This window comes from Lepidochelys olivacea (assembly GCF_965140295.1).
Source record: "Lepidochelys olivacea isolate rLepOli2 genome assembly, chromosome: 7".
Classification (NCBI taxonomy): Eukaryota; Metazoa; Chordata; order Testudines; family Cheloniidae; genus Lepidochelys; species Lepidochelys olivacea.
Window position 1 is genome coordinate 31,905,128 of NC_140417.1, and position 144,179 is coordinate 32,049,306.

The window sequence follows — 144,179 nt, forward strand, 5'->3', positions numbered from 1 at the left end:
TATCTGCTGCAGGGTTCATTCTTTTAGCCCTAAAATGATCTTCAATACAGATCCCATCCCAGATGGGACAGAAAGTTTGGACCATATCCTTGGCTGGTGTAAATGGGCATAGCTCCACTGACTTCATACCAGGTCCATGACTTCCCTTTATACCAACTGGGCAGCTGGCCCTTTACTCCAAAGAAGCTTTGCCCAATTTACACCAGCTGGGAATCTGGCCCTACTGTTGCCAATGGAGTGACACTGATTTACACCAACTGAGGATATGCTCCACTGATTCCAGTGGAGCTATGGCTGATTTACATCAGCTGGGGATGTGGCCCCATTGACTCCAATGGAGCTACAGGTCTAGTCCTGACTCAGTGAGGTTGAATGATTAGCAGAGTGTGGGAGTGGAAGTCAGGACTTCTAGGACATATTCCCAGCTCTGAGAAGCAAATAGATTAGAGCACAGTTGAGAATGGGAATCAAGACTCCTGGGTACTATTTCTGGTTATGGGAAGGGAGTGGGATCTAATGGATTAGACAGGGGAGTTCTAGGAGTCAGGATTCCTGGATTCTATTGTCAACTCTGGGATACGGGGGTCTAGTGGTTAGAGCAGATGGGGCAAGGAATCAGGACTTCTAGGTCTATTCCTGACTCTAGCTCTGGCCTCTGTGTAGTCTAAGGTTTCAGAGTAGGAGCCGTGTTAGTCTGTATCCGCAAAAAGAAAAGGAGTACTTGTGGCACTTTAGAGACTAACAAATTTATTTGAGCATAAGCTTTCGTGAGCTACAGCTCATTTTGAGCTGTAGCTCACGAAAGCTTATGCTCAAATAAATTTGAGCTGTAGCTCACGAAAGCTTAAATTAATAAATAATTTAATACATTTGTTAGTCTCTAAGGTGCCACAAGTACTCCTTTTCTTTTGGTGTAGTCTAAGTGGGTAGAACAAAGGCCATTTGCTCCACTCCTTGGGACAGTATCAGTGTATGATATTGAGCCTGGCCTGGCAAAATAACTCTGTTGTTCTGCATTGTATCAAACCTGGATCCATAGCTCTTGGTTTAATGGGAAAAAAGAGAGAGGATGCATTTGGGGCCCAAGTTCAATAAATTATAAAGCACTCAGGGGACAGTTCATCCACTCTGCTATCTGGGCTGGATGACCATGTCTTATCCTATATCATTCTGTATATAGATGGTTCCCTGTGCTGTGGAATGAAATGAGCTGAGATCATTCCATTTTAAGCACCAGGCAGTTCTATATTAAAACAACACTGAGAGGAAGGAGGATTCCTAACCTGGCCAAACTCACCTATCCCCTGTTATTTCATGAAGCATTTTCATTGGAATATTATTTCAAATTTCAGTGCTTCAAATAAACATTCCAAAGGCCTTTCTGTTTGGATTGCAGAGTTATTCAGGGAGGGACTGTCACCTAATGGTTAGAGTAGGCAGAGCTGGGAGTCAGGATTTCTGGGGTCTTCTTCCAACTTTGGAAAGGGAGTAGGATCTAGTAGTTGGACTGGGGGGCTGAAAGTCTGGATTCTGGGGTTCTACCCCAAGCTCTAGGAGGGAGAGTGTGGTCTTCGTGTTTATGGCAGGAAAGCCTGGGCCGGGGAATCAAGATGCCTGGGTTCTGTTCCCTGCTCTGGGAGGGAATGTGGTCTAAATAATCAAGCAGGGGACTGCAACTAGGAATCAGACTCCTGTGTTCTACTGCCAGAGGCCAATGTGGTCTAGTAAAGCCCTGGGAGCTCTGGAGTTCTGTTCCCAGTTTGGTTAGTGTTTCACTTGCCTTCTCTGGGCCTAAAATTCTCCCCCTATAAAATAGAGCTTTGAAAGCCTTACAAAAAAGGGATTATTATAAAAGTGCTACAAATTATTACACTAATGCTATTTTTTTACCTCTAGAACAGACCCCTTGTAAGTATATGAACCAGGTATTTGAAAAAAATAAACACATAATTTACCTGGGCCACAACTAGAGTGCTCTGAGATCTGGTCTATAGGTTATTTGTGTTACAGAAGCGCCTAGATCAGAGCCTCATGATGTGTGCATTATTAACCCTACAGTAGTGGCCAGAAGCCCTAACTGAGATCCGGGGGCTATTATGGTGAATGTGCATTATTATTAGCATTACGGTAGCGTCTATAGGCCTCAGTCAAGATTGGGGTCTGATTATGGTGTGTGCATTATTAGTAGTATTACTGTAGTGCTTAGAGAGCCCAGCCCAGATGAGGCCCTCATTATGGTGTGTGCATTATTATTAGCATTAGGGTAGTATCCAAAAGCCCTAACTGAGATCATGGCCCATTATAGTGTGTGCATTAGTAGTAGTACTACGGTAGGATGTAGAGGGCCGTGCACTAAAGCAGGGCCACATTATGGTGTGTGAATTAGTAGTGGTACTACAGTAGTATTGAGAGGCCCCACACGAGACCATTGTACTGGGTGCTGTGCAGCCATTTCCTGCCCCAATCAGTTTACAGTCTGAATAGAGAAGACAAAAGGAGAACCAGAGGCAAATGACTTACACAAGGCCGCACAGCAGATCAGTATCAGTCAGCAGATGCAGGAACAGAACCCAGGTCCTCCTGACTTGTGCTCTACCCTCCAGACTACACTGCTGCACAAACAGATAACTGTTCATCACATGGTCCCTTCAACTCACAATCACTTGCAAAGATACTGGTGAGGCTAATGCAGTCTATGCTGTATGACTAATCACACTCATACTGGCAACTACATACATAAACCAACTGTCAACTCTAAACAGCCAGGCACATTCTAAGACAGCCGGCAACTCTGAGCATCATATCCAGCAGAGGGAGTGGTGGAGATGCCTTTATTAAGAGTTCGTGAATTTAACCCTCGCAAACTACGCCATAATCACCAAGCACTGGGAGAGATTTGCCAGTTCAAAGCAAGTGCTCAGGACAAGAGCCCAGAAACACAGAGGTAGATCTAAGTTCCCAGTTCTGGTGCTTCTCAGAAGAGTTGAATCGAGTTAGGACGCAACCCACGTAAGTGAGCCTCTATTGCATTTAAATCATTGGGAAGATGCTACATTTTCATTCCTCTTTTGACTTACTGAGTGCAGGAGGAAAGGGCTGTAAAAGGCAATCTTGCAAATGAAGCCACTCAGAGAGATGGAGGACCAGGGCGTGCTGATGCTTGAGTGCGGGAGAAAAATTAGCTCATGTGGGAGGTCTTGGAGGCAGAAAAGATGGGGCAATTTTATTTTTGTGGATAACTTTCCAGGACAAGCAATATTTGGAGAAAAGCAGCCTGCCATGGGATGGTTCAGCAGCTGATTCTTGCCCTGTCAGTGCTGTGGTTACGTTCTGACTTTAGGGTCAGATCCTCTGATGGTGGAAATCAGCATTGCTCCATTAATTTTGATGGAGTTAAGCCTATTTGTACCAGAGCTGAGGACCTAGCCCTTGCTTTCTTCAGTGAAAGATGCAGGGAATAAGAACGCAATTCATCAGGCAGCGGTTTGATCGCAAGGCAAAAATGTGCTTAAGACTGGATGAGAAATTTATGCGACATCTCGCATTTAAAGTCTAAGCCTCTTTCTAACACATAGCAGTAAATGAGCAGGGAACGGCATGTGTGAGACAAAATGCATGTTACTAGCACCTGGATCTGTATATGATAACATCATTAATTATTATTGCTGTGCAGAGAAGTGTCATCTGAATAGACAGATAGGTGTTGGAGCTCCTGGTTCTGGGAGTTGAGTCAGATATAATGGTTAGAGGAGGGGGCTGGGAGTCAGGACTCCTGGATTCAATTCCCAACTCTGGGTGGGTAGTGGTCAGAGCTGGGGGAGGGGCGAGCTAGGAGTCAGGCCTCCTTAATTCTGTCCTAGGTTTGGAAGGGAGTATGGTCCAGGTGATCAGAGTGAGGTATCAGGACTTCTGGTTTCAACTCTGGATGGTGTGAGGAAATATATTCTAGTAGTCACAGCAACAGACTGGGAATCAGGACTTCTGGGTTCCTTTCCCAGTTCTGAGAGGGGAGGGGAGTCTAGATTAGAGCGGGGGCTCGGGACTTCTGGGTTCTCCTCCCAGTTACATAGGCATTACATTCATGTACTGTGACAAGGCATTATAAAGCTTGTTAAAAGTTTTACAGTTGAAGAAATAAACCAAAATCTTTAGTCTATTTTAAAGCTCTTCACCTAGGAGTAGATCTAGGTAAATTCATTGCAAGTGGCTTACATCTTTCTTCCAATGTTTGCAGATGACAAATACATAGAACCCAGTGCCCAAGTAGAGTTTAAAGAGCAAACTTTACAGCTAATTGCAAGAGTCTGTTTTCCCCATTTCTCTCAGGCAGTAACATTAACCACCTGTCATCAGTTACACCCAAACTCATTTTTCTCTTTCCCTCTGCTTGTTTTTTAAATATATGAGTGAGTGTAACTTGTGTTTCATAAAATGTTGTTATTTATAATTACTGTAATTTATAGAGTCCTCAGCTGAGATTCCCCACTCTGCCAAATCCTGCATGGACTCCAACCAAGATCGGACTCCAGTTGTGCCAGGCGCTGCACAGACCCTGACTGAAATCAGGGTCCCCAATTGTGCTAGGCACTACACAGACCCCAACCGATATCAGGGGCCCCCTGTGCCAGACACAGGGGACAACATACAGTAAGAGTCCATCTCTGCCCTAAAGATCTTACCATCTCATAAAGAAAGATAGTCAAAGGGTGGAAGGGGAAACGGAGGCAGAGAGAGCAGAAGGGGCTTGCCTAAAGTCATGCAGCAGCTTAGCAACAGAGCTAGGATTAAAACCCAGCTCCTCTGATACCCAGTCCAGTGCCCTATCCACTAGACTACACTGCCTCCATTTCTTGACTGATCTGGCAAAATTTTGCTCAACACCTAGAATAACGTTACTGAAGCCCTGGGAGTTAGTTGGGGTAAGGAAGAGCAAAATTTGGCTCTGGCTCTTTCACATTCTATCAGAAACAACTCCTGAAAAATAGAGCCTATGGCTAGTTACTTAGCACAAGAAAAAAGCAATAGCAAACCAGCCACAAAGGCAGAGAGAGGTAAAATAATTGTAGCATATAATGAACCTAAATCATATGGAAGAAAAAACAAAAGATGATTCTAATAGATCTTACAAGAGCTAATAAATTAACCCCAATGAGACAGGGCGGGGGTGAACGAAGTACGTTAATGCTTTTTAAATGCTAAACATATTTAAAGGCTTTATTCTAAAGTTCAGTTAGGTCAAATCTACAATGCTCGACAGTGAACGTCCGTTATTATTGACATCCTTCCTTTGTCTGTCTTATCTCTTCAGAGTTCACTCTTCAAGTATGACACCATCTTTTATTGTGCTTGTGCAGTGCTCAACACAATGGGCCTCCCCCCCTCCACCTGCTCTCAGTTGGGTGGGGTGGGTCTTTAATATACAGATTAATACATTATATTTAAAAAAACAATACTGTCTACTCAAAAATCTACTCCTAATACTTCCAGGTCAAGAAAGACTATAGAAAATAATTTGCCTGTAAAGGACAAGCAGATAAATCCCAAGAGACTGGGATATATTAAGGTGCTATAAAGTCGTCCCTTTTGATGTATTAACCTGTTGCTTGCAAATCTTTTTCACTTATGGAAATGTTTGCTTTGAAAGCCCTAAAATTGCAAGCTCTTGACGAATAATCTTTTAAGGCACTTAGCCAGACAAATCCAGTGTTACAAATATTACTAATGGAAAACGGTCTGAAAACAGCTGTATATAATCCACTGCTGTGAAACAGCAGGATACGACGGCTGGGGCAGGGGGGTGGAGGGATAGGAGAGAAAGCTGCCACTTTTCATAACAGTTTATGAAAGGATCAAATTCGCAGCATTGGGAGGTGGGAAAAGAAAAAACAAAGGAAGGATTTGGGGCTTGAGGGCACCTATCTAAGAGCATGATAGATAGACAAAGGAGAAATAGGGGGATGGATAGACAGATAAGGGGGTCTATGGGAACAGAAAGACAGACAGAGGGATGTGTATGGAGAAAAAGATAAATGAGTGTGTATGTGGACAGAGAGACAGATGAGCAGGTATGGGGATGGACAGCCAGCCAGATGTAGTGTTGAGACTCTCTTTCCTATTACTGACCCTAGAATCCTCCATTCATTTTTATTGGCTTTTATTGTCCCCAGCACGTACTAATATAGGGCTAAATCATTCCCTGTTCAGGGATTAGGACAATTTGCAGTCTTTCCAGCCAGCTGCCCATTGGGCAAAGGGGATAAAATGGGGTTTTCGCCCCACCCTGCAAAACTGGATGCCCAGAGAAGCCAAAGGCCACATGCACAGCAACCCCCGGGTTAGGTTTCCTGTGCGAGTGTGGGGCCAGCAAAATTTAAACTGGGCCCTGATTGGGCACAACACTTGTTTAACCTTCTCTCTCTTGAGCAAAGCAGTAAAGTCCCAGAGAGTTCAATGGGATATAAGTACTTTTCTGAACAAGGCTGGGATTACTATGTCAGGGTTCCCTCCCCACTCTGAACTCTGGGGTACAGATGTGGGGACCCGCATGAAAGATCCCCCTAAGCTTATTTCTACCAGCTTAGGTTAAAAACTTCCCCAAAGCACAAATTCTTCCTTGTCCTTGGACAGTATTGCTGCCACCACCAAGTGAGTTAGACAAAGATTCAGGAAAAGGACCACTTGGAGTTCCTGTTTCCCCAAAATATCCCCCCAAGTCCCTTCACCCCCTTTCTTGGGGAGGCTTGAGAATAATATACCAACCAAATAGGTAAACAAGGTGAGCACAGACCAGACCCTTGAGTTTTTAGGACACTAAAAACCAATTAGGTTCTTAAAAGCAGAATTTTATTATAAAGAAAAAAGTAAAAGAAGCACCTCTGTAAAGTCAGGATGGAAGGTAATTTTACAGGGTAATAAGATTTAACACAGAGGATTCCCCTCTAGGCAAAACTTCAAAGTTACAAAAAACAGGAATAAGCCTCCCTCTTAGCATAGGGAAAATTCACAAGCTAAAACAAAAGATAATCTAACGCATTTCCTTGCTTTACTTACAAGTTTTATAATCTTAGATGCTTATTTCAGGTAGGGTTTTAGGAGAGGTTTTTTTCCTGCCTGGTCCCTCTCTCTGTCCCAAGCAAGCACAACAAAGAGAGCACAAACAAAACCTTCCCCCACAGATTTGAAAGTATCTTCTTCGCTTATTGGTCCTTTTGGTCAGGTGCCAACCAGGTTATTTGAGCTTCTTAACCCCTTAGAGATAAAGGAGGGATTTTATGCTACCCTTAGCTGTACGGTTATGACATGCCCCCCAAATCACAGATGGTGCTGGACAGCCTGCTCCACACTGGCTGTGATTTCTTCCTGGAGCTCTAGGATAAAACAGCGTTAATAAGACACATGCACCGTTAGAGATACTGCTGATTATATACAAACTAACAATATTTCCCACATTTCAAGGACAATTTTAACCAGTTGATTCTGGGACATTTTCACGGGAGAGTGCATCAGCCACTTTGTTAGAAGCTCCTGAAATGTGTTGTATTTCAAAATCAAAATCTTGTAGAGCTAAACTCCACCAAAGAAGTTTTTTATTATTGTTCTTGACGGTATGAAGCCACTTCAGCGCAGCATGGTCGGTTTGCAGGTGGAAACTCCATCCCCAAACGAATGGGCGTAGCTTTTCCAGAGCATACACAATGGCATAACATTCCTTTTTGGTGATTGACCAGTGGCTTTCCCTCTCAGACAGTTTTTTGCTGAGAAACATGACAGGATGGAATTCTTGATCCAGTCCTTCCTGCAGTAAAACTGCTCCCACACCATGCTCGGACGCATCTGTGGTTACTAGGAAAGGTTTGTCAAAGTCTGGGGCCCTTAGCACAGGGTCAGACATGAGTGTTGCTTTAAGCTGGTTAAAGGCCTTCTGACACTCTTCAGTCCACTGAACTGCAGTTGGCTGTTTCTTTTTGGTTAGGTCTGTCAGTGGGGCGGCGATTTGGCTGTAGTGCAGTACAAATCTCCTGTAATATCCGGCCAAGGCTAAGGATTGGACCTGTTTCTTTGACTTTGGAACAGGCCACTTTTGGAAAGCATTCACTTTGGCCTGTAGGGTGTTGATAGTTCCTTGACCCACCTGATGTCCGAGGTAAGTCACTCTATTTAGGCCTATTTGACACTTTTTAGCCTTAACAGTTAGTCCTGCCTCCCTTATGCGCTCGAAGACTTTTTGTAGATGCTCCAGGTGTTCTGCCCAAGAATCAGAACATATGGCCACATCGTCAAAGTAGGCGACTGCAGATTCTCCCAATCCCACAAGGAGACTATCTACAAGTTTCTGGAAGGTGGTGGGTGCATTTTGCAGCCTGAAAGAGAGCACATTACATTCATACAGCCTGACATAGGTGGTGAAGGCTGACCTTTCCTTGGTGGATTCATCTAGCAGTACTTGCCAGTACCCCTTGGTTAAGTCTAAAGGTAGAGATGAACTGGGCACATCCCAGTTTCTCCAATAGTTCATCTGTGCGTGGCATTGGATAGTTGTCTGGGCAAGTTACAGCATCTAGCTTACGGTAGTCCACGCAAAAGCATATTTCGCCATCTGGTTTGGGAAGCAGAACCACTGGAGATGCCCACGCACTGTTAGAGGGGTGGATTACCTCCCTCTGTATCATGCCCTGGATCTCCCATTCTATAGCAGTTTTGGCTTGAGGAGACACCTGGTACGGTTGGGCTCTAATTGGGTGAGCATTATCTGTGTCAATGGATGGTATGCCCATTCGGTCCATCCTCGGGTGGCTGAGAACATCAGCGCAAAGCCAGTGCACAGCTCCTTGATCTGCTGGCGCTGCATACGTCCAAGGATCATTGAGAGGTTCACCTCTTCCACGTCACTGTCACTTTTTCCTTCGTAGTAGACACCTTCAGGGCACTAAGTGTCATCTCCTCCCTGGGCTGTAAACTGACAAATCTTTAATTCTCTGGAATAAAAGGGCTTTAGAGAATTAACATGGTACACTTTAGGCTTTAGGTTTGAGGTGAGGGATGCTATGAGGTAGTTAACAGCTCCCAGGTGCTCTTGAACCGTAAATGGCCCGTCCCATGACGCTTCCATCTTATGGACCTGGAGCGCCTTCAAGACCATGACCTGGTCCCCTACTTTGAAGGAACGCTCTCTGGCATGTTTATCATACCAGGCCTTTTGCTCTTCCTGAGCATCTTTTAGGTTTTCATTAGCTAGGGCTAAAAAGTCTCAGAGGGTGTTTTGCAGGTTGTTTACAAAGTCCAGAATGTTAGTTCCTGGAGAAGGTGTAAGCCCCTCCTATTTCTGCTTCACCAACTGTAATGGCACCTTAACCTCGCAGCCACACACAAGTGCAAATGGTGAAAACCCTAAACTGGGATGTGGTACAGCCCTGTAATCAAAGAGCAACTGCTGTAACACTAGGCCCCAATCATTGGAGTGCTCATTTACAAATTTACATATCATGGCCCCCAAAGTCCCATTAAACTTCTCCACCAGGCCATTTGTTTGATGGTGATAAGGGATTGCATCAAGTGGTTCACCCCATGAGCTTCCCAAAGGCTTTTCATGGTCCCTGCCAAGAAATTAGTTCCCGAATCCGTAAAGATGTCAGAGAGCCAACCTACCCTGGCAAAAATGTCTGTTAATGTCTGGCACACACTTTTAGCCCTGGTGTTGCTTAGAGCTACTGCTTCTGGCCATCGGGTGGCAAAATCCATGAAAGTCAGTATGTACTGCTTTCCTCTGGGTGTCTTTTTCAGGAAAGGACCCAGAATATCCATAGCTACTCGCTGAAATGGAACCCCAATGATGGGAAGGCTGGAGAGGGGCTTTGACCTGGTCTTGGGGTTTCCCACTGTTTTGCACACCTCACAACACCGGACGTAAGTAGGAATGTCCTTGCCCGTTCCCTCCCAGTGGAAGGACTTCCCCAAATGGTCTTCCCCAGCATGGCCATTAGGATGATCATGGGCTAAGCTCAAGAGCTTTACCGGGTACTTAGTTGGAACTACGAACTGTCTCCGAGGATACCAATCTTCCTGGTGCCCACCAGAAAGAGTTTCCTTGTATAAAAGTCCTCTCTCTACAACAAACCAGGATCGATTAGAATAGCTGAGAGGCGGTGGGTTGCTCCATGCCGCCATCCAAGCTCCCTGGAGGCTTTCATCTGCTTCCTGCTCAGCCTGGAACTGTTCCCTTGATGCTGGAGACATCAGTTCCTCATGGGTTTGTGGACCTGGGCTTGGTCCCTCGGGAAGCGATGCAGGTGATGGGGCTGGTTCTGTTGACTGTGAACCGTTCTTTGCTGGTGCACTATGGGGTATTTCAGGCTTCGGCTGAGCCTCTTGTGTCGGTTTATCTGCTGCTGCCAGGACAGGCTTGGTGGTGCCCTCTGGCGTTGGAGTTGTAGACGGGGTTGCAAGCGCTAGACTCAGTGCTGGCTGCTCTGCCCATTCCGGTTCTGGGACTGGTTCTGGTTGGGTCTCTGTGACTGGATCCACTACGGCTGTTGCAGTCGTTGGCAGGGGATCTGGTTCTACCACCTCAGTTTGGGTCTCTGGTAACACAGACGGGGCCCTGGTGGAAGGCCCAGGAACAGGGACAGGTGTGACAGCTCGCTTAGCCTGGTTGCGGGTGACCATTCCCACCCTCTGGGCTAGCTTCACATGGTTGGCCAAGTCTTCCCCCAGCAGCATGGGAATGGGATAATCATCACAGACTGCAAAAGTCCACATTCCTGACCAGCCCTTGTACTGGACAGGCAATTTGGCTGTAGGCAAGTTTAAAGAGTTGGACATGAAGGTTTGAATCGTCACTTGGGCCTCTGGGTTGATGAATTTGGGGTCCACTAAGGATTGGTGGATAGCTGACACCTGTGCTCCAGTGTCCCTCCACGCGATAACCTTCTTCCCGCCTACACTCACAGTTTCCCTTCGCTCTGAGGGTATCTGGAAGGTATCTGGGCCTGGAAACCTTTGGTGTGATTCTGGTATAATGAACTGCAGTCTGTTGGGGTTCTTGGGGCAGTTGGCCTTTACATGCCCCAGCTCATTACATTTAAAACATCACCCAGCTGACTGGTCCCTGGGACGAGGTGGGTTGCTGGAGAATGGTGTGGTGGGACGATAAGGTGTTTAGGATTTTCCTTGGGGTGTAGGTGGGGCCTTGCTCTGCCCCCATTGGTAGGGTGTTTTCTCGGGTTGCCCCTTCTGATATCCACTCCAACTACTAGTAGCTTTCTTCTTTTCCGTCACCTCCACTCATTTGGTTCCGATCTGCCCCGCCTCGATTACAGTTTTGGGCTTCCCATCTAGGATGTACCTTTCTATTTCCTCAGGAATACCCTCTAAGAATTGCTCCATTTGCATGAGGAGAGACAGATCTTCCAGTGATTTAACGCTTGCTCCTAATATCCAGGCATCCCAATTTTTGACGATGTGGTAGGCGTGTCGGGAAAATGCCACGTCTGGTTTCCATCTGAGGGCTCTGAACTGCCGATGGGCATGCTCGGGCGTTAGCCTCATTCTAATTCTGGCCTTTTTTTAAAAAATGTTCGTAGCTGTTCATGTGTTCCTTAGGCATTTCAGCTGCCACCTCTGCTAAGGGTCCACTGAGCTGCGGCCTCAGCTCCACCATATACTGGTCTGTAGCGATGCTGTATCCAAGGCAAGCCCTTTCAAAATTTTCTAAGAAGGCCTCTGTATCGTTGCCTACCTCACAGGTGGGGAATTTTTTGGAATGGGGAGCGGTACCTGGAGAAGGATTGTTAGGGTTATCTGGTAGACCCAGCTTAGCCCTTTCCAGATCTAATCGTTTCAGCTCTAACTCCATATCCAAGCGTTTCGCCTCTGCCTCAAAGCGTTTCGTCTCCACTTCTGTCTCCAAGCGTTTTCCCTGTTTCCTCTCCTCCGTTTCCAACTCCAGGCACTTTAAGGCCATCTGTCTTTCATGTTTTTTCTGTCTCTCAAGCTTCCAATCTAGCTAATTCTAGTTTCTTTTGGACCTCACTTTCCATCATCCTAGCCTTCCTGTGCTAAGCCTAGCCTAGCCTAACCCAAGAGTTAGAAAGAAAGAAAGAAAAACCCAGCTTGTGAATTCCCTTGCTGTAACTTAACTCCTCTGCCTCCATGCAAAGAAAAAAAACTCCAGCTGCTCTCAACTTTAAAAAAAAAAAAAAAAAAGGTGTCCTTTAAAAAAAAAAAAACCACCTCCCTGGTTTTCAATCAGCCAAAAGAAAAAAATGTTTTTAAAATCCTGAGGTCTGTGTTTCTGGTTCAAAATGATCCCCAGCACCTCCACCATGTCAGGATTCCCTCCCCACTCTGAACTCTGGGGTACAGATGTGGGGACCCGCATGAAAGATCCCCCTAAGCTTATTTCTACCAGCTTAGGTTAAAAACTTCCCCAAAGCACAAATTCTTCCTTGTCCTTGGACGGTATTGCTGCCACCACCAAGTGAGTTAGACAAAGATTCAGGAAAAGGACCACTTGGAGTTCCTGTTTCCCCAAAATAACCCCCCAAGTCCCTTCACCCCCTTTCTTGGGGAGGCTTGAGAATAATATACCAACCAAATAGGTAAACAAGGTGAGCACAGACCAGACCCTTGGGTTTTTAGGACACTAAAAACCAATTAGGTTCTTAAAAGCAGAATTTTATTATAAAGAAAAAAGTAAAAGAAGCACCTCTGTAAAGTCAGGATGGAAGGTAATTTTACAGTGTAATAAGATTTAACACAGAGGATTCCCCTCTAGGCAAAACTTCAAAGTTACAAAAAACAGGAATAAGCCTCCCTCTTAGTATAGGGAAAATTCACAAGCTAAAACAAAAGATAATCTAACGCATTTCCTTGCTTTACTTACAAGTTTTATAATCTTAGATGCTTATTTCAGGTAGGGTTTTAGGAGAGGTTTTTTTCCTGCCTGGTCCCTCTCTCTGTCCCGAGTGAGCACAACAAAGAGAACACAAACAAAACCTTCCCCCACAGATCTGAAAGTATCTTCTTCGCTTATTGGTCCTTTTGGTCAGGTGCCAACCAGGTTATTTGAGCTTCTTAACCCCTTAGAGATAAAGGAGGGATTTTATGCTTCCCTTAGCTGTATGGTTATGACAACTCATATGTTTTGGGGTATGCAGGTGACAAGAGATTTTTGAACTGGGGTGCAGGTGCTGAAGGCAAATGCTAATGAGGGTCTCACACCAAAACACCAGACTAAATAGCTTTCCTCTTCATTTTATCATCCTCAAAACCACTATCATTATCCCAGTCTCCACTGTACAAACAGCTGTAAGAAACCACCTTTGTAAGCAAGCAGTCTAACTGGTCAGAGGAGAAGTGATTCACCCAGTACATCAATAGCAGAGGCAGGATTAGAACCCAGTTCTAAGTGTCCATCCTGTCTTAATTTAGATATTAGTCAGTAGCTTCCTAGACAAGGTACAACTGCATAATATCTGAGTGCCTTATAATCTTCAATGTATTTAGACTCACAGCACTTCTGTGCAGTAATATTAGCCCCATTTGATAGATGGGGAAACTGAGGCACAGAAAGGCTAAGGCCCAGATGCTCAAAGGTATTTAGGCACCTAACTCAAAAATTTAAATCTATCACTTTTGATGTTCTGGGTCTAGTAAGTTGTCCAGAATCACTACTATCAGAGTAAGGAATCAAAACCACATCTCTGGCAGCCAACACTAACCCCTGGGGCCATCCTTCCTCTGATCCCTTTGCACCCTTAGTGAGCTCTAAGCCCAGCTGGACATGTTTAGTTTTCTGAACCTTTTTCTGAAAGTCAGTCCCTCCAATGATTTACCACCACCACCTAGCTCTTTTCATCTTCAGGTCTTAATGCACTTTCCGAAGGAGGGCAGTAGCATTTTCCCCATTTTACAGATGGAGAAATTGAGGCAAAGGGAGGGAAGTGACTTGCCGAAAGTCAGACCAGTGATAGAGCCAGGAACTGAATCCAGGTCCCCTAAGACCTACTGTAGTAATGTATGCACAAGGCCACACTGCTCTGTTTCAACACTGTCTATGGCTTTTTCTCTCAGTTCCCTCCAGCATATGACCATCTGTCTGCTACAAAGGTGACTGGAACTCAGTCTTAATGTAAGCAGTATGTGGCTGACATCACTTACATCTCAGTAAAACCTGGACTAATTTAATTGAGTTGAATTGAACCTCTCTCTAGATTTACACCAGTGTAAATAAGATCAGAATCTGACCAAAAGACTCCAGCCAGTTGTGTAGAACATTGGGGGGGGGGGGTCATTAAAAAACAAAAACAAAAGCGGCAGCTCATTTCCCCATGGAGGGAGAATGGGCTTGTGACTGAGGCACTAGACTATGTCTCAAGAGACAGATTCAATTCCTGGTTCTGCCAGAGACTCCATGTGTGGCACTAGGCAAGTCACTTGATCGCTCCATGCCTTAGTTTCCCTGCTTGTAAAGTGGTTTTGGGTGGAGTGAGGCATTGTGGTCCAGGGTACAGAGCACGGAACTGGGACTGAGGAAACCTGGGTTCTATTCCTTGTTCTGCCATTGGCCTGTTAGGTGACCTTGGGCCCCCTCTGTTCCTCAGTTTCCCCATCTGTAAAATGGGGGTGATGACCATAATGTCCTCCTGCGTAAAGTGCTTTGAGATTCACGGATGACAAGAAGGAGGTATTATTAGGTAATGAAAGTACTTCTACTGAGATTATAAACCCTTTGAGGTGTGAAACCCCCAAGGACCATGTATCTGTGCAGTGCCCAGCACCATGACCCCTAGGGCCATGATCTCAGAGCCCTGTCATGGTATTAACAACAACATCCCTGACTGTAGTATTTATGGCCAAGATCCTCAAAGCAATTTAGGTGCCTAACTCCCATTGAAATCAATGAGTTAGGCACCTAAATACCTTTGAGGCTCGGGACCAAGGTGCCTCAGTGCACAAGGGGGGCAGAAATCACTGGCTATTAGCAGCCGGTGACACTAAACAGGCTGATTTTAAAGAACCACAGCAAATCCTGTGGAAAAGTTTTGACCTTCCCAGCAAGTAAAGGCTTGGCTAATCAGTCAGATTATGTGTCAGCCTAGAACGCTCAGGACTCCTTTGTATTAGGCAAACTCGTCAAGAACAGGGGGCCCTGTCCCCTTTCTGCACTTTAAACCCCTTTTAAAGTGGGCTCTGATGTCCAGCCAAACCCACTGCAACTAACTGGGGTGTGAAGCCCAGTGCACTGGCTGCAAGCACGACCTGAGCAGCGCTCCAGGGAACCTAATCAGCTTGTGCAAAGAGGCTCCTCTTCGTTTGGGAGGAAGTGTGATTCAGGCACTAGCTACACAATCAGAGACCTGGCTTTGCTACTGATCTTGGGCAAATTACCTAGGTGTAGGTTTTCCAGAACAAGGGCCCAGATTTTCAACTTCTATTGTATGACTTGTATGGTTCTCCCAAGAGCTAAGCAACCAGTCTGGTGCCTAAAGGAATCCAATTCTGGCCTTAGTCTCACTGTGCCTCAGTTTACCTCCCTGCAAAATTTGGGCCAGTGACACTGACCCACCTTCCCTGAGATTAAGGGGGCCAGATACTCAGCTGTTATAAATCAGCACTGTTGAAGCCAGGTGAGCTACACCGCTTTACAGCGGCTGTGAGTTCCCAATAAGTGTCACTATTGGTAACAGCCTACAGCTTTGTCTGCACACTAGAGCTGTACCGCTTTCACTCTACCTAGATAGCAAACGTTGTATAAAACTGCAAAGTATGGACAGTTATAGCAAAATAAATATACATCTACAGTAGGAGAGTGTGTGGATAGGACACTAGACTTGAACTGAGGAGACCTGGATTCAGTTCCTGCCTATGCCACTGGCCTGCTAGGGGAACTTAGTTAGGCAAGTCACTTGCCAGGCTCTGTGCCTCAGTTTCCCCATCTGTAAAAAGGAGATAATGATGCTGACCTGCTTTGAGAAGTAGACACCTTTATACCTGTATCATTGTACGCACAGAGGAGGTCTGCTCGGTGGGGCGCCACAGATAGCAGTCAATGAGTGTGCTGCAGCCATAGCGAACGCACCTGGGTCTGTCAGGCAGTGGATGCTCATGCTGTTAAGAACCAGAGAGTGTAGGTTTGATTCCCTCTGACAGTGACCCACGCAGAAGCGCAGTGTTATAGGTACAATCATTATGTGGGTAAGAACTCACTCCCCTACCAGATTTAGTTATATCAATACGACATTTGTGTGTTGACAGGGCCTAGGGGAATTCTTGGCCTCATGACTGTTGGCTATCAAGGAGTTAAACATAAAAACAGTGCCAAGTTGTGTTTTTCTAAAGGAACAACCACCTTAAATCTTGACCTAAAAATATACCCATAATGGCCTCTCACGGGGGCGTGAATACGCCAAAGCTGAGATGCTTAATAACTAACAGCCCAGACTAGCCAAGGGAGCTAGAGCTAGAATTTAGCACACTGGGAGGTTGCTAAGTTTGGACCTTCTGGCTGCAGCTTTCTGCCCACGTTGCAATCGCATCACTGAGATCAGCAGAAATGAGGGGTTGAGGGCATCAGGCACCTTGCAAGATAGAAGCCAAAGCAAACTACCCTCCACTTAAATCCAGATGATGTCAGCATATAGGTGTGCAAGCTATTGGGGCTGGATAAAACTCCAGCACAGGGCAAGATTCAGATCTCAGCTACTCCAAGCTAAATCTGGAGCAACTCCACTGAATTCAGTGCAGCCACTCCACATTTACACCAACATTAGACCAGAATCTGCCCACAACTCCACTGAATTCAGTGCAGCCACTCCACATTTACACCAACATTAGACCAGAATCTGCCCACAACTCCACTGAATTCAGTGCAGCCACTCCACATTTACACCAACATTAGACCAGAATCTGCCCACAACTCCACTGAATTCAGTGCAGCCACTCCACATTTACACCAACATTAGACCAGAATCTGCCCACAACTCCACTGAATTCAGTGCAGCCACTCCACATTTACACCAACATTAGACCAGAATCTGCCCACAACTCCACTGAATTCAGTGCAGCCACTCCACATTTACACCAACATTAGACCAGAATCTGCCCACAACTCCACTGAATTCAGTGCCATCATTCCAGATTTACACAGACATGAGTCTAGAATCTGGCCTTAACTCGACTGAATACAGTGCAGTCACTCCAGATTTACACCAATGTGAGAACAAAATTTGTTCATGTGTAAACGAATCATCACTTGACTTAGAAACATTAGCAACGGCAATCGTATTTACTGAGGTACTTGTAAAAACTGCAATTAAATTGCAGAAGCATTACACTGGATTATATTATAACAGGCCCCATTTCCCAGAGAGATTAAGTGAATTACCCACTGTCACACAGCCAGTCTCAGGCACAGGCAGGAATTGAACAGAGAACGCTCAGGGGCCTGCGGTAGGGCGTTAACCATTGCACCATCCTTCCTCATAGATAAAGCTTATGTTAGGATGAGAGTGGGTGTGGGGGAGAAATCACATCATACTTAGGAAAGATCAGAAATGTTCCATACCCAGTTTGTACTGCTGCAAAAGTTCACTTTAACGGTGAATCAGGCCTCGTATTCTAGTAATGCTCTCACCAACTGTATACCCAGAGGCAGTATTCTTCCCCCACCCCCATCCCTACTTCAGATTCCTCGGTTTATTAGACTGTTTATATATTACAGCCTTCCCTGACATTCAGTTTGTGCTGCTGGCTCCAGGGCAGGCCCTGATAAGAAGCAGGTGCCATGGATTGCCCATTCAGCTGACCGAGGAGGCACTGAAGTGTGAAAAGCAATAGAAAGAGGGACCCAAGGCTAAGCTATTGAGCTAAGGTACTGGCCGTCAAATAGTCATTGAGCCACAAGGTGAGAGAAATTGACTCTAAAGCTAGGGGATTACGGCACTCCACGAAGATGTGGGAGGCCCAAGTTCAAGTCCCTGCGCCATTGACTATTTAACACAAAGTGGAACAGCTTCACCAGGAGAAATGGAGACTCAGCCCAGTGGTCAGGGCACTCGCCTGGGAGATGGGGTTCAAGTTCTTGCTCCACATCAGGCAGAGCAGGGTTTAGAACCCCAGTCCCACATCCTAGCTGAGTGCTCTAAACCCTGGGTTGAAAGGGGAGGGAAGGCTACTGCTGTCCCTTTTCTCTGAGAAAGGGCTTAGGCTCCTCACTCCAGGAGAGCCTTCACGGCTGTGAATCCCAAGCAGAGCTAGGCACCTCACTCCAGCCCAGATTTGGGCACCTAAATCCCTTTAAGGGGTGGAGCTTTGGGCCTAAAAGTTTAAGCGCTGCAACACTCAGCCCAAGTCCCCATTGTGATTGTGAATCCTATCCTAAGTGACTTGCATAAAATGACAGGGAAAGCTGTGCGTAGCAAATCAGGGATGTGAGTGCAGCTCTTCCACGTCCTCGGCTAGCACCCTAACCGCTGGACCAGACCATAATCTCAAGGCACTCTCCAATCTCATGGGGGATGGTATTAACTGGTATTAGTCACAGTAACTCCATTGATTTCAGGTTTCAGAGCAGCAGCCGTGTTAGTCTGTATCCGCAAAAAGAAAAGGAGTATTTGTGGCACCTTAGAGACTAACAAATTTATTTGAGCATAAGCTTTCGTGAGCTACAGCTCACTTCATCAGATGCATTCCATTGATTTCAGTGGATCAGTCTAATGAGTATGGTTGGGTAATTCAGTCCAAGAGAACATGTGCATGGATCATTTTAATGCTGTCTGGAAGCAAATCTCTTCTTAGAGATTAAGCTACAATTTGAAAGACTGATAATCACATGCACTCCAGTGAGCTACATATTCTGGTTATGAATCATTCGCTGGAGGATCAGCTCTGTAGAAAAGCAGCATGCTTTTCTTCCGAGTCTCATCCTTCCAGCATGAAGGAGGCTCAGAATGTCTTTATTATGCATTTAAATCTCCAGTCCTTTATTTGACTCTTGGCTTAAACAGCATCTTGTGACAATGAGCTCCGCTGGCTAAATGCAGGTCTACACTACCAGTTAAGTCGATCTAACTTATGTCACTCATGCGTGTGAATAAGGACACCCAAACCCCAGTGACACAAGTTTCTTGCTGTTTACACCAGTGCTATGTTAGCGGGAGATGCTTTCCCACCGACATAGCTTACACTTCTCGCCGAGGTGGAACAATTATACTGATGGGAGAGTGCTCTCCTGTCGGCATAGAACGTCTTCGTCAGACATGGGGTAGCACCGTAGTGTAGACTTGCCCTAAGTGTGCATTCTGCAGAACAAGTAACATTAAAAAGAACGTGGGTGAGATATGCAGAGTCATTAATGGGAACTGAATGTCCAAATCTGCTTGGTGGTTTTGAAAATCTCACCTAACGAGTTTTAAATGTTTCCAAGGCATCTAACCCAATGACTGCTTCCATAGCCTCTAATTAATTAGAGCCTCTCTAAATACAGGTTTCGAAGTAGCAGCCGTGTTAGTCTGTATCCACAAAAAGAACAGGAGTACTTGTGGCACCTTAGAGACTAACGAATTTATTAGAGCATAAGCTTTCGTGGGCTACAGCCCACTTCATCGGATGCATAGAATGGAGCATATAGTAAGAAGATATATATATACACACACACAGAGAACGAGGAAGTTGCCATAGAAACTGTGAGAGGCTAATTAGTTAAGATGAGCTATTATCAGCTGGAGAAAAAAAACTTTTGTAGTGATAATCAAGATGGCCCATTAAGACAGTTGACAAGAAGGTGTGAGGATACTTAACATAGGGAAATAGATTCAATATGTGTAATGACCCAGCCACTCCCAGTCTCTATTCAAACCCAAGTTAATGGTATCTAGTATCTAAATACAGCTGGGCAAATAATGGATTATTCTGGTTCAATGGCAATTTTGAAAAAAATGCATTGAGACAACATGAAAAATAACATTTTCAAAATTTTCAGAGAATCAAAAAGTTTTTAAAAAATAGCTTCAAGTCAAATGAAACATTTTGATTTCAAGCATTTTTTAACTTTTGTAAAAAATAAAAATGGAAGGAAATTTCAAAAAACACATTTTGAATAAAAAAATCAAAATGTTTCGACTTTTTCGGAATTTTGTGTTTGTTTTTTTCTGACAAACAATTTGGCAAAACCGACACAAATATGTGGAATGTTTCATTGGTGCTGAATCTGCATTTTTACATTGAAAAAGTTTTGGGTGAAAAATGTTGCCCAGCTCTACTTCTAGAGCCATTTTCCCCTATCTGTAAAGTGAGGCTAACACAAAGGAAGGATAATTTTGTGGTTACAGCATCGGATTGGGACTCTGGAGAGCTGGATTCTAATCCCACCTCTATCACTAACTCCTTGGGCAAGGCACTCTAACCACTCTGTGCCTCTGTTTTCTCATGTGTAAAATAGGGATGAAAATCCTGGCTTTCTGTCTATTACAAGCTGGTTGGGGCAAGGACTGCTTCTCACTGAGTGCGTGTAGAGGACTTTGCACAATGCAGCTCCGATCTCAAGGATACTATTGACTTCAGTTGACTCCTTTTTCCACCACAACCAAGGCTAGAAACTAATTTCTTTTTAAATGAAAGCTGAGATTCTCATGTAATCACGTGACTCCAGGTGCAGAGGATTTAATAAAAACACCAAATATCACAAGAATCACCCACACTGTCTAAGATAGTTGTATGGACTCTGTCACTGTAGCCTCTGGCACCTCATAACCTTTTTAATGCATTTATCCTCCCAGCACTCCCATGATGCAGAGCAGTGCTATTATTCCCATTGAACAGATGGGAAAGCGGAGGCAGAGAAAGAATAAGTGACTTGGCCAAGGATAGCAGGGAACTGAACTCAGGGTCCCTTCCAGACCCATATCTCTCTGTCACACAGCAGCTCAGTGTCAGGACTAGAACCCAGGTGAGCCAACTCCCAAGTCCAATATCGTGAACTACTAAGTCACATTGCTCCACTGCCACTGAGCACAGAAATAGGCTTCTATTTTTATTCCTCTGTAACTATGGTTCTCCAGCTGGTGTTGCGTTGTCCCTTCTGGTCCTAAAAATCTAGGAATCTATGAACTACCCTGATTCTTGCAGATGCATTAGTCCTCCCAGGCGAGAAACCCAAAAATAGAAAGATCTTCTCTTTGCTGCAGAATGTGCCATGGGGAGAGGCGAGGCAGAGCACAGGCAGGAGAAGAACATGTCACTGGGAGATTTTATTCCATAAACACTCCTTGATAAATAACACGCTCTGACGGATTCCTGGGAGCGATCTGTGTTTCCAACAACAGGCTGCAAATTACCTTCAGTGCCACGCAGAGGCAGAGCCCAGGCTGGTGTGCTGTGCACCCAAATCAAAGCAGACCTCGGAAGAACAATTTGAGACATCACAAGGCGCCAGAGCACAGATTTCACAAAGTGCCTGCAGACTCTGGGTTTGTCTTCAACACAAGCTACAGCTTGAGGGTCTCCATTAACTCCACACCATCCACACACAAAACCCCATTACCATGTGTGGTGGGGGTAATATGGGATGGCTGGGGCTAAAGCGTAGATTCAAGTGTATCTGTAGTGTGGATGCAGTCTAGAGCTGCAGTGCAACAATACACAGTGTCTGGTTCTCCAGTGCCTTCCTACGATCCCCTAAGAAGCCCCACCCCATGACCTATCCTTGTTATCTACCTATTTCCCGATTAGAAGCCACCTACCCCTGCATACAGCCTGTGAAGAGGTCTGTTGCGCCCACTGGCTTACTCCTTTCACTACTAGCAACTGCACTCATCCCGTCTCTGATACATTTTAGAATTTTCATCATCCTAGTGCCCTCTTTGTGTCGTCAGTTGCACAAGTGCAAAGTGCTACCCGCTGTGTTCATTGGTGCAAGTGAGCAGTCAAGGTACCATGCAACAATGAAATGGATGCCTTGTGGTGAACACATTGAACTGGGAATCAGGAGATCCTGCACAGTCCTTGAATAAATCACTTAATTTCTCTCTGCCTCAGTTCCATCTTTGTGACCTCACACAGGTCACTTTTCTGTGCCTCTGTTTCCCCTCTACCACTTGTATGATTGTCAGCTCACTGGGGTCGGGACCGCCTTGCTAACACAGCAGGGCCCTGGTCTCAATTCAGTGCTGCACAGACACATAGCGGCCTTGGAAGAGCTTTAAATGGAAACATCACAAGGGGCAGGAGGGGAAGTGACTTGACCACAGCCAGATGGGGGAATAGAACCCAGGCCCTCCTGATATAATGCAGTGCTTTAGCCATTAGACCAGACAGCCTTCTTTAGCAAAGTCAGTGCTGCAAAAGATTGCTTCAAATCCCTACTGTGGCTGATACTCCCTTGCTTTGATCCCCCACTCAAAACATCTCTGGGTTTCATTACAGAGTCCTTTATCAGCAGGTGCAAGTTCTTACCATTCCTCCCCAACAATAACCAGCCGCTCTAGCTCATCCATTAACTCCCCGCACACAAGGGCTAAAGCATCTACACAGAACTAATGCACAAAAGTTAAACAGAACTTTGATGTTATAACAACACAACCACAAAAAGGGGTGTGGCCAGCCCTGAAAGTCACAGCAGAGGCTGTTTTGATCTCAGGGCATGAAACAGTCTGTGCCTCAAGAAAGGAGAAGCCCTTGCAATATCTCAGAAGTTCCAGGAAAGTGAGAGAATCTGGACTGATTTGTAAAAGTGTGGTTCAATTACTGATTGCTTTTGCATTGGAACTTTTGCATGGACAAAAGTGTGCAGCAGGAGGCAAACAGAGAGAATTTATCTGCAGCACGTCTCATCATATCAGAGAGTTTGCATCATCAGTTTAGCACAGGCTTGCAATGAACTGCACATGCAACACATTATGAGCCTGATTTTCATCTACACCAGCATCCGTTTACACAAGCATCCAGGGGCCTTACAATGGGCACAAATTACATTTAAAGTCCTTTTATGCTGCCAGAATGGTGTAGAGGGTGGAGCTGGATGAAAATTTTTGGCTAAAACTTTTTTTCAGGAAAAGAAAATAGTAATTCAGGTTTAGCAACACTGAAGCATTTCATTCATTCATGTCAGTTTCACCGAATTTTTTTGGCTGGAAGAAATGAATGAAAAAAATTTCAAATAAATTGAAACAATTTTTTTTATTCCAAATTACTTTTCATTTTGAAATTTCCTTCAATTTTATCATTACAAAAATTAAAAACTCAAACTCAAAACAAAACATTTCATTTTAAAAATCTTTCCTTTGAGACAAAATGAATTTTTTTTCAAGTTTTAAATTTGCCAAAAATTGTGAAAAACCCCAAATGATTTTTTTTTTCAAAATTGCCAGCAAAGGAGAAAATCCATTATTCACAAACTCTAGTGAAGGGGCCTTGCCAAGAGAATCAGCCAATTCTAGTCCATAGTGGTAGTGTTTCATGCCCCTTTCACACTAGTGCAAATTGGTGCACAAGACTTTGGAGACTCAAGCACTGGGATTTTGACCCCCCATGGTATCAGTACTAGTGCATTAGTATAAATCTAATTTGCACTAGTGCAGTTTTGCCAGTGCAAATCACGTGTACACAAGGGATTCGAAGCAGTGCAACAACAATAGGTCAAACTCCAACGTAGACAGGAGCTGAGCAAATAATGGATTTTTTGCTTTACTGGCAATTCAAAAACATTAAAACAAAAATAGAAAAGAATTGTTTTGGTTGAACCAAAAATGAAATGTTTTGAAAATTTTGGCAAATCAAAACGAAAAAAATTAAATTTCAGGTCAAACAAAATATTTTGTTCAACCCAGAAGGAAATGTTTTATTTTGATTTTGAGCCTATTTTTATATTTACATTTTTAAAAATAAAATTAAATAAAAAATGGAAGTGTTTCAATTCAAAAATGACAAAATGATTTTTTTGATTTTTGTTCTTTTACTTGCCAGCACAATTCAGTGAAATCAATACAAATTCGCACAATGTTTCTGAGTCACTGAATCTGCATTTTTTGCCATAAAAGTTTAGGTGAAGAAATCTTGCCCAGCTTAGTCTACCCTGGTGTTAGTGATCTGTGTTAACAGCTTCATTTAAAGAGCTGCACCAAAGGAGCCTTTTGCAGCGTACAACAACCATGTGTTTTACTGATCCCAGGGACTATGCTGAGTATTTTGTTTACGTACATACAGGCGTCTCTCATTGACAGAGCACTCACATAACAACTTGCAGCAGAGAGACGATATGCTGTGTGGTTTGCAACGTTGTTAAACAAAGTCCCCTACCCAGAGAAAGCTGCAGGACTTCTAGCTGTGGAGGGGGCAGCCCCATCCAGCCAGAGAACACAGGGATTTCAGGTTTCAGAGTAACAGCCGTGTTAGTCTGTGTTCGCAAAAAGAAAAGGAGGACTTGTGGCACCTTAGAGACTAACCAATTTATTAGAGCATGAGCTTTCGTGAGCTACAGCTCACTTCCTCAGATGTGTGTTCATGATCATTCCAAATCATTCACTGCTCCGTAGCCATCATGCCATGCGACAGCACAGCTCCACTCTAGGCTAGACACAGACCTCAGCCTAGCAATGCTAGCCCCCTGCCAGACTACACTGGGGGTGGGTTCCTGGGATACAGCCCCACTCCTGAGTGGCACCCGTCACACCAATCTCATTCTGTAGAGGACTAGGGATGGACAGATGGGTGACTGAGCACACCCCCTGCCCGTGTCTGTCTGGGGGAGCTGATGTTGAATGATAGAAGTGGGGGGCACAACTCCAGGCTTCTCTTCTGGACTCACAGGGGCATAGTTAGTGCAGTGTGGGGAAACCTGTAAATCAGGACTGCTGGGTTCTCATCCCAGCAGTAGGAGGGGAGCGAGGTCGAGTGGGTTAGAGCGGTAGGAGCTGGCACTCCCGGGGGTTCTATTGCCAGCTCTAGGAGAGGAGAGAATAATCCAGTAGTCAGAGCAGCAAAGTAAAAGTCAGGATTTGTTTATCCTCTTGGCTAGAGGAGGAAGGAAGAGGGGTGGGAGTCAAGACTCCTGGATTCTAGCCCCTAGCTCTTGCAAGGAAGTGTGGTCTGACATTTTGACCACAGAAGTGGGAATTGGGGGTCTCCTCCCGGTTCTTTCATTGACTGTGTGAATTTGTGGGGCCAGGGCTGCCCCTACCCCCTCTCTGTCTCAGTTTCCCTATTTCATGAAGAGCTTTGAGAGCTACAAACAAAGGGCTGGAGATCATGGAATTTTCCCTCCATTCACACCCGTGCGCTTCAGTGCAAATTCTGGGTGCAATGTATTATCACTCCACCTCATACCTGGAGTAAGGAGTAAAGATTTATCCCAGAGAGTAAGATACAGAGGTTACAGGCAAAAGCCCTGACCACAAATAAGCTTAGCTTTCAGCACGTGTAGTCTTCATTGGATTCACAGGCATGTGAGGAAGGAGAGTGCAGAGGCTACGACTCAAGCCTAGGATATGGGAGGCAGTGTTCAATTGCCTGCTCTGCCACAGATTCCACGCGCAACCTTGGGCAGGTCACATTACGAACAGGATTGAAACCAATGGGGCCAAACAACCTTTGAGGATCTGGGCCTTACTTGCTCTGCACCTTTGTTTACCCACATGTAACATAGGGATAAAAGCACTCCCCTGCCTCCAGGGGGTGTTGTGAGAATAAATATGTTAAAGGTGGTTCTGTGTTTGTCCAGCACCTAGTACTAGGAGGTCCTGACCAGGGTTCCTAGGCAGGAGCACAATACATTGTGAGCAGCTCAGATGCTAAAATGATAGGGTACGTAAGACAGATGTTTGCAGGATCAGGTCCTAAAATAAACCCTGGGGGCAAGATGTGGCCCAATCTCATTTGGTTCTGCCTGTCCCAGCCGCTAGGACAAATGCATGCAACCTTCCCCTGACCCTTTTAGCTGGAGATGCCTTTAATTGTGGGTGTGCTGCACAGAGCCCATTTCAGTCCCAATCAGCCTCACTGATGACAACCAGACTCCAGCACTTCCATTTATCAAAGCTAATATAAATATTTCCTTCCGAAGAACAGAACCCTAATAAGTGAACTCTCCTGGCCAGCGCAAAGACGTAGGAGTTGGCATTAGGTGCTGAGATGTTCAAAATGCACAGGCTCTGCCATGGCCCTATGGCCCCAATCCCCAGTTGAAATAAGGCCCCTTTACGCCACCCTGATAGCTTCAAATCCACCCGAGCAGGGAGACTCCCTGGGGTTAGGGTTCTGGGGCTCCCAGCCCACAGTTTAGGGGGACAGATCAGGGGCATAGCCAGCAAGTCTTGCGTTCTGGCTATTCTCTGCTCCCCCAGAACTGTACTGCCTCATACTCCGGCTGAAATTTTCGCACAGGCACAGCACCCACAATCATTGACAGGTTTTCCAAAGAGCTTAGCCATTTACCCACCTAAATAAGTTTGAGCTCTGAGCTATTTTGAAAATCAGGGCATAGCAAGGGTCACAGTGGGAGCTGCGGGGTGCCGAGCCGTTTGGAAATCCAGCCCTGAGCTGTTTGGGAAACGCCAGCATGCGTCTGTGCAGCACCTACCACAACGAGGCCCCGATCTCAGTCCGGATCTGTGCAACAGCTGCACAATGGTGGCCTCTAATGATAATTAGGTTTCTGGGTGGCCAACATGAGACTCCTTTTGCCTGATTAGCAAAGGTGCGGAGCAGCTACATTCACTGCGCAAGTCACTCAATGGGAAGCACGGGGGGGTGGGGGGAGAAGAAGGGAGCGGGGGGCCGCATACCACACACTGACCCATGGGTTACATCAGCATCTGTGAAAACTAAAGACCCTCAGCAATATGTCGAGATACAGATATCGGAGGCATTTACATGTAGCCTTTCTGCCAGGTGTTTCTGGAAGCAAAAAGGTCCAAGAAATTCCCGACTAGCTTTAATGTTATGTGGGCTATATCCAGCAGGATGCAGTACCGCCTGCTCCCATTGGGGGAGCTGCTCTTAGGGCTGTCGTATACCTGGCTGGCACCCGTGGTCTGGTCTTGCAGGCATAGAGCAAGAGGTGCAGGCAACAATGGGGCCATTGGAATTAGATTTTAGGGCTGTCTGCAAATGCTCCCTCCAGTCCCGTCCCCCCAACAGTTTGGGTACCAACCACAGCTGGCTTGGGTTATGCAGAGAGTCAGACTAGATCAGTGGTTTTCAAACTTTTTTTTGGCCACACAGTTGACAAAAATTGTTGGTGCCTGTGACCCAACAGAGCTGGGGATGAGGGGTTCGGGGTGTGGGAGGGGCTCAGGGCATGGGCAGAGGGTTAGGGTGAGGGCTGTGGGTGCAGGCTCTGGGGTGGGGCCGGGGATGAGTGGTTTGGGGTACAGGAAGGGGCTCAGGGTTGGGGCAAGGGATTGGGGTGCAGGCTTCCCTCGGGCGGCTCCCGGTCAACAGCACAGTGGGCGTGCTAAGGCAGGCTTCCTGCCTGTCCTGGCACTGTGGACCGCGCTGCGCCCTGGAAGTGGCCAGCAGCAGCTCTGGCTCCTAGGTGGAGGCACACAAGTGGCTCCACACAGCTCTTGCCTGCAGGCACCGTCCCCCCAGCTGAGTGCAGAGCTGGTACTCAGGGTGGGGACAGCGTGCGGAGCCCCGTGGCCCCCCCGCATAGGAGCCGGACCTGCTGCTGGCCACTTCTGGGGCACAGTGCAGTATCAGAACAGGTAGGGACTAGCCTGCCTTAGCCGGGCAGCACTTTTAACGTCCTGGTCGGCAGTGCTGACCAGAGCTACCGCGACCCAGTGCCTTAGGTCGAGGCACTGGTACTGGGTCGAGACCCGCAGTTTGAAAACCACTGCACTAGATGATGAGTGGTCCCTGCCAGTCTATGAAACTGGAAGAACAGGTCTGAAAACAGCCTGGGATTTGGGTTACCTGATCCAATTCCGGTACCAGAGTCAGTCTGTGGGTACAGAACAAAGGAAGTCTGCAAAGTACTTATATGTCCTCCATTATATTAATATCCAAGCACTTCGCAATTTGAACACACTTTGCTTCACAACACCCCCCTTTTTTACCAATGGGAAAACTGAGACATGGGAAGACTAAGGCCCAGATCCTCAAAGGTATTTAGGCACCTACCACCCATTGATTTCAAACAGCAACTTGCCCAAGAGCTCTATGTCCGAGAAAGGAATAGAACTCTGGCCTCCAAAGCCCTGAGTTAGCATCCTAACCATTGATGTTGTGACGGAGGGACCAACAACTTACATGCAGCAATGCAGCAGCCGCAGTTGAACCCTAGACTTTAAAGACTGCCAATACAAACTAATATCATTTGAGCTACAGGAGTAGAGATAAGTAGGGCTGTAAATCTTCCTGCTTCTGATCAGAATGCAACTGGGGTTCAGGAGGAAACTGTCACTGGGGCACTGGCCAGTGTCAGAGAGGGGATATGATGCCAGATGGGCACACTGGTCTGCTCTGGTTTGACAATTCTGATGTACCTATAGCAATAGCCCCAAACCCCACATCACCATTGCTGCAAGCTGCAGCTCTAAGAGCAGCTCCTGCAGCCCCTTTTTCAAATAAGGGCTCACATGCCATCAAGTTAGTGGGAGGGTTTGTTTGACGTGTGACGTGATATTTACACAAGGTTCAACAGACAGACAAGAAATACAGGGACAATAACATAAGTGCCGGAAAACTTCTGCATTTTTACCTGCTTCCCTCCTGCCCGGGCAAAAATTGGATTAAAGACGAGAGAAGCAAAGCCACACAGGGATGGAGCGCAGAAGGGTTGTAAAGTTACGCTAGTCTTTGGAGAAGGCCAATGCAGGTTATTCTCCATATGGAACTCACTCAGGTACAGTCACTGTTGTCCACTTTCCAGGCATGCGTTAGGCGCTGGTGAGGTTTTATTAATGCAGCGCTTTGGAAAGTAGGGTGGGTTTATGGGTAAGGTGCTAGGTTAAGTTGGGCCATTGGAGAGTTATATTTGCTTCGCAGCTCTGTCACCAACTCCCTCTGTGACCTTGGAGATAGTGTTGCCTAGTGGACCATCTCCACGTTACCTTGTAACCTACGTTCATCCGGACATGCTCACTGTATAGTTCTGTAGCTGCTGGAAGTGGGGATTCTATTCCCAGCTCAGCCATTGGCTTGTTGGTGAGTTTGTGCAAGTCACATCACCACCCTGTGCCTCAGTTTCCCTGTCTGTAAAATGTAAAATTGTGGTGTGCTTTGAGACGTGTGGATGAAAAGGGATGTACAAGAGCTACGGGTTATCATCTTAGCTTCTCCACATGTACGGTCCTTTGCATTGTGCAAGTAGCTTGTAATCTCCTCAGGACAAAGACTCTCTCCCAAACTGTGTGTATGAAGAAGGGGAGGTGTCTGTACTGGGAGGAAAATGTAGCTGTGCTGGGTTGTTTTCCTTTCCAGACATCCTCCCTGTGCTAAACACCATCAAATGCAGCTTGTAGTGTTTAAAATGTGGCGTGATTTACGAAAGAATGAGTCATTTTGCTCTCCAGATCCATTCACTGCTAAAGGACACAGCACATGCCCTGCAGAATTTGCAAGTGACTTTGTGTTTTCTAAATAAATAAGTTGCATGGTCAAATGGCTCAGGCATGTGAACACAGCACAACTCGGATCAATTTCCAGCTCTGCCACTGACCTGCTGTGTGACCTTGGGCAAGTCCTGTCCTGCTCTGTGCCTGTTTCCACTCCCACCCTTTGTCTATTTCGATTGCGAGCTCTTTGGGGCAGACTGTCTGCCATTCTATATTTGTACAGCACCTGGCACAACACGGTCCCAATGTCAGTTGGGGTCTGTGCCAAGCTTGGCACAATAGGGACCCAGTTGTGGTCGGGGTCTGTGCAGCATGTGGCAGAACAAAGTCTTCACCCTGATGGGGGTCTGTGCAGCACCCAGCCTAGCAGGGTCCCAATCTCAGTCAGGGTCCATGCAGAACTCACACAATGGGGGCCTCTAATGATGGCTAGGTTTCTGGGTGCCCAATGTGAGACTCTTTTGCCTGATTTGGAGAGGTGCTGGGTAGCTACAATTTACTGTGCAAGTCAATGGGAACTGTGGAGGAACCTAACACACACTGACCAGTGAGTTACATCAGCACCTGTGAAAACCAAGACCTTGGAGATGTTATACAGGCAGATATTTGAGGCACTTAAATGCAGCCCTTCTGCCAAGTGTTCTTGGCAGCAAAAAGGTCCAAGTTCCATTTGCTAAGGGTTTCTTCTCAAAACTTCAACGGCACTGCCTCAAGCCTCTCCCCAGAAACCTGGGAAAGCTAAATCTACTCCTCCGAGTGCCCTTGATAGACAATACTTCCTCTGAGCAAGCACTGAGTGCAGGGGTTTAAAACAAAAATGACTTTAATAAGGGACAAAGAATAAACGTGGGAAAGCCAGCAATTAATAAATCAATTATATCTATTAGGTAACTCCATTTTCCCCCATCTCCAGGTGTCTTAGAAATAGTCTGAATCTAAATAGTCTGAACCTCCATCCCCTTCTCACAGTTGTGAATGGCTAATGAGACAACCCATTCTAGCATTAGGCACTTCCCTCCTCCCCACTTACAGTTTGTTGTCTAGAGTTTGTAGAGCCCAATTTCAGGTAGGTTCATCTCCAGCCACCAAGTGAAGGGCTGCCAGGGTTGATCAGGGGGGTTCTACCAACTACCACAGCTGAGGTCATTACAGCTTTGCTGCCAGGTAGGGAGGCCCACACCAGAGATCCTCAGTTAAGGAGCTGCTGCTCCCTGTGGCTTCAGACTAGCTGCCTTAGCAGCATCCCTGACTCTGTTCCATTCTGAGCCTTCAAAAACAACCCAATAATATAAAAGACCCTTAACACAATTCATTCTACCCAGAAAGCACTTACAGCACAAAGTAAAAAACCTACTTCAGCCAGGGCCTCTCATCCAACTGTCCCAGACTGAGCTTGTGGTCAGGGTGACCCCTCCTCCCAGGCACATTTGGTGCAGTTCTCTTATTCTTTTTCCCCCAAGAGGGATATGGAAGTTTCATCACCCTCAAACTCAAAACTTACCCAGAATTTTACCAAAATGCCCCAAACTATTACAAAACTGAAATGCAAATGAGGACTGGCCCATTCAGTAGTTTCCCTTTCCTCTCCCATAGATGGCTGCAGAGAGCTCAATCCAGTATGGAGTCCCTGTCCACCTGGCATTCTCAAGCAGCTCTGGGATGCTCTTCTCCCTGTTTGCCAACAGGTGTCAGTAGCGAACTCCTTACTCACTAGGGCTTCTGGCCATGGGGCATACATAAAATTTGTAGTCCCTTCTGAAAGTCCCATGCCCTATTGCTAATTTGAATTGCAGTAATAGCATAGAGGCCACAACCGAGATTAAGACCTCACTGTGCCAGGTGCTGCACAGACCCTGACTGAGATTAGGGCCTCATCTGGACAGGCCCTGCAAAGGCACATAGCGAGAGACGTCCCTATGTCAAAAAGCTCTCAGTCAAACATACAGGTTATTATCACCATTTCACAGATGGGGAAACTGAGGCATAGAGTAATGACGTGACTTGTCCATAGTCACACAGGGAGTTCGTGGCACTGCTAGAAACTGAACCAAGTTATTCCGAGTCCTGGTCCAACAGCTTAACCAAAAACTGTCCTTCTACCTGAAAAGCAATGGCCTCTTCTGCAAAGAGTGCTACAACAGGCAAATTAACAGGTGGTGGAAGGGAAGCCTTCGCCTATTGACTGTACATTTTGACAAAATACTATCTTTGCTGTCAAAGTAAGAGACAAAGGGGCTTGGAACCTCCATGGCATAGCATGTGCTGTGTCCTTACAGCTACAGCAGGAATCGACAGCCCTATTGACTGCTTAAGGGTCTGACTACTTTGGGGTGGCTCCAGATAAGTATGATTACTATGGCATAGTAATAAAAATAATGCTTTTGAATCTAGCAGACTGAGGTGTTGCAAGACCCAACAGCTGGAGGCTGAAGTCAGCAGCATTCCAGCTGTCAATAAGAGGCACATTTTAAACAAGGAAGGTGATTAATGACGGAAGCAGATTCCTAGAGGATGAGATAAATTCTCCATCACTGGAAGGCTTTACATCAAAGGATGTCTTTCTAAAAGATACTCTACTTAAACCACACATTTGGACTGGGAGCATTGAGGGTGATTTTCTGGCCTGGGTAAAGCTGGCTGGATTTTTATTTTTATTTTTATTTTTTTTCCAATTTCAAGTCTTTAGAGAAATAAAAAACAAAATAATGCCACCACAGTGCCTTGTGGGAGTTGTAGTTCTGGTGCCACATGCTCCCTTTCTCCTCTGTAGGCCAGGACTCCACTGTGCTGGGCTAAAAGACAGTCCCTGCCCCGAACAGCTTACAGTCTAAATAGACAAGAGACCCATTTGAAAGATGGGGAAACTGAGGTACAGATTGGTGAAGTATCTTGTTTTAGGTTACACAGAAAGCTGGTGACAGAGCAAGGAGCAAAGAACTCAGGAGTCCTAACTCCCACTGTCTAGTTGATTAAACCCACTTCCCTTCCAGAGCTTGCAATTCAACTAGGAGTCCTGAATCCCATTACCCCCATGATTTAACCACTAGACTCCCCTCCCAGGTTTGGCAATAGAACCCAGGAAGCATCGATTTATAGATTTTAAGGACAGAAGGGACCATTAGATCATTTCATCTGACCTCCTGCATAGCACAGGCCAGGGAATTTCACCCAGTTACCCCTGTATTGAGCCCACTCACTTGTGTTTGACTAAATCTTTAAGCATTAACCCAATAATTCCTGACTCTGGGTTCTGACTACCAGCCCCCCCACACCACCCCCCCCAGCTCAAACCACTAGACCTCACTCCCCGCTCAGAGCTGGGAATAGAATCTAGGAGTCCTGACTCCCAACCCCAGTGCCATCCTCCTAGATCCTGCTCAGAGCTGGGAACAGAACCCAGGAGTGCTGACTCACAATCCAGTGACATCCCCACTAATCCACAATCATTAGAAAAATCCTGCTCTAGATTTTTTTTTTTTAAATGTGTCCATTGTAAACACGACACTTCCATTTCCTGTTGGGAGCAAAAGGCATTTTCTCCTCCCTTAATTACCCCAGAAAAGGGCCATTTTGCCTTGAGTTAGCCAGCTCATATGTCGAGCACAGAATATCAGCAAAGACTGTGTAAAAGTGCTAGGGAGGCTGTTCTAAAAAACAAGCCATAAAAGCAGATAATGCAGGTTCGTGGAGTCATCTCAAGAGTTAACTGATTTCATATCACCCAGGGTTACAATTAAAAATGCACTCATAAAACACAACCTTGCATTATTTCTAACCCTCCTGCTCAATATAATACTGCTCAAATAAAGATGCTTTTTGCATAGACGACAGAATATGATTTTAATCCTTCCTTTGAATTTCCTCTAGGAGCTTTCAGCTGAGCAGCTCAAAGCCTTTTACATTAAGATTGTAAATTGTATTACATCTAGAAGGCCTTACTAAGATCGAGAGCTCTCTGTCCCGCTACACCGACCGCGACTGGGACCCCCCTTTTGCCACAGGGCATGGCACTGACCCCAACCGGGCCCCCCGTCCTGCTGGACATTGCACCGACCCCAACCATGATTAGATGTTAGATGTTAGCAGGGTTCTCCCTGCTGTGCTGGGAGCTGCACAGACCCTGACAGCGACTGGACCCCATTGTGCTGGGAGCTGCATAGACACATTTTAAAACACAGTCTCTGTCCGACAAGCACTTGAAATCGAAATAAACAGATAGACAAAGGGTGGTAAGGGGACATAGAGGCAAAGTGACTTGTCCAAGATGACACAGGAGATCAGTAGTAGAGCAACCCAGGAATTTTATCTCCCAGTCCCCTGGGTCTAACAACTAAACAACATACCCCGCCCAGATTGGGGGTTAGAACCCAAGAGTCCCAGCCCCCTTCTGTTTTAACCATAATGTTGTTATATCACACCCATTGCAGGCATCAATGTCCAAAACACACAGAGAGCACCCACGAAAGGGTCTGAATGATTCATAGATACTAAGGACAGAAGGGACCATTATGATCATCTAATCCGACCTCCTGCACAACGCAGGCCACAGAATCTCACCCACCCACTCCTGTGAAAAACCTCTCACCTATGTCTGAGCTATTGAAGTCCTCAAATCGTGGTTTAAAGACTTCAAGGAGCAGAGAATCCTCCAGCAAGTGACCTGTGCCCCATGCTACAGAGGAAGGCAAAAATCCTCCAGGGCCTGTTCCAATCTGCCCTGGAGGAAAATTCCTTCCTGACCCCAAATATGGCGATCAGCTAAACCCTGAGCATTTGGGCAAGATTCACCAGCCAGATACCCAGGAAAGAATTTCCTGTAGTAACTCAGATCCCACTCCATCTAACATCCCATCACAGGCCATTGGATCTATTTACTATAAGATCCAGTCTATTCAAAGCAAACCATGCAGCCAATGACAAGCAGCTTCTGTACAGCGTCTCTTACATTCATTCACACTCACTCCCTTTAATCCTCAGAGAGATTCTTCTTTAAATCATCTTCTTCAAGGAGTGCAAAGAGTGTGATAGTTATTAGCCATGAAGTTGGTTATGGAAGGAAAGATGAGCCCAGATTCCATACCAGAGAAGAATTCCTCCCATTGTAGGAAACACTGGGACAGGGGGCAGCTGAATTTTAGGGGATTAATGGTAATCAACCCCACCAGTAATGTCACTGCTGTGTCCTGGAGAGGAGGTGGCAAATGGTTTTCTGGTCCTGCTAATATTTTTGAGAGTTCAAATTTTTTTCTCATCTCAAATCAGGACAAAAAGGTCAGAAATCCTGAAAACATTCACAAACCGAACAACCAAACCATTTCTGGGTTTGGGTCTGTGGAAATGTTTTCTTTGGATATCAACCTTTACTCTTTCTTAAAAGGTTTTAGGCCTAATGAGCTTACATTTCTAAACAAAAGGTTTGTTTCTAACCGAACCACCTGACATTTTCATTTAGAAAAATGGGGACAATTTCAAAAAAAATTTCCTCTACATCTTTTTGAGTCAGGAAATGTGTCAAAATAGACCTTCTTTCAGCATCAATGAATGGGCATTTTTGATGAAAAAAATAATTTGTTGAGAAATTCCGACCAACTCGAACGTCATGTGGCTGTGTACAGCAGGGTACAGTATCACCTGTTCCCACTGGAGGAGCTGCTCTTAGGGCTGTAGTACTCCTGGCTGGGACCAAGGGAATTCTGGTCCTTCAGCACATGGGTTGCAGGGAGCAGAGGGGAGAGGCATAGAGTAAGAGGTGCAGGCTTCAATGGGGCCATTGCAACTCAGATTGGAGGGCTGTCTGCACATGCTCCCTGAAGTAGGGTGACTGGATAGCAACTGTGAAAAAATGGGACACGGAGTGGTGGGTAATAGGCAACTATATAAGAAAAAGTCCTGGGACAGGGGGTGGCGGGTAATAGGCAATTATATAAGAAAAAGTCCCAAAAAACGGGACTGTCCCTTTAAAAAAAAGGGACATCTGGTCACCCTCCCCTGAAGCCAGTGCTGGCTTGGGTAAGACAGAGAGTCAGACTAGATGATCAGAATGGCTCCTTCCAGTCTATGAAATTGGAAGAGCAGGTCTGAAAACAGGGTGAGATCTAAGTTTCCACATTCAAGCCCTGTATTAGAGTCAGTCAGTGAGTGCAGAAAGAAAAGAGTCAAATTCCATTGTGGGGCCCTGACTCTGTAGGGGACTTATACAGTCCCCAATACATTAACACCCCTCTTTTTACAAATGGGGAAACTGAGGCACAGGAAAACTAAGGCCAAGATCCTCAAAGGTTTTTAGGCATCTACCTCCCATTGATTTCAAACAGCAACTTGCCCAAGTTGTCTATGTCTGAGAAAGGAATAGAACTCTGGTCTTCAAAGTCCTAAGCATTGGTCCCTCAATCACAACAACAAAAAATTACATGCAGCAATAAGGCTCCATACATCAGCAGCCGCAGTTGAACCCTAGACTTTAAAGGCTTCCAATACAAACTAATATCATTTGAGCTACAGGAGTAGAGATAAGTAGGGCTGTAAATCTTCCTGCTTCTGATCAGAATGCAACTGGGGTTCAGGAGGAAACTGTCACTGGGGCACTGGCCAGTGTCAGAGAGGGGATATGATGCCAGATGGGCACACTGGTCTGCTCTGGTTTGACAATTCTGATGTACCTATAGCAATAGCCCCAAACCCCACATCACCATTGCTGCAAGCTGCAGCTCTAAGAGCAGCTCCTGCAGCCCCTTTTTCAAATAAGGGCTCACATGCCATCAAGTTAGTGGGAGGGTTTGTTTGATGTGTGACGTGATATTTACACAAGGTTCAACAGACAGACAAGAAATACAGGGACAATAACATAAGTGCCGGAAAACTTCTGCATTTTTACCTGCTTCCCTCCTGCCCGGGCAAAAATTGGATTAAAGACGAGAGAAGCAAAGCCACACAGGGATGGAGCGCAGAAGGGTTGTAAAGTTACGCTAGTCTTTGGAGAAGGACAATGCAGGTTATTCTCCATATGGAACTCACTCAGGTACAGTCACTGTTGCCCACTTTCCAGGCATGCGTTAGGCGCTGGTGAGGTTTTTATTAATGCAGCGCTTTGGAAAGTAGGGTGGGTTTATGGGTAAGGTGCTAGGTTAAGTTGGGCCACTGGAGAGTTTTATTTGCTTCGCAGCTCTGTCACCAACTCCCTCTGTGACCTTGAAGACAGTATGGCCTAGTGCAGTAGTTCTCAACCTTTCCAAACTACTGTATCCTCTTTCAGGAGTCTGATTTGTGTTGCGTACCCCAAGTTGCACCTCACTTAAAAAAGACTTGTTTACAAAATCAGACCTAAAAATACCAAAGTGTCCCAGCACACTGTTACTAAGAAATTGCTTACTCTCTCATTTTTACCATATAATTATAAAATAAATCCATTGGAATATAAATATTGTACTTACCTTTCAGTGTATAGTATATAGAACAGTATAAACAAGTCATTCTCTGTATGAAATTTTAGTTTGTACTCCCTTCACTAGTGCTTTTTATGCAGACTGTTGTAAAACTAGGCAACTAACTAGAGGAGTTGACATACCCCCTGGAAGACCTCTCGGCACCCCCAGGTTGAGACCCACTGGCCTAGTGGATAGAGTACTGGCCCATCTCCACATTACTTGGTAACCTATGTTCATCTGGAAGGCTGGTGCTCACTGTATAGCTCTGTAGCTGCTGGAAGTGTGGATTCTATTCCTGGCTCAGCCACTGGCCCGCTGGTGAGTTTGTGCAAGTCACATCACCACCCTGTGCCTCAGTTTCCCTGTCTGTAAAATGTAAAATTGTGGCTTGCTTTGAGATGTGTGGATGAAAAGGGATGTACAAGAGCTACGGGTCATCATCTCAGCTTCTCCACATGTTCGGTCCTGCATTGTGCAAGCAGCTTGTAATCTCCTCGGGACAGAGACTCTCTCCCAAACTGTGTGTATGAAGAAGGGGAGGTGTCTGTATTGGGAGGAAAATGTAGCAGTGCTGGGTTGTTTTCCTCTCCAGATATCCTCCCTGTGCTAAACACCATCAAATGTGGCTTGTAGTGTTTAAAATGTGGTATGATTTACAAAAGAATGAGTCATTTTGCTCCCAGATCCATTCACTGCTAAAGGACACAGCACATGCCCTGCAGAATTTGCAAGTGACTTTGTGTTTTCTAAATAAATAAGTTGCATGGTCAAATGGCTCAGGCACTAATGTGAATGCAGCACAACTCGGTTCAATTCCCAGCTCTGCCACTGACCTGCTGTGTGACCTTGGGCAAGTCCTGTCCTGCTCTGTGTCTGTTTCCACTCCCACCCTTTGTCTATTTCGATTGCGAGCTCTTTGGGGCAGACTGTCTGCCATTATATATTTGTGCAGCACCTGGCACAACAGGGCCCCAGCTGTGAATCACAGAATCATAGAATATCAGGGTTGGAAGGGACCTCAGGAGGTCATCTAGTCCAACCCCCTGCTCAAAGCAGGACCAATCCCCAATTAAATCATCCCAGCCAGGGCTTTGTCAAGCCTGACCTTAAAAACTTCTAAGGAAGGAGATTCTACCACCTCCCTAGGTAATGCATTCCAGTGTTTCACCACCCTCCTAGTGAAGAAGTTTTTCCTAATATCCAACCTAAACCTCCCCCACTGCAACTTGAGATCATTACTCCTTGTCCTGTCCTCTTCTACCACTGAGAATAGTCTAGAACCATCCTCTCTGGAACCACCTCTCAGGTAGTTGAAAGCAGCTATCAAATCCCTCTCATTCTTCTCTTCTGCAGACTAAACAATCCCAGTTCCCTCAGCCTCTCCTCATAAGTCATGTATTCCAGACTCCTAATCATTTTTGTTGCTCTTCACGGGACTCTCTCCAATTTATCCACATCCTTCTTGTAGTGTGGGGCCCAAAACTGGACACAGTACTCCAGATGAGGCCTCACCAATGTCGAATAGAGGGGAACGATCACGTCCCTCGATCTGCTCTCTATGCCCCTACTTATACATCCCAAAATGCCATGGGCCTTCTTGGCAACAAGGGCACACTGCTGACTCATATCCAGCTTCTCGTCCACTGTCACCCCTAGGCCCTTTTCTGCAGAACTGCTGCCTAGCCATTCGGTCCCTAGTCTGTAGCTGTGCATTGGGTTCTTCCGTCCTAAGTGCAGGACCCTGCACTTATCCTTATTGAACCTCATCAGATTTCTTTTGGCCCAATCCTCCAATTTGTCTAGGTCCCTCTGTATCCTATCCCTGCCCTCCAGCGTATCAACCACTCCTCCCAGTTTAGTATCATCTGCAAATTTGCTGAGAGTGCAATCCACACCATCCTCCAGATCATTTATGAAGATATTGATCAAAACCGGCCCCAGGACCGACCCTTGGGGCACTCCACTTGACACCGGCTGCCAACTAGACATGGAGCCATTGATCACTACCCGTTGAGCCCGACAATCTAGCCAACTTTCTACCCACCTTATGTGGTTGGGGTCTGTGCAGCATGTGGCAGAACAGGGTCTTCACCCTGATGGGGGTCTGTGCAGCACCCACCCCAGCAGGGTCCCAATCTGAGGTAGGGTCTGTGAAGCACACAGCGCAATACAGGCCTTAATCACGGTCAGCGTTCACGTAGTTCCCAGCTTGTCATAGCCTTAATCTGGGTTAATGTCATAAATGTAACTTTAGTGGAGCTACACTGATTTACCACAGCTAAAAATCCAGCCTATAGCCCAGGCCACCAGCAAGCACAGCATTGAAACCAAAACCTAACTGCACAGCTAAGTAAATAACTGTTGTCAATTAGAGGCATATTTGAGCCAATTAAAAGCAATGGGGCCTTGTGCTGTGATAGCAAAGGAGTTTGTCCATATGGCTGATGCTCTCCAGATGACAGAGCTCCGAGCCCTCATTGTGGGTCATCCTTGTTCACATGATCCTTGTATTACTACCTCCCAGCTGGCTGGCTTGCCAGTTGGTAATTAGAGTGATGCTTGCTGGCCTTGAGGTAATGATGGGAGCAGTCTGTTCCCTGCCATAGCTTGGCCTGGTCATGTAGGGCAGGGCTTCTGCGTTCAGAGAGTATGGGTGTCAAGCAATATTACAAACTAGACAATGAGAAACTAGTTAGGAGCTAAGCCCAGGGAGGGATGGGAGTCAGGACTGCTGGGTTCTACCCGTAGTTCTGGGAGAGGAATGGAGCATACCTATTGCAGGTAGTGGGATGAGCAGGTCTCGGCCCATCCAAATCTAAAGAGTTCACGGACACCACCCGTGGAAACTCTGCCCGGAGAATGATCAGACGAGAGACAGGAAATAGTCCCCAGACTGGCAGAGTGCACACCCCCCCCTGCCCCACACACACAAAAACCCTTCCCTGTCAAGCTTCCTCTTCCTGGTTTGGTGGATGGCCACCAGGAGGAGGTTGACAAGGAGGTCTCATGACTTCATGGGGCCACGGATAGGGTGTGCAAGGTCAATAGGTGAGGGGGCAAGTGCAGCCAGACCCTCAGTAAGAGGTTCTGGAAGAGCCAGAGGTTAAAGCGGGGGGGTGGGGTTGGGTTGGACATCAGGACTCCCAGGGTCTAGTCCCAGCTCTGAGAGGGTCTAAGGGTTAGAACACAGGGGTTGGGAGCCAGGGCTACTGGGTTCTATTCCCTAAAGATTTTAAACACCGGGGAGCGATTCCCTTGCTCACGCATACAGACTTGCGCTAGTGCGAGTATAAATAGCAGCATGGCCAAGGCAGCACGGGCAGCAGCAGTGGAGGCATGGCTTAGCTGTGCCAAGTACAAACCCACCGGTTCCAGGCAGGTGTCTACTCAGCACGGCTAAGCCCTGCAGCTACACTGCTATTTATACTCCTGCTTCCTTGACGAGAGCTAGCACAAGTACATGTACACGAGCAGGGGAAATCACAACCCTAGTTTACAGTGTAGCCAGAGCCATAAAGAAAGCCAGGAATAGAGGAAAGTCACCTCTTCTTGGGCACAGTGCTGGCGGGAGGAGCTCCGGGTGGGATGTCTGAGGAAGGAAATTGCACATGGTGCATATGTTCCATCTGCTGCCAAGGAAATGGACCTTTGTTTAAATTTCTGTAAATAAACAGACTACACTAAGGATTTATTTTCTTCCAAACAGACTCATACCCAATTTCAACCCATGGCGAAGCAATAATAACGGGGTGGCAGATTTTTACTGAGAGGCTTAAAAGCAAAGTGCCTCTAAAACACAGGCAGATTTAACAAGTGGAGCCCATGTGTGGTGCCTACATTCAATTTTCTTACTGTGCCACCACGTGATCCGATTTTAAAGGGACATGACTTGCAGGACATCCTCCGGGAAGAAAGGAGAGAAGTTCTGACATTTTTCCAACGGTCTCCTCTGCACTCTTCCAATCAGAAGTTGTCCTGAGCTGTGAAAAACACACCTGATCAACCCCATCCCTTGAATTACAGGGCAGTAATAGAGCCAGGGAAACAAGGGGCTGAGGGTTACGTTCACAAGGAAAATCAAACACTGATGAACTGGCACTAGCAGGGACCTGTGCAAGGGAGGAATTGGGATCTTCACTCGCAAAGCCTGAGGGGATTAAATTGTTCACATAAAAGCATGTAGCAACTGGATCTGAGGTGTTTATATGGCTCCCACCACAATAGTATCTGAGCCCCTCACTATCTTTAACGTGACAAAACCGCTCAGAGACAGGGCAGTGCTATTATCCCCAATTTACAGAGGTGGAAACTGAGGCACAGAGCAGCTAAATGATTTGCCCAAGGTCTCCCTAGACTCCCCGGGCAGCCAGCTGAGGATCTGCCCCCCAGCCCCACCCCAATCTGTGGATCTCAAGGCAGGTATTTCAGTATCATTAGCCCAAATCTTTCCAACATTTTTACTACTCTAACTAGGGGGGTGTTGTGAGATTTTAAAAAACCCAGTATAATTAAAGGAGCATGCCTGAGTGTGTAAACAAAGCATTCTGAACCCTTTAAAGTTTGCCAAGGAGGAGCAAGGGGAGGGGAAACACAGTTTCTGGTGCATGGGAAAGGAGAGGACTCTGGGGTTTTGCATCTTGCTTTTTACTTCTGCAGCACCATGCAGACTCAACCTCCCCCTTCAATTATTCATGTACCATTCACTTCCTATCACTGTTGCTTGGGTTGCCAGAACCCAGCAGTCACTCGTGAGCTGTAACAGGTAAAGAAAAGAAGCCCACTCTTCCCTTTCAAACTAACCAGAAGCAGGAAGTCTTTGGCAGGTGCAGGGGGATGACGGGGGACAAGATGGAATCAGTGGGACGTTAGTGTGTAGCAAGATTCATGCCCGGAGTCATTGCTCAACCAAGCTGCACCCTGGGGCAGGGACTATGTTTTTGTTCTGTCTTTGTACAGTGCCTAGCACAAAGGGTCCAACTCCAGGCCCATGACTGGGGCTCCTAATTGCTACTACAATTCCACAGAGCAGTGAGGTTTTGAAACGGCCTCCCAGTAAGAGGAGTGGGAGGCAAACCACCTTCTTTCTGGGATTCTGTGACAGGGTTGCCTACAATAGCAGGGACTGGACTCAGTGATCCAGGAGGTGCCCTACAGTCCTATGTTCCTAATACAAATAATAAAAGTTAATAGCAGTAACTGATGGGCTAAATAGAGCTGGTCAAAAAAAATTTCATCGAGACGTTTGTTTGGACAAAAATGGCTCTTTAAACAAAATATACATTTTCATTGTGCTGGAATTTTTCCTTTTTATTTAGACTGAAAACATTGCAAAAAGCAAATGTTTCTAATTTTTGTTTTGTTTCAATGGTGGGGGGCAGCGGAGCCAACCACTCACTTTAAAAATAATTCTCCACTGGAAAGAGAGGAGGAGGGGAACGGTAAGAGAAAATAGGTTTCTCCCCTCCCACACTGAAACCAATTTCTCCAAGTCTCTTCTTGTTACTCATCCCTGAAGCCCTCCCATTATTTCCACTATATCTTTTGGGTGGCCAGAGAGACAGAAATCTTAAGGCCAAAGGAGACCATTTCTGCTGTATCATTTCTGAGATGAGGATGACCAATGAGTTTAGGTCAGAAGGGACCAGTGTGATCATCTAGTATAACACTGCCCTAAGAATTCCATCCAGTGACTTCTACACTGAGGCCTGGCCCAGAAAAACACTCTGATTATTGTGTTATCGCTACCCCCATCCTCTCCTGGAGCCAGGCTGTGCATGAAGCAGAGACTGAAATAGCATGAGACAGCTATGGATTCCCAGTCACCAGTCCAGATTTCATTTAGCTAAAACCTCATCTAATAATACAAAAACCTCCACAAGGTTAGGAAATGAATGATTGATCTGTCATCTGGGGGCTTTGTCTTCCCCCCCGCCCCCGCCCAGCGTCTTGAAACTGCAGTCTAGATTGGTAGGACTGATTGGAGGAGCTGACAGAGACAGCACTAGACAGCTGTCTACTCCTCAGGGGAAAACACACACTTTAACTTTTACCCACCCCTGTGTACAAAATGGGCCAGATCCCCAGCTAGTGTAAATCCTCAGCTGGTGCAAATCACTACATTGGCTTCCATAGTGCGATGCTGATTGAAACAGCTGAGGGTCTAAAAACTTGTTTTATCCCCACTTGGTTCACAGAAGATGTATGTAGTGTATTAATGTGTGAAGCTCACCCCGTACAAAGACCCAACAAAGACTCTCTGACCTTAAATGGTGCAAAGGCTTTGTGCTCCACGCAGGAGTGAATATCACCTAGAGCTGGCTGGCCCTTAAGATTTACTGGGGCTCAGCCGCACCAACCGCCTTGCTACTAGCAGTATCACCAACCTCAAGAGATCAAAAATAATTATTCGAACCCAGAAAAATCAAGATCAGCCTAGAAAATGAGATTATTTTTTTTTAAAGACTCTATTGTAGGTTTTGGTCTGTCTTTTGATGTTTGAACTCCCCTGCCTATGCTGGCTGGGGGGAGGGAGGAGACCTGACCATAAGAGTTGCCAATTCTGACAAGCTATTCAGTGAGACTTTTCCCCCCCAACATGACGTAATGTCATTTTCTTAAAATATCCTATTAAAATCTCCTGGTTTGCTTTCAATAGTCAGCAGAAGAGCCATGCTGAGTCTGGGAGACTCCAGGCCAATCCTGGAGGCTTGGCAACCCTAATGACAATTAGTGCTGCCAACTCCCCAGAATTTATTGGGTAAGGTCACTTTGGCCCCTGCTGCAGGAGCTCCCTTCCCCCATCCCTTGTCCAGCAATTAATTTTGCTCCCCACAACCCATCCATTGAGCTCCCCAGCCCCTCTCTCAGTTCAGCCCCACTCAGTTCACCTCCCAGCCTCACCTCTGTTCCTCCTGAGGCTCTTCACCCCCCCTCTCCTAGCTGGGGGGGCTGAGTGGGGTCCTCCCTACCCCGTCCCAGCTGGGGGCAGCTCCAGGGGCTCTTTAAGCCCCTATGACCCTTCCCAGGCTGGGTGCTGCAGGCCGAGAGGGGAGGGGCAAGGAGCAGAATCACCATCCTGTCTGGATTACTTACAGGAGCAGGGGGAGGCAGAGCTGTCCTGAGCTGCTGGGCTCTTTAGCTCCCTCCTCCTGTCCTGTGCGTATGGCTTTGGATTGCTGGGGGGTCTTGGGGAGGGGGAGGCAGAGGGAGAGGGGAAGAGAATTCTGCCTGCAGCAGCAGCTCTATTTGGTTGGTCTGCCCCAGGAGGCAGACAAATGGGGCACATAGACAATTAGGGGGCTCAAATTCACTAGAAAGCTGGTGCTTCTCACTTCATGGCATGACTGGCTCCAGCCCCAGCCAAAATCCTGCCTCTTGATAAAGAAATCTTGGAAGTGGACAACACTCAAGAAACTTGAGTCATGTGGTTGATGTGCTGCAGGGTGTAGTACTGCCTGCTGCCACTGGGGGAGCTGGAGATGCTGAAAACCTTCACCAGAGCAGCCTCCAAGATTCAAGAAACAGCCTGGAGTAAACAGGTTGCCTGTTTAAACTTGGTTTGAAAAGCAGCATGGACTTCTACATCTTTTCCAAAACTAGAGCCCTTGAGCTAAGACACTCCATAAACCAGCAGCAGTATAGGGTGTAAGACGATGCTAATCATCATAGTAGATTTACTTGGACTGGAAGCTCTTTGAGGCAGGGAGCTTTCATCTCTTTGGTCTGCATGTTCGGCCCACAGGACGGATCTGGCTTGTCAGGACTTTGGATCTGGCCCGCAGCATTGCCACCCCCATAGCACTGCGGGGCTAAGGCAGGCTCCCTGCATGCCCTGGCCCTGTGCTGCTCCTGGAAGCAGCCAGCACCATGTCCCTGCAGACCCTGACGGAGGGAGGGGAAGAGGCTCTGCACGCTGCCCTCGCCTGCAGGCACCACCCCCCGCAGCTCCCATTGGCCGGGAATGGGGAACCGCGGCCAATGGGAGTTTGAGGGAGTACCCGCAGGCATAGCGCCAGCTGCTTCTGGGAGCAGCGTGGGGCCAGAGCAGGCAGGGAGCCTGTCTTAGTCCCGCTGTATGCCACTGCCACCCTAGAGCCACTCAAGGCAAAGGCACCGGGCCAGAGCCCACACCCTGAACCCCTCCTGCACCCCAACCCCCTGCCCGGAGCCTCCTCCCACACTCTGCACCCCTCCTGCACTCCAACCCCCTTCCCTAAGCCCCCTGCTGCACCCCTCCTGCACCCCAACCCCTTGCCCTGAGCCCCTTCCTGCACAACGCACCCCATTCCACACCCCGCACTCCCTCCCGCACCCCAACCTCCTGCCCCAGCCCTACATTCATGGCCTCGCCTGCAGTTTCCCCACCCAGATGTGGGCCTTGGGCCAAAAAGTTTGCCCACCCCTGACCTAAAGCAATGGGATCCTGGTCCACGACCAGGGCTCCTGGGTGCTATGACAGTACAGATAACATTACACACACCTGCACAGTTACACTGCTCTGATTCCATCCATTTATACGGCACACATAAGGTAGTTCACTAGAATACTTAGCAATGGCCCAGACATGAGAGGCAGCCTGACCTAGCAGCTACAGCTAGATTTCAGTAGACCTGGGTTCTATGCCCAGCTCTTTCACTCACCAGCTGTATGACCCCCAGCTAGTCCCTTCCCCTCCCTGTACCTCTGTTTTCCCTCCCAAGCTTTATCTGTTTAATTATGAGCCCGTTGGTGCAGGGACCGTCTCTCACTGTGTGCCTGTGCAGCAATTAGCACAACAGGATCCTGATCAGATGGGGCGAGTAGAAGCGGCTGTGATACAGAAAACATTATGTGGAGAGGGATGCCGTCCAATTCTCAAAAATAAGATTAGGTTAAAATACAATTAGGGGTTTTTTGAAATTGAGGATTATAAAATTAGATAAAACAAATAAAACTAGATTAGATAACAATGAGAATTTAGCTAGATTCATTATTATTAAACTTAGACATACTAAATAAGGATAGAAAAATGTTGGAGACACAAGGTGGGTGAAGTAACATCTATTACTGGACCAACTTTTGTTGATGAAAGAAACAAGCTTCCCCGAGCTCTTCTTCACGTGAAAGCTCAAGAGCTTGTCTCTTTCACCAACAGATGTTGATTCAATAAAAGATATTATCTCACTCATTGCCCACCTTGTCTTTCATATCCTGAGACCAATATGGCTACAACACTGCAAACAAAATAGAAAAATTTGTTATTTTTTTTTTTATTGGGAGGTCTGTTTCTCTTTCTATTCCTGGAAGTGTGTGCAATAGAGGGAGTCAGCAATCTTTTTTCCCCCAGCCAAAAATTACTTTTCGAATAAAAAACATTTGCTCATTTTTGGTTTGCTCAAAATTATCCTGTCTCCCGCCCCCAACAACAAAACAAAATGAAAACAGAAAAGTTTTCATTAAAATATTAGTTTTCTACAAATGAAAATTTTGTAAGGAAGACCAAAAACATTTGGTTTCCAATATTTAATTGGGAAAAGAAAAAAATAACTTTCCTCTAACTTTTGAAGGGGAAAAGTGATTTTTTAAAAAAAATTTCTGGTGAAAAATTAGTATTTTTCAGCCAGCCCTGGGGCACAAAACATGTTAACAAAAATATCTAGTTCTTCCACAGCACTTTCCAGTCACAGATCTCAAAGCACTTTACAAAGGAGGTTAGTATCATTATCTGCATTTTATAGATTGGGAAACTGAAGCACAGAGTAGGGAAGTGACTTGTCCAAGGTCACCCAGCAACCCAGTGGCAGAGCTGGCAACTGAACCTGGGGCTCCCAAGTCCCAACCCAGTGCCCTATTGGTGTGGCTCTTTGTCTTTCCCAAGTGTTCCATGCCATATATAGCCATTTGTAAACCTATGATTGCCCCCTGACCAAACAGACTTTTCAAGGGTTACATAAGCTTCTCTTTAATTCCTTCCTAGGACTGAGCTGTGGTTTCCTTTGCAAAGCTGAGAACCTTTTCACTGTCGTGCCTCCTTCCATATTCCACAGCTGTCTCTTCTGTTAACTATCACTCAGAATCAGAAACAAGGACAAGAAACAGGTTTCTCTCTTTCTTAGGAATCCCAGTTACTAAACGTGCCAAGAATTCATCAGTTATTTCCAGGCATCTGGTGTTTGGTTGCATGGAGGGGTGTGTCTCCCCATGATATTTGCATTGCCCTCTGTTTGCGCAACTCCACCTCCGTGTGCATATGCACATGCATATATGCATTGGTCCCATTTCCCCAGCCTGAACTGGGCATTACTCACACAGAAGCTGAACAACTTCACAGATCAGCTCTGGTGAGTATATTTTGCTCCTGCTGTTGCTGCTATGCAGTAAACTCTGAGCCACTGGCAGATCTTAGAGAAACAATGGGCACGGAGTGGAGGGATTTGTGGTGTTAATGCCCTGAACTGTGTGATTCAGTAGGTCTGGGTTCAATTGCCAGCTGTGCTTCAGACTCATTGTGTGACCTAGGGCAAGTCAGTGCTGTCTACCTCAGTTTCCCCCTCTGTATAACAGGATTAATAACCCTTGGTCTATCCAGAATGCAAGCACTCTTGCTATGTGGCTGTACTGGGCCCTGATTTTGGTGGGAGCTCCCAGTCGCTACCATAGCACATATAATAACAAGGAGGAGCAGTGGCAAGTATATTTCACTTGTGTCCTTCAAAAGCTGGACCACGTTAAGGCAGATTCTTCCCAAGGATCTTTGTTTTATTCCAGACAGGAATCTTAGTTGGCCAGCCATTAACAGTTCATTTTACTCTCTTCCTTCTGGTGTTTTGGCCAAGATGGTTTTAAAAAAGTGACAGTTGATTTCAGGTGCCGTTTTTTGGGGAGGGAGGCTGTCCAACTTCAGACACCTCAAATGGGCCTGATTTTCAAAGGGCAGGTAGCTGATGCTCTGAAGGTATCTCAAACTGTACCTTGTAAGTGGCTGGCCTGTCTCCCCAGCCCAGGATTAATGCCATGCCTAGGATCTGTTCAGGGCCTTTCATCAAGCCACCATTTATTAATTGCAGTGACCTTTAGCAAACCCCAAAATAAATAGTTCAGCATAGAAACCACCTCTTTCCCCCTGAGCCAGGGTTTTTTGCATGTCACAGGTTCCTACTCTACCGGCCACTTACCTGAGTAACCCTGCTCCCTGTCACTCTTCCCTTCCCCACACCTTAACCCAGCAGTTTCCTGCCAGATCCTCTCTGCTTCTGCCAGCTCTCACCACACCTGAGCCATTTGCTGGCTTTTATAATCACCTGACCCCTTTCCAGCCGGGTCTGATCAACCCAAACACCTGTTCTTAAAGGCACTCTGCCTTAGAACAGAGATGGATGATCCCAATCCCCCTGGCCTATAAAAGGGTAGACCCCCCCCCCCCATTACACACATTGAAAAAACAGTGCATTCAAAATCATTAGTCACTTTCAAAACTTTTGGACTGTGTTTGTCCTGGGCTCTTGACAGTTCTAGACACTAGTGATCAGGGCAACAGGCATTTTCTCCTACCAGTGTAGCAGGAGAGCTTGATTTGCTATTGTTCAAATTCCACTGCTGCCCAGCTTTCTGGGGGCTCCTTCTGTGCCCCTGGGAGAGCACCTAGCTACATCCTTGTCAACTGCAATAAGGCAAAAGTACCTCATAATAACCTAATTAGGTGGAGGCAGCTTGGAATCGTGTGCAACAAGCCAACAGATCACCTAGCTCAGAGGATGTGGAGCTGCAACCACATGGACTGGACCACAAAAGACAAAGGTTGGATGCAACAAGGACAGAGGTTGTTGCATGAGGTTGCAGCACTGATAGATTAGGGTAGATTCCTCCCCCTACCCTCTGTGGAGCTCCACTATACTAAGCCCCTGTAAACGTTTACTTGGAGCAAAAATTGAACCTGTACCTTTTACTAGAGAGAGAACAGCTGTACACTTGGGTCCTTAACCTATAGGGTTAAGGACCCAAACCTGCATCATTGAAATAAACAGGAATTGTGATAGTGTCTTGAGTGAAAACAAGATCATGGTCTAAATGTAACTATTTGAGGGTTAACCTAGCAGTGTCGGAGAGCTGTGAAAAGGTAATTTACTTTTCATTGATACAGGTGGCCTCCAAAATGTGACGTCTTAGATGTGTCAGTGCCCCACTACCATTGTAACATCATTGGACTGGAGAAGGGACATGAAGTTTCAAAGAAACAATCTTGATAGCAAGGTGAGTATCCTGTGATCTCCTTTGCCACTCCAGGCAATGGGCTCCAGGGTCCCCAAGATCCAACCTTCCCATTGGCTTCCTCTTCTTATCATTTCTATGGTAGCGTGTAGGGCACTACCTAACCCCGACCGAGATCAGGGCCCCCATCATGCCAAGCACTGCACACACACAAAGTAAGAGATGGTCTCCGCACCAAAGAGCTCACTATCTAAAATTCTAAATAGATAAAGGTGAGAACTGAAACAGGCACAGGAAGGGGAAATGACTAGACCAAGATTAATGGCAGAGTCGGGAATTGAACCCAGGTGTCCCGAGCCCCAGCCCAGTGTCCTATCCATTAAACAAAACTGCTTTTCTGCACAAGGTCACAGAACAACCAAGCCAGGAATGAACCCAGATCTCCTACCTCAGTGCTCTCATTACCCAGCACTGGGTGGGAAATTTCATGTCAAGTTGAACTAAAACTGAAATCTTTTCAACATTTCTGGCAAACCAAAAAACTTAAAAAATAAATGTTTTGGGTCAATGTTTTGTTTCAATTTGAATCATTTAACATTTTTGAATTTTTTTAAATAATTGAAGGAAATTTCTGAATTAAAATTGTTTCAAACCAAAAAATTGAAATGCTTCATTTACAAAATCTCAAAATGAAACATTACGATTGGGGGAGGTGGGGGCTGAGGGTTTTATTAAATGAATAATTCATCAAAACCAATATGAATTTGCAAAACATCTCAGTGTTGCCAAATCTGCATTTTTCAAGGAAAGAAATGTTGTCTGAAAAATTTCACCCAGCTCTAAATCTGACCCTTCTCCCAGCTCAGCCAAGTCTCTTTCCTCATTCCAGGAGGCGTCCTCAGACTGAAGACCCCTGCTCATCTTTCCTCTCCTGGCCAAAGGGGCTTTAAATTGGAGCGGTGGGAACCCAATGTCATCCCAATACGCTATTCTGGGAGAGGTGAGACCCCACCCCAGCACCATGAACCTTTCTAATGTCCCACCAGCCCTCAATGGCTCCCAGGGTGGCCCCTCGCCTATCCTGTATGGGGGCCATTCTTTGTGGCAGGTGGTGTTGATTGTGCTGATGACTGGGATCCTCTCGCTGGTCACACTGGTGGGCAACCTGCTTGTGATGGTCTCCTTCAAAGTCAACAGCGAATTGAAGACAGTCAACAACTACTTCCTACTCAGCCTGGCCTGTGCTGACCTCATCATTGGAGCAGTGTCTATGAACCTCTACACCACCTACATCATCATGGGGCACTGGGCCCTTGGCAACATGGCCTGCGACCTCTGGCTGGCCCTTGACTATGTAGCCAGCAATGCTTCAGTCATGAACCTCCTGATCATCAGCTTTGACCGCTACTTCTCCATCACACGGCCCTTGACCTACCGGGCCAAGAGGACACCAAAGAGGGCAGCCATCATGATCGGCTTAGCTTGGGCCATCTCCTTCATCCTTTGGGCACCTGCCATCTTGTTCTGGCAGTACTTTGTTGGGGAGCGGACAGTGCCCTCAGGAAACTGCCATCTCCAGTTCCTCTCTCAGCCTATCATTACTTTTGGCACGGCCATTGCAGCCTTCTACCTGCCGGTCACCATCATGATCATTCTCTACTGGAGGATCTACCGGGAGACTGAGAACAGGGCCAGGGAACTGGCTTGCCTGCAAGGCTCAGAGAGCAAAAGCATTGTCAGGCCAATCCCCAACAACAGGCCTAAAGGAGGTGGTGAAGGCAGCAACAGCAACTCAGAGCGGTTGGAACCCATCAAGGTTTCTTCTGCTGTGGCAAAAACCCACACAAAGGCCTACTGCTTTCCCAGTTGGAGGAAGGCCAGGCTATATGTGGAGCAGAGCAGCAACGGGAGCTGGATCAATACAGAGGAGGAGGAAGAGGAGGACGGCTCCCCTGATTCCTTGACATCGTCTGAGGGAGAGGAGCAGCCCTTTGAGGTTCAGAGTGTCTGCTCGGTGGTGATCCGGCTGCCTATGATTGGCAGTGTAACGCAGCCCCCGCTGCCAACAGAGAAGCCAACCCGGGGCCGGGAGAAGTTGGCTGGAGGGCCATGGGCAGGAGGGAATGGCTTGTGCAGGATCCTAGCCCAGTCTCCTGCTGCCACTGAGTCCCCCAACATGGCCAAGAAGCCGTCAAACAAAAAGATATCACCAATTAAGGAGAAGGGGGTGTTGACTGCCAAAAGCCATCTGCGGAAGAGGAGCAAACAGCTCTCCCAGCAGAAGACCCTCTCCCTGATCAAAGAGAAGAAAGCAGCCCGAACACTGAGTGCCATCCTGCTGGCCTTCATCCTCACATGGACACCCTATAACATCATGGTGCTGGTGTCCACCTTCTGCCAGGACTGTGTTCCTAAGAGCCTCTGGAAACTGGGCTACTGGCTTTGCTATGTCAACAGCACTGTCAATCCCATGTGCTATGCCCTGTGCAATAAGTCTTTTCGCAATACATTTAAGATGCTGCTGCTGTGCCGCTGGGACAAGAGGAGGTGGAAGAAGATGCCCAAGCACGTGGTGGCCTTCCACAGGGCTCCAGCACACTGAGCAGGCGTGGGGTGAATTCCAGAATGGTGAGCCAGGCACAGCCAGTGGAGGGAGCCAAATGCGGCAGCGGGGGAGGGGTGGGAATTAGCTTCTAAGGTGGGAAGTGGAGAGTGAATCAGACCATGAATTGTTGAGACTGTATGGCAGAGGTTCTCAAACTGTGGGGTGTGCTCTCCAGGAGGATACGGAGAAATGATTGGGGGGGCAGTCCCCACAGGGGGTGGGGAGGAAGCGCCACCCAGCCTCGCTCTGCTCTGGCCCTGCCCCCAGCCGGAGCCCTGGCTCCCGGCCCCAAGCCACCCCTAGTCGCCCCTGACTGGCCTGGACACGGCTCCATTCCCAGGCCCACTCCCATCCCCGTGCCCAGCTGCAGCCCCAGCCTTAGCTCCCTCCCCGTGGTCTGCGTTCCCTCCCCCCCACACACACAGCTGCAGCCCCACTCCCAACCCCAGGAGGGAGGATAAGGACAGGAGTAAGGGTGGGGGGGACGTGAACCTGAAAAGTTTGGGGATCACTGCTGTAGGGTACCCCTGTGTCATCAGTTGCAGCTAAGGTCAGCCCTATTAAAGAACATGGAGGGGGACAATTCTGCTCTTGCAACCATGCATGCACCTTGCAGTAAACTTCATCAGTCTAAGTGCCTAAATGGAAAACAGAAATTTGATAATAGAGGGATCTTCAGTCTAGCAGACAATTAGGATCCTAGTAAAAATCATGCCTCATAGTGGAAGATTCAGAGAACTCAGTCTATTTAGTTTATCTAAGAGAAGGTTAAGGGATCTATAAGTATCTGCCTGGGGAAGAAGAGCTCTGTGTAAGCTTGAAAGCTTGTCTCTCTCACCTCCAGAAGTTGGTCCAATAAAAGATTTTACCTCCCCCAACTTGTCTCTCTACATGGGGAAGAGAAATTTGATAATGGAGGGCTCATCAAACTAGCCAAGGTCTAACAAGAACCAATGACTGCAAGCTAAAGCTAGATAAATTCAGACAAGAAATAAAGTGCCTGTTTTTAACAGTGAGGGGAATTAACCATTGGAACAACTTACCAAAGGCTGTGGTGGGTTTTCCATTGCTGGCAATTTTTAAATCAAGACTGGACAGTTTTCTAAAACATCTGTTCTAGTCCAAAGAGGCATTATTATCCAGGGATGTCCTATGGCCTGTATTATACAGCCCGTCAGATTAGATGATCACAGTGGTCCCTTTTGGCCTCATAATCTATGAATATAAGAGTGGGGACTCCACTGCCTCCTGCTGAAGGATGAATGGACTTGGTGGAAGTAGCATGCATGGTGGGTGGGACAATGCAGATCCTGGACACCGCTGAGTGCAATTTGGCCCTGGGAACTCATCATGTGAAAATAATTAATACACTAGACCAAAGCTTTTCCTAAGAGGACTCTATGCCAGCTCTAGGAGTGGGAGCTGGTGGTTAGAACAGGAGGAAATTGGGAGTCAAAGACTTGTGGGTTTTATTCCCAGCTCTGGAATAATAACTCTTCCCAGAGCTGGGATCTAGTGGTTACAACAGTTAGTACTAGGGCCAGGACTCTTGAATTCTATTCCCAGCTCAGGGAGGGCTGTATTGCCGCTGGAAGCCAAGGTGCCAGCAGCTCTTATCAAGATATAACAAGCAAATGTATTACAAGTGTCTCAATTTGCGGTTCCTTGCCTTTTTCCCCTAGATTAAATCCCTGGGCTGGGATGAAGACTGTCAGGCAAACTGCACTGCAGCAGAAGAATGGGACCTGGCTGTGATGCCAGAGGGAGAATTCCTCCGAGACAGTCATGAACCCAGCCTTTGGGGTCTGGGTGAGGATACAGCTGGCAGGTTCCGGAACACCATGCCACCGTTTATTATTGTAATCTTGAACTCATTGTCAGATAGTGGCCTTCCTTAAAACCTTGATGAATGTGGATGTATCAAAAGGAAAACAAATGGACAAAGCTGGCGCATTTAATGCTCTGTGCTTGAGAGAAACTGATTTAAAACCTGGTTTAAAATCTAAGCCACAGGGCCACTGAAACCAGCAATTCATGATTGTGACATGACCTCTTGGGATTTTCAGCTCTTTCCAGTCTTGATGCTTTGACTAAGAGGACACTTGACCTTCCATCCATTCAGCCACAGAGACAAGCACAGTCTAGCCATCCTACTGCTTAGACCAGGAAAATGGGAGTCAGAACTCCTGACTCTTCATGAGTATGTCTAGTGGTTAGAGTCAGAGACTGGGCTGGGAGGAGAGAGGGTGTCTAGCGCTTAGAGCAAGGACGGGGGAAGACTCCTGCATTCCAGCCCCAGTTCTGGGAGGTCAGTGGCGTTTAGTGATTAGGGCAGAGGAGAATGGTAGACAAGACTCCTGAGTTCTTCTGTTTCCCGGCTCAGAGTCAGAAACTGGGAATCTGATCTGTAGGGTGGGGAGGTCTAATGGGTTACAGCAGGGTGGCAGTGGGAGCCAGGACTCCTGGATTCTATTTCCAGCTCTGGGAGGGGCACGGTGTCTAGTTCTGCAGAAAAGGATCTGGGGATTACAGCGGATGAGAAGCTGGATATGACCAGTGTGCCCTTGTTGCCAAGAAGGCAAATAGCATATTAGGATGTATTAGTAGGAGCACTGCCAACAGATTGAGGGAAGTGATTATTCCCCTCTATTCAGGACTGGTGAGGCCACACATGAAGTATTGTGTCCAGTTTGGGTCCCCACACTACAGAAGGGATGTGGACATATTAGAGAGAGTCCAGTGGAGGGCAACGAAAATGATTAGAGGGCTAGGGCACATGACTTACAAGGAGATGCTGAGGGAACTAGGGTTATTTAGTCTGCAGAAGATAAGACTGAGGGGGGATTTGATAGGAGCCTTCAACTACCTTAAGTGGGGTTCCAAAGAGGATGGAGCTTGGCTGTTCTTGGTGGTGGCAGATGACAGAACAAGAAGCAATGGTCTCAAGTTGCAGTGGGGGAGGTCTAGGTTGGATATTAGGAAACACTATTTCACTAGGAGGGTGGTGAAGCACTAGAAATGGGTTACCTAGGGAAGTGGTAGAATCTCCATCTTTAGAGGTTTTTAAGGCCCGGTTTGACAAAGCCCTGGCTGGGATGATTTAGTTGGGGTTGGTCCTGCTTTGAGCAGGGGATTAGACTAAATGACCTCCTGAGGTCTCTTCCAACCCTAATATTCTATGATTCTAGTGACTAAAGGTGGGGGTGTCTGGGCTCTGGAGTTCCATTCTCAGAGCTTGTGACCTTGGGCAATCATGGGTGGTGAAGCTTCAGTGGTTGAGTTTTAGAAAACACTTTGTAATCTGGTGCTAGTGAGGTGCCGAGTATCACTGCATTGCACTGAGAAAGATGAAAACTGAAGGTGACATGGGGAAAGATGACATCTGGAGTAGGGAAAGACAGTAAGGACAGTTGCACCTCCATCCTTCCCATCAGGGTCTTAAAGTGTCCCATTCAACCACATGGACACAGGATATTATTAATAACCAACTCTGTTACTGTCCTGCTCAAGAGGATTAGTGTAGAGAAATTCTTCCCTAGTCCCTGCTCAAGCATCTCTCTAAGGGGGTTATATAGGCCCCATTATCATAATACCTGGGCACCTCACAATATTTTAATTAGGGTTGTCAAGTGATTTAAAAAATTAATCGTGATTAATCATACGGTTAAATGATAGAACACTATTTATTTAAATATTTTTGGATGTTTCCTACATTTTCAAATATATTGATTTCACTTACAACACAGAATACAAAGTGTACAGTGCTCACTTTATATTTATTTTTATTAAATATTTGCACTATAAAAAACACAAGAAATAGTATTTTGTTCACCTAATACAAGTGAACTATAGTGCAATCTCTTTATCATGAAAGTTGAACTTACAAATGTAGAATTATATAAAAAACTGCATTCAAAAATAAAATATAAAACTGTAGAGCCTACAAGTCCACTCAGTCCTATTTCTTGTTCAGCCAATCGCTCAAACAAGCTTGTTTACGTTTGCAGGAGATAATGCTGCTCGCATCTTGTTCAAAATGTCACCTGAAAGTCAGAACAGGTGTTATCATGGCACTGTTGCAGTTGGCATCACAAGATATTTACATGCCAGATGCGCTAAAAATTCGTATGTCCCTTCACATTTCAACCACCATTCCAGACGACACGAGTCCATGCTGATGACAGGTTCTGCTAGATAACAATCCAAAGCAGAGAGGACTGATGCATGTTCATTTTTATCATCTGAGTAAGATGCCACCAGCAGAAGGTTGATTTTCTTTTTTGATGGTTTGGGTTCTATAGTTTTCGCAGCAGAGTGTTGTTATTTTAAGAGTTCTGAAAGCATGCTCCACGCCTCGTCCCTCTCAGATTTTGGAAGGCACTTCAGATTCTTAAACCTTAGGTTGAGTGCTGTCGCTATCTTAAAAATCTCACGTTGGTACTTTCTTTGCACTTCGTGAAATCTGCAGCGAAAGTGTTCTTAAAATGAACATGTGCTGAGTCATCACCCAAGACTACTATAACATGAAATATATGGCAGAATACAGGTAAAACAGAGCCGGAAACATTGAACTCCTTGGGGGAGAATTGTGTCACAAATTTAATTACCGTATTTTTTTTAAACGAGCTTCATCAAAATAGAAGCATGTCCTCTGGAATGGTGGTCAAAACATGAAGGGGCATACAAATGTTTAGCATATCTGGCACGTAAATACCTTACAATGCAGGCTACAAAAGTCCCATATGAACGGCTGTTCTCACTTTCAGGTGACATTGTAAATAAGAAGTGGGCAGCATCATCTCCCATAAATGTAAACAAACTTGTTTGTCTTAGCAATTGGCTGAACGAGAAGTAGGACTGAGTGGACTTGTAGGCTCCAAAGTTTTGTTTTTGAGTGCAGTTATGTAACAAAAAAAATAAAATCTACATTTGTAAGTTGCACTTTCACGATAAAGAGATTGCACTACAGTACTTGTATGAAATGAATTGAAAAATACTATTTCTTATGTTTATCATTTTTACAGTGCAAATATTTGTAATCAAAAATAATAAAGTGGGCACTGTACACTTTGTATTTTGTGTTCTATTTGAAATCAATATATTTGAAAATGTAGAAAAAAGTCCAAAAATATTTAATAAATTTCAATTGGTTTTCTATCATTTAACAATGTGATTAAGCTCCAATTAACCATGATTAATTTTTTTAATTGTAATTAATTTGAGTTAATCACATGAGTTAACTGCAATTAATCAATAGCCCTAATTTTAATATATTTCCCTTCATCCTGTGCAGTAGGGAAGCATTATTCCATTTTACAAAGGGGGAATTGAGGCAGTGGGAGACTAAGGACCAGTCTCAAAGATATTTAGCCACTGAAATCAGTGCAAGCTAAGCACCTAAATACCTTTGAGGATCTGGGCCAGAGTGACTTGCTCCCAGTCATGCAACAAAGTGGGGAATTGAACTTGGGTCTCCCAAGTCCCAGGCCACCATGCAAAGTCCTGAGCTAGCCATCTGCTGCAGAGGCCATTACTCCTTGCTCCATCCTGTACACACATAGCTTTTGCCACAAAGCCTTCAAGCAGCAGCACAGCTCCAACAGTTTTATGCCTCACATGAATAGATATATTTGAGCTACTCAGGCCTGTCCCCCCCCCCCCGAGAGATCCTCTGATCCGTTCTCCCCTGGGGGAGGACTCAGATGCTCCCCAGGTAGGAAGAATGAATTATTCTGTACCATGCTCATAAGCGCTCTCCACATTCCGAACTTGCACTAACACTCCTGCGAGCAACAGGCAGGCAGGCAGTGGAGAAAAGATATATCAATCTAAGCGCTATTTCTAGAAGACGTCCCAGCAGCAGAGAAAAGATGACCCAGCAGGAAGTCAGGGGCAGTCCTCCAATTCACTTCGTCTTTGTGCCATGATTCCAACCTATCTTTAGCCTGGTGACTCTTGAATGTTTAATATGAATAAATCATTGACCAAAACATGTTTATGAGAGTTACAAACCCAGCATTACCATCCCCAAGCATGCAAAAATCATGAGTCAGACTCCAAAATCACAAGATTAAAAAAACTCATGATTTTAAGCCAAATAGTAAACTAGTGGGGGAGCGAGGAGGGAAAGATTCATATTTTCCTTCTGGTTTCTGAGCCTTTAGAGGTCACATTTTCAAGCTTTTCACTAGAAACTTTTTTTTAAAATATATGTAAACAGAGTCTCACGTAATCATAACTTCAGGGGCTGTGAGCTGAAAGAAAACTCCATTTAGCATGAGAATTGGCAAAGCAGCAAAACCCTGATCATACAGGACTGTACATACTGACTTTCCTCATGCAGGGTCCAGTGAGGCTGGTGTTTATGTCAATGTTCTTCATATTTATTTGTTTGAAAAAATAAAAAGGAAAACAAAATTGCTTTATAATAGTGGGTTTTGTTTTGTTTTAAGATATGGTTGCATCAAGAGGCCCTGACTGTAATCAAGGTCCCATTGTGCTAGAGCAGGGCCCCTATCACGCCAGGCACTATACAGACCCCCTCTGATATTGGGGCCCACCCCAGTCATGCTGGGTGCTGCAAATACACACAATAACAGTGCCTGCAGTGAAGAGTTTACAGTCTGAACAAACAAAGGAAGGATTATCATCTCCATTTTGCATCTGAGGGAAGTGAGGCACTGAGAGATTAAGTGACTTATTCAAGTCTGTGGCAGAGTTCAGAATTGAACCTATATTGACTGATTCTAGTCCCAGGCAGTAATCTCATTTCAAACAGCACCGAGGCAAAAACGGCAAGGACTCAGAGCTGGAAAAAACCCTTTAGAATCGGGACTGTATTTCATTTCATGTTTGTACAGCACTTAGCACAATAGAGACCAGATCTTGATTGGATGTCTCAGAGCAAGACTGTAATAAAAAATAACTGAGTCCATGTATGAGCCCACCTCAAACAGGATGGTCAAGTGATGCAGTCTGCCAACTCTTATGAGCCAAAACCAGGATATAATCTCACCTGAGACAGAATGGAATCAGATACTAAACTGATGGAATAGGCTCCTCTGAAGTAATAAAAAAAAAGCTTGGCAGAGAAGTTTCTGAATCTCTATAATGATTTTATGTGCAATAATATTTGCAATAGCTTATGTACCAAGGACAATAAAAATCCCATGATTCTTTCAGCATGGGATCTTCTCCTACAACCCTCTCCTGCTCTACACTATTATGGCACTAAGAAAATCTTAGGTCTTTAATAATTTTTTCTTGCTTTTCTTGGAATTCCCTGTAACATCTCCACAGCTCTGGTAGATGACTGGAACTCATCCCAATACAGCATGCTGCCATCATTTGATTTGTGTCCTAATTTAAAGTAGTGAATTGTTATTTAAAATCATCAGGGCTACATTCTGATCTCACTTGGAATTGGGTAAAAGTAGGCTAACTCCCTTGTGTTAAATGAAACCTCGCTCCAGATTTACACCTGCATACGTAGGATAAGGATCTGATCATCTGACTCCAGCCAGTTGTGTATAATGTTATTATAGGGAAAACATCGTTAAAAAAAAAGAGGCAGCATGTTTCCCTGTCATAAAAGAACGGGCTTGTGGCACTACATTAGGTCTGAAATAAAGTGAGGAAGGAAACGGTTTTCCTGGTTCATGAACATTTAAAAAACGTTTTCCATTCCGTACTGGGACAAAACCAAGGCATGTTTGTAAAAACCAGCCCAAGAGAGCAAGAGCACAGATCCCGCATTCCAGAACAGTCAACAGCCCAGTAGTGAGCAGGGATGGGGGACCCAGTTTCAGGTCCCTGCTCTGCCTCACTTAGACAGGGCTATCGATTATTCTGAGCTCTGTCTCACATTTCCACCCTGGACTGGAGAAACCTCTTTCAATGAAAGTTTAATTGAAGCAGATACATTCCCGCAAAAGTTTCTGTTTTGGCTGTTTAGCATTTTCTGGCAAAAAGCTGTTTTAATGCAAAATATCCAACTAGCTCTCATCACAAGAAACCTGGGTTTAATTCCTAGCTCTGCTACAGACTCCATGTGTGACTAATCTCTCTGCACGTGTAAAATGAGAGGATTATTTCCCACCTTCTCCCACTTCGTATCTATCTTTTCTATTTAGGCCCCAACCTTGCAAAGATGTATGCACATTAACTTTACACACTGCAAATAAATCCCACGGATTTGGAATGCTGACTGTGCGTAAAGTTAAGCATCTGCAACAGTCTTGCCTGGATCAGGCCCTGGATTGTAAAATCTTTAAGGCAGGGATTGTCTCTCACCATGTTGTCTATGGCACCCTGCTCAATGGTACCCCCAAGCTAAGTTGGGTCCTCTAGGTGATAGAAGGTTAACACTACTAGAGTAGAGCCTACAGGTCCCCAAACTAGATCAGCACCCATTGTGTTAGGCACTGTATAGACAAAGGAAGAGACAGTCCCTACCCACAAGAGTTTACAGTCTATATAGGGAAGTGAGCACCAACCGATCAATCGCGATCGAATGGTCGATCCTGGAGACTCTCCCAGTCGATTGCAATCTTTGGCTGCAGCAGGGCTGCCGCTAAGGCAGGCCCCCTGTATGCTTCAGCCCTACACCACTCCCAGAAGCAGGCAGCATGCCCTCGCAGTTCTAGGGGAGGGGGACAGCAGGGGTCTCTGCATGCTGCTCCTGCCTGCAAGCACCACGCCCGCAGCTCCCATTGGTCGGGAATGGGGAACTGTGGCCAATGGGAGCTGCGGGAGCAGTGCCGGCAGAGAGGGGCAGCGCACAGAGCCACGTGCCCGCAGGGGCATGTTGGCCCCTTCTGGGAGCGGCGTGGGTCCAGGGGAGGCAGTGATCCTGCATTAGCCCCGCCCAAGGTAAGCATTGCCTGGCAGGAGACCGCTCCTGTAGCTAGCACCCCAGACCACCTCCTGCCCCCCCAATCCTGCTCCTGCCCCCCATTGCCCAGCCCCAGCCCTGACCCCTCTCCCAGAGCCAGCACCCCATGCCCCCTCCTGCACCCCAACACTCTGCCCTAGCCGGATCCCCCTCCTGCATCTAAATTCCCTCCCAGAGCCCACACCCCCTCCTGCACCCCAACACTCTGCCCCAGCCCAGAGCCCCCTCCTTCACCCAAACTCCCCCCCAGAGCTTGCACCCCCTCCTGCCCCAGGCTCAGCCCAGAGTTCCGTCCCACACTCTAAACCTCTTGGCCCCAGCCCAGAGCCCTCTCCCAAACCCCAACCCTCTGTCCCAGCCTGGTGAGAGTAAGCAAGGGTGGTGGGGAGCGAGCAAAGGAGGGGGTGCATGGAGTGAGCGAAGCAGGGTAGATCCTGGGGTGCACTTAAATTCTAAAAGTGATCTGTTTATGTAAAAAGGTTGGAGACCACTGATATAGTCAAAGGGTGGGAAGGGAAACAGGAGCACAGAGGGGAAGGGAGTTGCTCAAGGCCACATGCAGCAGAGCCGAGTACAGAACTCATGTATCCTGAGTCCCAGTACAGTGCCACTGGGCCATGCTGCCATACAGACCACAATGGCCAGATAAAATATTTTTAGTGGAAGGTGTTGGGACTATGCAGTGCATGATTTGGTTTCAACTGAATCTGGTCCTAAAAGCATTACAGCAGAAGGAAAGAACAAAGGAGGTGAAGGGGGAGAATGAGTTAATAAAATCCACTTCCCCCACCCTGCACTGAGCCACACTGAAGTCGCAGCTTCTTCTATCCCCCTTAGACTGAATACTTGACCCTGTCTTACCTGCAGCTGCTGTTTTTTGCCATTAAGATACAAGGATGCAAATCTTTGGAGACAGCTAGCATTGCAGGGAAGTCATCCTGTATTAACATACACCCTTCCCCAACAGTGACATGATCCTATTTTTAACAAATAGAAAAAAGAATTATATACATAGACAAGCATCCTCTAACAGTTCTAGGAATTTGAATGTTTACCAATGAGAGCAGGATGGAGAACAGTCAGTGCTAGGAAGTTCAATGTTCTTAGAGCCGTAACACACACTTGGGGAGACAGGACACCTGGGTTCTATTCCTGGTTCTGGGAATGGGGTCTAGTGGTTAGAGCAGGAGGGCTGGGAGCCAGGACTCTGAGGTTCTACGTTTAGCTCTGGGAGAGGAGTGGGGTCTAGTGGTTAGGCAAGGGGTATGGGGTGCACGTGCGCTATCTCTGCAGTAAACACCCAAAGGATTTCCATCAATAAGGTTGCACAAGCACCCTATGATAAAAACTTCTTTCCCCTGATAACACCTTCCTGGGTATCTGAGGCACAACACAGGCAGAATTGCAGCATATTGTACCTAGTGGTTTGGAGCCACCTTAAAGTCTTTCACTGTCCCTTTGTGTCCATATGATATTGTGCTGTAACTAGAGCTTCATGAAGTACAATAGGCACATGTTTAAGGATCTGGCAGCCTAATGACGATTCATCCCAATGATGCATCCGATTTAGTGCTATCAGTGTCTTCAGGGTGTGTTTGATGGATGCGTTGATGTCCCCATATCTCATGTGGGACCAATGAATTATAAAATAGCACTGGATAGCTGAAAGTAGAAAGCTTGCACAGCCTGTACATGCCTCTCCCTTCTGCATCAATTCTGCTCCAGCACTGGAGTTGAATTGAGATACTGGCCTGGCACTCAGAACATTTGGATTCAAGTCCTAGTTCTGCCACTGACTCCTTGTGACACCCTGGGAAAATACTTCTCTCTGGGCTTGAGTTTCCAATGCGTAAAATAGGAAACGATCATCCTTCCTTTGCTTATTTAGAATGCAAACTCTTTGGGGGCAGATACCATCTCTTTGTTCTGCACTTGTATAGCACCTAGCCAGGGCCGGTGCAACCACTAGGCTAACTAGGTAGTCACCTAGGGCACCAAGTGGTCGGGGGCGGCGGTGGAGCGGAGGTAAGTTGGGGCAGGAAGGCGCGGGGAGGGCCGCCTGCAGCAAGTAATGGTGGGGGGGCACACACAGGGGAACGGCTCCCCGCCCCAGCTCACCTCTGCGCTGCCGCCTCCCCTGAGCACCGCCCCGTTCTGCTTCTCTCCCTCCCAGGGTTGCGTGCCAAACAGCTGATTGGCGCCGCAAGCCTGGGAGGCGGGAGAAGCGCCGGTGTGCTCAGGGAGGAGGTGGAGCAAAGGTGAACTGGGGCGGGGAACTGCCTGGGTCGAGGGGAGGGAGGCAGGGAGGGAGGGGGTGGCGGGGAGCTGCCGCAGGGGAGGCGCCTCGGGTGTGGGGGAGAGGGGGTGGCACAAGGTGGAATTTTTGCCTAGGGCGTGAAACCTCCTTGCACCTGCCCTGCACCTAGCACAAGCTGCCCCTGGTCTATAACTAGGGCTTCTGTGTGATACTGCAATACAAATAATAGCTTCAGACTCCAATCTAGAGCATTCATTACTTTTAAAGGGGAAGAAAGCTTTTTCTAATACTCTGGATGGCCCAGATTCAGCAAGGTAGATATCTAAGCATGATGGCAAATTGGAGAGGTTGCAGAGAAGAGCCCCAAAACAATTCGAGGGATGGAAAAAATGTCTTATGCTGGGAGAGTTAAAGTGCTCATTCTGGTTAGCTTCTAAAAAAAAGGAGACAGAGGTGACTTGATTATGGTGTCTAAGTATTTTCATGTGGAGAAAATACCAGGTACTAAATGGCTCTTTAAACTAGCAGAGCAAGGCACAACATTAAACATTAGAAGTTAAAGCCAGGTTCTAGTTAAGGGAGGAGTTAATGCAGGGCAGTCCTTTGGCCTGTGTTATACAGGAGGTCAGACTAGATAATCACAATGCTCCCTTTTGTCCTTATGTTAAATTGAACTTAGAAATAAAGCACTATTAAGGATGATTATCCACTGGAACAAACTCGCAAAGGAAGTTGTGGATTCTCCGTCTCGACATCTTTAAACCAAGACTGGAGGCCTTTCTGGAAGATGTTTTAGCCAAGCACAAGTCACTGGAATCACCACAAGAGTCACTGAGTGAAGTTCTCTAGCTTGTGCTATGCAGGTTAAAGTAGATGATGTAATAGGACCTTCTGGCCTTAAAATCTATTAAAGTGATCTCCTTTGACCATTCTCCTGCCTAGACGTTAGACCAGTTTAAGAACCTTGCTGAATCAGGACCTAACAAAGGGATGTGGAAAACAGAAAGATGGAATACACAACACTTTTACCTGAACAGCTTTCCCTGGAGAACTGCACAGTAAACTCAGAAGCACCCCCAGCATCTAATCTCACAGCATCTGTATCAGTAACAAATAAGGCAGCTTAAAATGAGAGATCCGTGTAAAAATGTTTATTTACTAATGTTTTTTTAATACAGTACCTTAAAAAAATTACACACCTTGGCTCCAATTAAAGTGGGGAGGAAAGGGGGAAAAAAGGAATCTTAACAGCAGCAAAAAATTCATTTGTTTTTTACTCTGTAAATTAAAAAAACCCAAACCCAAAATATGCTTCTGAGACTTTGCAATTTAATTAGGTTACTGAAATGGAAAAACACAAGTCCACTATTCTCAATACATAATTGGCTGTTAATGCATGTGTGAATGTGCGTGCATGTATGTGGGAGTGAGGGAGGCAGCTTGCTAACTCAGAGGGAAAAGCTGTGAAAGTCAGTCAAAGAAGAAAACTAACTCAGCAGCAGGTGGCTTTCCCTACTCAGAACTGTTTGACATTTCTCCTCCAAGAGGGGGCAGGGGAAGCAGCATCATAAAGAATAGGGGAAATCAAGCTGACACCTCCCCCCCCCCCCCCCCCGCATCACACACCCTGAAAAACATTACAAGGTGAAAGCACAGAAATGAGCTATATAATATTCCCCATCCCAAACCTAAAGAGCCTCCTTATGGGAAACCAATGTATCTGGAACACATCTGACCTGAGCGCTGAATTCCCATTGCAAGGAGAGCTACACACAAATTTAAGAAAAGTAACCCACCCCAAAGTGACAAGAGAGAGGAGTTTAACAAGCCATTTTGGTGTTTTTTTGGGGTGGGCAGGATAAGACACACATGTGATACTTTGCAGGGGATTGTGGTCTGTCCAAGACAAGACACTCAGGACCCTGCAGTGCTGGCGAGAGCTGCTGGGGATGGCCAATTTCAGTTTGGGCAACAGCTCCCCAGTTAGCCAAGCAAGGAAGATTTGCTCAGTGACTGAGCCCCATTTATTAGGAGGCTCTGGATGAAATCAGAGGCAAAAAGGATTTCTGCCTCTGCCTGCATTGAATCCCCACCCACTTCAGCTTCAGTCGTTCATAAGAGTGGATAAGGTAATGAAGTGGGCGAAGCTATGCTTCCCTTTTCAGGTGGCTTCCAACCACAGCCACTGCTGAGTGGATACAGGATTTCAAACAAATGCAGACATGTCACTGTTGTGCAAGTGAGAGAGTGGAGAGAGTGGGGTCTTTTATTTAATATTTCCATCTGAAGTAGTGCTCAGAACGGGTCTGGACTGACCATCTACTTTTAGCCACGTAAGGGACAGCATGGCAAACATCCTCATTGTGCCACAATGTCCAGTCTCCATGGCCTCCTTGATTCTGGCATGTGTGTGTTACACTGGATTGAGACCCACAAAACTCATTTCATACAGGCCACCAAATCACCAGTGGCTGGTAATGGCTTCTGATTGCTACCAGCTTGGGCTAGATTTGAACCAGTGACCTAGTGGTGAACAAAAGTCCTCCCATTCACCATCCCCTGAGCCATCCAGCCCCTTTTGTACAGGTGAAGTGTTTTTTTTTTAAAATGCATTTCTAGTGAGCAAGGAAGAACGTAAAAAGGGATTTTGGAGGTAGGTTTGAAGTCGATTTAGAAAAAACAGGCACATTATTCAACAGAACCCTTTTGTGTCACCCTTCCAAAGATGCTTCATCCTATACTAGGGCTGTACAACAAAAATCATCCCATGCACCTTGACCCCTGCTACTGAAAACAGCGATGCCTGGAGGGCTTCAAAAGGTCACCAGTGGGTTCCGAGTCACATGATACAATGAGATTCCTGCAGAGCGGAAACAAAAATAGCAAGGAGGGAGGGAGAGGGATCCTTATTTTCCAAGAGAGGGAGAGCCCAGCAGCAAGCTGGGAGAAGAAACTGGCTTCTTTTCCTCCATCGTCGAGCAGAGCAAGGTCCTGAAATGAGCCAGCTCAGCCTTTAACAACACACCATGGCATGGGGCGATGAGTCCCTGCTGGCATGCATTCATACCCATTGACCGGCTGGAACAGGCACTCCCAAGTCTTGGGCATGCAGCTCCCTTGCATAGGCACATTAACTGGAGCGACAAAGGGATCTGCAAATCAAAAGACTAGTCCATCTGCACTTTGTTCCATGGAAACACCAGTGGTCTCTGCTTGTTCTGAACCCACAGTCCCAAACCATCCTCCTCCTATCAGGAGGCATGGTGCTGTCATTGCTACAACACGGGAGGACTCAAGCCTCTTGCAGGGATGGCGACCATACAGCTTCAGTATGGGACTCAAGAGTCCGGGACAAAAGCTCCAACTGTAGTTTCATTATCCTAATGATTTGAAAAGCTAAATCATCACCAAAAGCCAGGACGGCAGGCTTTGTAGGTTAAAAACACAATAGGCAAAACTCCATTAAAATGCTTGAGTGCAGGGGATGTACATGGGAAGGGCCAACTTACGCATTTGGACTATGTTAAGGCAGCAGTGAAGAATCCTAAGGACCATCCCTTTCTCCTCTCAAGGATGGAGTCTGTAAAGGAGGCTGAAGCAGACCTTTTCCAAAATAACCTGGTGAAAGTTTAAACCCTGTGTGACCATTAGAACCTGGAACTATGGGATGCTGAGTGTAGTTTTACAGGACAGGTGTAAAAACACCATCAAGCTGAGGTACTGTAGGGTCTATGGGTTTGACTCTGTTCTCAGTCAGACCAGCATAAACCAAGAGACAATGGAGTCACTTCATATTTAAACTGGTTTGACTCAGGTGGAAATCAAAGGCCTTCTCTACACTGGGATATTGATCCATGGTTGATATTATCTGACAAACAAGGGATACCACACCCTCACCCACACATTGGATCCCTTTCTACCAGTGCTGGAATCAATTCTCTAGCAGGCGGTGTTGAAAACAGTGTGGTCCAGTCACCTATACCAGTCAAACCACTTTCAACTCGTGGAAGGAGGGGGCGATCAGTGATCGATACTCTACTATCAACCAGGGACAACCACTGCTTCCTGTCTATACTAGGAGAAGTGTGTGGACTTTAACCCACTAATTAGAGTAAGCGGAGGAGGAGAAGGAGGATTTGGGACACGAAGAATGTCTGGAGCCATTTCCCTTTACCTGACAGGCTGATTTTGCTCAGACAGACTTGTAACATAAGAGCGTGGATGACGGGAGCCCTGGAGAGGGCTGCTAACTCGGTAGTGCTGAATGGCAAAGCAGACTCAGGAATAGGAGTCATTTAAATGAGGATGTAAGACCCCTTTTCTCCTATGGCGCTTCTTTCTGCAGTTCCTGCACTGGAGAGTCCAAGAGACACCTTTCACCAGGATGAATAAGGCGATTCTCCCTCCTACACAGAGAGGAGATTCCTGTTTGTTGTGTCTCATCTGCGTGCTAGGATTGGTTTTGCCTTCAGTGAGGGTCAAGCATTGGTTCATGCTATGTATGTTTGAAGCAGTGCTTAGAGGCAGAAACGCAACCACCACCAAGGGACAGCCTTGCGTACAAGACTTCACCTGATATGGTGGGGGAAGTGGATCCACTTCTAACCCCAGGCCAGGATGGATCTTCTGGTAACAGGCAGAGTCCAATCTGCTTTGGGAAGGAGAGAAATTCAACAAAAAGGAACCCAAAAAAACACGGGAAAGGTTAAACCATAAAAAAAAAAAGGGGTGGGGGCAGTGGGGGGGGACAGAAAAAGTAACAGAGCCCTGTATGTAATGAGTGACTGGAGGTTACTCTACTGAGCCACGCTTTGCCCTCCAACCCAAAACCGAATCAAGAGGAGTTCTGGTTCTGATAGATTGACGCTTTCTCCTTCAGCAAATCCAGACACAAGTGACAGCTCCAGCTCCCTGCAAGAAGAGGTGAAAACTCAGTAACTAGGCTTTCCCAGAATGCTTAGTGAACTGCATATGTCTGAGGGGGCAATTTGCCTGCTGCTGAAATGTGGCCAGCTCCAGGGTGGAACACAGCAGTTGTTTAACAGGACAATAATCTGTTGTTCTAACATTGCTCTAACAGGCAGTGCTATCTAGGGTGCCAAACTGGGGTCTATTTCCAGCTCTGCCACTGACCTACTGTGTGACCTTGGGCAAGTCACTTCCCCTCTCTGTACAACTATTTCCTCTCCCAGCCATTGTTTATTTAGAATCATAAGTGCTTTGGGTCAGGAACTGCCTCACTATGGGTTTGTCCACACAGTGTTCATACTGCTTTAAACTATACCACTTTGAAAATATTATAGCTAAAGCCGCACAACCCCCTAGTATGGGAACAGTTCTACCGGTGCCTCACGCCAGTAGTTTATTCCAGAATCTTGGTTGGGGCCTCTAGATATTAACAAACTACTAATAATAATGCATATGTGATAACAGGTCCCAATCTCTCGAGCCCTCAACCTCTACCACCGTATTAACAACAATCTTGGCTGAGCCCCCAAGGTGCTACCATAATATTACCAATAGTGCCCATACAGTAACAAGGCCCAGATCTTGGTTGGGGCATCCTAGGGACTACTGGGGATGGGTGGGGGGTGGGAGGGGTTATGATATTGCTACCCTTACTTCTGTTCTGCTGCTGGCGGTGCTGCCTTGAGAACTGGGCAGCTGGAGAGTGGTGGCTGCTGGCTGAGAGCATAACTCTGTAGGCAGAGCCACCACCAGCAACAGCGCAGAAGTAGGGATGTATGGTATGGTATTGCCACCGTACTTTTGCGCTGCTGCCTGCAGAACTAGGCCCTTAGTCAGCAGCCACCACTCTCCGGCTGTCCAGCTCTGAAGGCAATGCAGAAATGAGGGTGGCATGGTATGGTGTTGCCACTCTTACTTCTGTGCTACTGCTGGCAGGGCACTGCCTTCAGAGCTGGGCTCCCGACTAACAGCCGCCACTCTCTGGCCACCCAGCTCTGAAGGCAGCACAGAAATGAGGGTGGCAATACCACGACCCCCCTAAAATAACCTTGTGACCCTCCTGCAACTCCCTCTTGGGTCAGGACCCCCAATTTGAGAAATGCTGGTCTCCCTCGTAAAATAAGTATTGTATAGGAGGAAAGCACACAAAAGACCAGATTTCACAGTATGTGATGCATTTTTCATAGTCGTGAATTTGGTAGGGCCCTAAACATATCCTAGCAGGTGTTAATCCAGGACTATGTGCTCCCAGTATGCTAGGAAACAAAGCCCCCAAGGTCTTCAGATATTCCTCCATCTAGATAACATTAAGTGAGAGAATTAAAAGGCAATTTAAAATTAACATGGGTGAATCTAGACCGGAGATTGCTTCTGGCTGCTCAACTGTAACCAGTTTGCTTTGAAACCATGAATCAGTGCACTGTGCAAGGAAAGGTGGGGCTGGTGGAAAATCTGGACTCTGCCACTGTACTCTTGATTTTGCTACCAATGCAGAAATGTTTCCACACTTGGCAGGATGCTGTCCCCATACTTCCTTCCTCAGGATGCCTAATGACATTCCTACCACATCCCAGTTGGCATAGAGACAGTGATGATTTAGTACCAGGAGAATCTACTGGAGCGGGCACTGCCCGGAGAAGGTGTATCTGACTATTTTGACAGCAGGCTGAGGGAGGGAGGTCCACAGACCTCATCTAATCTGACCTCGTGCATGTGACAGACCAAAAAATTTCAGAGATTCTGATGTAAGCAGAAACATCTCTGATCAATTTCAATGGGAGTTGCACCTGTTTCCTCCAAGGCTGAATTTGTTGGCCCTTGTATACAAATCCCCCCTTTTAAAACTCAATATTGGATGTTTTTCTAGCAGATCTGCTCCAACTCAAACATCAACTAATTCAGGATAGTCCCATGGCCAGTGACATACACAAGGTCAGACTAGTTGGATCACAGTGGTCCCTTCTGGTCTTGGAATCTGACTCTAAGAAAGCCAAGGAAAGTTATGGGGAACTTGGAGTATTTGTGCAGCACCTAGCATAATGGGGTTCTGTCCCATGACTGAGCCTCCTAGGGGATACCCACAATACGAATAAGTAGAGTCCCAACCGAACCCTACACTTAGCGCAGTGTTCCCTTCAGCACAAGATCCTACACACACCACTTAGCACATTTGTCAGTTTAAGAGGCACCCAGGACTGGAATAAGTAAGAGGGGGTGCTGCTGCAAATTAGAACTGTGGGGCACTAGGCGGGGGAAGGAATAACTTAGGCAGCAGAGGGATCCATGGGTTAGGATCATAGGGGATCAGCAGAGCTACCTGCGTCAGGGAGCTCAGAGCTGAAATAGCAAGCGAGGCTGCGCAGCAAGTCTGAGGGACCTTGGCAGAGCTAGCCAGGCCCAGAATAGTAGGGGATGTTATACGGGATTCAGAGATATGTGGGAGAAAATTGCACACTTCCTGCTCGCATCATGCCCAATGCTATCAATCACTACTGCTTAGAACCAAAATCAGAATTCTAAAGAGAAACAAGAGTGGGCCAAGGAGCACTACATTTACCTTCGGGTGGCTCTGACATGGGCGGAGTTAGACAGTACATGTGATACCCACGATCACAATCATCACAGAAGAGCAGCTGGTCCTAAGCAGAGGGGGGAGGAAAATAAAGGAAAATTCGGATGATTCAACACAGCTTCACAAAAGGGCTCTATTTACAAATCACAGCATGATTCTGCCATCCCACAAAGAACAGAGGGCGCTTTAGTGACATGCAAGTCTAACCAATCCCTCAGGGTCTTCACCAAAGATTAGACCTGCCACATTTGACACTAAAAGCATAAGCCTGTACCACCTGAGCCACAGAAGTAACTCCATTAGCTGATAGCAGTAGCAGATTCCTATGTGAAACAGCCACTGAAGAGTTCCGTGTAACACCTGCAGGGCTGGATCAAAGCATAGGCGCTGACTCCGCAGATGCACCGGGGCTGGAGCACCCACGGGAAAAATTAGTGGGTGCAGAGCTAAGCTCCCTTCCCTCCGCCCCTCCTCCTTCTCCTCCCCCCCTCCCCCGAGCGTGCCACGTCCCCACTCCTCCACCTACCTCCCAGCATTTCCCACCCAGACGCTTCCAAACAGCTGTTTGGCGGCATTAGCATGCTCCGGGAGGGAGGAGCAAGAACGTGGTGCACTCAGGGGAGGAGGTAGGGAAGAGGCGGGGCAGGGATTTGGGGAAGGAGTTGGAATAGGGGCAGGGAGGGGGCAGAGTTGCAGCGGGGACTTTGGGGAAGGGTTGGCAGAGACATGGCAGGGGCGGGGCTTCATGGAAGGGGTGGAGAGGGGCAGGGAGCGGGTCAAGCACCCAGGGGAAAGAGGGGAAGTCGGCGCCTATGCTCACATGCCTAGGGTCCTGGCTCTTAGATTCATGTTAAAAGGTCTGGATTTTAGGTTTTGATTTTCTACCCTTTGGGACTGCAAAACAAATTCTGATAGTGTGACCTGAATGTGATGCAGAGACGTCTGCCTGAGTCTGCAGAGAGCCTGAGACATTAGCTCTGAAAGGATGGAGCTTCTCCACAGGTGACTAATGTAGCGATGCCTGCCTGAGTCTGTGGGGAGCCGATTAATGGCTCTGAGAGCAGAGCTGCCTCATGTGTAACCAACACAGCCTGCCTGTATCTGCAGAGATCCTTAGGTAATGGGAGAAGCAACCACCAAAACTAGTGAGGAAGCCACATTACCCAATTGGAGTAGAACAGGTCCCCTGACCTGGGGGAGAGGGCAATGTGATGGTACACCTGCGGTCTCAAGCTGCATTACTCCAACCTGGAACACACACTCCCCGAGAGCCTACCTTGGACATTATCCATAATCCCACCTCCCAGGTAGTCTCCATTCAGAATTTAAACTCCCACAGTAAACTTCATTCCAAAGATTATTCTCCTGTCTCTGCCAAAACTGTGCAAGTTGCTGCTCTCGCTGTGCAGCATGGCGAGATATAGGCAGACAATACTTGGGGAGATAATTTCTGGACACAAATGGCATGTACCCCTCGGGGCTTGCTGGTCCCCTCTTTAAGCCCCTGTTTGCAGCTGTGGATGCCCAAAGTGTCAAGCTTGCTCTGCCAGGATCGATCTCGCCAGCACTGAAGGGTACTCACATCGTTCTCCGAGGTGCCACAGATGTTGCAGCATTTACACTCGATGCACTGCCAACGGTACGTCTTCACTGCAGCCATCATAACCGGAGTGAACTGGAGGCAAGAAGGGTGCCCTGCCAAGGGGGATGAAATAAAGCCACACATGGATGTTAGACATGTCAGCCCTGGACAAGTGGCAAGAGTTCAGAGAAGCAAGAGAAATGGAAATGAAGCATGAAACATAAGGAGGCAGGAAGATATATACAGGTTATTTCCAAATAGCAGCAACTGCAATGGTGACAGCTCTTGCCCCCAGAGAGGGGGAAACAGAGAAGGAGCAGTGCTAGACAAGGAATGAAGTAGAAACAAGAGAGACGCTGCTCCAGACAGCAACAGAGGAGAAGGCTCTCCAGCTAACAGGAGAGCAGGGTAAAGAAACAGACAGATGGGGATGCTGAAGCACGGAGCGGAGCAGTGACATGCTCATGGTCACACAGACAGTCAGTGGCAGAGCCAAGAGTTTAACCCAGGAGTCCTGACTTCCAGTCTCCCACTGCTCTAACCACTAAAGACCATTCTCATTCTACAGCTGGATATGGAATCTAGAGGTCCTGAATCCCAGGCCTCTTCTTGCTCTAACCCTCTCCCCCTCCAAAGCTGGGAACATAACCTAGGAGCACTGACTCATAGTCCCCCGGCTCCTCCTTCAGCTGTCTTAGGTGGGACAAAAGAAACCAGGTAGCTAAAAGATTGCACTGGCCTTAAATAAAAGAGCAGAAATGCTCCTGGCTCTGGGAAGAGAGACATCAGCTTCCCATCATGCATCACTGCAGCCACCCCATGGGACAAATAAGGGGGCATCCAGCATAAAGAACAACCCCAACTCAGTGAAGTGAAGCAGCAGCAACACCTCATGCTGGACCATGGGCATCCAGCCTCTTGAATGCAGGTATTGCAAATCAAAGTACCTGATCGTCCGCAGTCTGAACATGACACCAGCTCCTCCGGGTGCCCAGTCTTCTTATTGATTTTTGAGTCTCCCAGGCAGAAGTCGCAGTAATTGTTGGGCAAAGCCAAGCCATCAGGACCTTTCTTGGCTGTATGGAGAAGAGCCAACCCCACCCCACCAGAGAAAAGGTTATTTAGAGTGAGCAATGACACCTAGAAGGAGAACATTCAACGAGATTCCTGTAGGGACTTTGGCCCACATAAGCTTTCAGATGCAGCAGAGAGGAGGTCACGGCGTAGCAGATGTACCCACTTCTAGATCCCTGCATGGATACAAATTGTGTATCTATGGATATAAAGCAGATACCCATGGAGATGAAGGGCTCTAGTGACAATGAGTGAGACCAGCTGGGCCATGGCTAGCAACCAGGCCAGGAACAGCAACAGCAAAAGCAGCAGCAAGACGGGCCGCCACTCACAGGAGCCAGCACCCAGCCTGGCAGCTCCTCTGGTGTGGCTGTACTGCCCCCAGCCCTATCCACTGGGGCAGGCACAAGGATCACCAACAGCTGTCCCTGGTCATGCTACTGTGCGCAAACAGCTCGCACACTCCTGGACAGGAGTCCCTTCCATGCAGCAGTGTGCATCTCCTGTCCAAGAGCATGCAAGCCACTTTCACATATTAGCTTTCGCCGCTGGTTTCGCTCATTGTTGCTAGAGCCTACAACTCCGCAGATATCCACAGGTAAAAAGCGGATATAAATTTTGTCTCTGCAGTACCTTTCATTTGCAGATCTCAAAGCACTTTAGAAACACAAAGCCTCACAAATCTGCATGTAACAAAGGTAACCGTTCTTTTACCTGTGTTATGCAAAGGTAGACAGACACAGAGAGGGGAAGCGTTTCACCTAACACACAGCTAGTTGGGGCAGAGGTAGAAAAAGAATCCAGGAATCTTGAGTTGTGGTTTGGCTAATCTAACCACTCTGCTAATTCCTCCAACCTAGATTACATTGGTTCCCACGGATCCCAGGTGTCTCAGCTCCCTTCTCTAACACACTATGCTCCTAGAGCCAGGGACAGAACCAAGGAGTCCTGACTGAGCCCCTCTTGTTCTAGCCTTCTAGACCCCCCGCTTCCCTCCTAGAGGTGGAGATAGACCACAGGAGTCCCAGTCATAGTCTTGGTTCCCTCACCACTACCTTCTGGCCCTAAGGCTACAGAAGAGCCAGGACACACAGGAGATGGGGTCAAGTCAGGGGCTAATGGTCTTACACTTCTGCTCCTCAGATCTCTGAGAGACGGGCGTCGGGGGCTGCGAATCTTCCTTATCCTCCCCCTCCTCCTCGGCCAGATGGGAGTGAGCATAGTGGTAACTGAGCCCAGGGCGGTTCTTGTAACGCTTCCCACAGACTGCAAAAGAAAATGGGGATGGGTCTGTGCTCCTGGCAGGCACCCGAGCCACAAACATCCCTGCTCATGTGCAACCCCCCAGATCTCTGAGACAGCCCTTCCCAACCCACCCTTCTCCTGAAGACACAGCAGTTAACAGTGTAGAACAGCCAGCATGGCTTCAGGAGGCTGCTTCATGAGCCAGCAGACTCATAGTTTGGCCAGACCCCGAGAAGCCATGGGCATTTCTACCTTTGCTGACTGTAAGCCATAAATCCTTCTACTTTCCCCCTACCTCTCCTCCTTGCCCAGTAAATCTTCATGGGGATGAGAAAGCTTTGTCCAGAACAATCCAAGCCATGAAACACAGAAGGAAATTCCCCATCTTCTCTTGGGTTTAAACCTGCCTAACTCTGAAATTCAGGCCTGAGCCTCCTAAAGGTGGTGTCTCCTTGGATGCATCGTTTCTCGGATCAAGAGACACTGGAACCAAGCTGAAGGCATCCCACACAGACTCTCGGAAAGCAACCACCACATTATCCCCACACACACTTCTGTTGCCTCTGCCTGCTTTGCTGTCCCTAAAAGGCAGCTGCTTTACAGCCACAGGGCATAGAGAAAAGGCCTGTTTTCTATGCAATAAACCAACCTCCCTTGCAGGGCTGGAAGTAGAGAGCATAATGCCCCTGGAATTGGGAGCCACTTCCCCAGTCTACATTCCTTTCTTACCATTTACCCCTGATATTGTTTGGTACCAGAATGGCAGCCTCAGAGACCAAAGCCCACGGAACAGGTACAGCGCAGGCAGCATCAGCACAAGTTTCTCTCACACCCTCTGGCCACAAGACAGCCAGGACAAGTCCTACTGTGAAGGGACTTCCCCACCACTGTGGGGTGGCAGACTGAGATGTCAGTCTTCATGGCATATCCACTGGCCTCTCAGTGTCAACAGAAGGCTTCTGAGAGCGGCGCCACTGGGAACTGGCCTGAGGCCAACCTGACTCATTTCATGTACTAGCGAACAATCAGCAGTCAGATGGTAGCTGCTTTTGGTCATCACCAACAGCCTAGGCTGTATTCGAACTGGTGAGCTGGAAGTGAGGGGCTTGTATTCTACCCCACATCCTGAGCCACCTGATACCCGTTATAGCAATTACATCTTGCTTAAAACAGAACTGGGGGTGGGGGCTGGGACAGATACAGCAGGTTTTCTGTTGCAATCCACTCCCTTTGTGCCACTGGAGTGGGAACCTCCTACAAGACTACAGCTTGGGAAACCCTCAGTAGCCAGAGCTGGCTCTTATGCCTCCCTCTTTGCAGTTCCCAGCATAGGGGTGGTGTGCGTGTCTCCCTCTCAGGAGTGGCTGGAGCACAATGTGCTGCTGCTATCCCCAGCTGGCACATGGTTCCTCAGTGATCATGCCAAGCATTCCCCCTAGCTTGCTCTCATTTGCTTTGGCGGTGGAAGCTGGGCCACCGTAGAGGATCTACCCTTGCATGCAAAGATCCCTAACTTGGCCGTCTTGTTTTATCCCACTTAACCCAGTGAGACAAAACCCCCAAATCCCACTTATCGATGCCACCAAGCAGCTGAGGCAGAAGGGCAGTAAGCAAAATGTTCAGAAGAGTTCTTAGAAGAGCCTAAACCCCACTGAGCTTCAATGAGACTTGGCTTCCCTAAGTCACTTTTGAACCAGGGCTTGTTTGAACCAGGCACTGTTCCCACTATAAAGGGTTTGTCAGAGCAGCTCTATCAATAGAGCTTCATCAGCAACCCCTCCCTAGGCCATGTCTACACTAGGGATTTTGACCTGCATAATAGCTATGTCAGTCAGCGATACAAAGAGGGGAGATCGCTGACCGATAAAGCCATGCTGGCAGAAGTCCCTAGTATCATCAAACCAGCAAAGCCGTACTTTTACTGATACAGCTTGTTTTGTTCAGGGGGAATCTGGGTGTGCGTGTTGGTTTTACTGTGCTGGGATAGCGCTGTCCATGCTAGGAGTGATTTGTCAGTGTAGTATATAGACTGAAACCCACCCAACTCGTTTCATATGCCGGCCTCCCAACCACAGTCAGATGAGGACTGCTTTCAGTCACAATGACCCAGACTGGATTCGAACTAGTGGTAAGGGGTTTGGTATTCTAGCCCCACTCTGAGACAGCTGGTGTCCATTATATCTATTACATTCTGCTTGAAACAAAACTGGGGAGGGGGGAAGAATAACAGTAAAGCACTCCCAGCGTGGACATGGGCTTTAGTGGAGATGCAACCTATACCATCAAAAAAAAAAAAAAAAAAAAAAGAGTTCTTTTGACAGTATAACTTATACTAAGTCCTCGAACGAAATAAGCTAGGATTTTTTTTGCTGGTATAGTATGTCCACACTAAGGATTTTACCGGCACAGCTTGTCGGTTACGGGTCACTTCTAATTGACATAGGTAGGCCAGAAATACTTTTCAGTGTGGGCCATGCCTTAGGCTCCTAAGTCACTTAGTTGCTTTGGATAACTTTACTTAAAATCCCTATTACCCACGCTTACTAGTGGGTGGGAATGGAGTCCTGGCTGGATAACAAGGAGGAGAGAGGCAGGGAGGACTGAGGGAAAGCGATGAAGCTTAAACTGGGTCTTGGAGAAGGATGGATTAATTGGAGCTTGCCAAGATTTGCCCGGAAAAGCAAAGCTGGGGACAAGAGAAAGACCAAGCCTCTTCGTTATTTAACTGAAGACCTGGATCTAGCAAAGAAAGGGGAAAAAAGGCAAATCCCTCTAAAACCACTTTAAGCCACCGTCAATTTACATAGCGATTAAAATGCCCATTTGCCAAAGGGAATTATTGCTCTCTTAGCTCTGTGTAAACACAAGTACAAACCAGGCCTGGCTAGCTCCTCCAGCAGCACTGTTCTCTGGATACTTCTGCCGTGGCAGGGATCTTGCACACACTGGCTTAGATGGAATGAAATTGGACTCTGAGCAGTCATTGGGAAAGCCAGGGTTATGGTTAGCTTCTTGATGGCTGGCCTCTAGTCTAGGCAATACCACATTATAAGTATTTAATAGTCATGTCAATGAGAATTAAAATGTCTATTCTTTATTCTGCGTATTTCATTCAAAGAACCCAATGCACTTGACAAAGGGGGATATTTATCCACCACTTTATAGATAACAGAAATTAAGACCCTTGCAAAGATCATGCAGAGTCTCCGACGTCAGAGTCTGAAGCAGAACTCAGGAGTTCTTACTTCCACCCCCACTTTGTTCTAACCACTATATCCCACTCCCCTCCTGGAGCTAGGAAGCCTGACTCCTCCTCTCCTCCCCTCCCCACTCCAACCCATTAGACCACCACTCACCCCTCCTGGAGGTAGGACTAGAGCCCTGAGGGTTCTGACTCTCAGGCCCTGGCTGTAACCAGACAATACTGTTGCACCACAGAGAACAGAGGCAGCAGAGTGGCTGGGGGAGGGTAGGAGAGCCCATACGCTGAATTTCTCTTCACTACAGATGCCACGTAACAAATGATGGGTGATCAGGCCCCATGTGAGGAGTTTAATGAGGTCAATGAAGTATGCACTGTTACAGAAAATTGCAGACCCATAACTTTGCTCATCAAATATTTAACAGAGACTGCAAATTCCAGAGCCCCAGCCAACGCACTGGCTTGCCCAGGAGCCTTTTGGACCTGGTGTTGCATTAATATCTAATCCCGGCTGTGGAAGAAAAGGGAAGCATTTGGCAGAGCCATGCAGGTGCAGCTTAAGCGAGATGGGGTAGCATATTAGCTAGGAGGCACAGGAGCCCAGTGAGTCAAAAAAGCCACCATAAGTCTAAGCTAAGAGGCGGAATGGCAGCATAAGGAAAAACCAATTTGACTCTTATTACACCATCATTTACCAGCTGGGCATGTGTCACTGGTGTCCTTGCCAGGCCAGGAGGCATTGCTACAGCAGCCAACAGGGACCAGTTCAAGCCGTCCCACCCCCTTCAGAATTTTGAGGACAATGGTCAACACCCCACATGATGTCATTCATTCAAACATCTTGCAGTTTTAAGGGACCCATAACATCTCCATTTCTCAAAGGCATCCCCTGTGATAACCCAGAACCCCTAATATAAAGATGGTCCTTATGTTTCAGAGGAGGCCTAGCCAGCACCATCACAGAGGGAGAGAAATCATGCTTTTTTTAAGTACATATATTTGAGACAAAATCTCAATGGCAGTTGATAACCTTTGACCCTCATCCAGAGTCTGACATGGCCGGGTTCTGACAGAGTAAAAGCACAGTGCCTATTCCAGTAGCAATATACTTTGGCATTCCTTGAAGGAAAAGAGTCATGCCTCAGCCATTCCAGAGTGGGTTTGATTTATCACATGAATTTACTGCTGGCGAAAAGGGCCAGATTGACATCCCAAGACAGTGAGGCCTCTTTGCATCCACAGCACCAGGAACAGCTGGGCAAATTTCTCCCCGCACTATGGGCAAGAAGGAAGATTTTCAAAAGCAACTAGCAATTTTGAATACCCTGTTTGAGACATCTTTGAGGGGCCTGATTTTAAGCAAGTGCGTGGGCCCAACCTCTGAAAAACAACTAGTCTGACAAGGGAACTTGATAAGTTTATGATCAGGCTAACATGACAGAGCTGCCTGAGATAGCAGAGACTGGACTCAATGAACCAGGAGGTCCTCCTTAGTGTAATGTTCTGAAAATCAGGTCCCTTTAATAAGGACGCTCAGGTTGGGCAACCCAAGATTACCAGTCACGTTTGAAAACCCTGGCCAAAGTGAAAGGGGAAGCTCAGTCTCCATGGCCCATTAATCCATGGCCTCTAAGGCAACAGGAGAGCCAATCTGTGCCAACTGTGGTGGTGGTTTGGTTTGATTTTTCTTGGTGCTCTGGATTGAGACCCCACTCCAAAGAGTTTTAAAACTAACATTCCAGGAGAACAAAGTCAGGAGGAAATAAAAAAAGCAGACAGAGAGAATGGACTACCTCGGTCGGGAGGTTTCAAGGTATGCTTTTGTTTGTAACTATCTGAAATACAGAAAGAGAATAATGAGAAAAAAGGTGAACACACCATAGGTCACACACATGGCAAGCAACAGAGAGCAGAGTGATTTTAAAAGGAGAAAATAGGAAAAAATACTGCTTAGTTTTCTTAAAAAACTGGTGACAATTCTACCAGGACAGTAGGAAGGAGAGAGAGAAGTAACTGCAAAAACTCAGGATTTTGTACATTCTTTTGCCAATTTAAAGTTCAGAACTGCAGGAATAGCCGCTCCCTTGGGTTGCTTAAGCTTTTCCAGTGACATTCCCACTGACAGCTAGGAAGGAAATAACAGCATAGAACTCTGCAAGGGGCAGCATGGGACGAGTTCTTGGGGGACGTAGTGGCTGCTACCAAATCAGAAACGGAGTCACACACAACAGGGACGTCATAGAAATCCCATTTACTTGCCCTAGACACGCGCTTGATGTATTCATTCCCGGCAGGGCTAGTATGCCTTTCTGTTGCCAATAAAATTACTGAAATTGAATCCCATTAGAGCTAAAATTAGCTCTCCCACACCACAAATGTGGCATGAAAACCATGTTTCGTGGCCAGAGCATGGACCAAAAGGTCTTTAGGACAACAATCAGCAGAGCAGCGACTATATCTCCAGTAGGACAGAATTGATCCCTGCCCTCCAGCTGAACTATGAGGTCTGAGAAGAGGGAGAGGACAAAGTAATTGGATTCCACAAACCCTGCAGCAAACAGATAGCTGAGTCATGTATTGAATAGCATAGGGAAGGGTGGGTAGGGCTTTTCCAGGCCCATAAAACAGACTGAACCTAGAAATCAAAGACAGGAACCCTGGTTAGTGGGAATGAGACCTCCGTGTTCATTCTCCCCACTACCCATACCCATACAATCAAGAGGCAATTCTCACCATTAGATTCAGAGACCCTGGCTGGACACTAATATGGAGCTCTGACAGCTCCTTGCAGCCAAACAAAAAAGTAACATGTTGACACTGCTGCCAGAAATGCCGCTCACACCTGTGGTGCAGGCTAAAATGTTGCAAGAATGCAAGCGGAGTGACCAGCCGTTTCATGCAGTCCAGACATCTGCAATGGCCTCCTTGCTTAGTGAACATTCTGCTGGAGTAGGAGAACCTACCCCCAATGCCAGATATTGCATGTGTCCTTCCAGGAAAAAAACAAACAAACTGTGGATTCTCCGCACCCAGCAGAAATGACAGATCTGGATTAGGGCTATGGCTTCAGTAAAAACAAAGAAGGGGGAACTTACAAGTCCTCTAAATATTCTCAGATCCACCTTCATTTTGAATGACTATCACACCCCTGCAAAAATCACATCCTGCCCCCAATGGATCCTGGAACACTACTCCCTTCAAAAGCTCACTCCAAAAGCAAATACATTGGAGACAGGTTGGTCCCAGAGTACAGACTACAGGGAGACAAGCGTTTTTCATACTCACTGTCGCAGGCATAAGGTTTATCTCTATCTTCTAATATGGCTGCATCCAGCTTCTTCCGAGCACCACTGACGCCTTTACCCTGGGAACCAGAAAACATATCAGTAAAGTGCCATCGCCAAGACATTTGCTTCTAGAATTTAGTCATTCTTATGCCACCAAACTAGCTGACAGTCCATAAGGGACTAGTCAAAGGGGCTCCTGCATGCCTGTAGTTAAGCTAACAAAATAAGCAATCAAATAGCGCCCCTTAGTGCCTAAGATAATTTATAGATTTTAAGGCCAGAATGGACCATTAGATCATCTAATTTGACCTGTGTAACTCAGACTGGAGAATTCTGGCCAATTACACAAGTTACTGGGCTCAATTCATGGGTTTCACTAAAGCTTCTTCCAAAAAAGTATCCAGTCTGGATTTGCAGACACCAAGAGATGGAGAATTCCCCACTTCCCCTGAGAGTTTGTTCAACGGCTAACCACTCTCACTGTGAAAAACGTGTGCCTTATTTCTAATATGAATTTGTCTGGCTTTAACATCTAGCCATTGGTTCTTGTTCTGCCTTTCTCCAATAGGTTAAAGACCCCTTTAGTAAACTGGGATTTTCTCCCTGTAAAGGACATATACACCCTAAATCAATTCACTTTTCAAATCTCCTTTTTGATAAGCTACACAGACCTTTTAGGGAATGTCTACACTCAGTATGCCTACCCTCTTAAGAGTATGTCCCAGAGCCAGAGCTCCAGCCCAAGCTTTAATGTCTACACTGGAATTTTACAGCCCCACCACCTGAGCCCCACAAGTCTGAGTCAGCTGACTTGGGCCAGCCACAGGTGTTTAATTGTAGCATAGACATACCCTAAGTCTCTCCATGCATGTTCACCAGCTATCAATCACCTCCCTCCTACTCACTACTCAACTATCTATACATTCAAGTAGATCACATGCCAGGCAAGAACTGGCCTTGGAGACCAACACAAAGTGGGTCACAGATTAAAACAATCAGATTTTCTCAGGAAATTCAAAGAACCACATTAAAGTGAACTAAGACGTGGTTATTTACCCAGTTGATCCAGCCCAGCTACCAGAGTCTGACTATCCCTTGAGAGATTTTCCCATTTTCTGAACATGAGACAGAGACTGTGATAGCATAATAATGACTATTCTCTAAACTCATGCTTCAGGGCTTCAGCCCTGCATGGGTTAGGAAGGAATTTTTTTTCCCTCCGATACTCTATTATCTATTTTGGTTTTCTTCCATCTTTCTCCGAGATCAGCCACTGGAGGACACCCATTGAGGTGGACTGGCACTCTGAGATGGTTCAGAGGATCCTGTGTCTTTCACACCTGGCTGATGTGTCTTTTCCAAATGTTCAGGGTCTAACTGATCACCAGATTTGGGGTTGGGAAAGCATATTCCCCCAGGACAGACTGGAAGGGACTTCAGGAGGTTTTCATCTTCCTCTGCAGCATGAGGTATGGATCATCTACCAGGATCATCTGGACATGTCTCACCTAATTAATTCCCTACCATTAAGCATTGGTGGCACCTCCCTCTCTCCTGGAGCACACAACAGTTTAGTTTCCTGAGGACTAAAATGCTTTGGCTTAACTGAAGTCAATGTGGCCACTGCAGGAGTGATTGGCTGGCTGAAATTAAATAGCCTGTACTATATAGGAGGTCAGACGAGATGATCTAATGGTTGCTTCTAGCCATAAAGTCTATGGAACTGAAAAAGAAGTGAACCAGCAGTAGTAATCACCCAGAACATCTAACCCACAGGTGAGTTCTCATTAAAATTCTTTCCAGACAACATTGCAACAGCATTTGAGCAATTGCTTCAGCGCTCTCCTGACTGGTCTACTGTGAGACTGTAGTATGTATGTCCCACCTTCATCAGTGCAACTCCAATGGACATTTCAACTGCTGCATCATCTAGACCAGGGGTTCTCAAACTGGAGGTCGGGACCCCCCAGGGGGTCACAAGCTGTCAGACTCCACCCCAAACCCTGCTTTGTCTCCAGCATTTATAAGGGTGTTAAATATATTAAAAAGTGTTTTTAATTTATAAGGGGGTCGCACTCAGAGGCTTGCTATGTGAAAGGGGTCACCAGTACAAAAGTTTGAGAACCACTGATCTAGACCCTATCTGATGACATGATGGCAAAAATGCACATGATGTTGTCTAATCCAGGCTCTTGGCATTGCTAGCACCAGTCGTAGTGAGACAGTGGGAGGTTTGGGAAGGGCTGGGCAACCAGCCTAGGGTTTTCAAAGCAGGGAGCCAGGTACCCAAATCCCACTGAAATTCAGCTGAGTTCCCCTAGGCTTCTTTGGAAATCCCAGCCCTATTTCTTAACATTGTGGCAACGTGTTCTGTAACCGTGTTGGGTGTGGATATACATAGTATTGAAAATGGTTTACAACATGATCACAAACATTAATGGTGACAGGCCTTTACAGCGAGCATTGGTATATCAGACTTCAGGAGAAATTCATAGGGCAGACTCAGCACAGTCACTAGGCTGGGCCCATCGAGACCCACAACACCATAACTCATCCAGCTGGCATTACCTTGGCTTTGCCCTTGCCTCGTCGCTTTGGTGTATCCTCTTCATAGTCTTCATCATCCAGATCATCCAGGAAGTCATCAGGTTCAAGGATCCGCTGTAGAGGGGAGAGGGTTTATTGTAGGGGGGAAAAAAAACTTGGCATGGTTTGGGAAAGAAAGAAATGGAGAATGGACAGTGACGTTAGAACCTGGCTGAGGGATGTCCACCAGAAGCTACAAACACACAGGGAGGAGTAAGTGGCATATATGAGGGGGTGGGAATTTTCAGGTACATTTTACTCCCAATCACACCAAAGAGAAGGCTGGTCTTGTGGTTACAGAACCAGGCTGTGATTCAGAAGACCTGGCCCTCAGCTCCTGGATCCATTATGGACCTTGGATGAGTCTCTCAGTCCCCAATTCTGCATGAAACTTTTAAAGTTAGCCACACATTAAGTACCGAGTAGTGATTTATTTTTTTTAAAAGTGCAGGAATTTAATCCAGGGGCACATAAAACATCATAGCCAAGAAGCTTATTGCAGAACAGACTCATTGATGAGAGAACTGCAGTGCCAAGGAACACTGCTCATCCCAAACTGGGAGCTACTGGAAAAGGCCCTACAAAAATGCCCTACTAGGGGAGTAAGAGAGAAAAATTAATTACTATGGAGCAGATTCTCTATTCTCACCATTAGAGGAAGAGACACAAAAGTGATTGCCTTCTCCTTTAATGCATGCTTGGATGGAGGAAGTAGGGATGATACAATGTGTAGCAGATTTTGCTATCCCCAAAGTACTTAATTGTAACAAACAGAGTATAAGTAATGGTGGCTAATTATGGATTACTGTGACCACTGCCCATCATGGTCTCATTGTTTGCTTGTGCTCCCTAGTCCGTTTGTTGTGTCCACTCGTGTTCTCTGGTCTTACACTCAGACGTTAAGTTCATTGGGGCAGGGGACATTTCTTTGCTCTATGTTTGTACAGGGCCCAGGCACAACGGGCTCCTAGGCACTATTTACATGACAAATTAAATGAGACTACTCACGGTTTTAAAGTTAGGCACTGGTTAGATTGGAGCTTTAATCTTTTGGTGCCTCAGTTCCCTACCAGTAAAATGGGGATAATACTTTCTCACTTTCAACCCAACACTTTGCCTGTCTTGTCTATACAGAACTTTTCAAATAGAGATTGTCCCATTAACTAACACAATATGTGCACAACACCTGGGAGAATAGGGCCCTGATGAGGCCTCCAGATGCTGCTGTGATACAAGAAAAAAAAAAAAAAAATCAGTCCCATGCAAAGGATATATAACACAGACACCATCGTAAAGAGTGCTGTATAAAAGCCTAGAAAGAAAAATATTGTTTACACTGAAGTTCCCGTGATAATACATTTCTTTAGCACCTTTTGTCCCTATATGGAGCATGGAGGGGGATTGCTTCACACAACGCTAAGTTGCAGCTGTCTCTGCGATGGAACGCAGATTCTGATTGTGGAGAACTGGGAAACTTCTGATTTATTTTTATCAAAGAATGTATGACTCAATTTCCCTTCTCACGTTATATAATTGCCTACTAAGTTTGAAGGGGTTAAACTTTTCTCTTGAAACAAGACAAGCAGTACAGTGACTCAGGGGAAGTCACTTAGCATAAATGAACTATCAGAAACTAACAACATTAAGGGATAATTACTGCAACTCTCTAAAGATCCCCATAGCATGGGGGCAAACTGCAGAGACTGTTTTTGACAGGTTCCTGAGAACCAGCAGACAGAGAACTGAGAAATGTACAGAATGGACGGACAGCATGCTTTTTTTTTTTTTTTTTGGGGGGGGGGGGGGTTGTCACTCTGATTATAGTTTCATGTCAGCTCCTGGACCCAAGAGGAACAAACCCAGACAAAAGGTTTGAGGGACCCTGAAACCTTACAGGGTCTCAGGTGGAAGATGAACACCACCTGGTAAAACAGCATGGGTGCAAGATATTTATGGTTTTCAAGATATGTTTTCTCTGTAGTGTTTTTGGTTCTGAATAAATACCTTCCTTTATGAAGGATGGCTGGTCACTAAACTCTGTCATTGTCCCTGGGAATGAGCAGGACAGCAAGAGCTGAACTAAACTCCATCTTGCTATGGTGATCACAGTGAGTTTTAGGAGGAAATTGTAGCTTAAATCTCCAGAAAGAAGGGAGAGGAATGCAGGTTCCTGCTCCAAGACCTGAATGGAGATGCCCTAAGCCAGACCACAAAGGAGTCTGGAATGCAGTTGCCTTGGTTTACTGTGACATCAGTTTCACACCAGCCTACCAATTTCATCTGGAGTTACTCCTTATTTACACTAACCAACCCCAACAGTTTAGGACAAGAGTAAGAATGCATCTGCCTGAAAGTGCATTTGGGAATCCAGGAGGGAGAACTGGAATTTGGCCAAAGACCTCAACTCTTATGGAAAGAGCCACAGAATATTTTGTGACCAGAAAATATTTTGGAATTTAAGGTCCTACACACAATGAACTGTATACAACTCAATTTATCTGCCCGAGAAGGACAAAGAACAGAGCCAACCCTCCTGGGATTTTAACATGTACTTCAAGCAAGTCTTCCTCTAAGGCTGTTTAACATAGTTGCTCTGCAGTGCAGCGTAGCAGATAGAGCACTGGAATCAGGAGATCTGTGGTCTTATTTCACTGACCTACTGTGTGACTTTGGCCAAGCCCCATCCCCTTTTGATGCCTCTGTTTAAGCTCTTCAGTGCAAGAACTGTCTCTTTCTGTATGTTTGTTCAGTGCATAGCAATGGGGCCAAGCTTTTAGTTGGCCAACAGCAACCAAAATAATAACTAGTAGTAACCATTACAATTTGTCCTGGTAACCGAGACCCATGAAACTGGAACATTTATGGCAATGCATTGCATCGTTACGGAACCAAGTAAGTTATTGCCAACCTGATATTCAATGCACTAAACCATCCCCTCTCTCACTGGATGACAAAGGAATGACCAAGACAATGATGCAAAAGAAAATACCCAGGCAGAGGTGAAAGCAGTTTTTACACATGTAAATCTGCAAAATTTTCAGCTGGAAAATTCCCACCCCCAACCCTCCTTCCACAAAAATTAGTCTGACAATGGGGTAAAGGATAAGAACAAAATGCACGCTGAAGACATTTTCTCCATTCAGCTCCAATCCTTACTAGGCTTGTAGGGCCCTGGTATGTGAGGCGTTCCTGGAGGTTGGCCAATGCATTTAATATCGATTCAGCAGTTCAATAGGAGATGACGAAGAGCAGAGCCCCCTGTGGCTTTGAGGGCCTCATTTACATTTCACAGCAAATTCTACCCTCCTTATGGGAAAAAAGTTCCTAGAATCCAAAGTTAATTTTCAGTTGGGGTGGGGAAGGGGAGAAATCTTTAACAAAAGATAATATTTGATGTTTTACAGAGGGAGACTCTAGGATTCCCAGGATATTAACTTTCCACAACAGCAGAATTAAACACAGCATTGCAGTGATTGCACAAGCTAAACAGAGGAGCCTTACACATGCTGCTACAGCTCACAAGCAGCCCTGGACTCTGGTCAGAGCCACCTAATGGATAGAGCACTGGACAAGGACTTAGGGTTCTATTCTCAGCTCTGCCCCGACCTGCTGGGTGATCTTGGGCAAGTCCCCTCAACTCTGTGCCCCAGTTTCCCTACCTGTAAAATGGGGATAATAGCACTTGCTTCCTCCGTAAAATACTACTGATGAAACATGCTACAGAAGAACTAGGTATTACTTTTGTTATTTTTAACATGTTATACAGTGAGTGAGAGCATGGGCTAGTACATAGGGCTTAGTAGCCTCATCTCCTGAAGAGGTGAGGGATGATGCAGAGATTAGGAAGAAAGGAACTTTGGTGTAATGTAATTCAAAGCATGGCACCAGCTCATACACCCCACCATCACGCCACAGCTGTGGAATCAATCAACCCAGACTACAATGGAAGGTTTGAACCCAATACTTCCTTTTTGCGGAGGCAAACAGAAGGACCAACCCCAAGGTTCTTGTATGCTGGCCATCTTACGCTGTGAAGGAACGCACATCAGATCACATCAGCAAGGGCAATATCTGAATAGTAGAGCTCCAAAGCAGAGAAACACTATATTTGATACAACAGGGAGGGACACATCAGTGAGCACAAAGTGCTACAATGAGTAGTGAGGGCAACTCAGTAGAGGGCCCTCCTTCAAGTCAGTGCTGACCCCAGTGCCTCAGTAAGATACCAGGGCAGTGCTGTATGAAAGGAACTGTGTGGGCAACTCAGCAGACGGCATTCCTCCACATTAGAGCTACTGATCCCAAGCCCTCCAGAATACTAGAAGGAGGCACAGAGCTACCATTTTTCAGGTGACAAGGAAAATAAAATTCCCATTGCTTATGAGGCATTACAGGTCCCATGGAACTTTTATAACAATAAGGGTTATATCCTGGCTAAATCCCAACTAGGGTAATTCCATTCTGTCTCCCTTAATCCCCTTGCTGTTCCATTTGGATACAGTGCTCTTTGCTCCTGCTCTAAACTTTTGTAAACAGCCACTGCATTCCATAACAGAGATGGCTGCATGTGAGGGGTGGATGAAAGTACCCCATTTTGTGATCTACTGATGGCAGGTGCTTGCAATGAGGCACATAAATCCCACATTGCCAGGAAAAGGTTAATGTGCTGCTACAGGCTCAGTCAGCCCCCTCTGCTATATCTGCAACAGGTGTCAGGCTCAGACGGAGGGGTTAATGGAAAATGGGAAAAGCCCAGCTCTGTTGTGAGTTGGATAGGATGGAAAAAAGACCTCCAAGCTCTCACTCTGTAAGAGAAGTCTGGTGAGGAGCTGACTAGAGACGGCTGCCTGCCAGAACCTCCCTGAAGAAAGGTAGGCTTGACACAGAACTACAGTTTTGATTTGCTACCTGTCTTGCCTCTGGGTACTGAGTAAGACTAGTGCAAATAATGCCCTGCCTGAAGGGGGCGATTGTTAAATAAAACCCTTTTGTCTTCTGCACCCGACTGAGGGTACAGCAGTGAGTTGTCATGAGCCCAGGAGTGAACATGGTGCTTTGCAAGAGCTAGATATTATTATTATAACATAGCCACCTCTTACCTATACTTATATGGGTATAGTGAGGGCTTGTTCTCGTAAAGGGCTTCCATAAACTTGGATCAAGACAAAGTATTATCCGCTGAAGAATTCACACAAGGTGCACCAGTTCCAAGCCAAAAAACTCACTTCAAAAGAAACGAACAAGTCTGGCTGCACAAGTATCTACAAATATAAAACCAAGTACACATGGCTCCCCATAAAATAAGGCTGCAAGGATGAAACAACTTAAGCACCAAGTGAACATCCTCATGCTACCACAAAGGTGGGATTAATTACTGTTGCACCACAGCCACATTAGTCAGGATTGCGGCAATCAGTTGCAGATTGAACTTGTGCCCATAGGTGTGAAGTAAAGTAGCGACCACAGTCACAGGGCTTCTGCTTGAGACAACAAACACAAAACAACAAAAATCACCAACCTGGGCTCCAAAAGGAATAAAAGGGAAAACAGGGGTGGAATGGAAAGTGGTTTCCAACTACTTCATCCTGGGCAACACATCACTAAAAGCCCTAATTACTTTTTAACATGCTCTTTATCAGTGATAAAAAATGGTAACATCATGAAGTAGACAGCAGCCCTATTAGCAGTGTCTCCTAATTTTTTATATCCATGTGCAGAATGAATTGTTAGGTGCACCAATATGGAGGTGATGTGTGACACATCAGCTTCATACATGTGCACATAAAAAAATTCATGTGGTGGGGCCAGGGATGAGGGTTTGGGTGCAGACTCTGGGGTGGGGCCCAGGATGAGAGGTTTTGGGTGCAGGCTGCCCAGGGGCTACGGTGGGGAGAGAGTACTCCCCCAGCCCCCTCCCCGCTGCGGCAGCTCCCAGCTGGGGCCGCCTCTCCCCACCACAGCCCTGAGCCCCTGCACAGGGCTTAATAGGCAGCTGCGCAGCCGCACATCTTAGAGGGAATTTAAACCGTCAGCTGGAGTATTTGTATCCAACAAGGAAGGGCAGAGCTGCTGTTTACCTAAGTATGAAGCTCTTTGGGGCAAACCAATACTATGATAATGAAGGCCCTGTAAATACATACAAACACCCAAATCTGTAATGTAAAAAAATAATCACTTTCAGGGCTCCTTTTCCATCATAACACAGGGAAAAACAAAAAACCAAACCACATGAGCACAGTCCTTATTCTCCTTTTGCAGATCTCTTAAAATTACAGCTCCACTCTTGCTGCAGATTACACAAATGCCCTGATTGGAAACAACCTGGTGGCTGAACTTTGTGACTTTGTCCTTACCCATAACTACTTCACATTTGGGGACAATGTATACCTTCAGATCAGCGGCACTGCTATGGGTACCCGCATGGCCCCACAGTATGCCAACATTTTTATGGCTGATTTAGAACAACGCTTCCTCAGCTCTCGTCCCCTAAAGCCCCTACTCTACTTGCGCTATATTGATGACATCTTCATCATCTGGACCCATGGAAAAGAAGCCCTTGAGGAATTCCACCATGATTTCAACAATTTCCATCCCACCACCAACCTCAGCCTGGTCCAGTCCACACAAGAGATCCACTTCCTGGACACTACAGTGCTAATAAACAATGGTCACAAACACCACCCTATACCGGAAACCTACTGACCGCTATTCCTACCTGCATGCCTCCAGCTTTCACCCTGACCACACCACACGATCCATCGTCTACAGCCAAGCTCTGCGATACAACCGCATTTGCTCCAACCCCTCAGACAGAGACAAACACCTACAAGATCTCTGTCAAGCTTTCTTACAACTACAATACCCACCTGCAGAAGTAAAGAAACAGATTGATAGAGCCAGAAGAGTTCCCAGAAGTTACCTACTACAGGGCAGGCCTAACAAAGAAAATAACAGAACGCCACTAGCCGTCACCTTCAGCCCCCAACTAAAACCCCTCCAACGCATTATTAAGGATCTACAACCTATCCTAAAGGATGACCCAACACTCTCACAAATCTTGGGAGACAGGCCAGTCCTTGCCTACAGACAGCCCCGCAACCTGAAGCAAATACTCACCAACAACCACATACCACACAACAGAACCACTAACCCAGGAACTTATCCTTGCAACAAAGCCCGTTGCCAACTGTGCCCACATATCTATTCAGGGGACACCATCACAGGGCCTAATAACATCAGCCACACTATCAGAGGCTCGTTCACCTGCACATCCACCAATGTGATATATGCCATCATGTGCCAGCAATGCCCCTCTGCCATGTACATTGGTCAAACTGGACAGTCTCTACGTAAAAGAATAAATGGACACAAATCAGATGTCAAGAATTATAACATTCATAAACCAGTCGGAGAACACTTCAATCTCTCTGGTCACGCGATCACAGACATGAAGGTCGCTATCTTAAAACAAAAAAACTTCAAATCCAGACTCGAGCGAGAAACTGCTGAATTGGAATTCATTTGCAAATTGGATACTATTAATTTAGGCTTAAATAGAGACTTGGAGTGGCTAAGTCATTATGCAAGGTAGCCTGTTTCCTCTTGTTTTTTCCTACCCCCCCCCCCCCCCAGATGTTCTGGTTTAACTTGGATTTTAACTTGAAGAGTGGTCAGTTTGGATGAGCTATTACCAGCAGGAGAGTGAGTTTGTGTGTGTATGGGGGTGGGGGGGATGTGAGAACCTGGATTTATGCAGGAAATAGCCCAGCTTGATTGTCATGCACATTGTGTAAAGAGTTGTCACTTTGGATGGGCTATCACCAGCAGGAGAGTGAATTTGTGGGGGGGGGTGGAGGGTGAGAAAACCTGGATTTGTGCTGGAAATCACTTTAGATAAGCTATTACCAGCAGGACAGTGGGGTGGGAATAGGTATTGTTTCATATTCTCTGTGTATATATAAAGCCTGCTGCAGTTTCCACGATATGCATCTGAGGAAGTGAGCTGTAGCTCACGAAAGCTTATGCTCTAATAAACTGGTTAGTCTCTAAGGTGCCACAAGTCCTCCTTTTCTTTTTGCGAATACAGACTAACACGGCTGTTACTCTGAAACCAATAAATTCATAGTAATACTAGTAGCTAGCTCTAATAGAGCAGAGTCAGTGGCAGACCAAGGAACAGAACCCAGGTCTCCCAAGTCCCCGTCCAGTGCGCTACACATGCATCCTCTCTATTAAGCCAAAATGGGGCCTGGATAAAATGAAAGAGTTTTTCTTTTTCTACCACCAGAAATCAAATCCAATAGTTCACTGCACTCCTGGCTTCCTGCTCTGCCACTGCTACCTCCTGCTCCCCACACCCAATGGCAGGCTCCCACCAGGGGTTCAAAATTTTGAGTGCTCAGTGGTCCCTCCATAGATCCAGGTCTTCATCCCCCGCTGAAAGACAGACAGACATACACCCTAACCACAAAACAGCAGTCAGAGAGGGGCCTAACAAGACAGAAGAAAGAGAAAGAAAAAAAGTGTGCTGTGTTTGTCTTTAACAGTGAGACATTTGTGTTTTACCATGAAGCTCCCTCTTGCAACATAGGGGAGAATGCCCTCTCTCTGCCGTACCTTCCGCGCACGGCTGTTGGTGACAGGGAACTCGCTGAGGCTGTCGTCATCATTGCGCGGGTCTGGCAGGCTGCGTTTCTCCAGGGGGTCAGTCCTCAGGAGAGCCTCCAGACTGCTGCCATCCTGGGAGATCAGCCCCTCTTTCTTTAAGGTCTGATCAGTATCTGTAGAAAGGGGAAAGAAAATTATAGCCAAAAGCTAAAAAAAAACAGAAGTAGGTTCTCCATGCTACTAGGTCACAATTATACCACCAAATCAACTAATTGTGTGCAAGGGAGAAAACACATCCAAGGCATTAGCACAATTTGGAGATGTAATTAGGACCTGTCTACACTGTGGGACAGAGTTACAATGTCAGGTATCAGGAATGTTGCAAATGAGTTCTGCAATATACTTGATTCTGTAGCACAGATGGGACCCTGAACTGCACTGGCACTCTGAAAATATCATTACAGTTCTTCTAGTCCAGTGCCACGATCTACCTGCCATGCCCAGAACCACTTACTCTAGGATCTCCACCATCCAACTGCACTGGATCAGAACAATGGGTCAGTCTAGCCTGCTACCCTTCCACTCCCTGTAATGCTGAATCAAACCAATGGACCCATCTAGCCTGGTACCCCACCCCCTATCCCACAATGCTAGATAAGACCAATGAGCCCATCTAGACTAGTATCATCTCTCCAATACTGGCCATCAACAGGTGTTCCTAAGGAAGATGTACAGGTTTCAGAGTAGCAGCCATGTAGTCTGTATCCACAAAAAGAAAAGGAGTACTCGTGGCACCTTAGAGACTAACAAATTTATTTGAGCATAAGCTTTCGTGAGCTATCGCTCACTTCATCGGATGCTCAAATAAATTTGTTAGTCTCGAAGGTGCCACAAGTACTCCTTTTAAGGAAGATGTACTCCTTCCAAAATACACAATTATGCAACAACATTTATGAGGGAGGGGTATTTTCCCCAAGACCAGATGCTTAGTAGTTGGCTTAGATCCCAAAGGACAGTGGATCTCTCCTATGTTTATCCTACCTTGGTGCTTCCCACACTGGTCTAGAGACCCACGGGGTAAAAAACTGGGGAAAGCTGCAGAACACTGATCTACTCCAATTCCCCACTGAAAAGGTGTCCATGTGGGGTAAAGCAACAGGCAGCTTCTTCAAACATACATTCCCTCCCTGCTCCTGCAATGGTCCCAAATCAGCAGCCCACAGGAGCAGCTCAGACGAGTAGAGCTAGCAGTTGACTGCTCAAGTTCTCGCTACGCTGAGCTCAGCCATGAATGCCACAACCCATACAATGCCAACAATGGAGGATTTCTACCCTAGCTGGTGTAACTGTGGCATTTATGGAGCTCAGTAATGTCAAGAGGTTATTTCTGACCATGCTCTATGCACAGTATGGACGTGACATGGGTGAGGCTGCATCGTCAACCCGAGAGAAGAATATATAAATTCAGAACTGGAAGGGACCTCCTGGGTCATCGAGACCACTCCCCTAATATCACAGGCAATAACCTGAGGTGAAATAGCTCACGAGAAGAGCCTAATAACTGCATTGCGAACAGAGATCAGAGGGAAGGGAAGGGTCACCTGGTTTGATGGAAGGGAAGGAAAGCCTTGGATCCTCCGGCGGGTGAGCACGGCGTTTTTTCCGCCAACGGCGAGCTGGGTAGGAGTAGAGCTGACCAGAGGCTAAACCTTTAAAACACAAAAGAAAGCCTGAAATCTGATATTCTCTGACAAATTGATGCCACAAAGCGATGAGTACAGGCACTGCCTTTGGAAATCAATGGTGACTGTGGCTAACCCCAGCACCCCTCAGGATAAGACCCTAAGTTATTATTAGTATTACAGTAGCACCAAGAGGCCCCAACCAAGATCAAGGCCCCACTGTGTTTGGCACAATCATATAGCAAGAGAGTTCCTACCACACAGATTTCAGAGTAGCAGCTGTGTTAGTCTGTATCCGCAAAAAGAAAAGGAGTACTTGTGGCACCTTAGAGACTAACAAATTTATTTGAGCATAAGCTGAGAGCTACAGGTCACTTCATCGGATGCATTCAATGGAAAATACAGTGGGAAGATTTATATACACAGAGAACATGAAACAATGGGTGTTACCATACACATTGTAACAAGAGTGATCAGGTAAGGTGAGCTATTACCAGCAGGAGAGGCCTTCTGTAGTGATAATCAAGGTGGGCCATTTCCAGCAGTTGACAAGAACGTGTGAGGAACAGTGGGGGGCGGGGGGGGGGGGGAGAGGAGGGGAAGAAACATGGGGAAATAGTTTTACTTTGTGTAATGATCCATCCGCTCCCAATCTTTATTAAAGCCTAAGTTAATTGTATCCAGTTTGCAAATTAATTCCAATTCAGCAGTCTCTTGTTGGAGTCTGTTTTTGAAGTTTTTTTGTTGAAGAATTGCCACTTTTAGGTCTCAGAGTAACAGCCGTGTTAGTCTGTATTCGCAAAAAGAAAAGGAGTACTTGTGGCACCTTAGAGACTAACCAATTTATTTGAGCATGAGCTTTCGTGAGCTACAGCTCACTTCATCGGATGTAAGGTCTGTAAGCGAGTGACCAAAGAGATTGAAGTGTTCTCCGACTGGTTTTTGAATGTTATAATTCTTGACATCTGATTTGTGTCCATTTATTCTTCTACGTAGAGACTGTCCAGTTCACATTATTACTGGAATTGCAGTAGCATCTAGGAGCCCCAGTCATGGACCAGGACCCCATGGTGCTAGGTGCTGTACAGGGTAGAACAAAACACTGGTTCCTGCCACAAAAAGCTTCCAATCGAAGTATTATTTTTTCACCCCATTTTGTCGGTTTTGTCCTGTGATACCAAGACTGCATGCTCTCTGGAGCAGGAGCTATCTTTGCAGCTTGTCCACACAGGTACTAGCACAGTGCGGCTCTGATTCTTGATTGTGGTCCACAGGTAGTAGCATCATATAAACGCCATCACACACATTTCTTTTTGCAGGTTAGGGGATGTCAGGGCTTTCTCTGCGTTTCCTAATACAGAGTTAGGTTCTAAGACTAAATGTTCCAACATAATATTCCTCATGACTTAAACAAAGTTTGTATTGTCAAAGAGCTGTATAAAATAACACCACAATTTACAAAGGAGGTCAGTATCACTATACCCATTTTAGAGATGGGAACCCAAGATCACCCAACAAGCCAGCGGCTGAGCCAGGAACAGAACCCACGTCTCCCGAGTTCCAATCCAATGTTCTAGCCACTAGGTCACACTGATCCCACATGTATTGATGAGATCACAAGTTACAGTTCTGATCCCAGGACACCGAGAACCTGAATATTTTCTCAAGTTCATAGCAGGTTAGTACCAGAGTCAGGCACAGAAACCAGCAGCCCCAGTTTTCAGTTGCCATGGTTTATTAAGTCACACTCTCTACTCAGAGACAGGAAGGGAACCCAGATGTCCTAATTCCCACTCACCTTGCTATAGTAACTAGACCCAACTGGCTTCCAGAGTTGTGACTAGAATCCAGGAGTCCTGACTACCAGTTTCCTGGCTCTAACCACTACACTCCATTGAATACAAAAGGTCGCTGAACTTATTCATGCAAGACAATAAACAGGTAGGTCTTCAGCACTGTGCATGATGGAAGATAGGTGCAAAAGCAGCTGAGGAAAGATAAGAGAACTGTAAAAGAAATGTACTCCTGTTACTTTGAGGCAAACAGCTTCTCCATCATTAACCAAAACCAAAGAGCCTCCCCACTCCTTCCTCACCTGAACACTTATAAAGTACAGCAAGCGTTATGCCCATGTACCACAGGGTGAATTGGCCCTTTAAGGGATTTCGTCTTAGCCTCCACCTGTGACTTTTCAGATAGGACACCATCTTAGGCCCTAACCACCATCAGCCACACCATCGGGCTCGTTCACCTGCACATCTACCAATGTAATATATGCCATCATGTGCCAGCAATGCCCCTCTGCCATGCACATTGGCCAAACCGGACAGTCTCTACACAAAAGAATAAATGGACACAAATCAGACATCAAGAATTATAACATTCAAAAACCAGTAGGAGAACACTTCAGCCTCCCTGGACACTCAACAACAGACTTAAAAGTGGCAATTCTTCAACAACAAAAAACTTCAAAAACAGACTCCAAAGAGGAACTGCAGACCTGGAATTAATTTGCAAACTGGACACCATCAAATTAGGCCTGAATAAAGACTGGGATTGGATGGGTGACAACAAAAACTAATTTCCCTCTGCTGATACTCCAACCTTCTTGTCAACTGTTTGAAATGGGCCACCTTGATTACACTGGCCTCATTAGCACTATAAAAGTGATTTTTCCTCCCTTGATATTCACCCCTTCTTCTCAACTGTTGAGAATACTCCACTTCCACCTTAATTGAATTGGCTCGTTAGCACTGACCCCCAACTTGGTAAGGCAACTCCCATTTTTTTCATGGGCTGTGTATTTATACCTCTCTACTGTATTTTCCACTCCATGCATCTGATAAAGTGTGTTTTAGCCCATGAAAGCTTATGCCCAAATAAACTTGTTAGTCTCTAAGGTGTCACAAGGACTCCTCATTGTTTTTGCTGATGCAAACTAACATGGCTACCACTCTGAAAAAAGAAACAAGCAGTTCTCTTAATGAGGAGAACTGAAAGAGACCACGGGTCAGGGAAAGGACCTGGAAGGCATGTTTGCCACACAAGGTAGAGGAAAGACTTGGCTAGAGATACCTGCTGTGCAGGCAGCAGCAGATGCCCTAGGAGGGGCCAGGCCTGCCTTGACTGATGTTGAAATCTGTTTGAAAAATTAATGCATCCCTGGGAAAAGGAAGTTAAATACTGAGACTTTGGGGAGAGCTTCACTGACACATTGGCTGGTGAGCTGGCCTGCTAGTTTACACAAGAGTGGGTAAGCTGAGGCAGAGGGGAAGTCTGGTGCTGGCTTTGGGGATACGCTATTGTACCATAACAGCAGAAAAGGCCCTACCTGGGCCTCTGTGACGCTTCTCCATCCATATGTAGCAGTTGCTCTGTGCCACTCCGGTCTGTGAGTCTAGGAAAGGCAGCCGGACGCTCCTCTCAGCGCACAGCCTGGCGTTGTAGTTGTGGCACTGCTCCATTGCATCTTTGTAATATTGCTCTCCAAGGCTGTGGGATGAGGAAACAGACACCATGTATTAGTTATTAGGATTCTCTTCCTAGCTGCCGTTGCTGCTTGCCTTTCCTGGCACTTTCTACACACCTGTTTTTAAAACTCTCCTGATGCTCTGGCAGGATAGGATGTACCAACATAAATATCGGAGCTAGACCTTTGTAAAAGATCTGTAGCCAAGTCTGAAGACAATAGAACGGCTGGAGCCAAGCACTCGGGACCACTGACATAAACCATTGTGATATATTTTGCTCTTGGCGATTTATATCCCTACTGCAGGACTTCCCAGATAACTATTTAGGAACACCTACCTCAGGACTTTGCACCATCAGACATTCTATCACCACTATGTAGACAAGCCCAATCAGACTTTTACTAGAATTAACATTAGGGAGCGGACCAATGACCCATACAGATCAGATCCCTACAAGAACCCAGCTTCCTCGGAGGTATCTGGAATTACTCCAAGTGTGATATACAACAATCCTTCCAAAGTAAGGATTTCAGACTGTTCTCCGAAAGCTTTTGGCATATTTTCCTCAAGCTGTTTACACTGAATAATGTTCTGCAGGAACCACAGAGGCTTCCCAGTAATTTGTATCAGAGCAATTTATAATGGTTTTTTTATTTTATTTAATATTATTGTTATTAGTTGTCAAGTTGCATAGCATTCTAAATCCCAGTAGTGTGGATTTAATGCTGGTGAAAGTTACCAGACTATTTAAATCCCAGGATGGTGGCCAGAGTCAACTGTTGGCTCCAACCCTCTCCTTCCCTGCCCACTCTCTTTGTCTCAGCTTCACTCCACACCTGCCCTGTTCCCCTCAGTCCCTTCTCCCTTCACTTTTCATTTAGATGACCTCCCCAAAATTAAACTCACCTAACAAAAATAGTGGAACATGCTGTTTGCTGACATCCCTTCCCCGCCTATCTGATCTATTTAGATTGTAAGCTCTTCAGGTCAGGAACTGTCTGCTACTCTGTATTGACTCTGGGTGCAGTTCCCCTGGGGACTGTATACTACCTCCTTAGACACCTTTGAGGAGCAGCAGGCACTGTTTGGGCTTCTCTGTTTGCTGTCCCCCTCTGGTTCCCTGATTTTTAACATTTGACCTCACTTCCATTCCTGTTGTCTCCTTCGCAGTCCCATGCACTCACCTGTGGCCTCGGCCTAGTGATTCCTCCCCCTTAGATGGGGGGAGGGGCTTTTAATTTTGGGCAGGTCTAGACTCATTTGTCCCAGTACCTGCAAAGAGTATTCTATGTTTGTGCAGTGCCTAGCACAACAGGGTTCCATTCTTGGTTGCTCCTTAGACACTACCATAAACAAACATGATTAATTAAGAGGCCCACCCCCTCAGATGAGGGACATGCTGCAGAGCCCAGCACTTACTTGATTACAGGGTACAAAGTATGAAAGGCAGGTCACAGGGTCAAAACGAGGGATCTAGAGGGATGCTGAGAAGAGAACATCAGACCAGCCTATTTGAATCCTCAGGAACAGTGGACAGAACCCACCAAGAACAAAAGACCCATCCTCTAGACGAGGGAAGTACCATGGGACCTAGAAATTGACTGAATACAGGGGACAAGTAAAAAAAAACAGGAATGGAGATAAAGGTCAAAAGGTACATAATGAGGGAACCAGATAGGGACACAGAGCAGAGAACAAGGGACCAGGTTGACACCCCTTGAATCTGAAGCCCTGTTCACCAGGAGTATGAGCAATGGAAGCTGCTCAAAGCCAATCACCGCTGCTCAACTCTGGGGACGGAGATAAGTCTCCATGGCTCTTTCAATCCTTGGCATTTCTGCCAAGAGTACTAGCAAGGGAGCGAATCAGTGACATCTGTCCTGCTGAGAACTGGCTAGGGAATCTACGGGCTTTATTTTTTTTAAGGCATTGCTAACCCTGGCTGCTGTCAAATGGAAGAGTTGAAAGGCTCTATTACCCAACTGCCAACTCCCTGAGCAACCAATCTTTTACCCTAAATATCATTTCATGAAATATCACAGAATGATGCACTATGTACAAAGGTCTTAAAACAGATGGGTTCCAAGCTACAATTCTCCATAAATAATTCACTGTTTCATACGAGACCATCACCTTGATTTATATTTGTGTTTTCAATTAAGTTTTGTACCAAATTTCTGGCTTCTAAGTGTTAAAAAGGTATCCTAACTGGAACTGAGTAAAGGAACCAATCAGCACTTAAGCAAATTATAACTCTGGTATACTGTGCAGTTTAAATTGGATATACGACTCCTTCACTTTCTGCCCTAAGTTGTTGTGCAGTGGGGCTGCCATTATACAACCAAGAAGTAGCTGGATTTTAACTGATGAGTGGAGTAATAATTGCATTTTTGGGATACTCAGGAAGCACTGCATAAACTAATAAAAAATTTGTAATGCATGTGAACCACTGAACAGATTCAGAAGTCCTTAAATATGTGACAGACCCTGCAGTGCTAACACAGATTCTCATTTAGATCAAGTGCTGGAGGCATGCATCTTGGAAGGAGGCTTTGAGTTCTCCCTTCCTGCTCCTGTGAAGACAGGATGATCTCAAGTTTGCCACACACAGACAACAATAAAGGTATCATGGACATAGATTTGTCACAAAATTATGGAGTAGCATTTTGGAGTGATGCCAAGAGCTATATTTCCATCCCCACACTCAAAATTCAGGTGACCTACCTACATGCTATGCTCATGTCCCTACCCTCTGAGTAAATCACTGATTTGATGGTCCCTCTACTTAGAGTCTTTTTATATTGTTACGCTATACTGAAGCACATTTTCAATATATAGATCCAATAGAGGGAAAAAAATCCAATTCTGCTTGGTAATCAAGTTAGCAAAAACAGGGGGAAGTCACGAACCGACAGGAAGAATATAAGACTGATTAAATCTACTTTTTCCCCCTTTCAAGGTTTTGGCTTTTTTTTTTCCTTTCTTTTCTTTCTTTTTTTTTTGCTACAGCAGCACTAAAGACTCACTTAATTGAATGAGCCATAATTATAGTAATTTCAATGTTAAAATCTTGCCACAAAGTAGCAGGGAGAGGGAAAGCAGAGAATCTGGTGACTTCAGCTTGCTAAAGAAGAGAGAATTTTATGTCTCCAATGCCAGGAGAGGAAAGGAAAGGAAAGAAAAAAATTGATAAATACATAAGCACAACAGCCCTTTGTTTACACACACATATAGCTAGATTCTGACACTTCTACACTGGCTGAAATGACCTCATCAAAGCAGAGAACATGAGTCAGAGAGGAAAGGCACTCAGGCTGGCTCCATAACACAACTCAGTAATTACACACATGGCAAGGAAGCTACTAGTTTAACGGGATGAACAAGACATGACACATGGGAGCTTGTCTTTCAGGCAACACATGAGAATTTGCACATAACACTCCATGCAAAATATTTTGCTGGACATAATGCAGAACAAAGGCATACACTTGGGATGGGGAAGCTGAGATTTAAATATATCAATCCTGGTTTTGATCCAACATCAGTGAAGAACAAGATTAAGTCCATTGAAGTCAGTGGAGTTATAAGGAGGAAAACTGATGTAAGCTAAAGGAGAACAACCCCTTTAACTACGGGGAAAAACTTCCCAAAAATAAGAAGATAATATCCATTTCAGATGCACCTGCACATCAAAAATTCTGTTTCATCCACGGTCCTTTCTGCTTATGCACAGGACAGAAAAATTTGACAGCCAAACAAGATTATGTGAGGGATAAAATGGTCCTCAGAACCAACTAAGAGAGCCAGTGTCCCTATGGGTTTCTGACTGTCAGGTTAGCACTAATCTTAGCAAGTTCAACGCCACAAAGTAGTATGTGGCACAAGTCACACTTTTTTTAAAATTCATTGAAGTAGGGAGGTCGTGCTTACAGTACTGTTGTCAACCAACACAGTTAAAGCATAGTTCTGTGTTGCAGCAGACTGCATATCATTATGCTTTAGCCATGTCCCCAACTACGATACAGATTTGGACATATCTCCCTCTACAGCTAAATTTGTAGGGTAGACAGGAGTATAAGCTATATCCATACTACAGATGAAACTCAACTGCTTGCTAAGACAGTTCCCCGATCAGTGCATGAAACTATCTTTTGCTCTGATAACTGATCAGTAAATGATGCTATTGACAAAACAAGTCTCTTCTCCACTTCAGTCTATAGAAGCTGTCCAGACCTCCGGAGAGAGCCCTCCTGGACCCTGAGTTAAAAGACCTGGACTCTATTCCCAGTTCAGCTACTCATACAGAGTGCTCTTAATAGCTCTGTGCTTCATTTTCAAAACAGGGATAATTCTACCAACTACCCTCCCTTGTAGGCTTTTAGGCTATGTCTACACTTGCAGAGGTTTTATGCTGTCAGTTTCACTAGTGATAGTGAACCAGTAAAAGAAAAGCACTAGTTTGTGTACTCACTTATTTCCACAGGCATCAGAGAGTGTTTACATCTGCAGCACTTCCCCCATAAGAACAGCGCACTGAGGACAGCTAATCCACAGTGCAGCTCTCTCCATTTTGACAGCTAGGTCTTGTGGGAAAAGGAGGGTGGGGGGTGATCACGGGACATCCTGGGCCTCTGCACAGCCTCCTCTCCCCAAACACTGATCAGCTCCAGTAGCTCAGCATTGCTCCAAGCTGGGGATCTTTGGCCCCTAGAGCAGCCATTATCACTTGGCCAGATGATAAGTGTGCACTTGCCAAGAAAACAGGAAGGGAAGTTTCAAAGTTCCCGGGGCTTTACAGGGGGAGGGGTGGATGTCTGTTTACCTGGCATCAGAGCAGCAGAGCTGCTGGCCAGAGTGGTCACCTAGGCACTGTGGGATATGCTCCGGAGACTAAAAGTTCTGTAAACAGGAAGAACATGTCTTCACCTGCACATCACCGCAAAAGCATCACCGGTAAGAGCTGTACGCCTCTCATGGAGGTGGTTTACTTTTTGCAGTGAAACTTTTGAGTTTTGCCGCAAAAAAGTCATTGGCAAGTGTAGACGCTCCCACAGTTTTTGAGCAGAAAAGGGACTTTTTCCACTTTAAATGGCAAATGTAGACATGCCCTTAGTCTCTTGGATTAAAGGCACTATGTAAGCATTAAATATTATAGCAGTTCTCAGGATGGAAAATTTTCCTAAAGGTGTTCGGAAACAGAATAGGATTCCCCTTAGCAGCTAACATGGTTTGTACTGTAGAGTGGCCCAAAAATCAGGAAGTGGAGAAATCAAAAGCAGGGGGTAAAAAAAAAAGTGACATCATCAGGAAAGAGATCTTAATGGAAGAGTCAAAACTTTTCCACAAACAAATGGCTGGACTGGATATTCTCTTTTTAAAATACATAACCTAGTTTTTTATTAAAGTCATATCAATACTTTTATACAGTTCAATCTAATAATGCACATTTCTAAGATACAATTAAAAACTAATGTCTGAGCTTAATGCACAAGCTGATTGTATTGATAACGCCATTGCTGTGCATTCAAACACAGCTTAAATAGACTGAAAATGTCAAATAAAGCAAAATATTTTTAAAAATTTAATGCATTTCCGGATACGTCCTGCCTATGCAAAAATATCTTGATCCAAGGAGGGAAAAAAGAACAGACTCTGTGTCTTTGCTTCTATACTAAAAAAGCAGACCAGAAATTTGCTCAGCAGCCAATATCCAACCTAAACCCTTCCCAGTGGTTCAGCCCATACTAGAGAAAAAATAAAAGCCTATTGGCTGCATCCACTTTTAACAATGAGCTGACACAAATTCAACATGATTTCCTTGCTCAATATAGACTCCTTTTCCAAACTGTGAGTTATGACCCCCGAGGGAGGGAGGGGAAGAGGTGTCTTGAAACATCAAGCCAGCGGAGAGAAGGGTAAATAGCAGGGTGAGGGAAGGCAGTGGGGATCTGAAGGGAGCTTGGCTGGTCCTGGGTCCTGCACTGCCTGCTGGGCCCTCCTGCTGGACCTCATGGCAGCTCCTCCTAGTGCCATTGGAAGCCTCAAGTTAACAAGGAGGGGTAGACAGGGCTGCCATTTAAGTAGGGCAGGGGGAGACAGGGAGACTGTTCATGGTCCCATTGCAAGGCAGAGAGCATAGGTGCACAGAGCTGGCTATGTAGAGGTTGGTCCCTGCCACTGGCAGCAAAATCCAAGGGCTGGCAGCACTGAAATGAGACAACACCCCCCGCCAGCCTGACAGGGAGCTGTGGTGCAGAGGAGGGATGGGGAGGAGCCTGAGCTGCCACCGTCTCTGGGGCAGGTGTGCCCAATCCATGCACTTTGGTCTGCGATGGTAACTCCCTCCCTGAGACCTAGGGGTGGACCAGGGCTGGATGTAAGAAGGGGAAGCAGGGCTGAAAAATCTGCTCTAGCCCCAAAAAGTAATATCTGAATTGGCACCATTGCCCCTGCGGGCCATGTTAACAGATGTGAGCCAAAAGGTGATCACGGCATGAAAGAATTCAGAAACCACTGAAAAAAGAAAAGGAGTACTTGTGGCACTTTAGAGACTAACAAATTTATTTGAGCATAAGCTTTCGTGAGCTACAGCTCACTTCATCGGATGCATTCAGTGGAAAATACAGTGGGGAGATTTATATACACAGAGAACATGAAACAATGGGTGTTACCAAACACACTGTAACGAGAGGTTTCAGAGTAGCAGCCATGTTAGTCTGTATCCACAAAAAGAAAAGGAACCACTGAGAAAGACCATTTTTCTAAAGGACATAGGAACATATTCTGCTTTCAGTTATACACAAGTAAATACAACACTGCAGACTTTGATAGAGTTACTCAAGATTTACTCTGGCATGACTGACAATGGGATCTGAACTTAAGTCTATAAACCTGTTTTCTAAAATGGTATTAAAATGCTACTGGAGATGCAGTATGGTCCAGTGGATAAGGAACTGGGCTGGGACCCAGGAGACCCAAGTTCTTTTCCTAGCTCTGTGACCTTGAGCAACCTAGTTCCCCCTTCTGTTTCCTGTCCCATCCTTTGTCTCATCTATTTGGATCATAAAGCGTTCAGGGCAGAGCATACACACACTGCCTAGCACACTGGGTCCGCATTCTCAGATTTTACCTAATCTATACCAACCAGGATGAAAAAAAATCTACTTTAAAAACAGTTTTAGCTCACATACACAGTGGTAATTAAACATCCATCATTAGTTTTTAAAAACAGCTGTTCATTTACATCAGGGGTAGGCAACCTATGGCACTTGTGCGAAAGGCAGCACATGAGCTGATTTGCAGTGGCACTCACACTGCCCAGGTCCTGGCCACCGGTCCGGGGGGCTCTGCATTTTAATTTAATTTTAAATGAAGCTTCTTAAACATTTTTAAAACTTTATTTACTTTGCAAACAACAATAGTTTAGTTATATATTATAGACTTATAGAAAGAGACCTTCTAAAAACATTAAAATGTGTTACTGGCATGCGAAACCTTAAATTAGAGTAAATAAAGGAAAACTCGGCACACCACTCCTGAAAGGCTGCCGACCCCGATTTACATTTTATGTTTAAAAAAAATTAAAAACAATTAAATTCCATGCTCATGTGACAAGTGGATAACTTGATACTTATATTTTGTTCCTTTTAGACTGAACTAAGACCAGAAAACGTACAAAAAGTCACACACAGATCAAAAGAATAGGGAGGGTTAGGAGGATGTTTGGCTCAGTCATCCCTTATTTAAAAGCATGTTACTACAGTACTCTACAGTAATAATCCAGTTACACTGTAGTAACATTTTGGTGCAGTGTAGCATTTGGTGCTGGGGATACTGATACTAACCTCCTTTGTAAAGTGCTTTGAGTCTAGTGATGAAAAACACTACATAAAAAAGAGAATCTATATTTTGGGCTACTACTCTACAATACCTGCACACCTGGTAGTGTATCTTTAGAGAGATCTAGGTACCTATACGGCCCCTAATTACCGTGTACCTGTGCACCTCACAATTATTAATGGATTTTATCCTCACAACCCCCATAAGAGACAGGGAAATACAATCTGCTTTTTACAGATGGGGAACTGAAGCACAGGGCATATTAAATAACCTACCCAGGGATATGTGAGAAACAAATGGCTAAGGCAGGAATATACCCTCAGGTACCTGAGGTCCATTGCAGTGCCTTGACCCCAAGATCACCCTTCTCTCTCTCTGCCCGAGGCTCAAATAGCGTGATTTGCAGAAAGAGAAAGTGATGTTCTAGTTGCTAAGACTGTCCTTTCCCCAAAGAATTTTTAAGAATACCTGCTGCTTAGTGTGTTCCAGAGAACTTTTTTTTTTTGCTCTTCTCAAGTTTCTTTAGAGACAGCAAAGGTTTGACAATGTCCAGAGAGGAAAGGAAAGAGGAACTTAATCAGAAACATGGAAATCATATCACACACCTGGACTTAACCCCAAATACTGCTTCCTGACCAGTCTGCCACATGACAGCCATTATTATGAATTACTGAAGAATCAAAGCAGACTGTAAGCTTATAACCTCAAGAAGTTATAAGCAATGTCATCACAATTACACACAACCACCACTTCTGTCAAGGCCTACCATCCTTATCCTACCTACCACAAAACCCTCTTCAATTTAAACCCTGCATTCTGGCTGGCTGAATCACCATGATTTTTCAAGTCCAGTTTTTAAAACAGCACTTTTGCTCCTTCACACCACTTTTATCAAGACTATGAGGTGAGCTGGCCCTTTTCACACCTTGGTGAGGTTAGGAAGCTGTAGCCCTTACCCTTAGGGCAGTCTTGCAGACACCTCTCTCGTACCTTCTCTTATTCTTTAAGATTTAGGAAAGATGGGGGGCAGGACTGCTGGTTTAGAAGGTCAACGGAACTGTAGCCTTTCCAGCGCTCTGCACCCGTAGGGAGCAGTAGCTTGTGCTCCCATATGGATCCCCTGGAAAGAGAAGCTTCAACCCCTAGTCTAGCCTGAGCCTTGTGGAGGACCCTGTTCCTCATGGCAGCTATATAAATGGATGTCTTCTTCCCCATCCCCCAGTGGAACCGGGCGGGGGAGGGGGGACTGGACAGGAAATGTCTCCCTGCTGTTCTCGGTGGCGGTGTTCTGAGGAGGTTAATCCTCCCCCCCCCCATACTAGAAGTGGGGGCTTTGCTCCCCCCCTTCACACCCCGCAGGGACCCTACGGAGGCCAACCTGTGAGGGTGGTCTCCTCCCCCCGTTCCCACCCCCAGGGGCCGCAAGGGGCCCATACTCCGCCCCGCTCCCCCCGCGCGCCGGGAGCCCCACTCCGCCTGAGGAGCCGGCTGAGAAACTTTGCGCCTAACAATAAAAGCCCCATTGCAGGAGTCCTCCGCGCCACCGCCGGTCCGGGTCACTGAGATTCTCCCGAGGGGAGGGAGCCCAGCCGGGGCCCGGACTGCTCCGCTGAGCGCTCGGGAGGGGAGGGGAGGGGGGCAGGAAAATGGGGGAGAGGGGGAACCACTCACAGCTTCACCACATTCTGTACCACCGCCGCCATCTTCGCTCCGTCGCCTGGGCCCCTGTGGCCGTTCAGTGCGCAAGCGCCGAACGCAGGAACGCTGCTACCGACTCACCCCGCCTACCCTAGGTTGCGCAAGCGCCACGGGCCACTTGCCCACCTCTCTCCTTCCACCCCTACCCTCCGCCGCTGGACAATAACTGCGCATGCGTTGAGGAAAATACGCGCCATCCCCTGCGCTGTGTCACCAATGCGCATGCGCTATCGCAGAGGCTTACACACGGCGATACCCATATGGCAGAGAGAGAACACCCGACCTTGGCGCGACCACATGACGCATGCGTAACAGAGAACGCTCCTGGGAGAGCTGGTCTGGGGCGCATGCGCGGTAGCAGAAAATAGCGGGAAAGTTGAGAAGGGGGAAAAGTGGGAAGAAATGAAGGAGGGGTGGAGGGAAGAGCGGGACTAGGAGTGAGGGGAAGGAAGGGAGATGGGGAGAGCGGGAAGGGGGAGGGAGATGTTGCTATGCAGTCCCCAAGAGGCCCGCCCGGCTCCTTCACTGCACCAGCTGCTGCTGCCTGTGGCACTGACTGGTGCTGTCGTTGGGCTTTCATGCCTCACCAGAGTGGCTGAAGAGACTGATCTTTTTTTTCTGACCTCTGGACCATGCTGGCATGGGGTGTTTGTTGGGAAGAAAAGTTCTCCAGCTGCTCTGTGTAAACATGGGGGGGGAAATATTGTGAGGTAGGTTGCTAAATTTTGCCTTATAAAAATCAAACACTATATCCATAACTCCCTAATGTAAACCGTGGCCCCAGGGGACTGGGCACTATCAATGCCATGTGCACGCATTCCCCCATCTGTACAGAATAAGTCTGATGGGAACCAGCCTGTTGAGTTTTCAATCAAGGAGAGGCATTGTGAGGAATCTCTGTCAAATAGGGGAGAGACAGGTTGTGCCCGCAACGGACAAGACTCTTGTTCTGCTCATCATTGTCTGCCGGGTAGTGCCCTGCCTCCAGTTGCCCCTCATGCACTGGAGTAAGACTGCAGGACTGCTGCTTCTTGGGATGTTTATGGCTTGGGAGACATCTCATGAATCTATGCTGCACTGAAACAGAAAAAATTATTTGCCAGCTCACCTGCATTTGGAGAGGCTTACACCCTCAGATTTAACCTCATAAAATGCTTATCCCTGTGTTTGGAAGGTAAGCACCCTCAACACAATGCGAAACACAAATGAAAGTGGGGGGAATGGGAGAGAGTACTCACTTGTGTGTATTTTAGAGTAAGACAAATCATCTAATGGATAGGGCATTGGACTAAGATTCAGTAAACCTGGGTTTAGGTCCTACTTCAGCCATAGATTCCCTGGGTAAATCACTTAATCTGCCCTGTGGTTCTGTTCAGCATTTGTTAAAAAAAAGGGAAGGGGGTAATGCTTTTCTACCTCCCGGGGTGTTGTGAAATAAAATCTGTGAGTTGCTCAGATACTGTGGGAACAGAATAAGTATCTACATGAATAGATTTGGGTCTACATTCTCCCTCTCAATGTATGGGATAAAAAAAATTGTGGGTGAAAGTGTATTGCTTTATTTTGAGTCTGTTTGCACAGTGTGTTTTTTGCAGCTCAGCTGCACCCAGCATCTTCAGGACACTTTCTTGGCTTGTTAACTAGGAAAGATGAGCAGCAACATTTTTTCTCTGCCTTTTTTTCTCTTTCATTACAAATTGTAGGTTCCTTCTCCCCTGCAGCCTTTCCAAGACACAATTTAGCTCTTTGTTTAAAGCTTCCCCTTCGCAGCTCCCCAGTAATTAATTTTGCAGTTGGCGTCTAACGGAAGGGTCTGCACAACACACATTTCAACTTTTGTTCAGGAGGTGCCCTTGCCAACCCCAGAAGAATTCCCCTTGCTGAGGTGCCAGTTTGGCTAAGTAGAGTTTCTCAGATTTCCTAGTGCTGGCCAGGAGGGCTAAAATGTTTCCATTGAACTCTGTCTGTTTCCCTAAAACACACTGGCTGTTTGTTATTTTTGCACAACAGGGTTAATCAGGGATCTGAAAGCACCAAACTCTTATCCAGGAGTTGTATAAGCCATTCGGCCCTTTAAAATAAATTGTCTGAATAATTCCTGTTCTCCACACAGATATAAATTCCCTGCAAGTATTTCCTAGGTCCTAGGGTGTTTAAGAATTTTATTAAGATGATGTTAAAATAAAAAAAATACGGTACAGAGTTTAAGTGTAGAGTTTCTGGTTATCAATATGAATAAGGTACAGATTATCAAGGGGTGTGAAGTTCAGTTTTGGATCGGATGGTGTGAGGAATACATAATCTGCAATATCCCCAATTAGGGGTAAAAGGTTAACAGGTCAAAGTACAGACATTGAGATATAAGGGTATGTTGTTCATATAATGACTATGTTCAGGTGTGGAGTATAATGAGTGGATACGATGGTGAGGATAGATTTACCCTCATTTGGTGAGATTTAATGTTCAGTAAGTTTATGGTTCCAGTTCATATGGTCCAAAGGAAAAAGTCAGATCTCCAAGTGAGACAAAAAAGAATGTTTGCTGAAATTCCCACAGTAGACATTGGTGGCAAATGATGTGTGTGGCTGTACCTATGCAAATCCCAGCTCTAATCACTCTAAGGATGATGTGCACCTATGCAGTTAGCTCTTCCCTTGCTGTTTGCTTATTGAAACCAAAGTAAACATCAGTGATGCAAATAGCAGCTTTGCCTGTTAACACTAGCGTTTTGCACTGGTAACCCGGGCAAGTATCCACTGTAGACAAGGCCTATTTTGTAATTCTCTCTGTGGTCTGTAAGGAAATCAACATTGCAGGAACCTGATGTCAGATCTCCCCCCTGTCCAGCCTGAATGGGATGATGTTTCCTGTTGGGACAAAGTAAGAAGAACAAAACATGGTTTCCATATCAACTCTAGGCAATCTTGGATGCCCAGCTAACAAAGTGCATTCCCTAATTTATTTCCTTTTACCATCTGCACAATTCCTGCATTCTTTTTTGCCTCTCTCTTCCTCCTGGCCTCTTCCCAGCTCTCACTTCCCATTGCTAGCAATTTGTCTCATAGGTAGTTTGCATCCTACCTCCAAGATCATATGGAGCGTCAAATGCACTGCTAGGATAGAATGCAGGAGATCCGTATGTGATCTACCCACTAGATCTGGGAACAGAATTCAAGGATCTCAATTTTGTTGCTTGCTCTAACCTTTAAGCCACAATCCTAGAGCTGGAATAGAATCCAGGAGTCTTCACTCAGGTTCCCTCCCTCAAACCTCCAGATTACTCTCCCTCCCAGTGAGGTAGAAAACTCTTCATCCCAGAAAGATAGAAAACCAAAGGGAACTTGATTTAATTCTGCCATCATGGGCTCAGACACAATATTGAATAGGTTGGAACTAGTAACTTTCCTGGCAGACTGACCCACGCTTTTTAAAACTAAGGTAAAAAGGCATATGTTTGGAGCTGTGGAATGATCATGTAGGTTATTCTCTGATTTTAGAAGTGAACAATCAAGAAAAGCTAGTTAAAAATTAAACAAAACCGAACTAAACAGGTTAAAAAGGGTCAGGGAGCAAAAGGAAGTTGTTGTCACCAGCGCTGTGGGAAATCTCTGAGGTGGGCCAGATTTATTCAGTGGTTTTTACTGGCTTTGTAGGAGAAGAATAAGGCAATACTTATTGCAACATTTTAAATGGGCAGGAAGCCAGGGAGAAAACTCAAGAAGAAATGTGTGATAGCTTGGCTAAGTTTACTCTGAATACAGCTTCCATCAAAGACACTGTCAGCTTGACAAGAAGAGGAACTTAAACAATCAGAAGATGAGAAAGCAGGCCAACTCGCTGTGAGAGAGTGGGAAGTAAGCTGTCACCATGATCTAAACTATTCTATTCTATATAATATTATGTTGGAACGTGTTAATGGCTGCCATCAAGTGGGTCTTGTGACTGTAGATAATCAAAGACCTGGTTAGAGCTGATGGATGAACACAGCCCACTTCTTTCACCCTAAATGGAAGGAGCAGTTAAGCCTCTTCAGCTGGAAACAGTAAAAGTCACACCCCCCCAAAAAAAAAACAAAAACAATGGGCCATGTGGCAAGGCCTGATCTGAAACTGAGCCAAATGGGCTAAGAGGTTTCCTGATTTCAAATGCAGGGGGTAGAGGATGGTTTGGCAGATGTAGGACAGAAAAAGCCAGCAGATAGCTTAGCAAACAAAACTGTTAGTGAGCGTGGCCATGAGAGGGAGCAGATGGACAGAGCTCCTTAACCACAGGACCTGACTTCATTTGATTTACACCAGGAATGAACTTGTCTTGTTTTAATGTAGGCTTTATGCAAATCATGGCTGACATTTATTGTTTTTAATTGTTATCAAAGTGTGGCTGTGTGGTTAACAAAAATTAGTATTTACAGTGCAAAGTACTAATTATACCTATTTATAATGAGCCAAGTTTTTTTTACCTCAGTTATTAGCAGGATTCCTTTAAGTTGGTCATTATTTTTACAGATGGATAATCTTAAAATGCTTAAACATTTTTTCTATAGCTAAAACATAAATCTCTGAAAATGGAAGTTTCTAATGTAATAATCACAGCAAGAGTCAGAAGGGTTTCCATGCCTTCCAGTCCTCCACACCTAATAGAACATTATATAAGGGGCAGGCTGGGTTTCCCTACTTAACAAGCATCAGCTAATGGGCTCTTTTGGCAGCAGGATACGAAACTAGATGGACCAATGGTCTGGTCCAGGGTAACAAGGAGACCAGACGAGATGGACTCATTGGTCTGACCTGAGATGTGGATACCAGGATACTTTGGCCTCTTGGTCTGATCCAGTGTAGCAGGGAGTGATAGGGCTGTTAAGCTAGATGTTTCATTGATTTGATACAGTATAACAGGAGGTTGAATACCAGACTTCATATATTAATGCTATGAATCCTATATTCCTAACTCATCACTAACAGTGGAAGGATTCATTTTAACAGTGAAGCAAATTTTAAGACTGATTGCAAAAAGTCATATGCTATTTGGAATTTTAAGTTGTATCTGTTCAAGTTTTAACACAGGACAGACAATTCTGACAACTGGGAAGACTGACGCCTAGAGTCTGTTCCTGCGTGCTAGTACGTCCTTCTGGGTAAGGGTTATTCTGTACCAGTCAGTGCAGATTTCTGATGCTTCCAAGGATGGGGTGTGGTGGGGGAGGTGAATTCCAAACACTTTAGTTTCAGGCTGAAACCTATTTGTGCATTCACTCTGATGTGCCAGCTAAGGTGAAATCCATGGAAACAAATGCCACTGTGCTGTCGCCATGGACACAAAGCCCCCACGAGGATTATGGGCAGCAATAGAAAAGCAGAGCTGCCCATTAGCAGATCTGCTCTGCACTCAAAAACATGGTCCGTTCCAGAATTTTTCTTGGAATTGTTTGGCTGAACAACAGCTTTAGTATGTTAGAAAATAAAGTTAACCTTGTGAGAGAGGGAGGAGAGACAGACTGACGGACAGGGATTGATCTTGGATAAAGCAAGCTACTGCAAAGATTAAATTGTAGAAGCCTGCATTCTAAATCTGAATTCATCCCCCCTGCCTCCTCCAAAAATCTCAACAGTGTTAATTGGCATCCGTACCCTCTAGTGCCTGGAAATTCCTGTAGTGATGCCTAATTGAGTAATCTGTATAAGAAGGATAATCTAAACAGAAGAGATGGAGTCCAGATACCATGGTGATAGGCACATTAGGCATACCAAACAGGATTCTGTATTGCCTGCAACTTGTGTAGTCCTTTGCACCAATGCAAAGCAGTTATAAAATACTTACCCAGAGCACTAACAATTTGTACTCACTTTTATATAGGACAATATCAGAAAAAGTGGGGTGGCCCCATACTGAGACAGACAGACCATACCCTAATACACCCAGATGTGGGTTAACATGTGAAGGATGAACTCTGCAAGTGTGTCAGGGGACCTGTTTCTTCTTCTGGGCTGCAGCATTTGTAGTGAGCGCCTACCCTAAAGCCTCAATGTGACCCTGGAAACTGGTGGCAGCCAAAAGAGATCAGAATGTAGTAGGCAGCTTGCTGAGATGTTTTGCCATCTGAAAATAAACAGAAGGATGGTTGTAGGGTAGGAAGGATGGTCTAATCACTTGAATAGGGCCACAGACTGGGATGCAGAAGACCTGGGTTCAATTTTTGGCTCAGCCACAGACATGACCTTGGCCAAGTCACTTAATGTATTCTGTGACTCAGTTCCCCCACTATAAAATGGGGATAATATAAAATGGGGATATCTCACAGGATATGAGGATAAACTTTCATTGATGATTGTGAGGTGCTCAGATACCCTGGAGATGTGGGCCATCTATGTACCAACACAGGATAGGATGAACAGTATGCTGCATGGAGAACAGGGAGCCAAATTCAACAGTGGTATAAATCACACATAGGGCCAGATCCCTGACAGATGTAAGCCATTGTAGTTCCATTGTCTTTAATGGATCCATGCCACTTTATACCAGCTATGGATTTGACGTGGCATATAAGGTATCCTGAAAACAGCAGTGCAATTACACCCCTTTCTGACCCCTGGATGTGTAAGTCATACTTGTTTTCCATCCCATAGAATACCAACTCTTAAGACTTCTGACAGATTTACACCCCAGTGACCAGCCTCTACATTGCCCTGCACTTTGTGTAATTATTTACACCCACTGAGATTGCAAGCTCTTTTGGGCAGGGACAATCTTTTTGTTAGATGGTGTTACAGCACCTTGGGGCCCAGATCCTTAACTGGTGATCCTTAAGCACAGCCAGGGGGAAAAAAAACAGCTTTTATCCCCATTTAATTAGTCACAGAGGACCTGCTTCTGGTCTCCATTACACCATTGTAAATCAGGAGTAACTCCACTGCAGACAGAGGTCTAGATTCTCCACTGGTAAATCAGCTCTGTTGACTTCACCAGTTCAGAATCTGGCCTCCTGGACTTAAAACTGGTGTAAAATCAGACCAGAATGAAATCCAGAGACTGCCATGGGAGTGTTCCCACATACTCCAGGCTGAATTTGGTACGGTTTATCTGTTTTGCCGCCTGAAGGCTAGGAAAGTTGTCAAAACACTTATTTAAACCAAAATTGCTGCTTCTCTCAGGCAGCATTGCCTTATAAGGCACCTTAATCACATACACATTTGTCTCCTTTGTAAAGCCTCCCAACAGAAACAGATGGGCAGCATAAACAAGAGCTGAGACAGTTGTGCAGTGACAAGATGAGAGCTTGTTAGTTTAATGAGTCATTATTTATTCCCCTCTAGAAAAGATTAAACAAAATGATACACTCTGTACAAAATGCAAATCAGTGACGTTGAGATGTTGTAGGAAAAACATATTCTGATGTGGAGGGAGGAACAGAAGGTCAGTGCACCTTAATTCTTAAGGGTACACATCTTAAATTGTGAACTGAAGCTGCCAGAAATGTCCATGAATGATGATGCTTTGAATTTAATTACTGCCTTTAAGCCACTGGGTTCTTATATACTTTACATACATCAAACCTTGATATCTGTGTGACAAAGGGAAGGCATTTTTAATCCCTATTTTATAGATGGGGAAACTGAGGAAGAGAGAGTTGTGACACAGTAAATCAGTGGTAGAGCTAGGAACAGTGCCGAGTCCTGGGTCCTCACTGCTTCTAAGCACAAAACAACATCCTCCTCCCAAAGCTGGGAATAGAACCCAAGAGTCCTGACTCCCAGGTTCCTCCCCTAAGCATTAAACATTCCCCTCCCAGAGATGAAACTAGAACCCTAGAGTCAAAGGGATCTGATAGGTGCTTATACTATTGTCCTCTCTCATACCCCAAGTCTGGGCGTTTGAAAAGATTTTAAGGGAGTCAGGCACCCAATTCCTATTAAATTTCAGATGGATTTGGGTGTCCAACTCCAGCAGGCTCTTTTTACAATCCTAGCCCCAAAAAATAATGCAAGTCTGAATTATTCCATATTGTTCCAACAAGGCATTCCCCACAGATTAGTTGAGCAGTCTTTTAAGTCCCTCCTTATATCCTACCTCTGCCATGACACCTACAAATCATTCTTGTTTAACACTGCTTAGGTTAGTGACAAGTGGAGACTACTATTTCTCTGCTTCATGCTGTTTCTTTTATTATTCCCTCATCCTCTCTACCCACTCAGTTGTGTGTCCTATCCAGTACTTACATAGTAAGATTGTGGAGGCAGAAGTGGTCTTCTATATTAAAATGTCTGTATAATACTTAGTACCATGGGGCCTTGATATTTGACTGGGTGGAAGAATGGCTACTAGACTGGGACTCTGGGGTGTTAGGTTCAATTCTTGGCTTAGCCCTGGACTCCCTGTGTGACCCTGCCCAAGGAATTTAAAAGCCTTTAAAAATCTGCCCATTGATCTATCCTTTGCCTCAGTTCCTCCAGCCTAGGTACTAAAGTATTATAAATAAATAAATAAATAAATAAATATAAGACCAAGGGCTGACATTTAAAGAACACCTAGGGAATTTTAATGGGAATTGGGAGTCCAAATCTTTTAGGCAACTTTGAAAATATGACCCAATTGAGCAAATGGAACCATCTGTTGTCTTGGTTATTTCGGCAGTTCTAATGCCAACAGAATTTAGATTTCCACCAATTTTAAGGCCAGAAGGGACCATCATCATTCTTCAAAACACAGGCTAAAAAATGTCCCCACAAATTTCTGCATCAAGCTCAACAATTTGTGGTTGAATTAGAGAGTGTCTCTCAGTTTGTAGACTCCAAGTGATGGAGAATTTACCACATCCCTTGATAATCTGTTCCAGTGGTTAATTATCCTTGCTGTTGAAAAGTTTCATCTGATTTCCAGCTTGAAGTATGACTTCAACTTCCAACCATTGAATGCCTACGTCTGCTAAAATATACAGTCTGCTAATTTTTACTCCTAGCTTTTTTATAAAGAAGGATCATCATCAAAACCAAATGTTTTTTTTCCTAGTTGCTTTACTAGTAAAGTGGCAGGTTCTTTTAAAAATCCAATTAAGAGGTTAAAAAAAATTGCTTACAGTCCATTTGACAATTCAAGTTATCTGGCAAACAGCAAGTGGTCAGGTTTTCAAACAGTAAATACAGATAGGAAAACAGTTTGATTTAGAATAGCAAGGGTCAACTTGATTGAGTTGTACTACATCTGCGGGCAAGTTACATGACTAATGTGGACAGTGAATCTTGATTACAATGCTAATGAGAAATCCCCTTAATATATGTGGTTATATTCCAGTCTACATCTTTTTTTTCCCTTTAACAAGGACCTCAGCAATATGGCAGCTCTCACAGGCTCTACTTTAACGAAGTTCTGTGTAAAATAGTCTCTCAATCTGAACCAGGATCCTTTTGAATTAAACTCTTGATATTCCACAACATCATTCACACCACACCCACTACAAATAGTTTAAAATGACATAGTCCTTTTAAAAAAAGTCATATCCCTTAAAATTTATTCAGATCAGTAAAGTTAGAAGTCTTATTGCTAAGCGGCAATTTATTGCTGCTGCTGAATTTATCTTAGTTTCATACATTTTTCAGTACTGAGCAGCATTCAAAGGCCTGCAGCAAGCAACATAAAAAAAAAAAACATTGGGCAATGCAGAAAGTAAGCAACACGCTCCTAAAAGCTTAATACCCTATTACTATGAGATGCACAATTGGGATTTCACACAGGATAAAATTCACTAATTCAAGCTGGCCCAGTTAACCACATTCCACGTTGGGGGAAAAATTCTTATCTACAAAATACTACATTTTAAAGTCTTTCCCCACGGAAGTCCCTTTAGTTTTTATGTCAGGATTTCTTGCCTGCCAGAATCTTGTATCACTTTCCCAGCTTGGTGTTTATCCATGACCTGAAGGACATCCTCCAAGATAGAAGGTCCCAGATCCACATGGAGGGAGAGCAGGGAACCAGCATGGGACATAAAGGACTCATCCTTATTTTTCTCTTCAACAAATCCATTCTGAGGGATGGCAAACAGATCACTGGGGCTGCAGAGATGAGGGACAGGTTCAGAAGTCCTGCTATCCTTGGATGAAGTCAGTTCTGCCACAGCTTCCTTGCCTTGCAGAGCTGGTTGAACTTTGTCATCAAGGTGTAGCCTTGGTGGCTTTGGTGGGGCCTGGGTAGAGGGCAACATTAGAGCCTGTGGACCTCCAATGACAGGCAGCGAGATGGCATTCTTTAAGAGGGGCGAGGGGGCTTCAGAAAATGGTTGCTCATGACCAGAAATAGTAGCAGTCCTTGAGAACTCAAATGGCACTCCACAGTGGCTGCCCCTGTCAGAATCTAGGCTACCTTCAGTCCTTGGTAGAAGGTGGAATTTCCCTTGCAAGAAAGAAATATCCCCAAACATATCATTCTCCCCACCACTCCCTATGTGAATAGTGTGTCTGAAGTCTCCCAAGGGGGGGCTGATCATATCAGAAGAAAGGATATCTCGGAGTTTTTCCTTCTTGCCCTTCCTACTGCCTCTTTTCAGGTAGATTGGGACCTTAGTGGACATCTTGCCGATTACTAAAGCCTTTACTATTCAGAGCTGGCCTGGCGAAGTCCATCAAAATAATCCCTCAGATGAGGGTATCTTTTTGGATCCTAAAAAAAACAGGTTTAAAAATAATCTAAATGTTTTCTGCCATTTTTTATAAAGAGATGTTTTGAAATGGAGTAGTAACATGTAGGGGGAAAGTTCTCACTGTCAAAATGGTTCAGGGAATTAATTTCAGCCACTCACAGTTTCTCTTTCTAAAGTTTGTTGGATACGTCACAGATAACAAAGTGACCCAAGTAATTCATTCCAGGCACTTGTGATGTCTTTTGAGAGTCCAGCAGTAAATCAGTTGCCTTAGAAAAATCAGCTTAAACTCTTAATGTCAGAATCAACAAAATGTATTAAATCCAGGGTGATTCATATTTGATGAGGCTGAATGCAGACGTGTTAAGAAGTTGGACAAGTGACATGTTCCCAGTGGAGGCTGAGATTAGGAACACACAGCTTCACAAGTCAATTTGTTCTGTTCTACATTTTCTTGAAGATGAAACTTGTCAACTCAGCAGAGCTTCCATTCCCTGACTCTGCCATTCATAATCCAGGTTTTACAACACTTTCAGTCAAACACGCTATAAAACAAATTAATAAAAAAAAAAAAGTTAGTTTGTTTTTAATCTTAGTCAAGATCAGTCATTTTTAATTATGTTGGAGAAGTTCAGTACGTATTTCAAGGAGCACTAGTAACCTTTAAAATTATCATTGCTTTTGAAATTAATTCTGCTTTTCCATGATTGGCACTGAGTTCCACAAGTCAATGTGTAAGCATGAGTCACAGAGATGAGGAGGATACAAAAAAACCAGACATTTATGCAAACAAGAATATAATCCATAGTTATGCTATTGAGGATAAATAATTGTAAATTAGACCAACTGTCATGTCTTAAACCAAGCACTAAGTGCCTGGAGTTGGAAAGAAACATGAAGTGAGACTTTCCTAAGTGATTTAGGAGCTTCCACATAGGTGCTTTTGAAAATTCCGTTCCCCCATAAGTATGTTCCTGCAGAATTGCCTATTATGTGGAATTTACACCTTTGATGCATCTGGTGCTGGATACTGGTCAGTCATTGATCTGAGCTGACATAGCAAAGTGGTGGGAGTACCATGCTAAATGGACTGTTAATTTGATGGAAGGAGGCCAGGATATTGGACTACATAGGCCCACTGGTCTTATAAAGCATGAAGTGTGGGAATACTGAGTTGGATGGATTCACTGGACTGATCTAGTATGACATTTTTATGTTCCTAAGTTTCAAAAAGCTTCCCATCTCCTCATACATCTTTCAGATGGATGAATGACAGCTAACCAGTTACTGATACCACTTGAAAGAAAGATACAATACAACTACAGGACTGGGAGACAGGAATTCCTGGCTCTGCTACTGACTCCCCCTGCATAACCTTGGACGAAACTCTTCACCTCTCTGTGCCTCAACTTCCCTAAACTATAAAATAGGAACCATAACACTGCCCTAAGTCACAGGGGTGTTGGGCAAGTTAAATAGTTCATGCATGTAAAGCTCTTTGAAGACAGATATTATGAGCCCTTCAAGGAAGGGAATGCCTATTGCTGCATGTCCACAGCACATTGCACAATGAGCCTCTGCTCTCAGTTGAGGCCTTTAGGCACTACCATAATGCAAACAACTGAAGAACCATAAAATACTAAAAAGAAAAAGAGTACTTGTGGCACCTTAGAGACTAACCAATTTATTTGTGCATAAGCTTTCGTGAGCTACAGCTCACTTCATCGGATGCATACCGATGAAGTGAGCTGTAGCTCATGAAAGCTTATGTTCAAATAAATTGGTTAGTCTCTAAGGTGCCACAAGTACTCCTTTTCTTTTTGCAAATACAGACTAACACGGCTGTTACTCTGAAACATAAAATACTATTGACCACAGGCCTGTTTACACTCCAGTCAAATACCCAACTATTCAGAGCAAGCAGACCTCTTTGCTCAGTATACTCAGCACTTCTGGAAAGAAAAAAAAAGAGTGTCTGCCAAGCAGCTGAGATACTGCAGGCCAGTTCTTCCTCCTCCAGACAATCCCAAGCCATGATGAATTTTGCAAGAGAGTCACTCAGCATTCCAAAGTGAACCACATTTGCAGTGTTCCATTCGCAGCCACTTAAAAACAAATGCAAGGCAACTGGCTGAAAGCTCTGTTTGGACTCTGGGAAATTGTCTTACCTTATATTTTAAAGCCCCCCAAAAATCTCCGCAAAACCATATTTAGAAAGAAACAACTTTGTTCCAAAGGTAAAGGGGAAGCCATGTGATGTGCACACCCTGCATTAATGAGAGGGTGAGTCGCCAGCGCATATCAATTTGTTAAAAACTCAAGAGCCTTGTGCAATTCAGGATGGTTTTTAAATGTCAGTCTGTGCCAAATGAATTAAGCAGGATTCCCTTTGGGACAGCTCTTCTCACAGTAACATTTCAAGTATTAGCATTGTTATGAGCTGGGCGGATCTTTGTTATAGACTGAGTTAATACCACGACCTAAAACAAAAAGTGTATGAACCCACCCCAGGGCTTTTGGCCGATTATTCTTTTTGGGGGTTGGGGGAGGAAGACAGAACAGAAAAACTGAGGAAGTCAGAGAGAGCCTAAAAGGAGCAGCTGAAAGAAACCTGGGGAGAGGTTTTTGGTCAGGGGAGCAGGCTGAAAAGCATGCTCTTAGTGCTGTGAGCAAAGGAAGCTGTTTCCTGCTATTTGATTTCTTCTGGGTTCAGAGTCTCAGGACTTTGTCCATTCTTTATAAATAAACAAAACTGCATTAAAGAAAATACTAGACTCCATCAATTTCTACTTCCAACTGGAACATCCCCAGGGTCCTAAAATTTTGGCTAGCTGCTCAGGTCAAAAAGGGGCAACACTGAGGTCAAGAGTGGGATCCAGTCTTCAAGGAGAAAAATTGTGTGCTGGTATTCCTGTTGAACCAAGATGGAGCAAATGATTGCGATGCTTGCAGAAATCAAAGATGGTCAAAAGGAACTGAAACAGGACTTTGAAGGTTCACAACAGAAAGTAAAACAGCATCTGGAAGATTTCAGAAAGGGCAGAGGGTTGATTTTCAGGCAGGGGTCAAATCAGTGTGGGAGCAACAACCCCTTATGTTCAGACAGGTTCGGAAGTCCAGCTACAAAGCTCTAGGCTGGAATGACAAGACGGGTCAAAGAGGTGACCAGCAACCTGAGTGCCGTAGACCAGAGGTTTTGTCCATTAAATAGTGGAGACCAGGCAAGTTTTAGCCAACTTGAAACTTGCTAACAGAGATAAGCAGCAGCAAGGACTAGGAGCTGAAAATTCAGTTCCAAAAGAAAACCAAAGAATCACAGATCAAAGTGGAAGACAGCTGCCTGGATAAGAAATTGAGCCAGCCAGAGGACTTTGATAAGACCAGACATTTACAAACAGTTATCTACCCAGTTTGTAACCCACAAAGTCCCGGAGGGGCCAGCTCCAGTGATGCAAAAACCTACTATCTTTGAGGGGGAAACTCCCTGGGAGGCTTATTTGGCTCAATTCAACATTCTAGCTCAAATCAGTGCTGTGAGATGGACAGAAAGGGGGGTTACTAGCATCCAACTTGAGTGACCCGGCTCTGATAGTGCTGCAGAACTTACCCCCAGAAAAGAGATGGAGTTATCCAGACCTGGTACAAGCCCTTGACATGCAGTCTGGAGTCAGCCATCAATCTGAACTAGCCAGGGCACAGCTAAGATCTAGAAAAAAAGGGAAAGAAGAAACCCCACTTGAACTGGCAGAGAACCTCAAAGCTTATGTTCCTGGCATATCCAGATACCACAAAGGCCTTCCAGGATAGATGGGCAATGGATCAATGTGTAGATGCTCTGCTGGACCTGACTTGCAGATCAGTATCAGTGAAAGGGGATCAAAGTCATTCTGAGAGGCTGTGGAATTTGCTACAGAACTTGAACCTTGAAGAGGAAGCAGCTATTAGTGAGAAAGATGGATGCTGATGACCTTGAGCCCTGTAACTACAATTCTGTGTGTAATATATATGATGGAAAGGGGGATTCTAATCTGGATCATGACCACATTAAATGATTGGAACAAATGATAAATATTGTTTATACAAGGGAAATTGGCAATAATTAAAAAAATGAAAAGAAAACCATTCAGTTAAATGCTGTTACTGTGACAAAACTAGCCACAAAAAGGAGTGTTATAGATTTAAGGAAGGCCAAGACAGAATGTTACAAGTGTCTAGTGAAAGCCTCTCTCCTAGTTTGAGAAATGGGGGGACATTAAGCTGAAGAGGAAAAGCTTAGGGGTACAAGGATCAGCCCCAGTTTTTGTTTAGCTGCCCAGATCTAATGGGAGTTTGGCTATTGAGTGTGTATAGCAGTGGTTCCCAAACTTGTTCCGCCACTCGTGCAGGGAAAGCCCCTGGCGGGCCCAGGTGGTTGTTTACCTGCTGCATCCGCAGGTTCAGCCGATTGCGGCTCCCAGCAGCCACGGTTCGCTGCTCCAGGCCAATGGGAGCTGCTGGAAGTGGCATGGGCTGAGGGACGTACTGGCCGCCGCTTCCAGCAGCTCCCATTGGCCTGGAGCAGCAAACCGCAGCCACTGGGAGCCGCGATCGGCCGAACCTGCAGACATGGCAGGTAAACGATCCAGCCTGGCCCGCCAGGGGCTTTCCCTGCACAAGCTGCGGAACAAGTTTGGGAACCACTGGTGTATAGGATCTGTGATGTGTATTCTCAGGGGAATCTTAGCTCCTAAAGTTCTGTGGTTCTGAAACAAGAACTGATCCCATTTCCTTTGCTGAATGTCTCTGACAAACAGCAAATAGTGAGAAAAGGCACTGCAGTTGTGAAATGTGAGCTGGGTATCTGGTAAACACTGTTATGGAAGAAAACTACAAGGGGGGGAAGTGAGCTCCCAGAGTTGGACTTGTTCCAGCACAGTGCTGTACACTTACACAGGGAACAGCAGAACAATCTAAGGGCTGGTCTACACTAATGCTGTAAGTCGATATAAGTTATGCTAGTTCAGTTACGTAACTGAAGTCAATATAACTTAGGTCAATTTACAGCGGTGTCTACACTGCGCTATGTCGACAGGTGATGCTCTCCCATCAACATAGCTTCCTCCTCTCAGAGAGGTGGAGTACAAATGTAGAGGGGAGAGCGCTCTCCCATTGACTTAGCGTGTCTTCACTAGACCCGCTAAACCGGCACCGCTGCATCGATCACAGCAGTGCCAGTTTAGCCAGTAGCATAGATATGGCTTAAGACTTTCTGGTTAGAAATTAAGAATTGTTCTCCTTATCCAACAAAGATATAGGTTCTACTGGTCCAACACAAGATTAATACTGGGGGAAACCAACCCATTAAACAGCCATCTCACTGGTTACCAGAGGCTAAAAGGGAAGAGGCACTACAGGACATTGAGAAAAGGTATCAGGAATGGAAGGCATATCAAGCCTTCAACCAGTCCCTGGGGCTCACCCATAGTTCTGGTTAAGAAAAGGTTGGCAGCACCAGATTCTGTGTGGACTCTAGAAATTAAATGATAACCTGGATCCTGTAAAAAGTGGGTATGGCAAGTGGAAGTGGATCCAAAAGACAGGGGGGAAACTGTTTTCACTGCAGGACCAGGCTTGTGGCAATTTAAAGTGGTGGCTTTCAGTTTGTGCAATGCGAAGCTAATAGAGAGGGTATTATGTGGGTTGTCCTCTCAGCCTGTCTGTTATACCTAGATGATATTCTGGTGCATGCTTAAATAGTTCAGCAGGAACTAAAATATTGACAAATGGTCTGTGATAAGCTGAAGGTGGCCAATTTGAAACTTAACCCAAAGAAATGTGAGTTGTTCCAAAAAGAGGTAATCTGCAGTGGGCCAGACATGCCAAACCTGCGGAAAAAAACACAGAAATTGGGCTTGTTTTTGGCTTTATTGGCTTGTGAGTTGCTTGTTGGCTAGTTTTTGGCTTGTAGCTTGTTGCTTCTTTTTTTTTTTGATCAGCTCCTAGCAAGCAGAGGCAAGGGGGGAGAGATTCAGGGGTGCACAGTGGGCCTACCACAGTCCCCGACTGCACGCCGGAGGGATCTAGTTACATAGAGTGTTGGGATTGGCTTGTTTTGACCTTGTTTTGAAATGGGATTAGCTTGATTTTGGCTTATTGTGAAAGTTGGGGTGCTTATTTACCACATGAAAGTTGGTGAGTGTGCAGTGGGCACACAATTAGCAAGGGGGAAATTTCCACTCACAAAAAGAAAATTGAGGCTGTACAGAGCTGGCCAATTCCCCAGACACTCTCAGATGTGCAGTGTTTTACAGGGTTCTGCTCCTGTTACCGAAGGTTTATTTGTGGATTTGCCAATATTGCAAAACCCCTGCACAGGTTGGGTGAGAAAGGGAAACCGCTTCACTGGTCAGCAGAGTATGATGTAGCATTTTCAGAGTTGACAAAGGCTCTTGTGACTACTCCTGTCTTGGTGCACCCATGATTCAAAACCCCTTTCATACTGGACACAGACGCTAGTGCTTACAGATTGGGAGCAGTTCTGATAAAAGAACACATGGACTTGAGAGGGTGGTAGCTTAGACTTTTACTATACTAAGTTCTCCTAAGAGAAATAATTGCACCATCCAAAAATAACTCCTAGCTGTGGTTAAATCTATAGAACATTTTTCATCACTATTTGTGTGTGAGGAATATTATGGTCAGGATAGACCTGCAATGGCTCTTTAGATTCAGGAATCTTGAGGGACAGCTTGCCAGGGGTTGGAGAAACTGCCGTGCTACAATCACACAGAGGCCTGGCCATAAGCATGGTAATGCTGATGCCTTGTCCAGACAGGTCTCTTGCGAGGCTAATTGCAAACACTGCCCCAAGCAGAAGAGCAAGGAATTAGCTGCTCAAGAGAATGGGAGTGCCTCCAGACCCTTCCTCTAGTCTAATTCGCAGAAATGCCGGTGCGCCTGGTTCATCCACCAAAAGACTGAGGAAAGGGGTAGCAGAAATGGACTCCGGAGCAACTAAAAACTTTCCCAAGACTATCCTGACACAGGATAGGGCGTATTGGAAAATCAACTGGAAAATGTATCCACCCTGGAATGTAGTGTCTCCTCACAGTAAAAGCTTTCTGGTCACAGTGGGAAAGCTTGGAATTTTAAAAAGAAATATTTTAGAGGTGATGGGAGAAACCAGAAGGTGATGGGTACTGGTATACTGAAAAAGGAGGTCCTAAAGTTATGTCATGATCTTATAACTGTAGGACATTTTGGTGTTGCAAAAAACTTAGACAAATTAAGGAACAAGTTCAACTGGGTAAAAAGCAGCCAAGACAGTTGGTGCAAGAAATGTGCTCTTTGCATTGCGAAGATGGTCCCCCTAAAACAGGGAGAACCCCTTTGCAGTAGTATCTTGAGGGGACACCAATGGAGTGCATTGCCATTGATGTTCTTGGAACCATTGCCTGAGACAGAGGCTGACAATCAATACCTGCTGGTAGCTATTAGCTAATGGACTACTTCACAAAATGGTCTAAGGCTTACCCAGTAAAAAAAATTAACAGGCTGTGACAATAGCAGGGATCCTAATGAATGAATTCTTCATCAGATCTGCAATCTTGAGCGATTACACACAGATCAAGGGAGAGACTCTGAATCCAAAGTGTTTCAACAGGTTTGTGAGATTCTAGACATTCACAAAACTCACACCTACATTCTGATGGGATGGTGGAAAGCTTCAGTAGGTTTTGGCTGACCGGGCTGTTAAAAGTCCTGTCGGAGGTGCTGCCCGGCTAAGGCGGGCTAGTCCCTACCTGTTCCGACACCATGCTATGCCCCAGAAGCGGCCAGCAGCAGGTCCGGCTCCTTGGTGGAGGGGCCATGGGTCTCCGCGCACTGCCCCTGCCCCGAGCACCAGCTCCGCACTCCCATTGGTCAGGAGCTAGGGAGGCAGTGCCTGTGGACGAGAGCCACGCAGAGCCACTTGCACGCCTCTGCCTAGGAATTGGACTGGCTGCTGGCTGCTTCCGGGGTGCAGCACAGGCCGTGGTGCCAGGACAGGTGGGAAGCCTGCCTCTGCACTCCGGTTGTGCTGCTGACTGGGAGCTGCCAGAGGTAAGCCTGCGCCCCAATCCCCTGCCCCAGCCCTGAGCCCCCCCTCAAACCCAGAGCCTCCTACTGCACCCCAAACTCCTCAGCCCTTGCCCCATCCCAGAGCCTGCACCTCTACCCCAGAGCCCTGACCCCCTCCTGCACCCCAATCCCCTGCCCCATCCCAGAGTCCCCTCCTCTCCCTGAACCCCTCATTTCCAGCCCCACCCCTCAGCCCTCACCCCTGTACCCCAACCCTCTGCCCCAGCCCTGAGCCCCTCCCACACCTCTAACCCCTCATCCCCAGCTCCATTGGGTCGTGGGCATCAACAATTTTCTTCAACTGGGTGACCAGAAAAAAAGTTTGAAAACAATAGACAGCAGTAGGTCAACAGAAAAATTCTTCCATCAACCTAGCTACCACCTACATGAAACACAAGAAACCCTCCCATCAGCATAAGTAATGTCTACACTTGAAATGCTACCCGCTGCAGCTGCGCCACTGTAGCATTTCAAGCCCTTACAGAACAGCAGTCAATGAGAGTACAAAGTGTACCCCGCAGGCCTCATGTTTGGGCAGGAGCTAAAGCAACCTCTTGTATGGAGTGGCTTTCTGAAGTGGAACAAAGGAATTTGAACCATTTGAACTGTGTGGAAACCCTACAACCCAAAATTGAAAAAGTTCACACCTTTCCTAGGGAAAATTTGTGGCCTCTGACAAAATGAAAAGGCTCTATGATAAAAAGGCATATGCAGAAACTTTTAAAAGAAGAGACGTGTGGTCTGGCACCACAATCATTGAAGGAAGAAGGATAGAAGCCCTAAACTGGATGAATTTTGGGAGGGACTATATACAGTCTTAACACAAATAAATGAACTGGTGTTCATGATACAGTTAGATCCCAGGAGTAAGCCCAGAAGTTATCCATCAGGACCATCTGAGAAGATACCGCAGACAGAATTTCAGCTTGGCTACTCCCGGAATCTGAGAATGGAGCTGTGGAAATTGAAGCTGGAAAAGTTGTTACAGAGGTTAATTCCCCATTAGAACAAAATGGCCAGGCTCTGCCTCAGCCATCGAATTCCACAGAAACAACCTCAGAAGAACACTGAAAGGCAGTCCAGGAAGAGAAAAGCCCGACAGGGATTTGGGTGGGAATAAAATTGTTTTGGGCTGGTGATATGAAACCATCTCAACAGAAAGATATGGTATATGTGTAAATAGTTAACCTTGTATCATTTTAAATGTATTTAAAAAAATGTATTTCTATTTGGGATGGGTTCTTAAGTTCCACCATTAAAGGCTTCACTTGGGACAAGGAGCAAACCTAGGAGCAGGTATTGTTATGGACTGGGTGGAACCTTGTTTTGGGTTGAGGTAAAACCCACACCTAAGACAAAAGAAATGCGTGAATTGTGAACCTGCCCAGAGGCTTTTGGCTGAGTATTATTTTGGTATAGGGGGTTGTCGGGGAGGCCAAATACAAAAACTGGGAAAGACAGAGGCCTGGTCTACACCTAAAACTTAGGTCGACCTACCTATGTTGTCCAGGGCTGTGAAAAATTCACACACCCCTGAGAAACATAGTTAAGACGACCGAAGCCCCAGCATAGACACCGCTATGGACACCGCTATGGACCGAAGCCCCAGCATAGACACGGAAGAATTCTTCTGTCAAAAACCAGTTGGAGAACACTTCAATCTCTCTGGTCACTCGATTACAGACCTAAAAGTGGCAATACTTCAACAAAAAAAACTACACAAACAGACTTCAACGAGAGACTGCTGAATTGGAATTAATTTGCAAACTGGATACAATTAACTTAGGCTTGAATAGAGACTGGGAGTGGATGAGTCATTACACAAAGTAAAACTATTTCCCCATGTTTATTCCACCCCCCCATTCCTCACACGTTCTTGTCAACTGCTGGAAATGGCCCATCTTGATTATCACTACAAAAGGTCCGTCCCCGGTAATAGCTCACCTTAAGTGATCATTCTGGTTAGTGTGTATGGTAACACCCATTATTTCATGTTCTCTATGTATATAAATCTCCCCACTGTATTTTCCACTGAATGCATCCGATGAAGTGAGCTGTAGCTCACGAAAGCTTATGCTCAAATAAATTGGTTAGTCTCTAAGGTGCCATAAGTACTCCTTTTCTTTTTTCAGATAAATTTGTTAGTCTCTAAGGTGCCACAAATACTCCTTTTCTTTTTGCGAATACAGACTAACACGGCTGCTACTCTGAAACCTGTCAACCTTGCTACTGCTTCTCCAGGGGGTGGATTTACTGCTACTGCAGCCATGGAAAAACCCCTTCCATTGCTCTACCAAGTGTCCATCTACATTACATCACCACAGCAGTGTAGCTGGAGCGCTGCAGTTGTGCTACTGTAGCGCTTGCAGTGTAGACATACCCACAGAGAGAGTCTAAAGGAGCAGCTGAAAGCGTGTGTGGTTGTCCCTGGAAGAAACCTGGGGAGAAGTTTTGGAATCAGGGGAGCAGGCTGAAAAGCTTGCTCTTGGTGCTGTGAGCTGTTTCCTGCTATTTGATTCCTTCTGGAGTCACAGACTCAGAACTTTGTCCATTCTTTGTAAATAAACAAAACTGTATCAAAGAAAATACCAGACTCCATCAATTTCTACTGCCAGCTGGAACATCCCCAGGGCCCTAAAACGTGGACTAGCTGTTTGGGTCAAAAAGGACCAACAGTACTATTGGAACAATGTGCATGGCTGTACCAGGAGTTGGGATTTGCACGCAGTTTTTCCCCCAAGACTTCACTTACATACCTTAAAAGCACAGGGGCAGATCCTCAATCCATATAGCTGCATTAACTTTAATGGAGCTATGTCAATTTATGGGGGCTGCAGCTCTCATCCACCCATTAGGCTTAGCTCTTATTGTGAAATAATAGCACTGTCCAAGCACAGCCCTGAGAGCCTGAAGCTGTGAGAAGAATGCCTTCTGAGGAGCAAATTGTTTTTGTGTGCCTCAGTTTCCCCTTCTGTAAAATAAGACCCATTATTGGCCTGCTTTTCACTGGAGTTACATATGGGGCCTGATTCTGATCTCACATAAGTTTTACACCAAAGCAACTTCATTGACTTCAGTGGTGTTATTCCTGATTTACAGCACCACAAGTGAAATCAGTCAGGCCTAGTGAGTGCTAATTTTTAGTATTAGATAAGACTGATCTCTGGAATGATTTACATACGAAGATCCTTCCAAGCTCTAGCTGGCAGAGGTGGGGGTGGATTGGAGGGGAGCTGCTTTTGAAAATCTCATTCCTAAAAAAAAAACAAAAAATCCCCACTCAGTCAAATGACCAGAATAAGCCCCCAACAAATGAACCTGCTGTCACTCAATAATGATCTAATTTCCATTTTCTGCCCCATGCTCTGCACAATACAGTCCATGTAGCTGCATGCTGCCCAGTCGAGCAACACTAGGTGAGAAAGGAACAGCAACAACAGAAACAAACAAGCTTTGCAGAACTCGACTTGCTAAGCAAAAATGCTGATTTCTCACTGAGATTGGACTCCCGGGAGAAGGAACAGAACATGCAACATATTATCACCTCCTGCTGCTACTACGATTGTCACTGGCAGGACTGTACAGTTAACAGTTATGTTATAGGAAGACTGGGGCTGATGGAACCTGAGTTCAATTCCTGGCTCTGCCACTGGCCTGCTGGGTAACCTTGGGCAAGTGACCTCCCGAGCCTCGGTTTCCCTATCTGTAAAATGAGAATGATACTAATGCACTTTGAGACATCTGGATGAAGAGCTCTGTAAGAGCGAGATATTAATTAATTATTATTATTCTAGGGTCACCAGTCCTAGTCTGTTTTAGTAAGGAGAGGGAAAGGTATATATAAAACTGCAGTGTTTTATTACTGGATAATATCAGAAAGGAAACCTCCAGCCCAACATGGCTGCACACAGGCAATCATTTAGGCTGGGATTTTTAAAGGAGCCTAAGGAACCTAACTTCCTTGAACTCCTTTAAAGATTCCACCCTGAAACATTAACATGATCAGATTAGAACTCTTGTCTTTCAATGGCTATTGTAACAAAACAGAGAGCATCTCTGGAACCCCCACCCCCAACCCACACAGGGAATGACATCATATTCCTTTCTGTAATGTGCACCACACCCTTTTCTTTATAAAAATAGCAGCCTAGCCCTGTTTGTGCCTGTTACTGGCAAACCATTTCCCTTTTGTGTCTTTCCTTCCTGGGGCAGCCTTAGAGGTTCAGTTTAACGGCTCCTTACAGCACCTGCTCTGACAGGCTAAAAGAAACCCTCCCATCAGAGATTCAGTGGCCTCAATGCCTGCACCCTCCCCCCCCAGCCTCCAAAACAAAGGCATCCTGTGACTGAGGCCCTCCCCTGAGAGAGCTGACGCACATGGCACTTTGGCTATTCAAGGGGCAGTGGTTAGTATTGTGATGCTGTGTCCATTGAAATAGTTGGTAAAGCTCCCAATGATGTAATGATGCAAGATCAAGCCAATTCTCATTTACACTAATAAGGCTCTGGCAGTGTAAAAGAATCCCTTGCATTCACTTTAGGACCCCTTTACTTTATCAGAGTGGTGTAAAGGAATCTTAGTGTAAATGAGAATCAGTCCCTACTAGTCTAGACAAACCAAAAAAAGGTTACATCACAGATGGTTATTAACTATTTTTATGACTATACTGCCACGAGACCCCAACTGGAATTAGGGCCCCATGACTGCAAAGAATATGGCTGCAAAGATCATTTTCCTAGCCTGTCACTTTAACAGTTCACCCCTCCCTTTGAATACCTCCACTGCATAAAGCATAAGCTGCTTCTATTCACTTTCATGGCCCTTCCCAGTCAATCCCTAACCCACCCTATTTATCATGTCCCATCTGCTGTTGAGCTGTCAATGCTCACCTCTGATTGGCCCATGGTGCAAGCCTGCATTACCCACTTGTTACATTTTCAAACAAGCCCCTTTGTACTTTCTCCCATGTTCCCTCTCATGTTTGGGAGGAGCTCCCCATAAACATCCACAAAGCCACCTCACTGTCAACTTCAAACCGCTCCTCAAATCTCTTCTTTGATGTGAGGCCTACAAACAACTTGACAACAGTCAGGCTATTATTATGCTGAGATCACTGCCTGTCTATCATGCTCACCAACATTGTGTCATTTTCTTGTATTCCCCCATCTGCCTGTATCCATCTGTTGTCTCTTGTATTAGATCTAAGCACCTTGGGGTAGAGACCAACTTTCTATTCTGTGTTTGTACAGCACCTAACAATGTGGGTCCTGGTCCATGACAGGGATTCCTGGTCACTCTGGTAATACAAATAATAGACAATAATTGTACTAGGCACTGCACAGATATGAAGGCCTAGTCTACATTTGAAAAGGTTTGCCAGGATAGCGATACAAATACAGTTATGCCAGCAAACCTTCCTAATGTAGATGCAGCTTATACTGGCAAGCATGCTTTTGCTGGTATAGTTTACACCAATTAATGAAATAAGCTGGGGAGAGGGGAAATCACACCCCTAACTGACATTACTGTACTGGCAAAAGTTTCTAGCGTAAACCTGGCCATAGTAAGAGACAGTCCCTATTCCAAAGAGTTTATAATCTAAACAGGCAAGATAGACAAAGAGTAGGAGGGGAAACTGAGGCATAGCGAGGGGAACGTGCCAAAGCAAGTCAGCACAGAGCTGGGAATAGAACCCACATCTTCTTGATCACACTCCAGGAGTTCCCTCCCCAAACCTATGAAATGAGATTCAGGTGTATATGCCAGGAGAGAGATGGAAAAAATAAAGAGAAAGTACAACCTGGAAAATGTGCCTCACCGTCAGTAAGAGGGTGAGATGGACCATCTGGAATTGGGTGGGGATCCGGTTCTGGTGCAATTCCAGCTATCCAGATACTTGGTTCTACTGGACACAGAAATAAAGAAGAGGCAGGGGTCTTAATACAAGACTTTTATGGCCTACAGGATAGGAAGGATGCTCCTGCAGCAAAAGTACTGGGGGCCCAGTTGTGATCTCACATCAGGATAAATCAAGAGTTAACACCACTGAAGTCAATGTGTAATACTGCCATGTGAGCTGGGACTCAGGACAGCTGGATTCTACTCCCCGCTATGCCACCAACTCAGCAGATGGCCTTGGATAAGGCACTCCCTCTACCTACCTCCCAGGAGTTGTGCCAGACTAAAATTCATTAACATTTAGTAAGGGAGAGGCAATGTGGTCTAGTGGATAAAGCATTGGATTAGGACCTAGGAGTCCTAGATTCAACTCCTGGTTCCGCCACTGCTTTGCTGGGTGACATTGAGCATGTCACTTCCCCTCTCTGTGCCTTAGTTCCCCCATCTGTAAAATGGTGATAATGATTCTGCCCTCTTTTCAGAGTAGCAGCCATGTTAGTCTATATTCGCAAAAAGAAAAGGAGTACTTGTGGCACCTTAGAGACTAACCAATTTATTTGAGCATAAGCTTTCATGAGCTACAGCTCACTTCATCGGATGCATTCAGTGGATGTGAATGCATCTGATGAAGTGAGCTGTAGCTCACAAAAGCTTATGCTCAAATAAATGTTAGTCTCTAAGGTGCCACAAGTACTCCTTTTCTTTTTGCCCTCTTTTGTAAAGCACTTTGAAATCTACTGTTGAAAAGCACTGTGTATGTGCTAGGGATTATTATTTGTATTGCAGCAGTACCTTGGAGCCCTAGTCATGCAGCAGGACCCCATTGTGCTAAGTGCTGATCAAACAGAACAATGAGACAGTCCTGCCCCAAAGAGCTTACAGTATTGTCCGCAATATTCTTCATCCCATCCTACTGCAGGATCAGGGACTTCAGCAGTAGGGGGATCAGAGTAATAGCGAGAGATTGATTCCTTGATATGTGCTCCAGTGTTGGCATTGTAAACACTGCGAGGGAATGCTTATTTATTAGCATGGGAATTAAACCTCCCAAAAAAATCATGGAAACATTTTTGGTTATTCACGTAGCTTGATTTTGCAAAACCTTAAATAATAAAAGAACGATAATCCCTAGCTCTTATCACCTATAGATCTCAGAGAACTTTACAAAGGAGATCAGGATCATTATCCTCATCTTACAGATGGGGAAACTGAGGCACAGAGAGGGGACGAGACTTCCTCAAGGTCACCCAGCAGGCCAGGGCAAAGCCAGGAATAGAACCCAGTTCTCCTAACTCCCAGTCCAGTGCTCAAGCCACAAGGCCTGACTCTCTTTTACCTCCAGCCCTCTCCCCACCTGGTGGTTTATATAGTCATTTATACTTGTGCAGAGTGGATACAAGCCACTACCCAAATCAGAGATTTCCACTCATTCACACTAAGGCTGATTAGCCACAGCACTACCCCAGATTTATGCCCATATGACTCCATTTTCAGTTAAATTACACTGATATTGAACAGGAGTAACACAGTGGTGAACCATGGCAGCTAGCAGTAGAGTTTTGCACCCACTCTGCAGGGTTGTTATGTTACTCCATGATGTGCATATAAGGGAGAATCAGCGCCCCTCCCCCTGTTTCTCTCTCACACACACACATACACACACACATCCTTCAACTTCTGAGGCTAAGGCCTTGTCTACATACTGAACTTACATACACTGGTGAAAAGCTGCAGTGTTATACCAATTAATTCACTGGAGCTGCTCCTGATTTGCACTAGCATAACCAAGATCAGAATCTGGGATCTTAGCACCAGTCCAAACTCCTAGGGCCAGTCAAACTCCACTGACCTGCAGCTTGGGGAGTCATTTACATCAGTCAAAGTGAAGGCAGCAAAGGTGTATGTAAAATGTTATTAAGTCAGAGCAGTAAATGATTTGCACCACTATAAATGACCACACAAGGTGAAAGGCAACAAGGAGACTGACTCCTTGTGTAGACACTATTTACACCAGTGCAGCTTATCCTCAGGGTAAACTGCACTGGTGGAAATCATGTTACAATCATGTAAAACACATCTACACCAGGGACTTGCATCAATACCTAACATCTCAATGTAAACAAGGCCTTAGATTAAAACATTCCTTTTTTCCTCCTGAAGGAACAGGAAGTCTTGTGCTGGCTGGTTTTCTTATACATGTAAGCAGAGAGAGTTTGGAAGCATGCTAAGGGACATTCCTTAGCAGAGAATCCACCTGGTTCTCCCATACATCCACTAGATGGCTGTATCTGTCAGGGATCATCTTAAAAGAAGTTTCACCTTTCCAGCCCCACAAAGGTCTCTGAGTTACATGGAGGGTCATTTCCCTCACCCCACCCACAAAAAACGATTTGCTTAGTGCTCCAGGGAAAATGTTTGCCCTAAAGAGGAATGTTTTAAAAATACCCAAGATAGATTTATCTGTAGAGTGGATACAGCCCACAACCCCATCCTCCAATAATCCAGTAAACCTCCCCTTCCCTCCCCCCCACCCCCTCCACCAAACCTAAAACCAATCCTTTGAGCCCACCCTACCAAAATGATTCTCCTGTCAATGTAAAACATAAAGCAAAGCTCTGTGGCAAAACACCCTCTACCCTGGAATCCCTCTTCCCTTGTTCTGTGTCTCCTCCCTTCACTGGCTTGCCCTGCTGTTGACTCCAAGCTAGTCTAGCCCACAAAGGAGTTGGACAGCGAAATGTATGTGCAAGTTCCACAAAGGAGATGAAGTACTCAGAACTACCCTTCTCCTGGCAGATCACTAGTCAGAAAGATGCCATGAGACATCATATTAGCCCACCAGGGAGTTGGGGAGGGATTGGTATAGCAAGGCCAATCCTAAAACGTTATTTTTTCCAGGACGCCCAAGACATCAGGTGAGTTGGTAGCCAGTAACATAGTATGCCAGCCTCAGCTATCTTGCAGTCCAGCAATGCAAGCTCAGGACTCTGGGGAGTGGCAGCTATTCCCATTGCAAGCACCTCCTGCTGGCCAAGTTACAGAATGCCAATGGCATTAGAACCTACTTTTTTGCCTTGGCCAGTTGGAGGATGAAGGCAACTGCAATGGTCATCTTCCTTAGAGAGGGGAGAATCATCCAAGGATGTGGGGGAAACTATGAAGAGGGCGAAGTTAGGCCCAAACTTCAGACTGGGTGAGGGAAACCCATAAAACGTGTCTAACTGTAAGATACACTGAACAAAGCAATGCTGTCTAGTGGCTAGGATGCGGGGCTGAGTATCAGGAGAGATGGGTTCTAGGCTCTTCCCCTCTCTTTGCCACTTGGCTGTTTCCACTTCCACCTTTTATCTGTCCTGTCTATTTGCATGGTATGCTCTCTGGGGCAGGGGCCATTTCTTAAAATCTGTCAGTACAGTGACAGGCACAATAGGGCCCCAACCTCTTTTGGATCTCAAGTTGCTAATGAAATACAAAGAATAATAAAATAATAATATAACAAATAAATACTTCAAGAAGGACAAGAGACAGTGGGCTTAAATTGCAGGTTGGACATTAGGAAAAACTTCCTGTTGAGGTAATTAAACACTGGAATAAATTGCCGAGGAAGGTTGTGGAATCTCTATCATTGGAGATTTTTAAGAGTAGGTTAGACAAACATCTGTCAGGGATGGTCTAGATACTTAGTCCTGCCATGAGTGCAGCGGACTGGACTAGATCACCTCTTGAGGTCCCTTCCAGTCCTACAATTCTATTACTCTAGAAGAGGGGTCCTCCTAAAACTAGCAATGCCCCGTCTTACTGGGCACCTACTAGTGACAATCATTAATCAGATATAACCAACCTCTAACCATTAGGGTGAGAAGAAAGTTTCCCCTTGGGTCAAATAATCCCATAATTTCCTTCTACAGGTTTCTAGCATCTTCCTGTGAAGCAGCTGGTACTGGGCAATGTTGGAGGCAGGATCCTGGACTGAATGGTCATTTCAATATTCTTGTATTGGGGTGGATTCCACTCTCAGTAACGACAGGTTTCAGAGTAGCAGCCGTGTTAGTCTGTATTTGCAAAAAGAAAAGGAGGACTTGTGGCACCTTAGAGACTAACCGGTTAGTCTCTAAGGTGCCACAGGTCCTCCTTTTCTTTTTACTCTCAGTAACATAAGCCCCGTGGAATTACTTCAGATTTACACAGAGGGAACTAAGTGGAACATCTGCGTGGTTCTCCAGCTATCCCCACACTGTGTCACTTATAAAGATCCACCATAAGGCCTGCTTCTCATTTACCCCAAGGCCCTTTACACTGCTCTACCAGTGTCAAAAGGTCTAAAAGTAAGAATCAGTCCTTTATCCCACCATCCGGAACATGACATCTATTTCAAGCATCTCGATTTGCCAGAGTTAATCTAAAGATAGTTATAAACTTCACAGCTGGTTTCTAAAATTACATTAGGCAGGTTGCTGTATGTAGATAGTGCTAGACGGAGACATGTAACATAGGTGTAAAAAAAAAAATCCCCATGGGAGACAACCAGAGCTTTATATAGAAGACGATGGGTAAATGATACCCTGAAGTCCAGCTCTAAATTTAAAAGGCAGTTACTAAGTACCACAACTTGATTTAAAATGTGATAGAATTAATTTCTTCCCCCACCCCTCTTGTTGCAAGCAGTAAGAGCCAATTTAACAAGCTTTACTGATTACAGCTTGCACTCCCTTAAAAACAAATACCATGGAAAGTCACCCCTGGTTGTTAACAGATGGAATAAGACAGAAGGAGAGGGATCCCATTTCAGTGCCAGGCCCACTGCCCTCGACAAGGAAGAAAAGTGGTAGCAGCTACCAACTTGCACTGCAGGAAAACACTGCCCTCCTGGTTGAGAAAGGTACGACTCTGCCCTCTTTCTAGGACCCCAAAGCAACTCTCAAACATTCTTGGCCTCATGCACACATCCTGGCAGCAGAAATTATCCCCATTTTACAAACAGGGAAGAAACCAAGGCAAAGAAAATATTCCACTATCACCCCCCCCCCCCCGCCCCCAATAACACAGGGAGTCATTGCAGAGCCATGAATAAAACCCAAGAGTCCTGACTCCCAGCCTCCCCTGCTTTCCTCCCACAGCTGGGAAAAGAACTCAGGAGTCCTGACTCCCAGCTCCACTCTTCTCTAACCACTCGACCACACTTCCCTGCCATAAGTGAGATCAGAGCCCAAGTGTCCTGACCCCCGCCTTCCTCTCAGAGCTGGTAACAGAAGCCAAGAGTCCTGATTCCCAGCAAAGCTTCTTGGGCTATTCCAAAACTCCAGTCTCGGGCTCCGTGGCAAGCGATATTGCTGCAGTGTATGAGCTGGCACTGCCAAGTACCCTCAAGCACACATCCTTCAAAGTTTTAGGAGAGCTACCAAAAAAAACAAAAACCGACAGCCACTCACTCCACCTCCCCAGTACTCACCCTCACTGCCGGACGCTGGTGGCGGTGGTAGTGACCGAGTTGCAGTGAGCAGCAGCGGGTTCTTCCTTCCCTTGTTCCCCACCCTGCTGCTTCTTAAGCCAATACACTGCGCGCTGCCGGCAATGTATTCAGCTAGGGCTGCTCCCTCCTCCCTGCTCCCGAGAGAGCCAATGCTAAAGCTACAATGTAGCTAGCCAGAGAAATAGCATGCAAACTCCTCCCCAGGCCAAGTGCACAAGCCAGTCAGTCCCACCCTGCTCTTTCGCTGCGCTCCACGGCTTGCAGTTAGACTGATGTAACATTTTAGGGGAGGCCTTAGGCTACAAACAAGGGCAGACTTTTTTTTATATATGAAACTTGCAATCCTCTTTCCTAAACTTTCAGAGGGAGGTGTCCTCTGCATGCAAAAAATTACCAGATCCCTGGGGCAAAAGAGGACTGATTGTGCATAAAATGCAGGATGCTTGGTACATTAAATGTATGGGTTCCCTGTGATTTAAGCAGAGTTTTCCTTATGCCTAAAATGCATGGCTTATCTGTGCATAATATCCATAGATCTTCTGTGCATAAAATGCATGGACAATGTGTGTGCATAATATCCCCAGATAAAAGATAACATTTTCAAAGGCACCTAAGTGACTTAGGAGCACATATCCTTTTGACGTTCAATAGGACTTTGATGCTAAGTGATTTAGATGCTTTTGAAAATTCTACCCAAAATACATGGATTCTCTGTACATAAAATGCATGATTTATGCATAAAATGCAGATTCCCTGGGAATTAAGGGAAAAGATTTTCCTTGTGCCTAAACTGCATAAAATTATGGATTTCCTGTGTATAAAATGCACAGATTGTACATAAAAGATGGAATTTTCAAAAGCCCCTAAGTAATTGAGAAACAGTCCCATTGCCATTCAGTAGAACTTCTGCTCCTAAATCAGTTAGATGTTCAGAAATTATGAGCCAGGACCCTCAAATCATGAGATTGTCTTGAAAATTATGAGATTATTTTTAAAATTAATTAATTGTCATTTCTTTTAATTTGCCTTCTGGGTTCTGAATCTTTAGGATACTCTCATTACATGTTTTTCAACTTCTCTCTGCAGCCATTAGGGCTAGAAATTTACCTTTTTTTTTTTTTAATTGAAGCTGAGATTCTCATCCATTCTCTTGATTCCAGTAGCTGTGGCTTTAGGGAAAACACCAAAATCACAAGACTCATGATCATATCACAAGAGTTTTTCAACAGTGCAAACTGCATGCTCTCTCAGTGAACAGATTGCCTCAGCATAAAGGGCACTGATTCTCAGAGAGCATTGTGTACAGTTTATGCATAAAGTGCCTGACCCAACACGCCTGCTGCGTCTTTCCATTAACTTCAATGGGCTTTGGAGCAGACCCAAAGTGCATGGATTCTTTAGGGATCCAGTGCACAGAGCTAAGCAAATTAGTCATCCATCTAAATAAAAAATATAAATCAGTATGCCTGCAGCGTGACATCTCTGTAACTTCTCAGCCAACTTTCACTGGACAAGCTGCTCACAAGATTGTATTTCAGTTGAGCCTTTGCCAACCCCTGCTGGAAATAGCCTGGGTATTTATTTATATTAAAAACTCTTATTGTATCTCCATCTTCATTAGAATTAAAGGGTTTAATCTACATAAAGAAGATGCACTGATTTAACTAAAGGTGTGGTGGTGTTGCACCCATTTAGTTAAAGTGGTACAGCTTTGTGTGGAGAACTAGGCCTAAAAGGGACTCTTGTGAGATTAAAACTCTCTGGACCAGATCCTTACTTGATGTAAATTATAAATCAGGCCAATGGTGGCTGATCTACAATAGCTGAGGATCTGAATCCATTTATTTTAAGATGAATGTTCTTAGCCAACAACACTTTAGGTTATTACAGGAAAGCAGAGGTGCACAAAATGGATAGAATATAAGAACTCAAAGAGAAGGAAAACGTAACATGTATCATCTACACTGGAATTTTCATAGATTCACAGAGTTTAAGTCTGACCTCCTGTACATCACAGGCCATTCAATTTCACTCACCCCTGCATTGAGCCCAGTAATGTTTTTGACGAAAGCACAATTTGTTTTAGGCCTTGGCATCTTCCAGGAAGGCATCCAGTCTGGATTTGCAGACCCAAGAGAGGGAGAATCCCCAACTGCCCCTGGGAGTTTGTTCCAATGGTTAATCACCCACACTGGGAAAAATTTGTGCCTAACTTGAATTTGTTTGGCGTCAGCTTCCAGCCATTTTTTCTTGTTCTGCCTTTCTCCACTAGGCTAAGGAGCCCCTGATATTTTCTCCCTCTAAAACACTGTAATCAAGCCACTTCTCAATTTCTTTTTGATAAACTAAACACATTCAGCTCTTTCAGTCTCTCACTGTCAGGAATTTTCTATAGCCCTCAAATCATTTTTGCGTCTCTTTTCTGGACCTTTTCCAATTTTCCAACTTCCTTTTTAAAATGTGGGCACTAGAACTGGGATAATTGAGAGTTGCCAACTCTTATAATTTTATTGCAAAACTTGCAAAATTGGTTGTTTTTCTTAAAGCCCAGCTTCTCTAGCCATGTGATTGCACAAGAATCTCACATTTCGTTTAAAAAAAGTACATTTCTAGCCTTCCTAGTTCCCTCCCTGAAAACTACCCCTAAAAAAGCCCCAAACCACATTTATTTATACAGGGCCACAAATCACTCCAGGGAGAAGGTGCTGTTTGTTTTCCCCTTGGCAAACATGACACTTTTCAGAAGAGATAAAGGCATCAGAAAGTTGGCAAACAGGCACATCACACAGCCCCAAGGTACCCTGTCTTGCTGGATTTCCTTCAGCTCTGCAGTTTCACACAGGTGCAAACAACACTTTTGAGGTTTCTGCGATGTTGATATCAGCCACTCCACTCAAACATTTGTTACAAATGCTGCCTGTGTGCCAATCAAGTGAGCCAGGTCATCTTAAAAAAGCCTGTAATCGAGATTATTTGTGAATGTGTTTGTGTCTCTATCCAAACCAGGAACATACAGCGCTGCCAAAGAAAGTCGCAGGAGTACCTATCCCATTGCAAAGCTTATATTGTTACAAAACATTGACTGTAGGTGCCAACTGCTGCAGCAAAGCCGATGCTTAGTATAGCTGCTGGGATCAGGGACCAGAGTGTCTGCTGCTGCAGAACCTGGTTGCAGATAATGATTTTTTCTCTGCCCGTAGCACTGTCATGCAAGGATCTCAGAGCAATTCACTTGGTGTTTAAGTACTGTCCCCACTGGGAAAATTGAGGTGCTTTGCCATAATTCACCAAATCTGTCAGGCTATGTCTACACTGCAGTTAAACAGCCATAGTTTGGTCCATGTCAGCTGACTCAGGCTCCCAAGGCTGTTTAAATACAATGTAGACATTTGGGCAGAAACCAGGCTCTGGGACTCTCTCCCCTCACAGGTCCCAGAGGACAACCTGAGCCTGAGTCTCTACACTGCAATTAAACAGCCCCATACCCCCAAATCAGCTTACATAGGCTAGCTGTGGGGTTTAATTGCAGTGTAGACAGACATACCCTCGCTGACAGAGTTGGGAATAGAACTCAGGAGGCCTGGCTTCTAGTCCCCTGCTCTAACCACTCCCGGCCATGTAGCTTGCTTGTTGTAGGAGCCATGTTGCCAATTAGTCTTATTTATTTTGCCAGCACTTCACATGGTCAGTGATAAATTTGAGAACAAATAAACACCACATAATGGATTTCAAAAGAATTGGAGGCAGGAAGTGAGAATACCATAATATAAACCAAGTCCATCCACTCATCCACTCTCTGCTGCCTCAGCTTTGAAAGCAATCTGGCTGCTTGAAATTCCTCAGGCTTGGGAGAAAATTAGCCTCTTAAACCCGGCACCAAATTTAAGTGCAAAATAAATTGTTCCAGAGTTGAGTCATTTGGTGAAGATTCTTCCTTCAGTACAAGTAAGGGGTAATCTGCCACAGATGTGTGGCTGGGCGTGTCTGATTTTATCAGCCCAGAGACTGGAAAGCTGAGCTCTGTGGAACGGAACAACTGGCAAACAATCCCTTTCTTTAGTAAAAGTAGAGTTGGTGACAGAGGAGAGAAAACTTGTCTGTGTGTATCAGCAAGGCCTGCAGAGCAGTGAATGCAAGCACAGGGAGGAGGAGTAGAATGCACACACAGAGTAGAACACACACACACTGCTTTGCCTGTTTTGGAAATGCAGCCACCTCTGGGGAGGAACATGGTACAGCAACACCATACAACAATTTAGGATAGGACGTGAAGGAGAATGCCGTGTATGACTTAGGCTGTCAGGGGAATTTTGGAGAGTGGTAATTACTGGAGTTAGAATTTGGATTGACCCCTGAGTTACCACATATAGGGTGTTTTTAATACAACATGTGGTCAAGGAACATCTGTTTTTCAACAACTCCAGCAGCTAAGGTAGGGGTCAGTACTGACTCCAAATGGCACCTGCTGAGTCGCCTCCCCTGCTCCCTGCAGCACAGAGACCGTTAGCAACTCACTGAGGCACCAGGGTCAGTACTGAATGAGGGGAGAGCATCCCCACACTGCTCCTTGAAGCACAGTTCCCCCTAGCACTGCGGGGGGATCATTGATCTTAGCAGTGATTCAGAAGGGAAAGCACTCCTAATTGAGTCACCCACACCACTGCATGGAAGCACATCAACCCCTAGGACAGCACTGTGTCTTTGGGGTCTCCACTGACTCAGAGGGGAAAGCATTCCCTGGTAGTAACACCCATCACTGCCTGCAGCACCTGGGCTTGCTCACCAAATGTTAAGCAACATGATTCCCTGAGGTTGCTGCTTAGAACTAGCACTTCATTCTCTAGTATATATAGCAATGTTTTTAAAAGCATAATTATTATAACAGTTATTTACTTGTATGACAGTAGCAGCTAGAGACTCATCAGGGATCAGGGCCCCACTGTGCCAGGTGCTGTACATACACATAATGAAAACACAGTCCCTGCCCTAAAGAATGTACAATCCCACTAGGAATAATACACAAAGCTATAGCAAGGGCGTTCTAAAGACACAAAGCTCTAGCCGGTTAGCTAGGGGGATGGGCAGTTGAAGAGAGGAAAGTAACAGAAGGGAAGAAGATGCACAAAGGTCAGGGATAAGCCAAGTAGTAGAAAGGGACTGGATCCTTTTTTTGAATATTGTCCAAATCCAGGATTTATGGATTCATAAAAAACAATTGGATTAGAGAAAGGCTGCACAGTCAGACAAGGTGCATAGGAAAACCACACTGCTAGGTAATGGGAGATGTAAATTACCTGCACAGGCTGGAGTAGCACTGGAAGAAAAGGGATCAATAACATGTCAGCCTGGCTGTGTATAATAATATTTGACACTCTCTAGTGAGTATTCATTTGATGTTCTCAAACATCACTCAGATACTATGGACATAGGGGCATAAGAACCTACGTAGATCAAAGTGCTTCAGTATTCGTATCCTAATGTCACAACGTAGAAACAGAGTCACAAAAAAAGGAAGTGGCTTGTACACAAGTCAGATGCAGAGCCCAGGTGACCTGACTCCCATCCTGCTGCTCTACCCTCTAGATCATATTCCCCTCTCATAGCCAAAAACAGAACCCAGGCATCCTGATTCCCAGCTTGCTACTCTAACCCCTACACCAACATGCTCTTTTGGAACTAGGAATAGAACCCAAGAATCCTGACCCTCAGCCCCACCACTAGATATCATTCCCTTCCAAAGCTAGAAAGAGAAACTCAGGAGCTTGATCTATAGTCCCCTGCTGTAACCACTGAGAAATATACCCTCTTCCAAAGGCATCAGTGGAACTCAGGAGTCCTGCCCCCTCCCAGCCAGACCTCCAGTAAACCCTGCTCTGCACCCACCCTCCTTCATAACATCTCCATTTTTCTATTGGATTTTATCAGCACTGCCAGATGGATAGGGGCCAAAGTCTGACTCTTTCAGTTCTGAAATGCATTCCAGATGGAATCTAAACAAACACAAAGAACATGCTGCCCCAGATTGCTGGGGGGGGGGGGGGAAAGAGTTAAATAAACCACTGGCAGAGCAAACCTCAAACGTTTCCTCCCTTCACTGACTTCTGACCCTGTGCCCGCAGTGGGTGGAGCAGGTTTTTATTTTGGGCTCCAGGTGGGAAATATTAAATCAGATCTGATCTTCAGGCTGGGCTGGATCAAGGCACAGAGCTACAGGCCCAGGCCATCCCTCCCTCCCTGGCTAGGACCTGGGGAGAGGGACACCTGTTGCAGCTCCTGCTACTCCTAAGAGTTTCTACTGTTGCCCCCTCCCTCTCTAGGGGCAGAACCGTGGGGGCCACATGTGGTGATATGCCCGGGACCACACATAGCTTTAACCTAGTCCTGGTGCTGGGAGCTTTAAGCAGCAAAATCTATTGCCGCTGTGTTCCGCTGGGAGTCCTGTGAGGTCACCTCACCCGTGCCCTACCAGGCCAGGTGTGTGATCATTACCAACCACTTGAAGGAGCAGGATACACTGGGCAAGGTTTTCTACTAAAATCCTACATTACCAAGTGTCGTCTCACAGCTGATTCCCTTGTGCGTGGCTGGCTGGCACTTTTTGCATCACTTCATTGTTATTCATGAAGCACAGCCCCATAAAACATACAACACTGTACACAAGACAGCAAAACACAGAAGGGGAGATGGCCCTGAAGTGGGTCTTGGAAGATGTGGGTTCAATTCCCAGCTCTGCCAGAGACTCCTCGGGTGACTTTGATTAAGTAATTTAACCTCAGTGTTCCACCTAAAAATGGGATAACAATCCTTCCTTTGTCTATTTGGATTGCAAGCTCTTTAAGTCAGCAACTGTCTCTTACTATGTCTATACAGTGCCTAGCCCCAGAGAAGCCTTGATCTTGGTTGGAGCCTCTGAGTCCCAGACTAGTGCCTTACCCACAAGACTGTCATTCCTCCCAGCTGATATACTATTGGATTAACCCTTCTTACTTTTGAGCAGGGTCAAACCTCCTGGTGGTTGAAATGCCACCCCCTCGCCTACACTAGTGCTCCAAAAATTGCAGTTGATGGGAGATTTCCTGGGCCAGACCCAGCCGCCAAAGCAATCATGCACCCTCACAGTCCATGTAGAGAGATAGGGAAATGAAGTAATCCCATGCAGGCACAGAGTGAGCTTAAAGGGAAGGATGACTGGGATGGAAAGGAAACTGGAGCCATCCTTTTCTGACGGGGCAGAAGGGAGAATCCCTGTAAGGGAGGGGAATCAGATTTCCACTCTGAGACTTAGTGATTAGAGACAACACTTGGGCTCATTATAAATGCAGAAAAATGAAGAATCAGCAGAAGAGGAAGC

At 45.7% G+C, this 144,179-nt stretch overlaps 3 protein-coding genes across 13 annotated transcripts; 1 reads left to right on the forward strand and 2 right to left on the reverse strand.

Moving 5' to 3' along the window:
* The first annotated feature begins 36,409 nt into the window (after positions 1-36,409).
* Positions 36,410-55,436, forward strand: CHRM1 (cholinergic receptor muscarinic 1). The gene is made up of 4 exons (XM_084635219.1): positions 36,410-36,570; positions 49,095-49,204; positions 50,052-51,790; positions 53,450-55,436. The coding sequence occupies exon 3, from the start codon at positions 50,133-50,135 to the stop codon at positions 51,762-51,764; it is 1,632 nt and encodes a 543-aa protein (XP_084491345.1). The 5' UTR covers positions 36,410-36,570; positions 49,095-49,204; positions 50,052-50,132; the 3' UTR covers positions 51,765-51,790; positions 53,450-55,436.
* Positions 55,437-64,080: 8,644 nt separating this feature from the next.
* DPF2 (double PHD fingers 2) lies at positions 64,081-106,823 on the reverse strand. Of its 4 annotated transcripts, none has more exons than XM_084633713.1 (12): positions 106,703-106,822; positions 97,054-97,214; positions 93,642-93,749; positions 92,050-92,213; positions 83,416-83,508; positions 80,846-80,924; positions 79,354-79,395; positions 74,242-74,379; positions 72,987-73,115; positions 72,040-72,152; positions 70,443-70,524; positions 64,081-67,828 (listed from the first exon to the last, which is right to left on the reverse strand). In XM_084633713.1, the coding sequence occupies exons 1-12, from the start codon at positions 106,732-106,734 to the stop codon at positions 67,752-67,754; spliced, it is 1,218 nt and encodes a 405-aa protein (XP_084489839.1). In that variant the 5' UTR covers positions 106,735-106,822; the 3' UTR covers positions 64,081-67,751. The 4 variants fall into 4 exon arrangements, with proteins under 4 accessions (XP_084489839.1, XP_084489837.1, XP_084489838.1 ...); XM_084633712.1 differs by lacking the exon at positions 79,354-79,395 and adding an exon at positions 98,612-98,793 and having other exon boundaries at positions 64,082-67,828; positions 106,703-106,780; XM_084633711.1 differs by lacking the exon at positions 79,354-79,395 and having other exon boundaries at positions 70,443-70,518; positions 106,703-106,823.
* Positions 106,824-115,258: 8,435 nt separating this feature from the next.
* Positions 115,259-136,987, reverse strand: CDC42EP2 (CDC42 effector protein 2). 8 transcript variants are annotated; one of them, XM_084634625.1, is made up of 4 exons: positions 136,808-136,987; positions 131,279-131,362; positions 120,967-121,065; positions 115,259-117,904 (listed from the first exon to the last, which is right to left on the reverse strand). In XM_084634625.1, the coding sequence occupies exon 4, from the start codon at positions 117,288-117,290 to the stop codon at positions 116,571-116,573; it is 720 nt and encodes a 239-aa protein (XP_084490751.1). In that variant the 5' UTR covers positions 117,291-117,904; positions 120,967-121,065; positions 131,279-131,362; positions 136,808-136,987; the 3' UTR covers positions 115,259-116,570. The 8 variants fall into 8 exon arrangements, with proteins under 8 accessions (XP_084490751.1, XP_084490745.1, XP_084490750.1 ...); XM_084634619.1 differs by having other exon boundaries at positions 131,279-131,365; XM_084634624.1 differs by lacking the exon at positions 120,967-121,065 and adding an exon at positions 128,641-128,713 and having other exon boundaries at positions 131,279-131,365.
* Positions 136,988-144,179: the final 7,192 nt, after the last annotated feature.

Bases quoted from the DNA above. Each gene is read 5' to 3' on its own strand.
- CHRM1 (XM_084635219.1), top strand. From the start codon at position 50,133: ATGTCATCCCAATACGCTATTCTGGGAGAGGTGAGACCCCACCCCAGC.
- DPF2 (XM_084633713.1), bottom strand. From the start codon at position 106,734: ATGGCGGCGGTGGTACAGAATGTGGTGAAGCT. The intron at 80,925-83,415 runs GTAATGCCAGCT...TCTGGTTCCCAG, and splicing joins GAGGCAAGGGCAAAGCCAAG to GGTAAAGGCGTCAGTGGTGC. The intron at 74,380-79,353 runs GTAGTCCATTCT...TTTCTTTTGCAG, and splicing joins CTTGAAACCTCCCGACCGAG to TCTGTGGGAAGCGTTACAAG.
- CDC42EP2 (XM_084634623.1), bottom strand. From the start codon at position 117,290: ATGTCCACTAAGGTCCCAATCTACCTGAAAAGAGGCAGTAGGAAGGGC.